Raw genomic sequence first — 142,270 nt, forward strand, 5'->3', positions numbered from 1 at the left:
GGTTCCAATAAAGTTCTGGATCAATAAAGGACATTAAGTTCTGCCAGATGTTTTTTTTTTCCATTAATATCCAGCTTTCGGTTCTCATGACATTCTTCAGATAGACGTTTGGGTTGTAACGGGCCTAGTCAAAGTCCAGAGAGCTGGAGCCTCATGGTGAATGTTCTGTAACGTCTAGTCCAAGAATTCACATCCAGCTGCTGCCCCAGGTTCTGATAGACGCTGCCAGACATTCAGCGCCACCGGGGGTTTGAACCGGCAACCACTGGTTACAGGACAATCCCTTCCTCCAACGTTGGGGAGAAGTGGACCAGAACCTCTCTGTAAAGATGTGAGTAAATGAAACTGCTGCTGCTGTTCTGCTAAGGTTCTGCTGGATTACTGGACCAGTTTTCTGACATGAAAATGTTCCGTTAACTCATTTAGTTTTAAAATGTGACCTTTTTAAGGCCCAGAGGTCAGCGGTGCTGCCGGGCCTTTGGCTGTGAAAATGGAAATGTTCTGGTTCTGGTCATCCCTTCAGAACCGTCTCCAGCCTCCGTTAATCTGCTCTTTATGTAGATTTCTGAAGCTGGTCCAGGCATTTGTTTTTGTTTGGTCTCCATGAAATGAGACTTAAAGAACCACCAAACGTCCCCCTTCTGGACCCGGAGCGCTCAGAAACCGCTCAGAACCGTTTGGACCGAAGGCTGAGAGTGAAGCGAGGCTCTGCCGTCCAGGCGGGGAGCTCCGGTGCATCAGGCTCACAATATGTTATCAATTTGTTCCCACAGAGCAGAAGCAGGATGCCGGCATGAATGTGATGGTCCGATGGCTCCAGAACCGCTTTCATCTTCCACTGCAGCGGCCCATCCTCCCAGGGAGACACGGAGCTCTGCAGGTCGGATCAGAACCTTCAGGATGTTAGACATTTAAAACAGGTTTTATTTTATTTTTTCCTGTCGATTTAAAACCTTAAAACTCCTCAGCTGAAAAAAGATGAAACCTCTTGGGTGTAAAGCTTCAGAAAAAAGTTCTGCTGGGAACCCATCGGGTCTTCCCATCCTTAGTTAGAGGGAACTCTCAGCAACAGAACCTCTGAGGTGATTTGGAACGGCCCAGTCCGGGTCGACCTGAACGGGTTCCAGCGACGTTCGTTTGCTGCAGTGAACGTTTTACTTACAGATCAGCAAGGCCTCTGGTCTTTAATGTCTCCACGGACACTTTGACCCCATCAGTACCGGGTTCAGTGTGTGGACGGGTCGGTTCTAAACGGCTACTGCTTAAGGCTGAGTCTTTATGTCCATCTGGACCTGGCCTCAGCAGCAGCTGGGTTCACTTTAGACATGAATATCCTCTCTGCGCCATGAGCCGTGATTTACCCAGGAAGGAGTGGCTAGTTTGTTTTATATGCATGCTTTTAATTTGAAATGCACGTCTTTTCCTCACCGTCGCCTTCACCCACCTCACCTGGATGGTCAGGTGGGCGGACACTGAGGTTAGATCCCTGATAGCTAATCAGTCGTGTTCCTTCCTGGCTTAATTCCTTAACATCAGCGTAAACTTCTACAGCACTTTAAGTCCTGAGGACCCCAAATGTGCCACGCATCGGCGCCGCCGGCAGCAGGCGAAGCGTCTTGCCCAAGGACACAACCCCTGGGATGATTGGAGCAGGGATTTAAACCGGCAACCCACCAGTTAGGGGACGAACTCCAGAGCTCCTGCACCACTGTGACCCCTAACATAGTTCAGTTCAATTCAATTTTATTTATATAGCGCCAAATCATGAAACATGTCATCTCAAGGCACTTTACAAAGTCAAGTTCAATCATATTATACAGATTGGGTCAGATTATACAGATTGGTCAAAAATGTCCTATATAAGGAAACCAGTTGATTGCATCAAAGTCCCGACAAGCAGCATTCACTCCTGGAGAAGCGTAGAGCCACAGGGAGAGTCATCTGCATTGTACATGGCTTTGCTGCAATCCCTCATACTGAGCAAGCATGAAGCGACAGTGGGAAGAAAAACTCCCCATTAACGGGAAGGAAAACCTCCGGCAGAACCGGGCTCAGTATGAACGGTCATCTGCCTCGACCGACTGGGGTTACAGAAGACAGAACAGAGACACAACAAGAGAAACAAAAAGCACAGAAGCACACATTGATCTAGTAATCTGTTCTACATTAGATGGTAGTAGCGGGTGAGCCGTCTTCTCTGGATGATGTCACAGTTAACAGAACACCAGACCAGGTGTACCTACTATGAAGAAAAAGAGAGAGAGCAAAAAGTTAAAAGCTGAAATGACGAGAGTCATTTCAATGTAATACAATGCAAAACTGGAGAACAGTAGAAATCAGCAGAGTGAGAAAATTAGACCCTGATGTCCTCCAGCAGCCTAGGCCTATAGCAGCACAACTATAGAGATAGCTCAGGGTAACATGAGCCACTCTAACTATAAGCTTTGTCAAAAAGGAAAGTTTTAACATTAGTCTTAAAAATAGATAGTTGGAGTTAATATCTAAAACTGCTTGGTTAGGTGAGAGTTCAGCCATTAAACCCAGAGAGGCGTTCTTACTCGTCTAGAAGCGTCGATGTTAAAAGATTTAGAAAAAACCAGCATTTTATAATTTTGAGAACATTTTAATCTTTATATTCACTAGTTGTCTATTAAAGCTTCCATTTCTACCTGAACAAAGCGACGCTAACGTATGAGCCGACTGTAATCGTGTCTCCAGACGTATAAACGGATCATGGTTCTGGTCAAGTGGTCCAGCATAAGAACCGGACTGCCCTGCTGGGTTTGGACCTGTAGTTTTCACAGCATGGACTCAGAACCTGCAGGCGAGTCCAGCCTTTCTCAGCCATTTGTTCTGTAGTAGATCCTGCTGAGTGTTGGGCCGGGCCGGGCCGGGCCACTAATCATCTGTTTTGTCTCTTCTGGGGAAAACAGTGGTGAAAGTGACGGTAACCTGATTTAGGCGGCGCGGGACGAGGCGTTATTGCAAACACTTCTCCTCTAAACTCGATTACATTCATCCCAGAAGTGGCAGCAGAAACACTTACGCTGCACAAACCCTGCAAGTTTGGAGCATTTGTCAGAATTAGTGCGTTTTATTTCACGTTTCTGCAGCTTTTTGACACGCTGGAAGAGGAGCCCTGCCATTATGCCATTATGCTATCCTGTTACTAAGTGGTTCTGCAGCCATGTTGCTCCGACTGAGCTTGTTATGAAATTCCACAGCAGCCTGTTTGAATTAAGCAGCGACCAGCAGAGATGCCCTCACGTTCCTGATCTGAGCGGGTCAGAGAGTTTAAAGAGCTTTCAGGGAGACGAAGTTGCACCAACATCAGGAGGATAAATCACATTTAAACAATCCTCCGTAGATTCATCCGGTTATCAGGTCGGAGGTGATCGGTTCAGTCAAAGTGGGTTAAACTGGATGAGAACGCCTGCAAGTCCAATTCAGGAGCGGTTTGCAGCGGATTTTTACATGTAGAGTCGCTGTTATTTTGGTTTCGAGAACTGGATTTATTAAATAATATTTCCAACGGGGATGAAGACCTGAAACCAGAGCGTTGAAACCTTCTACTGTTAAAAGATGCCATCATCTATCTCCTTGTTTGCAGCAAATCAGTCTAAACTGTTTTACCTCAGTTTGGATCGACAAGTTACTAAAATGTGCAGCAAATTAAAATTATTTTAGATAATTTTCTGTTATGTCCTTCAGATTTCGTGCATAAAACCAGATGATGATGTCACGGTTTTGTTTGAGCTCCCTGATAGGTTAATTCACCCAAACACTCATGAAAAATCTACCAAACTGCTGTAGATCTGCTGGATGTTGGCTCCTTCGGTTTTGATCCAGTTGAACTTTCTGACATATCAAATATACACTTCTTTTTCTAATCTAAAATTCTGTGAGAAAGTAGTTGCTAATCAACTTTGTGAACATTTACAAGTAATGACTACTTGAGGAGTTTCAGTCAGGCTTCAGAGATCATTCCTAGCACTGAAGCAGCTCTGGTGAAGGTCACTAATGATATTCTCATGGCTTCAAGATAATGGACTTGTGTCGTACTTGTCCTGTTAGATCTCAGTGCTGGCATTTGATACAGTTGATCACAATATTCTTCTACAAAGACTTGAACATACTGTAGGGATTAAGGGGAAAGCATTAGGCTGGTTTAAAACTGATCTGTCGGACAGATTCCAGTTTGTTCATGTAATAATAAATCTTCCTCAAACTCTAGGGTCACTTGTGGAGTACCACAGGGTTCAGTCCTTGGACCAATTCTCTTTACTATATATATGCTTCCGATTGGCAAAATTATCAGACAGCATGGGATTAATTTCCACTGTTATGCTGAGGACACTCAGCTATATTTATCCATAAATCCTGATGAATCCAATCAGTTACTTCGACTGCAGTCATGTCTTGATGACATCAAAAGCTGGATTGACTTAATTTCCTGCATTTAAATTCTGACAAGACAGAAGTTGTAATATTTGGACCAGAGTTCTCAAAAAAATAAAGTTCTTAATCAGTCACTTAATCTGGGTGCATTAAACTTGGCCTCTGGTAATAAAGTAAAAATATTGGTGTTATTTTTGACCAAGACATGTCATTTATAATCCCATATTAAACAGGTTCCAGAGTTTCCTTTTTTCACCTCCGGAATATCGCCAAATTAGAAACATTCTGTCCAGGAGTGATGCTGAAAAACTAGTCCATGCATTTATTACTTCAAGGCTGGACTATTGTAATTTCTTTACTATCAGGAAGTCCACAAAATGCAGTTTCAAAGCCTTCAGCTGATCCAAAATGCTGCGGCAAGAGTTCTGATGAAATCAACAAGAGGGATCATATTTTCTAGTACTTTCTAGAAATCTGGCCGGATTTATTAGTCCTCCTAAATGCTGACAATCCAGGGTCCAGACCAGGAAGCAGAGCCGTAGTTTAACACACCTCTCTGCAGCTTCTGTACTGTACCCACCCATTATCCTATTGAGACGGTGTCTTTCCCACGGCCAAAACTTAACAGATCAAAAACTGATCTAAAAGGAACAAATCATAAAACCCTAATAAAAATTCAATACGGTTCACTTTGAACCTAAAAATAAAACAATTAAATGTGGTCTATTAAATATAAGGTCTCTCCCTCCAAAGACTTTGTTAGTTTAACAATTGATTTCTGTATAAACAGATTGATTTGTTTTGTCTCACAGAAACTGGCTACAAGAGGACTACGTTAGTATAAATGAGTCAACCCCCTCCAGTTACTCAAATTTCCACATTCCCAGATCTGTGGGAAGAGGAGGAGGAGTGGTAACCATCTTTCAGTCTGATTTATTAATTAGTCCCAGGCCAATTAATAACTACAGTTCTTTTGAACATTTAACCCTCAGTTTCCCTCATCCAAACTGCAAAGCAATAAAACCTCTTCTGTTTGTTGTTTTGTATCGTCCACCAGGCCCTTACACTCAGTTTTTGGATCAGCTGTCAGATTTCTTATCTGATTTGGTGTTAAACACTGATAAGGCTATTATAGTGGGTGATTTTAACATCCATGTTGACACAGAATGTGATAACCTTAGTTGTAGCCTTTAAAACATCCTAGATTCAATTGGTTTTGCCTCAAAATGTGCATAAACCGACGCACTCTTGGCTCCATACTTTAGACCTTGTGCTGACATATGGCATTGATTGTGAAGAATTAACAGTATTTCCTCACAACCCTGTCCTATCTGATCATTTTTAATAACATTTGAGTTTAATCTAACTGAGTTCTCCACCCCCAAAAGAGGGTTCCATTATAGTAGATCTTTATCGGATAATGCTGTATCAAAACTTAAAGAGTCTGTCCCCTTTTTAATATCCTCCGTATTGCAGAAATGCCCTGTAGATGGCAGCAATGTTGTTTCTTCCAATTCACAAATAGATGTCTTTGTAAACGGTATGACTTCGTCATTGCGTTCTGCATTAGACAATGTAGCTCCCTTGAAAAAGAAGGTGATTATTCACAGGAAGCTGGTTCCTTGGTTTAATTCAGAGCTGCGTTCCTTGAGCACAATGTTAGGAAATTGGAGAGCAAAATGGCGCTCTTACACACCAAGAGGAATCCTACCTAATCTGGAAAGAACAGTCTATTATTGTATAACAAGACCCTTCGCAGAGTTAGAGCAGCATATTTTTCATCATTAATTGAGGAGAATAAGAATAATCCTAGATTTCTCTTCAGTACAGTTGCCAAACTTACCCAGAGCCACAGCTCTGTTGATTCATCCATTCCCTTAGCTCTTAGCAGGTAATGATTTTATGGGATTCTTCATAAATAAAATTGATTCCATTAAAAATAAAATAATTGGCATCCTCCCAAACATGATTACCTCGTCCTCAGTAAGTGAGGCAGCATTGGAGGAATCCTTAGAACCTGCGCAGTGTCTGAACTGTTTAAAAGCAGTAGAGCTTTCTGAGCTATCTAAAATTTTAGCTTCATCTAAACCTTCTACCTGTATGTTAGACCCAATCCCAACCAAGTTGTTTAAGGAGGTATTCCCTCTGATCAGTGGCACTATTTTAGACATGATTAATCTATCCTTGGTAAATGGATATGTACCACAGGCTTTTAAAGTAGCTGTTATTAAACCTTTACTTAAGAAACCATCTCTTGATCAAGATGAGTTAGTAAATTACAGACCTATATCTAATCTTCTTTTCTTATCTAAAATTTTTGAGAAAGTAGTTGCTAATCAACTATGTGAACATTTACAAAGTAATGACCTACTTGAGGAGTTTCAGTCAGGCTTCAGAGCTCATCATAGCACTGAAGCAGCTCTGGTGAAGGTCACTAATGATATTCTCATGGCCTCAGATAATGGACTTGTGTCTATACTTGTCCTGTTAGATCTCAGTGCTGCATTTGATACAGTTGATCACAATATTCTCCTACAAAGACTTGAACATACTGTAGGGATTAAGGGGAAAGCATTAGGCTGGTTTAAATCTTATCTGTCGGACAGATTCCAGTTTGTTCATGTTAATAATAAATCTTCCTCAAACTCTAGGGTCACCTGTGGAGTACCACAGGGTTCAGTCCTTGGACCAATTCTCTTTACTATATATATGCTTCCGATAGGCAAAATTATCAGACAGCATGGGATTAATTTCCACTGTTATGCTGATGATACTCAGCTATATTTATCCATAAATCCTGATGAATCCAATCAGTTACTTCGACTGCAGTCATGTCTTGATGACATCAAAAGCTGGATGACTTTAAATTTCCTGCATCTAAATTCTGACAAGACCGAAGTTGTAATCTTTGTTCCAGAGTCCTCAAAAAATAAACTTCTTAATCAATCACTTAATCTGGGTGGCATTAACTTGGCATCTGGTAATAAAGTAAAAAATCTTGGTGTTATTTTTGACCAAGACATGTCATTTAAATCCCATATTAAACAGGTTTCCAGAGTTTCCCTTTTTCACCTCAGGAATATCGCCAAAATTAGAAACATTCTGTCCAGGAGTGATGCTGAAAAACTAGTCCATGCATTTGTTACTTCAAGGCTGGACTATTGTAATTCTTTACTATCAGGAAGTCCACAAAATGCAGTTCAAAGCCTTCAGCTGATCCAAAATGCTGCAGCAAGAGTTCTGATGAAAATCAACCAGAGGGATCATATTTCTCCTGTTTTAGCTTCCCTTCATTGGCTTCCTGTTAAATCAAGAATAGAATTTAAAATTCTCCTTCTAACGTATAAAGCCCTTAATAATCAAGCTCCATCATATATCAGAGCTCTGATTACCCCGTATGTTCCTAACAGAGCACTTCGCTCTCAGACTGCAGGTCTGCTGGTGGTTCCTAGAGTCTCTAAAAGTAGAATGGGAGGCAGATCCTTTAGCTATCAGGCTCCTCTCCTGTGGAACCAACTCCCAGTTTTGGTCCGTGAGGCAGACACCCTGTCTACTTTTAAGACTAATCTTAAAACTTTTCTTTGTGACAAAGCTTCTAGTCAGAGTGGCTCATGTTACCCTGAGCTACCTCTATAGTTATGCTGCTATAGGCTTAGGCTGCTGGAGGACATCAGGGCCTATTTCTCTCTCTCTGCTGAGTTCTCCTACTGCTCTCCAATCTGCATTGTTTGTTGTTATTTCAGCTTTTATCTTTATGTTCTTTGTGTTTTTTCTTTTTATAGAAGCTACATCTGGATCTTCAGAATCTCATCTCTGAGGTCTGCAGATAATTAACCACTGAGATTGTCCTCAACCCAACTGGGACCAGAACCAGAACAGGGTCTGTGTTGAGCTAAAGACATTGAGCAGGGAACCAGATCCCAGGTGTGCAGAAAGTGAAACACAGCAGGGTTTTTCTGTCCTGGACATCAGAAGTCCAACCTCAATGTTTTATGGGTTCTTTTCTGCATTTATTCATATATTTTATCTTCTTATTCTAACTAGACCCAATAAACTACGTGCAGCTTTGTTCAGAGCCGCCCAGAACATGATGGCCTACTGTAGCTTTACTCTTAAAGAGAAACTTGGGTTTTAATTGAAAGTACCTGCAGAAGAGTTCAGACCCGTCTGCTGTGTTTCTCATTCTCCGTGATGCTGGTTGTTCTCTGAAGAACCTCTAAGGCCAGAACCAGAACATCTGCAGGTAGACCCAGATTAAATTACACGCAGCTGGACCCTGGTTCTTGATTAGGGGACATCTGCAGGTTTTTTTTTCTTTTACGGGTTTCACTTTCACTTTTGTTTGTAGGAACCATGAATCCTTTTCCTTTAGTTCCGGCTTTTATTCACTGTTCTGTGTTGGTTTGTCCCAGAAAACCCAATAAATTATACAGAAGATTGTTGTGACGAAATGTGGAAAACTTCAGAGGGTGCAAATACTTTTCTGAAGCTCAGCATCTGGTCATTGTAGGCATAAAGTGAGTGAGCTTTTAAGATAATAAATATTTAAAAAACGTTCCGAACTGAATGTCCAGAGTGTAGAGATTATTATTATTATTATTATTATTATTAATAATAATAATAATAATAATAATAATGTTTTTATTAATCTTTATTATTATTATTAATCTTTATTATTAGTTATATTTTTTATTAATTTATTATCAATAATGTATTATTATTATTATTAGTAGTAGTAGCAGTAGTAGTATTATTGTGATTAACAATTTAGAATTTTAATCTATTATTACTAATAATCTTTATTATTAATTATTAACTATTAATTATAATTAATCATTTATTATTATTGATATTTATTAATTAATGTTTTATTACTTATTATAGATTGTATTATTAATTAAATATAATTAATTAATGATTAGTATTATTATTATTAACTATTATTAAACATTCTTTTTATTATTTATTATTTATATTATTCTTTATTCATTAACTATTAATTAGTAGATTTTTTTACTTTCTGAATTATTATTGGTGTTATTAATTATTCATATTTATTATTAAGACAAAATGTTTTAAAAACCCAGCTGTGGTCCCAGCTGCAGCTCTCCAGAACCCTCTGAATGAAAACTAGACGCGTTGTAACCTCCGGCTCACAGAAGGTGGCGCTCTCTGCGTCTCCCTCTCGTTACCATGGTGACGGGTCAGCACAACAGGAAACAGAACCGGCGGTTCCGCCACAAAGGCGGCCATTGATGGGAGGCCGGAAGTCAGCGCCGGCACGCCGGAGGGGTGAAAGGTCGGCTGAGCTGGACGGCAACAGGAAGTGGGTCGGCCCCAAAGAATAATCAGCGGTCCACAGAACCGGGCCATGAGTCAGGGTTCTGACTCATGTTCTGATGCAACTCTTCCTCGCTGCTGGTCCAGATGACCTCATGGTCACCGGAGCCAGCTCTGCCGGACCGGTTCTGCTGCTCACCATCATCTAACGCCTCGTAAAGTTCTGAGACGTGTGTCAGCCGTCACAATAATCCTCTTTTCCAAAACAAGCTGGGCTCACCCAGAACTTCCATCCAGAACTTTATCCCGTCCAGTGACCCGATGTGGTTCTGTTCAGGAGCCGGGTTCTTAGGGTTCTAAAACCCGCCGAGGTCTTTTCCACCGTGCTGCGTCATTCCAGAGGCGAGTGGAGACCTCCTCTAAGTTCAGGTTCTGACCCATTCCTGAGGCGGGAAGTTCTCATCCTCCGGTCCAGACCTCTCCATCCCTCCCAGCAGAAATGTTCCGGATCAGGTGGAACCTTCTGACCAGAACTTTAATCATGGCTCTCAATAGAACCTCTACAGGCTTCTGGCTGATATTTGCTCCGTCTTCGTGGCAGAACCGGCCGGTTTCCTGGATGGCCGGTCCAGAACTTTAATCTCATCCTGCTCGGCCCGGTCCAGAACCAGTCTGGGATCATTGTTCTGTTCAAACATCTAACCGGGCCCAGCTTCCAAACATCTAGCTGGTGGCCTGAGGTAAAAGTGCAGAACTCTGCAGCCGTCCTCCGCCTTCATTGTTCCGGTACCAGTGGGACCCAAACAGCCCTCAGCATGATTCTGCCACCACCATTTCATCTGAGCGGCACAGTTTGGGTCAGATGGCAGAACCGTGGGCCCAGTCAGCTGGTCACTTAACCCAAACTGGTTCTGGACTGGAGAAAGCGGGCTGACGTTAATCATCAGGAAGTTCTGACCTCAGGTCCGTTTGTGGACTGGTTTCTAGGAAACAGAACCAGTTCAAATGGGCTCAACCAGTTCGGACCAGCAGGTCAGACATCCGTCCAGAACCTTTCAGCTGTTGTTTCTATAAAACCCTGCAGTCTGAGGGAATCAGTAACCCTGTGACCAGAACCGAGTTGGGGTTCTGCGCTGGATGAGGTTCTGTTTTATTCCTCAGGATCTCTCCACTTTAATTTGAAGTCAGTACGTTTGTGTCTTCTCTCCGGTTCTGGATCTGCCCGGTCTGGAGTGGTCCGTCTCTAAGGTTGTCCACTAAGCAGAACCAGAGCCCGGTGGAAAAACTACAGGACCCTGCAGCTCCCTCTCACCACCGGATCAGAACCACCGGCTTTCCGTGACGTCAACCAAACGAGTGGCTCTCTAAATGTCTGCTGAGCCTCGTCTCCGTGACGAAAGGCGCTGATTGGGTTTCACAAGAGCCTCCAGATCCAAGATGTGGCATCGGAGCGGGCCGGAGCGGGCCGGGGGGGGGGGGGGGGGGGGGGGGCTGTTACACAAGCAGGGATCAGGAAATGGACTCATTGCAACACTTTAATAAGTTCTTGCAACGAGGAGGAGGACAGAAAAGAACCCTAACTCACCGTCTGAGTGAACATTTTACCACAGAAAAGATCCGAGAACGTCTAAACCGCAGGGGACAGAAGTTAGCACACCCCTGAATGAAAAGCTCTAATTGTGTTTTATGCGGCCGCCGATATATTCCAGCGCTGCCTGAGGTCTCTTGAGCCTGGAGTTCACTGGAGTCCTCTTCCTGTCCTCCATGATGACGTCCCAGAGCTGGAGGACGGTGGAGACCTTGATCCCTCGTCTCCTTAAAGCTCAGGTTCAGGTCTGGAGACGTGCTCCTCTGCCCCTGGTCTCTTTAGCAAGGCAGCGGCGGTCTTGGAGTGTTTGGGGTCGTTATGGTGCAAAGATGGGTTAATGGTGGGAACCCTACAGCTGGTTTGGGTCGTATTCAGGCCCGGTTCTCTGCCTGGTTCCTATTCAGCCTGACAGAATCCCTTATGGGGCCCACATACAGGTGTTGGCCGCCAGTCTAGAAGTCCGCTCGTCTAGAAGCTCAAGGTTTCTCCCCGATGTCGTTTAAAACATCTCCAGCTCAGTCTCAGATTCTCAGCTGAGGTCGGGTCAGGACTTTGACTAGGCCAGTGGTTCCCAACCCTTTCCCCCTTTGGTTTACAAGAAGGTTTTATACTGCAATTGCAATAAAATGAACTACAATCTCCTTTAAATTACCAAACTGGTTGCCTCGTGAGACCATCTTGATCTCACGAGCTTTCAAGGTTTCACTCGCAGATCAGTCTGGCTACCTCTCCGTTAAAGAAAATTTGGAGCCGTTCACCAAACGAACGTCCAATCAGCGTTGGCTTTGAGGCGGGTTGAGGTGTGACGCAACGGGAAGCGCGACAGTTCAGTCTAAAGAACATGGCGGCTTCAGCCGATGAAACTAGCGTTAGCGTCGCTATCGAGCAAGTTTTATCGGAATTACAGAGTATTTCTTCACTGAAAGAAGAGAAGAAAATGGGAAAGGTGAAAGTGGTAGTATCTCCGTTGCGTCATATGCTTCGTTGATCTGATTGGTTTATCCCTTTAAATCACCTTTAAAGTGTAATTATCTACAGTTTGACGGTTTATTTTAACGTGTAGCAGAATTCAGCTTTGCTATTAGAACATTCCTTTAGAAAATACCGAGGAAAAAGGGTCATTTTTTCAATTAAATTCCTCCTCTTGCAGTTAAAGCTGTGGTTCTCTGAAAGTGAGAACCTCCTTTAAGGGTTAAATTGTCTAAATTCACCTCCGTGTGGCGGGTCTAAGCTGAGGGAGGGATCTCTGAGCAGGAAGAGCCGTCTGGAGTGGAAAAGTAAACCTTACATGAGCAGCAGTGCAAATCAGACTTAAAATCCTTTAACTGAACATGATGCAGCTGTTTCATGGAAACGGGAATCTGGGATTTTTATCAAGCTTTGATGAAAGAGGACAGAATATGTGCTCGGTACCGCTGGAAATGTTATTATTTGCAATATTATATTGTTTAGTTGCACTGTTGACTGTTTACATACACATTACAATATGGAACTTTAACTGTAATATGCAATTACCTTCCACTGCTCTTTAATTAGGATAGCTTCTGTCCAAACTTTATTTATTAATTTTATAATAAAGGTTATAGTCAAGTTCATTCAATTTATAGTATAAACTCTTATAGTAACAACTATTGTATATCCTGCACTTGCTGTTATTGCACTTCTTTTTAGACCTAAACTGCATTTTGTTGCCTTGTACATGTGTAATGACAATAAAGTTGAATCTAATCTAATCTAAAAAAAAATAGTAAATATGACAAGTGGGAAAAAAAACTTTATTAAATGACTCAAAGTCTGCAGGAGCAGCTGCTTAAAACCTGCCAGCTCCTGAGAAAATAGCTGACAATGTTCAGCTTCCATCTTATGCCGTTAGGGTGAAGAAACACAGGTGATTGGTTAAAGAAACGAGTGGTTCTGATTGGACGGCGCTGTCCTGCAGACTGTGAGGCAGCCTCTGGCCTCCATGTGACCGTTGTCATCACAGAAACCGTGGCCTGCCGCCAGCTGCTGCAGACGCTCCAAAGATAGAAAGGCTCCGGTGTGAGGGAGCCGTGGAGAGACCGGCCCGACCAGAACACGCCGGCGGCGCCGAGCAGATCTCAGGAAACTGGAGATCCTCTCATGCAAGACGTGACGGCAGAGGAGGCCGGATTTCTAAATCAGGACGGAGAGGATAATTCCAGCCTGGAGAGCAGTCAGATGCTCTCTAAGCTGCTAAACGCTTTCCTGCCAGACTCACCTGTGAGCCAAACACCTGGCCTGCAGAGGAAAGCAGCAGTTACCTGGATGAAGCTCCACAGCAGCAGCGATTGGACAAATAAACCTCATTCATACCTGCAGACCCCATTTCCATCTGGTTTGCAGCCTTCAGCAGGACCTTCCTGTAGTTAGTAGTTAGTGCACCGTGTGGTGGGATGTGTGGACGTGTTTTTTTCAGGTTCCACGCAGCGGAGAAGGAACCGCGTTGCATCAGAGGAACGGATCCTTGCTGCTTTCTTCTGTTCCAGCTGAACCTGAATGTTTCAAAGTTTTACGTCAGACAAACGGACCCAGAGGGAAGCAAACAGCAGTTTTCTAACGCTGTGGAGGAGTTACAGACACATCGAGGTGTTCCTCAGCTTCAGCAGCTGGTTTCCAGTCAGACTGCAGCCTCTGAAACCGCTTTGAGATCCGACTTTGACTAGGCCACTCCAGAGCCTTCACTTTGTTTTACTGAGCCACTCAGAGTTGAACCTGCTACTGTCGTTTGGACCCAAGCTGGATCTTCTGCTTCAGGACCTTCAGCTCATGGTTCCATCGCCTACAGCGGGGCGTCCAGGTCATGGAGCGGTAGAGCAGCACCAGACCTTCACACCACCACCAGTGGTCTGTGAGATCCTGGAGTCATTTTGGTAGACTGGCCTCTCCTGGGAAGGTTCTCTGCTGTTCCACGCTGTTCTCTGGAGTCCCATCAGATGTTGCCTTCAACACACACTGGACCCGTCCTGCTGAGGTGTACAGAAACCTACAGAACAATTCTCCATGAGCTTTAAATGCAACAACATCTGGACTCTACAGCTGAACAGGTGGAGCCAGTTCTAAGGTGTTAGAAAGTCTGATGGAACTCTGAGAACTTCTGGAGTGGAGCTCATGGTGTCCACACAAAGCGGGCTGAAGCTCCATGCCGCACAGATCAGATAATTTCCTGCTGCTTTCGGCCGGTTCTCCACCAGAGAACCTTTGGGATGTGGTGGAACACCAGGTTCAGAGGACAGACCTGCAGCAGCTGTGCAGATATGGACCAGAGTCTGTGAGGAACATTTCTGCCGTCTCCATGCAGAGGTAACCTAATAAAGTGGCCATATGCTGGACATGAGGAAACCCTTCTGCTCAGAAATTAGCTTCACGGTTTAAAAATGATAAACAGAAGATTAGTGATGTCATGACGCATGCGCACGCTTCCTCTGATGCAAACCGCTCCCTGCTTCCGCCCTGGTGTTACTTTGGACTCAGCTGCTCTCAAACATCTCAGCTTTAGATGCTGAAGGTCCATTTTCCCTCCTTCAGGTTTCCTGCATCTGCCTCCTCTTCCACGCGCGTGTGTGCGTGTGTGTGTGAGAGAGAGAGAGAGCGCGCGCGCCTCCGCTGGGCACATCTGGCGCTCGTGCGCGCTGATGCGTCATTGCGCGGGGGGCGGCGCGTCACGGCTCGGGGTGATTCCCCGCGTTTATAAGCGCAGGAGTTTCTCAGTGCGTCACAGCGAGCCAGAGCGCCAGGATCCCCCGGCCCGGTTCCAGAGAGCCAGGAGCTTCCCGGAGCAACGCGGGCCGCCGCACTTTGGTTCCTTCGCTCCTGGACGGGACGTGGAAGCTGGACCTGAGCGAAGTGTTTGCGCGCCGGGAGGAGCAGCGAGCCAGCAGCAGCTGGAGGAGATTTATGGAGGAGGGATCGCACCGGTCCGCTGCCGCGCTCACACTTTAAACTGCTTTCTCCACAGAGGACGAGATGAAATCCGCAGAAGAAGGTGGGTTGGTTTGTTCATCCTCTTAAAGTCGAACCTCCTGTCAGTGTTTTTTTTTTTTTTGGACTCTGTTCGGGCTGATGTTCTGGGTTTTCCAGTTTTCCACTTGTTTGCAGCTTGGGTTGAAGTCGCTGCTGAAGCTGAGGGCTCTTTCTGCTCCTCCCTGCCGCTCCGGACCCAGTGGGCGTGGTTCGGTTGATGCGAAAGTTTGCTGAAAATAGTCCAGAACCCGACCTGGTGACACGGTGCTTCTGTTTGGGTCACATGTAGTTTTATTTATCTGGTGCCCTGCTCTGTCCTGCAGACAGGAGCGCAGGCCCGGGCCGGGCTGGAGCTTCAGATGACCCAGCAGGAGGCTTGGCACCGTCCCCTGTCTGGGTACAGCATGCACCTTTACAGCATGCAAATAAAGGCATCATGTCCCTGCTGTGTTTATTCTCCATGACTGCTGCTGGAACACGAAGCCTGCCAACAAAAGCATCAGTTTTCAGCAGTTTATGGGCACACTGAGCATTCGCTGGAAGAAATCTGGCCTTGTGCAGTGGAAAAACACTACCTGGTGTTGCCTGTGGTTATATTTAGTCTGTAGTTATTCTTGGCTCTGTTGTTTGGTCTCCCAACACATTTGGTTTGTATAATTTGAGCCTTGCAGGGCTGGTTAGTGCCGGAGCGTCTCAGGATGCCGCTCTGTGAACGCCCTTTGGAGGCCAAACCCAGAAAGCCCTTCTGGACCCGGCGGCATCCCTGAGGGTGTGTTCTGGTGGAGGGGGGAGATTTGGCTCCCGCCTCCACGTCTGTGGTGGCGTTCCTGTAATGTGGATCCACACAGATCGGTTCTCTGTTTTCTTTTTTCCCAACATAAATATGAGAACCATGATCTGCTGAGGTTTGTGTGCACGACCAAAGGAAGCCCTCAGGCATGATGGACCGCCGCCATGTTTCACTGCTGAGATGTTCAGACGATCAGTTCTGGTCTCGTCTGGGCCAAACATCTCCCTCCACATGTTGGTTCTATCTCCTTGTGGCACAACTGGAAACAGGACTTCTTGAGTTTTTATGTGTTTTTCTGGTGGCCAACCTTCAATGAAGGTCAGATTTATGAAGTCCAGGACTAACAGATCCTCCACCTGAGCTGCTGGTCTCTGCAGCTCCTCCAGAGCCACCATGGTCCTCCTGCTTCTCTGATCAATGCTCTCCTGGTCCAGCCTGTCAGTCCAGGTGGACGTCCATGTCCTGGTAGGTCTGCAGGAGGTCCATCCTCTCTCCAGGTCCAGATGATGATCAGAACTCTGGGAGGTTCTGTAGAACCTGACCTGCTGGAAACTGGACCAGAACTTCCTGTTGGTCTCCATGATGCTGGTTGTCCTCTAGAGAACCTCTGAGGCCAGAACCAGAACAGCAGTGAGGCAGCTGGTTGCCCTCAGGTTTATTCTGGGATATTAAAGTAAAGGGGATGAATTTAAAGGCAATCTTCAGGTTTCAGATGTTAATTTGTGAAACATATTGAGAACTTCTCCTTTAAAGACGTTCTGCTGGTTCTCTGCAGCCGCTCCTCTCAGAGCTGCATGTATCTCTGGTTTATCGTCTTGCTAACAAACTGTTTTCCTTCCAGATGCGTTCGGCTTCACGCCGAACATCAGCCTCTCGCTGCCACTGGGCAACGCCTGCCTGCCCTCGCAGTACCACGGCCTCCAGTCCAGCCCCAACATCTCCGTCTCCGTCACCGAGCCTCAAGCCTTCGACTCCCAGGACGAGCTGAGAGCGGCCGGCTTCTACTCAACCGTGCGTCCGAACGGCGCCCCCACGCTGGAGAGCCCCCGCATCGAGATCACGGCCTACGGTCAGTTTCCGGAGGACGAGGTGCAGGAGAGCAGCCTCCCCATGGCCAAGCGGGTCAACTCCATAGTGACGCTGTCCCTCCCCAGCGCCGACGGTTACCGTGACCCCAGCTGCTTGAGCCCGGCCAGCAGCGTCTCGTCCCGCAGCGGCCTCTCCGACGCCTCCTACGAGTCCAGCTTCTCCTACAACTACGACAACTCGCCCCAGAACTCGCCCTGGCAGTCCCCCTCCGTGTCCCCAAAGGGCTCCACCCTGGCCCTGCCGGGGGAGGGCGTGGCCTCCTGCGGCTCCCCCCGTCACTCCCCCTCCACCTCCCCCCGCACCAGCATCACGGACGACACCTGGATGGGGCCGCGGGGCTCCAGACCCAACTCCCCCTGCGGCGCCAAGAGGAAGTACAGCCTGAACGGCAGCGACGCGTCGCACAGGAGCTTCCCGTATTCCCCCAGCCACTCGCCGGGCCTGTCCCCCCACACCTCGCCCCGCCTCAGCGTGACGGAGGAGAGCTGGCTGCCAAACACCAACCAGTACACCAACTCCGCCATCCTGGCGGCCATCAACGCCCTCACCACAGACGGCGTGGCCGACCTCGGCGAGGGAATCCCCATAAAGGCCCGGAAGACCAGCCTGGAGCACAGCCCCACGCTCAGCCTGAAGGTGGAGCCTGGAGGCGGGGAGCTGCGTCACGGAGACCTCTGCCAAGACGAACTCTCTGCAAACCGCATGACCCTGAAGAAGGAAGGCTACTGTGGGAGCTTCCTGGACGTGCCGCAGCACCCGTACACCTGGACCAAGCCCAAGCAGTACATCAGGTAAGGAAGGAAGGCTGTTCAGGTGCAGAAGTTCAGAGGATTGAAGGGCGGATGAACCGAAGTCTGCAGCAACAACGTCCCGCAGGCCGTAGCTTCACCTCTGCCATGTTTTAGCACATTAGATTTATCAGCTGTATCAGCAGCTCCTTCCAGTCACATTCCTCACATTCAGGCACGATAAGAGCCTCTAAAATAAGCTCCCCGTTTTCAGCCCGTCTCTGCCGGCGCTGGACTGGCAGCTGCCGTCCAGCTCGGGGCCGTACAGCTTGCAGATCGACGTGCAGCCCAAGTCCCACCACCGGGCCCACTACGAGACGGAGGGCAGCAGGGGAGCGGTGAAGGCGCTGGCCGGAGGACACCCAGTCGTCCAGGTCTGCAAACTCAACCTTTATTCCTTTTATTCGTCGGGTTCGCAGCTCTGTTGGTTCCTGCTTCTGTGTTTTTTTTTTTGCTGAAATAGTCCAGGGTTGCACAATAAAGCCGTCCTCATAGGTCGGAACCACCAAACCAGAGCCTTTTGGTTTCCTGCACTGATGAGAGCAACACATGGCGCAGCCATCAGGCTCGGTTTCACCTCCGCTCTCCACTTCGTCACGTCTCACCTCACCATGTTATTCCAAGATGTCGCGTTTCTGAATGGAATACCAAGGGGCTGCGATTAGGCCGAGCCGTCCACTCAGCCGGTTCCTGTCCAGACGAGCGTGACTCAGACTGTTCCATTACGTCCCTGAGTGCAGCGCAGACAGTCACGGAGTAATGTAGCATGGCCTGTAAGAGCTTAGTCATGAGCTCTAACCACAGCAGGCTCCGGTGGTCCAGCCTGCACAGAGACAAACGTGGACGTCTACAGATGGTTTTGCTATAAACCCGTCTGCTCCCTCCCCAGCATTACTTCAGGTTCTGAATAAATAAAGGCTGTGAGAGGGAGGAGGAGGCCTGCATCACTAAAGCCCAGCAGAAAGGGTTCTGTGGATCTTATCTGCCTCGCCGTCCCGACAAGCTGTGCCGCTAATTAAACACAGAGATGAAAGTGTCAGCGGTTAAAGTCCGACGTAAACGGCTGAAGAGTTAAAAACCTGGCAGTGAAAGGCTGGTTTGGCCTCTTTAGTCTCTGATCCCTTCAGATCTTCTGGGTTCAGAGCCGAGTCGTTCCGGCTCCTCGTCTCCAATAAGACTCAACTTGGAGTCAAGTTACTTTAAAAGTTTTTCAACGCTGGTGAAACTAAAAGTGGCTCCTGATGTTCAGGAGTCAGATTTGGGGGAAAAAGGAACAACTTGACGGTGTTTCAGCTCCAGGTGTGAAACCCAGCTGGACAGTAACCAAGCTAACTGCTAACGATGACACCATGACTGCTCAGTGCATTCCAACACTTTTACTCTGCGTGATTCAGCAGGATACAAACAATCAGACATGAAAAAGAAGATGGGATTTCTTGTTGTTTCGTGCTATACCCTAAAATTAAATTGCATTTCTATTATTATCCAGATTAGATTGAAAACGCCTCTTAAAGCGGTCCATGCCACCGGCGGCTGTGGCCTGATAGGCGTTGGTAGTCGGCCTCAGTCAGCCTGGACGTCTGGCCGGACTCACAGACGGTGCTATGGAGACGGGCAAAAAGAAAACACAGCTTTGTGTTACTTATGACTCAGATTTACTAAATCCACCTGATTTAGCAACTGTTTTAAAGGAGAATTTGCCCTTTTCTGCTAAAGTAGGCATCTGTGTAGTTCTACTGAGTCTTGATGTGCAGCAGAAGCTGTTTTTATGCTTTATGACAGTAATGGTAAACTGACGGCGCCTGAAGAGAACGATCTGTTTCTTTTAAAGAGCTTAAATATGTTGTAACTGTTGCAGCAGACGGCACCATGTTGATTATGGCCACTTTCCTCCCTGATTTACAACACAAACATCCTGCTGCTCAGAGCGTCTGGTGAACCGTGGGCTTTCTGCACCGTGGAGCCGTGGTTAGCACCGTTGCCCTGCAGCAAGAAGATCCCGGGTTTGAATCCCAGCCGAGGCGTTTCGGGGTTCTCCTCCTCCAATAGTCCAGAAACAGATTGTTGGACCTCTTTTAACGACCCTTAGCTGTGAATGTGTGGCTGGTTGTGTGTCCTGTGTCCCTTTGGGGCCTCGGCATGGACTGGTGACCCGTCCAGGGCGTGCCCTGCGTCATGGATGGATGGACGCTATGGGAGGTGATGTAAGAGAACGCCAGGGAGCTCACACGGGCACATCTGGACCTGGATTGGGACGTAGCAGAACCGAAGACCTCTGAACAGTGCAGTGAAGGAGACTTTTAGAAACCAAAGCAAGTTTAGGGCAGATCCAGACAACCAGATCTCTCCTTTCAGACTTCTTCCCCGGGTTTCTCCTCTGGTTTTCTAACATTCATGTGCAGAAGTGGAGCGAAACATCTGGAAATGAAGACATTTCACACCAAGCAGACGTGTGTGCACGGCTCGTGTTCCTGAGAAGGTGCTAATGATTTAATGACAGGGGTCCTGGTTCAGCTCAGCCGAAGCAGAGAGCGAGCGTTCTCTTCAAACCCAAACCCCCCCAGCTACCGCCCAACCACACAGACTTCCCTTTGTTTAGGAAAGTTCCCGTGTGTACGGCTGACATCACCGCGTCCCGCGGAGGCGGCAGCAGTTAACCACACACGTTTCTGGCAGCCCCAGATGTTGGAGGGAGCCTCAGACGAGGCGGCCACATCTCTCTGGCTTCCTGATGAAGCCTCGCGACTCATCCGCCGATGTTCTGACTCAATCCCTGCCCCGAGTTTATTCTGGAAGCACTGCTTCTGTGGGACGCAGTGAAGTCGGCTGTTTTTTCTGCTTTTTTAATGCCATCACTGCTGCCCGCTTCGACCACACCCGCCTCCCGCCGGCGGCAGACTCAAGTGTCCCTCTGAAGTGCTTTGCTGGGCTAACCACAGCTATTGCAAAGGACTTCTTACTGTGCTTTGGTCTTCATGTCCATGGAGTCCTTTTTCTTTGCTCTGAAGCAATAGCTCTGTTTTTCAAGTGGGTTTATGCAAAGTACTTATGAGCAGTTACTGTCCTGCTGTAGATCAGGGAGGCTAATATCCAGAGAAACATGAGATTTATACTGTATTTAGAAATAGTCAATGCAGTCCTTCAGAATTTGTTGCTAAAAGAATGAAGAACTTTGCTAATGCTACCAGTTAGCATTAGCAGCTTGTGCTTGTAGGTAGCTTAACTTTTACTCAGGAAAAAGAAGCCTAATACATAATTTAGCTTTCTGTTCAGCCAAGAGAGGGAACAAAAGCTGTAGAGATAATTTAAATGTTCATTTTCTTTATTGTATTTTAGCAGCACATCTTGTTTTCAGTTTCTGGTTGTAGACGTTTGAGGAACAAATGAGAATCTGAGCCGATCTCCAAACCGAGGACAGAGCAGCTGATTGCTGCTGTGCATCAAACATAAACCCAAAAACTATCTGCCAAATTAAAATAGTTAATTGATGGAATAGCATCCTGACATGTTGTCGTTCACGTCGAGTTTTCCCTCCCTGGACGCCATCATGAGGGACTCCATGTTTCATCCTCAGGCCGAAAGGGTTAGTGAAGACTCCTGATGGTCCCGTTATCTAGTTTCACAACTTTTACCTTATCGTTTATTTGTTTATGCATACTTTGTCTCAATTCTGGCTGCTAAATTGCACATATTCTATATACATATTTATTAACTATAATTTGATCAATACAATTTTATTTATATAGCACCAATTCACCACACACGCCATCTCAAGTCTCTTTCCAAAGTCAGACTCCATCAGATCCTCCAGGTTGGTGAGAAAGTTTCCTCTCTAAGGAAACCCAGCAGGTTGCATCAAGTCTCTCCAAGCAGCATTCACTCCTCCTGAAAGAGCGTAGAGCCACAGTGGACAGTCGTCTGCATTGTTGATGGCTTTGCAGCAATCCCTCATACTGAGCATGCATGAAGCGACAGTGGAGAGGAAAACTCCCCTTTAACAGGGAGGAGAACCTCCAGCAGAACCAGAACCAGGCTCAGTGTGAACGCTCATCTGCCTCCACCCACTGGGGCTTAGAGAAGACAGAGCAGAGACACAGAAAGCTCAGAAGCTCACATTGACCCAGGAGTACTTTCTATGGTAGAGAAGACAGAGCAGAGACACAGAAAGCACAGAAGCTCACATTGACCCAGGAGTACTTTCTATGTTAGATGGTAATAGAGGATGATCTGCCTCCCCTGATGATGTCACAGCTAACAGAACACCAGACCAGGTGTACCTTCTATGAAGAGAACAATGACAGAGAACAAAATGTTAAAAGCTGAAATAACAGAAAACAATGCAGATTGGAGAGCAGTAGGAGAACTCAGCAGAGTGAGAGAAATAGACCCTGATGTCCTCCAGCAGCCTAAGCCTATAGCAGCACAACTATAGAGGTAGCTCAGGGTAACATGAGCCACTCTGACTAGAAGCTTTGTCACAAAGGAAAGTTTTAAGATTAGTCTTAAAAGTAGACGGGGTGTCTGCCTCCCGGACCAAAACTGGGAGTTGGTTCCACAGGAGAGGAGCCTGATAGCTAAAGGATCTGCCTCCCATTCTACTTTTAGAGACTCTAGGAACCACCAGCAGACCTGCAGTCTGAGAGAGAAGTGCTCTGTTAGGAACATACGGGGTAATCAGAGCTCTGATATATGATGGAGCTTGATTATTAAGGGCTTTATACGTTAGAAGGAGAATTTTAAATTCTATTCTTGATTTAACAGGAACTCTGATAAGGGTCTTTTATACAACAGAAGATTAGGTAGTTTTTCCAGATTAGGTAGGATTCCTCTTGGTGTGTAGAGCGCCATTTTCTCTCCAATTTCCTAACTTTGTGCTTCAAGGAACGCAGCTCTGAATTAAAGCAGGGAGCCAGCTTCCTGTGAATAATCACCTTCTTTTTCAAAGGAGCTACATTGTCTAATGCAGAACGTAACGAGGAAGTGACACCGTCAACAAAAGCATCAATTTGTGAATGGGAAGAAACAACATGGCTGCCATCTGCGGAGTATTTCTGTGATACTTAGGATATTAAAAGGGGGACAGACTCTTTAAAGTTTGATGCAGCATTATCTGATAAAGATCTACTATAATGGAACCCTCATTTGGGGGTGGAGAACTCAGTTTAAACTCAAAGGTTATTAAATATGGTCAGATAGGACAGGGTTGTGAGGAGATACTGTTAATTATTCACAATCAATGCCATATGTCAGCACAAGGTCTAAAGTATGAAGCCAAGAATGAGGAGGTTTGTTGCATTCACTTATTTTATGATTTTATTTTACTCTCACTGCATTGCAACTGTTGTGCAGCAGTTTCCCTCGGGATAAATAGAGCTTCGTGAATGTTGAAAGTTCGTGGAGCTGCCGGGGTCCGCCGCTGGGAAGGGGCCCCGTTGTCCTCGGCTAGAGAGAAGCTCTGCATTCCTCTTGTGGGTGATAATGTGAACGAGGGAGGAGCGGCTGCAGGGTGGAGGAGCGAGAAGACATTTAATTGCACCAACACATCAGAACAGTTTGCAGCAGCTTCTTTATTAAACATGATTCAGAGATCAGACCCTCTGGCCGCTCCATCCCTCTGCTTCCTTCCTGCTGCCGGGGCCCCGACCCGCTTCCTCACCAACATCCCGGCCCTCCAGATCACATGTTGGGCCTCTTCAGGGCGAGGCGCTCGCTCTCCCTGCTCGCCTCTGGGCCTTCCATGCTGTGAGTGAAAGCTGTGGTCTTCATTTCAACATGTCCACACTGATTGCCTCAGTGGATTCTCTTTTCCATCGCGGATCAGACTTAGTCAGCGTAGAGTGTTTCCCTCAAACGCCTCGCCAGTCGTGGTGATTTCTGTGGAGGTACTTGGTCTTCCGTCTTAAACGACTCCCCTAAACCGTCAGTCATGGTACCAGGCAGTTTTATTTTACTTTATTCTTACTAAAACTGCTTAAAGTGAAACGGTTTGACATGCGCTGGATTAAAAAGAAGCATTAATTCACCCTGAATGATTGTCGGCGTTTCAATGAACAACCAGCACCATGGAGACCAAGGAACCCTGCAGACTGGTCAGGGGGAAAGTTCTGGTCCAGCTGGTAGAAATGTTTTAAAACTAATATTAAAACTCGTGCTTTTTATTTATTATATTTTGGATATTTAATCAGTTTTGGCTCGTAGAAAACACCCTGAGTGTTCAGACTGTCTTTTCTCTGCAGTCTGGGTGTTTGAGGCTATCCTGGCTGGAGGTTCATGTCACCCAACACGTCTCAGAACCTTTGTTTGGGTCGGGCCCCTCGGCTCTGTGACGCTGGCAGCGTCTGGAGGGATAATCCTCAGAGTGGGACTGGATTTGTGGAAATAGTCCCTCTTCACCTGGGCAGGTCAGGCATGAACCCACAGAGGAAGTACAGACCGCAGCAAACGGGACCGACACGAGGCTGCTGGTCCTAAATGAGAACTTTTGTTTAAGAACCGTAGCTCTGAGAGGCTGACCTCAGGGAGACCCGGGTTCTTCAGCTCAACCGCCGCTGTGTGCTTCTTTGTTTCCTCTTAGCTCCACGGCTACATGGAGAACGAGCCGCTGACCCTGCAGCTGTTCATCGGCACCGCCGACGACCGGCTGCTCAGGCCTCACGCCTTCTACCAGGTCCACCGGATCACAGGCAAGACGGTGTCCACGCCGAGCCACGAGATCCTGCACAACAACACCAAGGTGCTGGAGATCCCCCTGCTGCCGGAGAACAACATGCGGGCCATGTGAGTCGGACCCGGAGCTGCACAATGATGCTGGAGTTCTCTGAATTACTGATCCGGAACGTTTAGACCAGCTTAGAAGCTAAAACAACCGACAGCTAACGAGTTTAACATGCAGTCTGAGAGGGGAACGGGACGGGGAGGATGGATGATGAGGGGCAATAATCGGCTGAATAGAGGTATGAAGAGAAGAATACGGCTCATAAAGAGAGTGGGTTAAAAATAATGGATGGCCAAAAAGGATGAGGGGGCTAAAAAGCAACTAGAAAGAGAAATGCAGATGGGGAATGAGAGTCTAAAAGGACAGATTAGGATGGATGAGAGGGTTTTAAAGGGGAATGAGGAGGATGAGTGGGATTAAAATGGGTCGTAAAAGAAATGAGGATTAGTAGAAGACAAATATCCTTTATCGTCCCACACTGGAGAAGTTAAGATGGAAGCGTTCAGATAAACACAAGGCTAAAACGAAAATCTGAGAAGAAATGTAATTAAATGATCTGAGAGACTGTAGGGTGAAAAGTTGTAGTGAAAGGGATTTAGGTTGGGAAAGAGGGATTAAGACGATTAGGACGAATGAAGTCATTAAAGTCAAACTAAAGGCTCACAAGTTTAAGCTTTTTAAAAAAAAGAATAAAAATATAAAACAGTAAACAGCTGTTCTGGCCAAACTTGTTCCCGGGTTTTCATATTGAAGTGAGACCAGAATCTGTTTGGACCTGTGAGTCCAGCCCGGTCAGCTCTGTGAGCGGAGACAGAAGCTCAGACCGATCTCAGGTTTTTACGTCTGATAAAGGACTGAGACGTATGACTGAGTCGGCTGATCGCAGCTGTCGCAGCGTTTGCTGTAAATATGAAACATCTGCAGACGGAACCAGCTTCAGCTCATCCTCGCTGGCCATTCTGCGCCATCCACACCTGATTGCTTCAGCAGTGCTGCACAGAAGAATGTAGGGAGGGTCCAAATGTGTGCAAAAGTTGACATTGACTAGGCTTTGAGGAATGCAGAGCAGATCTGCAGCGGAAAAGCCAGAAAGCATTTGGAGCGGCTCAGAATAAAAACAGTTTGATGGGCGCAGCAGAGACAGAGAGGGGTCTGGTGGGAACTCCAGGAGAAACCCATCTAAAGGGGCCAAAACATCCCCAGGCTTTAGTTTCAGCCTGAATCCGTCCCAGCGCAGATGTTGGCAGGAGGAAAAGATGTTGGTGCTGATGTGAGCCCAGTCGGGCCGCCGATGAGGTCCAGATGTGTCATAAATGTGCACGGCACGCTTTGGGACGTCTGACCTTCTGCTTTCACCCACAGAATCGACTGTGCAGGAATCCTGAAGCTCCGTAACTCCGACATCGAGCTGAGGAAGGGCGAGACGGACATCGGGCGGAAGAACACGCGCGTGCGGATGGTTTTCAGAGTCCACATGAACCAGCCGAGTGGCAGAACGGTGTCTCTGCAGGTGGCATCAAACCCCATCGAGTGCTGTGAGTCAACATGCAGAGGAATAAAAAAAGAGTCAGACTGGTGTCAAACTGTCCGCTCTTCATGGATCCTTTTATTAGGGAGGGTTCATGGTGACGGTAAACAGCTTCATTCTGCTTCCTTTCTCATCTCTCATCCACCCGGATCCCAGCACTGTGGTGGAGTTAGACTCCAGTCCAAAGGAAATAAGGCTCCAGCCTCACCTTACCGCACACAGCGCAGACTACTGGTCAGGCCGGGGATTGTTGTGTTTCAGCGTGTTCCCAGCAGACATTGTAGCTTAGTTTTATTAGGTTACCATTCTGATGCAGCAGAGGGAGGTCCGTTCATGCAGCAGCGTCACGAATGCAGCAGAAAACTCTGCAGAACGCAGTTTTTTAAAGCGCTGCAGCTCTTAGGCACCTCGTCTACTGCACATGTGCCCAGGCTGCTGCTCCAACATGGCAGCACCGACCAAAATCTTCACCTTGTGCCGCACTCTGCCGTCCGGACCCAAGAAGGTTCACTCACGTCAGCATGCTGGATGCTCGAAGCTGAGAGTCAAACTGACTTTCTGATTAATTTTGCTAATGTTTAGCCGACCGCCTGGTGGAGCAGCCACCTTCAGACGGTCAGGTGATGCTTAAACATGAGACGGTGTAAAATAAAACCCCAACAGTGACGCCAGAACAAACGCACCCGGTCCTGATGCAGCTGCACTGGAGTTCACAGCCCTGATCCCAATACGTCTGCACTGTTCAGAACAGGAAGTTCATAAAAAGTGGTAAAAATGTTCTAAAGATGTGGCAGAACGTCATGTTCCAGAACATCTCCATCATCTGTCATGTTTAGACCCGTATCACAGGAAACAGGGTTACAACAAGCTTTTATTCTTTTAAGGCTTTGGAAGCTATTTCTGCTGAGCAGTTACCTAAAACAGTGAAGATTTCAGTTTAAACGTTATGCAGAATTTTAAATAAAGAACATGGAAGTTAAAGTGCTGCTGGATGAATTGATAGAAGCGATGAACTCGGAGGTTCATGTGACTCTGGGTGGTGCACTCGCGCCGACCTTCAGCTTTCTGGGCTGAACTGCGTGTGGTTCTCCTGCTGCCAAGGAGGTTCGGTCTTATGAGGAGATTTAAAGGCCGCGGTTAAAGCCTGATCCCAGCAGCCTGAAGCAAACCATTGTTCGCTGTGTGGGTGAGGAAGAAGAGCCAGAGAAAAACCCCGAGACGTGAGGAAGAACTTTATCAGAGTCAGAGGATTGAAGCTTTTACAGATGTTCCAGGTTTACAGGAGAACCTGTGAGCTCATGCCAGACGTTTCTGTCGTCTGGAGGTTTTCTGCAGAGGATCGCTGATAATCTTCAGGAGAACCTCTGAGTCACAGCCTGAACGTGACGGGGCTCTGAGTGAAGCTGCTGACCTGAAATCAAAGTCTGGATCAGATCCGGACCGACTGGTCTGGGACCGGCGCCGCCTGACGGTGAACGCCGGTCAGCAGACACCAGAAACGTCCCCGGCTTTATTTACAGCAGATAAAACCTCCGCCTGCAGGCTCACGGCCGCCCGGGGAGAAGCTCTCTGGCTCGCCGTGGCTCTGGATGCCCGGGCCTGCGTGGGGGACGGGTGCGGATGAGCAGCGCAGTGACTCTGGGTTCTCCTCTTCCTCCCACAGCTCAGAGGTCGGCCCAGGAGCTGCCGCTGGTGGACAAGCAGAGCCTGGAGACGAGTGCCGCCTCGGGAGGGGAGAGGATGGTCCTGGACGGACACAACTTCCAGCACGACTCCAAGGTGGTGTTTGTGGAAAAGGCTCAAGGTAAGAGGAAGGCTGCAGCTGTGTGTCTCCCTCCCTGTGCTGCTGGAGGAACCCCAGGCCTCCCCCTCCCTCCCCCTCCCTCCTCCTCCTCCTCCTCCTCCGTCAAAATATCCTCCACGCTGCCAGAGTGCCACATGTGGTGCACATTACAGCTTTGTATTTTTAACCCGGCAGATTTACATTTGCAGAAGTTTCCATTGCCTGTAGAGCGGAGGAATGATCACAGCCGAGCGTGTCGTGTGTGGGCGGCTGAGCGCGTGACGTGGCTGCAGACCCGCCGCTGCGCCTGCGCCGCTGCGCCTGCGCCCCGCACCGCCGTCTGTCCGTCCCTCGCTGGGAGCTGCTTGGGTTGGGAGGCAGCAGCCGCCGCTCCCAGATGTTCAGCTTCACAGACGCTCGTTTCCCTGATTAGCTCCGGCGAGGCGGAGTCTGGCCCGCGTGACGGGATCAGAGGGTCCGGGGGTCCGGGGGTCCGGGGGAAGCCGGTGGGTTGGGTGGGGGCAGCGAGGCGCTGACCTTCTGACCCGCCCCACATCTGTCGCTGTGGAACGCCGATAACTTCAGCGCGTCTGAAACGAGCCGGAAGCAGAAAAGGTTTCAGAGCAGAAGGCGTGAAAACGAAGGAGTCCAGCTCTGGTTTAGGCTGAAGGGAAAAGTTATGAGGAGAGGTCCAGTAAAGTGGGCTGACAGCAGCCTTAGAACGTCTGATCCAGAACGTCAGGATTTATGAGGCACTAAGAGAAGGAAAAGTCTGATCGCTACCTAAGATGGAGCGCATGGTTCAAGGCTTTAATGGAGGAAAAGTGATTTATTTTATTTTATATAGCAGGATTCACAGAGATGCGGCTAAATGTGGGTCTAATTCTGCATAAATAACCAGAACCTCCAGAAAGGAACGTTTGGTTCCGCTTCGTTCTCAGTGTGCCGGCAGTTTCAATGCGTTGATTCAGTGGGAAATAAGAAATAATGTTTATGGAAATATGTTTTCATAGAAGAGGCAGAACTGGTGGGATCTGTGCCAGTAATCCTGGTCTGGACCCGGTTCTCCTTCAGAGAGACAGCCTGGGTTCTGGTTACTGAGCAGCGCTCTGTAGCGCCACCTGAAGGTGGAGGTCAGAACTGCAGGAAGTCCAGTCTGTGCTGGACCTGCTTCAGAACCGTGTGGAACGGGCCGGTTCCACTTTGCTATACATAAATGTGTTAGAAGGGGAAAATAAAGGGTTTTGGGAAGGTTTTGCACTCACAACCTTTCCACTGTGGCTTAACGGCTGAGTGGTGTGGAAATATCTGAACCTGCTAAAGACCAAATCCTGATTTATCTTCTGCTGATATGATAAATCCCTGACGGAGCAGCTGATCCTGGATCAGATCTGGAACCTGACCGTGTTTAGGACCTGCTGAGGCCGCTGCTGAGGGGCGGGGCCTCGTCTCTGATGAGGGTTTCCCCACGTCTGGCACCAGCTCTGGATTCCTGGGCAATCCTACCATGGAAACACCCTGAAACCACAACACAGCCCCCCCCTCCTTCCTTCCTCCTCCATCCGCCGCTCCGTCCGACCGGGGCCTCCAGCTCCCTGTTCGTTAACCCTGCAGCTCCCTGCGGCTCAGTGCAGCTGCTCCATCCATAAACAGCCAGCAAAACAGAAACAGTCGACAAGCAGAAGCGCCGCCGCTCTCTAGGGGGGAAAGGGGGGGGGTGCTTTGTCTGCAGGGATCCGAGGGGATCGAGGCGCGTTTCACATAAACGGTTCTTCATTTCTTTGTGTTTTCCTGCAGATCCAGACAGAAAGTCGTATTTATTTTTCTGTTTCTGTGTCTGCAGCCTTGAATCTCGCTTCTACCTGAGCTCTCAGAGGAGATTCTGTGGGGGGGGGGGGGGGGTGCACCTTGGGGGCACCCTGGTGTGGAGGGGAGAAACAGGAAGAGAGTTGTTCTAACACCAGTCTCATCTTCCTGTTTTTAAGCGCGTGTTTCCGTTGCCACGCGTGACTCAAGCAGACGGAAATCCCTGTTTCCACTGGAGACGTAAAAACACGGTTCCAGCTGCAGGTACCTGAGGTTCTGCTCACCTGCGGTTCCCCGCCTCAGAACCAGACGCAGCGATGGCATCGGGTCGGACTCTAAGGCCGGCTCTGCTGCTCGGTGCAGCGAGTCCGTGTGCAGGAACCGAGGAACCTGCACACGGTCCGGTTAGGGAAAAGTTAGGGAGGTTTAGCCGTTTCATCATCAAACAGTAAGAGCTTAGAGGATGCTTTAGGCTTTCTCAGGTTCTGTGAAGTTCCTCATGTTCAGGTTCTATGTTAAGCCTGCATCCCCCAGGTTCTCACAGAACAGCTGCTGCTGTTCTCCATCTGAAGAAGTCCATCGGTTGTATGGGCGTCGGCCTCCTGGGGGACGTTTCCCAGAGAAGACCCAGAACCTGCTGGACGGGTCTCTGGGTCTCCGCCGGGACGCAGAACCTTCCTGAATGCACCATCCTGGTCCGTCTTATCGTTGGCTTTCAGCTTCAGACTGCGGGTTCCCTCAGAGGTTCCTGCTGCCACACCTGACCCGATGTTCTGGAGCGACGTTCTGATGGGTCCAGCTCCTGAGCTGCACACAGCTGAGCGTTGGTTGAAAGTGTCGCTGCCTTCCCTTCGGCTCTGCGGAGCGGTTCCTGACGGTGCGGTTCCTGATGGAGCGGTTCCTGACGGCTCAGACCGGTTCCTGACGGAGCGGTTCCTGGCGGAGCGGTTCCTGACGGCTCAGGGCGGTTCTGGACACTGGACCCGGTCACGCCCGCGGCTCCTGTCCCCTGCAGGAGCCCAGCGGCGCTCTGCAGGGAGCCGTGATGCTCCGCTGGTCGTGCCTCCGCAGAACAACGAGTTCCACACGACCCGGTTCGGTGGTTTGGCCGCTTCTGACACGTCTCAGAACAACGGCCCGTTTTCATAAACAAATCAATTAGAGGCACATAAACAGGCGGGATTATGTCTTCATACATCAGGCTGTCCCCTTGGAGGAGCTGAGGTGGGCGCTGCTGCCGCTGGATGCTGGACTCCTTTTCACCGCAGCGCCTCTCAGATGTTTTCAGGGCGGCAGGAAGGAGGAAGTTTGAGTCGCCAGGCGGAGGACAAGGCAGCCTTTGAGCGGCGGCGCAGCATGTGTTTATATTTACTGGATGTTATGAGGGCTTGGGCACATGCCACCCCGCTCTTTCACTCCGGGCACCACAGCTTCACTCCACCCAGGTCCAATTAAGGAGCACAAGGAGCCATTTGATTCCATTTATACACAAAACATGACAAATAACTGAGGCGTATATTGTTTGATGGGCCGGGGGGGCTGGGGGGGGGGGCCTCTGCTCTGCTCTGTGTTATGTCTGTCCTCAGAGAGTAATGATTTGTATAGACCGCTGCTAACGAAATGTGAAGGCTGAGGCCCACAGGCTGCCTGGGTGTAGCGGGAGCTGCGGAGGGGCACCGGCTTTATAAGCTGGCTCGGTTTTGGGGAGCGGTTTTTTGGCTCCGCTGTTAAACTGGGAGAATCTTGGAGCGAGTCCAGCACAGTGGGTTAGGGAGCTAGAAAACTGTTAGGAGCCGAAGTGTTTTCCTCCCTGGATGAGAGCAGGCGCTGAGCAGATGTTGCTCTGGAACCGGGGAACATTCTGCGGTTATCAGATATCTGGGACTCTCCTTACCGACAGCGGCAGCCCACACAGAGCCCTGGAACCCAGGAGCTGGACGGCTGAACGTCGGCTCTCTGCTCTGACGTCAAAGTCAAACCAGGCAGAGACACTTAAAAGACGAAAACCTCCCGTGGATTTAAACCAGAGCCGGACGCCGATCCACAGACGGCCGATCTCTGGGTTTCACCGACCGGTTCTGCTCCGCGTCGCGTTTAAAGCTGAACCTTTTTGTTTTCTTAATGCAACCAATCACAGAGCGAAGAAACTCATTCGTCTGTTTCAGCTTTTAAACTGAAAATCTGGGAAAAAAAATTAAAAAATAGAAACTAAACACACAGTCTGAATATTTTCCTTTTAAACTGCTTTTGAATCTCACAAATTCGCTTCAGCAAAAGTTATGTTTACAAAAGAAAATGGGTGTTAACTTCAAAAATACTGTTTATTTATAATCTTGAAACAGAGCATTAAAGGTATTTTCTAATTTTGTTAATGCATTTTATTCATTTCATTGTGATTTTACTGATTTCTTCGTATCAGAGTCTTATTTGTGATTCCTGAGAAACTTTATTTCTTTTATGGCTAATTTGCCTGAAGTAAAACCTGAAAGTGTTATAATCTGATTAAATATTGACAAATAAATAAAATCAAAATTATAAATGTTCTTATTAATTGCTTTGAAACTCCTTTTAAAATTCAGAATTTATTCCGTTTCTGTGAGACACTTTGTACCACAGAACATAATATGATAGAACATGTTTATTTTCTAAGGTGCTTTTATTTATTCATTAATCTATTTATAATTTATAATATCAGTATTTTCTAAACCCTTTTTAAATAAAAAACCAAGTATATTTATTTATGTCATGGAAGTTTTCCTTTGAAGACCAACCAACACACTGGGCTGATTCTAGTTGAGGTTTTCTCTCCCCCCTGGTTTCAAATCTCAGGTGAAATTCATAAAACCACAAACTCCCGTTTCTGCGTGCACGGCACGTTTTTCTGCAGCATGCACCAGATTTCTGCAGAATGCATCGGTTTACCAAGGTGTTCCTCAGAGCTTCTTGCTTTTTTTAAACTCCTCTTAGAGGGAAGTCAGCAGTGACGACGAGGAATCTGCTGCTGCCGTTTGCTGAGCTCGATGCACCTACGGATAAAAACGGGAGCCACCGTGACGCCATTCACTGCTTCGCAGAGTTTTGAACCGCTTTTCTGAAAGACTCCAGCCCTCTGCAGGCTTTGCACTGGTTTATAATCATGTGGGAGAAGGCAGTAAAAAAATAATTAAAGCATTTCCTGCCTTTACTGTGCCACATATCCTGTAAAATCTGAAATGAAAAACAATAAAATCTGACAAACAAAAAGCTGGAAGGACACGGTTGCGTAAACGTGCACACCCTAAGCCCTTTTGAAGCCGCGCCTCTGGGTTTGTGCCGATGGTTTGTCCTGATTGTGTTCAACATGTGGCAACAATCCCCCGTACGCTCCTGACGTCGGCCCCCATAATCTCCCAGATCTTTCCTGTCTGATGGAGCCAGCATTCCTTAGGAAAGACAAAAGAACACCATCCTAATGGTGAAACATGGCGGTGGCAGCATCATGCTGTGGGCCGGTGTTCTTTTCTGTAGATTAAATGAGGATTTTTTATTTAAAGTTGATAATAAACGGTTCATAATTGAATGTGTCTGGGGAAAAACAACCTTCTCTGTAATGAAGTGGGCTTAAAATGGAACATGGTGGTGGCAGCATCATGCTGCGGGGCTTTTTTCCTTCAGATGGAATGAAAGTTTTTGTCTAAATGAATTAATTTAAGGAGATATTCCAGGTAGTGTTTGTACAATCTGCTAGATTTTAAAACATTTGCAGATTCAAGATGAGTCTGCTGAACGATTCTCAGACTGAATCATCAAATTAGATCAAAATGTTCTCCAGCAAAGCAAATTATTAGAGGGTGTGCTTACTAATGCAACCAGTTATTTTAAAAATATTTTCACCCAAACACAATTATAATCCGATAGATTGTACAGGACGCCTACATGCCTTATGAATCTATGGTCTCATTTCATGGGGGATCTGAAACTTTTATTTTCTCGCTGTTAAAAGTAATAAAATATGTGAAATTGTATTAAATATGAAGTTTGAGTTATTGTGCATTTGTGATAATCGTCTTTGAGGCTCATTTGCTGCTTTGTTAATAACGAGTTGATAAGAATGAAGTGACTGAGTGTCTTCTGGGGGGAATCGTCATCCAAACGCCAGGATTTGTTGTTTCAGGGAGCAAACGCTACACTTCATCAATCTCTGCCATAACTCCCGTCTTTCCAAAGCCAGGGTCCCATCCATCCATGTGCTCCGAGCTGTCCACACCATTTTAACGCTTCACTTATCAGAACCGCCTGTCAGGGAGCAGAACTTTGGCCACAGCTGCTCATGTTTTCTGTATAATGCAGTTTCCTTCCCACATAAAATCATTTTCGCTGACCTTTAACGTCCTTTCAAAGCCCAGTAAATTGACTGAGAGGTTTTCCTCCCTGTCTAATAAACCGGCTTCAGATATAGTCTTACTCACACCTCATTGGGCAGAGGGACAAGGCAAACCTTCTGCAGGCCAATGTTTCCAACAGCGCACAAATGCCTCGTTTAATAAGCTGATGGGAAAAGCTCTTTAATGTGGCACAGAAATGAAGACAGAAAAGCAGAAAAGACCCGTTTAGAAAAACCGTCTCATGGAAATAACAAAGATTCCTCAGAGAACAAAAGACGGTTTCAAAGTTGGGTTCGGTTCCCAGTCGTTGTCCGTTAACGAGCCAAGCAGCTGTTTGAGCATGATGGGAGTCGGACTGCGACGCAGCCGAAGACGGCGCTCATCTCTTTGGAATGATTTGGATTTACTCTGAGCTGCAAAGAGTGATTTTTCTCTGGCGCAAATGAATTTCAAAGTGATGTAACAGAGTTTAAAGTTTTTATTCTGGTGTTTTTCTGATCTGCCATGTTTTCTTTTCTCTCTGGTGTTTTTATTTAGATGGCCACCACATCTGGGAGACCGAGGCCAAGGTTGAGAGAGACACGTTGAAGCCGGTAAGCGACCCATACGACTACATTTTTATCCCAAGCTTGGACTCAACATCTGAGTCATAAAACGGTGCTGCTAATGATCTAACTATCTGTTTTATGTAAATCTGAGTCTACGTCTCACTTTTACAATTTAGTTTATTTAAATAATGCCAAATCACAACAAAGTCATTTTGGGGAACTTTAGAGAACAAAAAAATAATAATAATAATCATCTGATTGAAATTAAGTCCCATTCGAATAATATGTTAGTATAATTCAATGCAATTAAAATGTAACTGCAGCTACTCAGATGACCATATAAAACAGCCTGCAGGATGGATTGCATTACTTTAATTCAATCCTATATCCAGAGCAAGCATGGGGTGACAGTGGGGAGGAACAACTACCTTTTAACACACATCATTCAGCAAAACCAGAACCTTTCTAGTCCAAATGTTAGTTTGTCAGTAATGGTAACAGGTCAATACAATCACCACCTGATTGCACACTGTTAATGTAACATTGGCAGCCTTACTATCACCATTGGATGAAACACTTTCTTGATGTTAAGCTACATTTGCAAAGTGATGTTAACTATAAGCATTTTATAACTATAACACCTTAGCATCCATACAGCTCGTTGGAAAGTAATGACCACTGCAATTTCATTTAGAGCGTAGCTTGTCTAATTACCTTCCTGGATTAAACACTTCTCAATGACATTAGCATTTTGATACTAAATATTAGAAATATTTGGCTAATTGGGTCTCTAGATTAATTAATTTCTTGGATTGACATTAGCATTGTGATTCTAGCTATTAGCAAGGCATATTAGCGTTGTGATGCTAACTATTAACATGTATTCTTACTGTCACTATGAAGGAAAAACATTTTCAATGTAAATAGCGTTTGGCACTAACTATTAGCTCCTGACTAATAATCTCCCTGGATTAAGCACTAACATTAGCATTGTGATGCTAACTGTTAGCATATCTCGGTTTATTACCAATCCGAATAAACCGTTCCTTGTATGGACGTTAGCAATGCTGACAGTAATAATAGCTAACTGACAATTTAGTAATTTGGGGCAAACGATCTAAAACTATTATGCATTTCTTTGGGAACAAGCACACAATAGCTAACAATATTAGCTGCTAATCTGGGCGAAATTCTGTGGTTTGGTGAAAGAATGTGCAGTGGCGGCCACCTTAATGCAAGGAAGAAACGGTAGGTTTAATAAGATCCTTCATGGTGAAAAAAATATAGATTATATAAGTAAAGTGTGTTGATGAACATGGACAGGCCCCTCTGAGGTCGGCTGTCACGGCTTTCTGCTGCCGGGACAGAAGCTCTTCTGTGGCGAGCAGCTTTCAGCCGTTCACTTTTCCAACCTGTGGGAGTTTGTGCTCCGTCTGGGACGGCGGAGACTGAGGGATGAGGAGGGATTCTGGGAGATAGATGAGGGGATTAGAGGGTGTCGGTGTGAGAGGCGCTGCACCTGCTCCCAGTATGTTCCCATTAAAAACACACTCGAACGATCACTGCTGGGACACATCTGTCTGCCTGAAGAGACGAGGAGTTTCCCCAGTCTGCTGGACCGGGCCCATTTCAAACACTCTGTGCCGTGGCCGGATTTAACCTCCGCCGTAGCTCCAGAACAAAGGCCAGACCATAATAACTAACGGCTGCTGACACCTGCAGACTCCGGTATCCCCCCGAGGAGCAGAGGTTTGGGCTGCAGGAGGAATTATTTGCAGTACGCTGATATCCACAGACCTGTAGAGTCTGAGATGGAGCTATTCTAGATTTCTCATCTCCTCTCTGAGCATTTTATGGTCTTACCTCAGGGTGAACCTGGTGGGACTTCCACGGCTTTCTTTAAGCTCCATCTGGCTTTTCTAACAATATAACATGTGTCAGCGCTCACCTTTCGCCATCAGCTCGCTCTGCTTCTGTTCTGAAGCTCAGTTTTCTCAACAGATGTCTCCCTCCCTGGCTCCTGCACCCATCACACGCTCAGTCAGAAATATTATATTATTATTATTAACACACAGGAACACCTAGGGCGGATGTTCCTCCAGGTGAACCCGGGAACTCGGTTGCTTCCAGCTTTCCCTCTCAGCAGGAAGCTCTGCCGGGGAAATAAACCATCCATCAGTTTTTCAGTGAGCAAACAAGCACAGCTATCCCTGAGTGGCCTGCATGGTCTGTGTGAGGCTCTTTATTCACAGCAACTACATGGTTTTTTTTATAGTTTTTTTCTCGGTTAAAAATGTTTAAATGTTTAAAATGACCCCAAAATCAATGCTTAATGTTAAGTTGTTTTTAACAAGGAGGGGGCTGACAAACCTGATCTCAAGTCTATTTTTGTTTCTAAAGAAAATTAAAACATCACAAAAAAATTAAAGACTTGTTTTTCTACAGGTCAAAGTAGAAAAATCCCATTAGGTTTCGATTTATTAAATATAATGTTAGAAAATCAGGTGATTCATCTAATCAGTTCAAGTTTTAAAGTAGAAACAAAAGTAGGCATTAAAACTAGATTCGTTAATATTAAAGTTCGGTTTTAATATCGATATCCGATATTAATATTGCTGATAAGTGACATTATTTGGTATTATATGTATTATTCATATTTCTCTACCAATTTTATTACTTTTTGCAATTTTATTTGTGGAACTGACACCTGAAATGTTAAAAAATGACTAAGACCTGTTGATACTGGTGTTAATCCTGATTCATAACTAAAACTGTTTAAAAATTCTCCCATAAAATCACTTTATTGCTTCAAATAACATTGATGTGACCATATGTGATTTATTAGCTGATAAATCTGCGTGTTTGCTCTTTGCCTTTTGCACCAATTGAAGAAAAAACCCAGGCTTTCCTCTTCTGAACCAAAATCTGTAGATTTTTGGAAGATCCAAACCAACAAAACCAATTTTCGTCTGTGCTTAGCGACACAGTGTGTCCTTCTGAATGGAAATGAAAGTGTATATTTTCTGTGTCTATGGCAGAATTCGCTGCTGGTTGAGATCCCTCCGTACCGGACCCAGCGACTCTCCACTCCCGTCCACGTCAACTTCTACGTCTGCAACGGCAAGAGGAAAAGGAGTCAGTACCAGCGATTCGCCTACGTCCCCTCCAACGGTAAACTCCATCTCTAACAACTCAGAAGCTGCAGAGGTTTGATTTCCTGAAAAGGAAAGAGAAGATTTGGACGTTTTAAAGAGTTGTTGAAGAGTCAAAGCTATTGTTATCCGGCTCAACCCATTCCACCGTCTGTTTGGTTGTCTTAGCTCCCTCATATTTGTCCGTACGATGTCCACCTCGATTCTGCGCTGACATGTCGCTCAATTTTTACATCCCTGAATATAATGTTATCCTATAAACTGCTGGGCAGGAAGAAGTCTTTACGTGACACAGATCTGATCCGCCGAGCGGTCATGAAGACGTTCAGCCTCACGGTTCCTCTCTGCGCCGCACTGACGGTGCCTAGGGAGAAGAAACAACGCTAGCTACTCAGCTAGCCCATCAAACATGCTACTACCCATTCCCCCGCTTCGTCCTACTGGCAGAATGTGTTGGAAATGTAGGAATTCATCACAAGAAATGTTGGCAACTGATAATCTCCCCTATGAAGGCTAAAACGTTGACGCGGCTCTGTATATGCGCCCTACGCCCAGACACGCGGGAGCCTTTAGGGTCTAAGTTTCTGTCATCTAGCAGTGAATTTGGAGGTATTTATTAGTCCTCCCACTACTGGAGGTGAACAAAAGCCCACAGCATGCCGGTACCACCACCCTGCAGGACCGCTGGGACAGTGTTCCCAGAGATATTTGGTCCACCGTAAACGGACCAAAGGTTCAGTTCAACCAGCATTTCTCTTCGTTGGGGTGTGTGCAGACGCTAATTGGACTTTGGTGCGGACCAAATAAGCAAACTTGGATCCACCTGAGTCTTTCTCAGGTGGAGAGGAAATCGTGTTCTTGTTGTGAATTGTAACTAGGATTAAGCATGTACTGTAGCTGGGACTGATGAGTGAAACAGGTTTACTCTGGGGATCGAATGTTCCACCTGAAGCAGGTGTTTGGTCCCACCTGCACCGATCGTGGGTCAAAGCCACCCAACCGCAGCTCCACCTCCAGTATGAGGCTCCTCTGCCAGGAACCTTCAGTATTTTTCCAAACTTAAAGCCCCAGATACCTGTCCTGCAGGTATGACACTAACTACATATAAGCATCTCACATAACCCCTAAAAAAAGGACATTAAGACGAACCTCTGTTTGTGTTTGATAGAGCCGAGAAGAAAAAGCAGCAGTAAGTTCATTTCTCTCACATGGTGGCAGAGAAACATGATAAAAGATAAATTGTCATGTTTGACACTAAATAAGAAAACAGTTGCAGTCTCATTTTTTAACACATCATCAGTTGATCAAAGATTTCTAAAAATAATACTGAAAGAAATGTTAATATTCTGTCCTTTTTTAGATGAATGTGGGTTTATCTCAGGGAATCCACATTCATCTAAAAAAGGACAGAATATTATTTACTTTACATGATTGTGTTGTTTCCAGGCGAAATGACAGAAAACTACATTTACTTTGGCTTCTCTGCCCTAAAACTCTGATTGACTTAATAACAAACATATCAGATGTTATTGCGCCTGTTTAACGCTGAGGTCATTTAAGTCTTTTTTTCCAGTTAATGTTCAACAAATGCTCTTTATTTTTAGGAAGTTTGTTGTTAAAACCAAAAAAAAAAACTGAATGCTGGTCTGATGATGAAAAGCGTCCCTCCTTTGACCCCTCAGCTCCTTTTTTTTTTTGTTTTTCCTCCTCTTGGTTTCATCGTCGTCCTTCTCAGACTAATTAGAAACGTTTTCACCAGGATCTTTCAGCCGAGGAACAGGAAAAACCGTTTGCGTTTCCCCCGTCTGGTGGTTAGCCTGGGAAGAACAAAGCAACGCTTTTATTCGTCCATTGTAAAAAAGAAATCCATAAAATCTGTTCTTTTCCATACCTGCAGCCTCACGAAGGCCAGAGGGTGGGGTAGGGGGGGGGGCATGGGAAAGGCCCGTTATTCCAATGCAGAACCTTTTGCCAAGTTAAATATAAACACTGACCCACCAGCTGAAATGTAAAAACCACGGCTAATTGCACTGCAGCCTTGGAGTGAAAATGCAGTGGGTGGTTCAAAGCTGCGATGGAGCTGGAGCGGCCCAGCCCTGAGCGTGGGCGACGCAGCGCCCCACTGTGATAGTGGAGCATTGTCCTCAGGACGGAGAGCCGGGGGGGGGGGACAGCAAGCCGGGGTCTGAAGGGTGAGAGCTAATAAGACCACGAGTCTGACCCAACAATGAGAAAATAATAAAAGGTTTAAAATGACCCCAAAAAGGATCTAAACCTCCACAACGACGACGTTCATGACGGCGGCTGCAGGTGTTAAAACTTAAAACCAGATTTATTTTTGAGACGTACAGAACCAGTTTTCACACCCCGGAAACTCATTTGCAAACTCTCTTTTGTGGCAACGCGAACATTTTCACTTCTGCTTCGACTGTATCCTCCAGAGGCCGCGCGCACTTCCTGCAAACGGGCCCAAAATAGGCCCGTCTTTGCTATTTCTGTCCTGTGGTTGGCGTTGACTATCTCTGCACGCTTCCTCTTTTACTGCAGAGGCTCCAGGAGGGCAGGAGACATCATCGCTTCAGGCTGTTCAGGCTCTCCTTTGGTGGGGTTAGAAATATGGGGTTTCCCTTTTTACAGGAGAAAAATTAAAGGATTTATTTCAACTGTAAAGTTTAAACTCACTCTACGGTACCGTATGGATGCACAGATGGTGAAGAAAAGACGAAGCAGGCAGAATGAAAGGGGCCAAATGCTGGTTCCTGAGGGACGCCACAACTCCAGCTAGGCGTTTTACACACGAGGACAGAATAAAGAGGATTTGGTTCTCACCAGGGTCAGAAATCTTCTCAGCTCTGAGCTTTGAACCTCAGCACACTTCCTTCAGTGTGATGGAGGCGAACCACACGGGTTTGTATTCTGCAGGAGTCCAGACACGTGACGGATCCGTTTGGGTCCAGAACAATCTGCAGCTCACTCTCACAGTAAATGGACTCTGGTGTTGCAGAAGCGGTCACATTTTCCCCGTTTCTGAATATTTTCAGGAGGCGGGGAGCCGAGCCTCGAACAAAGCCTCTCATTGATGAGTGTTTATGTGTCTGTGAGCCTCGGAACCACAGACTGACTCACTCACACGTTCTCATCCAGCTTTTCTCCTTCTCCTTTCAGTCCCGACAATAAAGACGGAGCCGCACGACGACTACGATGCCGCCCTGGTGTGTCGCCAACACGCACCCGCCCGGCCTCTGCACCCAAAGCCGTATTACCCCCCGCAGCTCGTCACCCCCGTGGTGTCTGATCTCAGGCCGTGCGTTGTGGGCGGGGCTTACGCCGTCGGTCAACAGCGGTTGGTGGCCAAGCCTTCCTCTGGGACCGCCTCCTGCTCTCCGAGCACCAGCCCCAAACTCCACGACCTGTCGCAGTCGCCCTTCTCCAAGTGCCTCCAGCAGCCGGGCCATCAGTCCCCCGTCCCTCACGTCTCCATCATCCAGGAAACTCCAGGACGGTTCCCGCCTCCGGATCTCTACTCGCCCAGCGGCTCCTCCTCCCCCGCCACCTCGCAGCCGTCCACCCCGACCGACGGCCCCTTCGCCCAGACCCCCGGCGTGGCTCCGGCCCAGACGCTCAGCGGCAGCTCCAGCCCCGGTGCCCAGGAGCTCCCCAAACCGGCGGAGAGGAGCCGGTCCTCGCTGCAAGAGGATGGCAGCCCGGCGACGGCGGCCGTCAGCATCAAAGAAGAACCGCAGGAGCTGGACCAGATGTACCTGGATGATGGTGAGAAGAACCTTCACCTGTTCTAGTAGAAAACAGTAAAAAAAGAAAAAGTTCTGATCCGGTTCAGGACAAAAGATTCAATAAATCCCAACGGTCCTGGAGACCCGCTACTCCATTTCTTTCATTAAACGTTGAAAATCGATCTTTTCAGATCATAAAACACTTTTTTTAGAAGTATCATTTAAGAGATCATCTTCCTTTCCTTCACCACAGACTGGTAGGCATGAAAAAAGCAGAAAATACGCATTAACGTCCTCAGAGAAGCTGGTAAGGAACCAAGATGTTTCCTCAGCCTCGTTTGCTTTGTTCTCGTTCGGTTCTTCTACATCTGCTGCCTTCCAGGCTTCAAGGTCCAACAGGAGAAGAACGGGAGTGTTTCAGGCTAATGTGACGTAATATAATGATTAAAATGTTGAAGCTGTCATACAGTCTGTGAAGATCTTTAGACGTTCTCCAGGTTCTGAGAAAATCCCTGAAAGGTTCCTCAGAGAAAGACCAGAGAGGACATCATGAAACCATCAAGGAGTCTGGAGGAACATCTGGAAGGAGCTTCATCTGGACAGCAGCGATCTCTGGTCCTTCAGACAGTTCTGCACCAAAACCATCAACCAGAACCAGCTGGTAGAACCTCAGGGAGCAGAGAACCTTCTGGAGAGCCTTCCTTCAGATCTACATCCAGAGTTCACAGCTTTCACTGAGCAGAGAAGAACCTGATGTTCTCCTCAGAGGATGTCCAGCTTCTCTGAGCTCAGAGGCTTCTGGGATGGACCATCATGGACCAGATGGACCATTCACGGACCATCATGGACCATCGTGGCCCACCGTGGACCAAATGGACCATCGTGGACCAGATGGACCATCATGGACCAGATGGACCATCATAGACCATTGTGGACCATCATGGACCATCGTGGACCAGATGAACGAGATGGACCACCGTGGACCAAATGGACCATCGTGGACCAGATGGACCATCATGGACCATCGTGGACCATCATGGATCATCGTGGACCAGATGGACCATCATGAACCATCATGAACCATCATGGACCATCATGGACCATCATGAACCATCGTGGACCAGATGGACCATCATGGACCATCATGGACCAGTTCTCCAGGTGTTTGGTGGAGAAGGAGGAACCGGTCCCTGCAGCCAGGCTCTGTGATGGTAGGAGGTTGGATCATGGTCTGGCTTTGGATCATCTCCTCTCCTCTGATGGCAGCATTGAAGCAGGAAAGTCCAGCAGAGGTTCTAGAGCAACATCTGCTGCCTTCAGGACCACATCTTCTCCAGGAACGTCCAGCATTTTCCACCAAGACCATGGAGACCAGATCCTAGAGGCCTGGCTGAGGAAGAGGAGGTCCAGCTGCTGGACTGGGCTGTTCTCCTTGTTGGAGAAGACCCGGTTCTGATGGACTCCTGAGGACGTCTCTGAAGGGAGAACGGAGCAGAACCACCTGGACCTCATGGTCAGTCGGTTTTATCAGATCTGTGGGGGAAGCTGCTCTGGAAGAAACTGGATCAGACGAAGCTGACCAGACGTACCAGGAAAGTTCTTGGACCTTTCTAAGATCTTTATCTTCACTTCCTGCTGTTCTTGTGAAGTTCTGCGGGTCCTGCAGCAGCCAGGCTGAGCTTTCTGCAGCTGGGAGGGATTTGTTCTGATTGACCCTGGAGGTGTGGAAGCCTCCTGAAGGCGGTGGGTTCATAGTCTGACGCCCTCAGGCAGACGGGATGATCTCACCGCCGTGGCCTTCAGCGCTCGCCGCTGAGGTCTGGAGGCTGCGCGCTCTGCATGCCGCTGATTGGAAATAAATTGGATAAATGATCCCCGGCCTCAGCTAGGAAAACACTCTGTGGTTGTCTGTGAAGTCAGCGACGAAGAGGAGCTGAGGAGATGAAGAAACCCTAACCGGCAGCTATCAGAAGGCCGAGCGGCGGCGCTTTGATCCGCCACCAGAACTCCCTGATGGCGGGGAGTTAGACGGAGCCGCTGGCCTCCAGACTGCAGGAATTAGACGGCTCCCAGTCCACTTCCTCTGAGAGCGGACAGCAACACCTCTCAGCTCCGTCTGCGGGAACCTTTGGCGGCTCCAGCTAGAAATTAGATTAGAGATCCCGTCGCTTTAAGAATCTACCGCTTTAGCCAACAACATATTTTAGACCCTGATGCTTCTTTTCTTTGGCAAACTTTAAAAACGGCACAATTTTTGGTCTCTTTTTAGGAAAAACATGATTGAAAACTACAGATTAAGTTGTTTCCCTCCACCTTGTTTGTTGTTTTAGTTTTAATGATCAGGAAAAAACATTTTTAAATCCGTTTACTGCAGGTTTGTCTCGACTACAAAAGCTCCAATTTGTTTTCTGAAGTAATTAATTTGATCTGATTTTAGAAATGCGTCGTTTCAAGTCTAAAACTACACATATCAAAGGAAATGCATGAAATGTCTGCATTACATGTGTTATATGAAACTTTAAGACAATTAAATAGCTAAAAATAGATCAACTAGACCATAAAATACTCTTTTACTTTTATTAGAAACCTGACCTAAACAATGTTTCCAGTCCAGAAATGCAGGTCATTCAAAATGAAAGGAGAATGCAGTTTACATCGTTCCCAAGATAATTAGGAAATTAATTTTGTCGTAAAATAATGTTGAAGTTTACATCCATAAGAGGATTTTAGAGATGAAAACTTCAATAAATGAAAAATCAAAGCCTTTTACAGCCTCTAAGAGGACTTGTCTCTGCCCAGCTTCCCACATCATGATTCTGCCACCACCATGTTCCACAGTGAGGGGGGGTGGGGGTATAAATGCCTGGTACACATATTATGTTAGTTTATCTTTTTATGCAATAACAAATAAATGAGCGTTAGCATGTAAACCGAGACATTACAGCCAGGTGCTGTAAAACATAATTTTCTTAGTTATGCTGCGTTTGTGTTGATCCACCATATAATCCCTGATATAATCCAAAGTCTGGTTGTTTTGTGATAAACTTCTTTAAGGACGTGTGAACGGGACTGAGATGTGAATAAAATGCAGCGGCTCCAGGATCATTCCCTGTGGAACGCCGTTGGCCTGCTGCTGTGGGAGTTGTGAGGTTTTCCTGCAGGTGATCTGCGGCCTCACTCAGGTGTAAGCGGACAGGTGTGGCGTCACACGGCGCTCCTCAGGGCTGCACACCTTCGTAGCTCAGTCTGTGAGCGGCCAGGATTCCCCGTTCATTTGTAATGTTTCCCGCTGGGAAGTTGAGAAAAGACTTGTCGGCTCATGGAAAGAGTGAGCCGTGCTTTCTGGCCCTGGATCTGCAGGCTGAGGGCGGGGGGTGGGGGAGGCCACCCCCGCCGTAAAACCTGCTGACTGCACACATTAGCAGGCTTCCCTCTGACTGTGGAAGAGGCAGAGAAAGCACGTTTCTGTGATCTCTGAGGAAACGTTTGTCGGTGGGGTCTGAGCCAGAACATTATGACCACTTGTTTTACCGCGTCTAGTGACTGCGCTGCAGGTCAGGACTCGGTAATTAATGGTGGACAGGCTGCAGTTAATAAAGGAAAACTATTCCAACTGCTGCATCCAGAAACTACAAATCTGAAGGACTGGTTTTGATTAGCTCGGAAAAGTCCAAACCAGCTGTGGACGCATGCTGAAGCTAACAGGAACCATCTACGTGGCTGAGGAGCTGCAGCGCTGCTCCTGGGACGTGGAGCCGGACTGAAGAACCAGAACCAGAACATCTGCCTGGAAAGCTTCTGGTGTCAGTTAAACGGGTAGAGCTCAGCCTGCAGGACGGTCCTGGCTTCTCTTAGCGCCGCCTAAATGAATCGATGTGACCCAAATGACTCGGATGCTGCGCAGCTGTGGAGTTTATTTTTAGGACTTGGTTGTGAGCACACTTAGAGATCAATGAATGGACTTTTTCTCCTTTCAATTAGATCGCCCCCATCAAATGTGACGGCACAATGAGAAGTGGACCATGGCAACCCGTCCACAAACAGAGGGCGGTGCCGGCCGAGGCTGAAGACGGGGCGGATCCTCTGGCTCAGAGGACAATAACCGCCATTATGCTCCTGTTTCCAGGTTTTAAAGCAGAGAAAACCAGAAAGTTCAGCAGAGGATGGGCTTCTGGGGGATGTTATCCCACCTGAGGACAAGAACACTAGAGCTAAAGAAATATTAGCGGCACTTTTAATGTTCTCATGTGGAGATTTTGTGCAATTATTCAATGAAAAACTGCATTTTTTTATATTATTAAATCTATATTGAAAACATTAGTTTTTTTCTTTATCATTTTAGCCAAAGGTATTAAAAGAGCCTCAGGTTGCAGAACCCTGTTCTGGTTACTGCTCCGGTGAACATCTCAGGAACATCTCAGCATCTTCAGACTTCCTGTGGTGGATCAGCTGCTGTGTTTGGGATCATGGTTCTAATTACGACCCGGTTTGGACCAAGCTTCAGCTGTGGGGCTGATGGACTTTACCTGGAGGGTACTTTGGTTCACAGAGGAGGTCATGGTCCACTCAGTGACTGCATGGTCCAGCAGCCTGTAGAGTCTGAGGTGGAGCTCCTGGTTCTGAGCTTCCTGCTCTGATGTTGGGCTGAACCTGCTGGACCTCCATCCTGCTGAGATGTTCTCCTCTCTGCAGGATGATGGAGCTCAGAAGGTCTGGAGATGACCTTCTGCCCCTTGCAGGTTGATGAACAGCAGCATTTGCTGCTCTGAGGTCATTGCTGACGTCTTTCTTTTCTTTTTTGATTTAGTTGGCAGGGACAACAAAAACAAGCATAGTGACAAAACAAAGTGCTGCATAGAAAGTTTCGAGCTAATGCTAATTTTTAACTCCTGTCCCCGGTTGTGCTTTGATATAAAAACAGATGATAGGGTCTACACTGCTTCAGTTTAGAAAATAACAACATGATCAAATTGTAAAACATGCATATCATACACACCTCTTAGCTACTTCCAATAATTAAAAGCAGTTTTGTTTGTCTCTAGCCGGTTCTAAGCCTGGTGGAGTCAGACGGTGGAGCTTAGAGCTTCCAGCAGAGACGGCCGTCTGTCCACAGCTGGTCCTGCAGGACCGTCTCCTGCTGTCCTGGTTTAAGGAGCTTCCAGTGACTCTGATGCTGCTTTGTCTCTCAGCAAATCCGTGGCTCAGGTGCTAAATGATGAATCACTGGTGAATCAGTTCCAGGAAGCAAAGAGCGCTCCGGCTTTCTGCCCTGGTGGGTTAACACCAGCTGCTTTCTGCAGAGCTGCTTTCTGCAGAGCTGCTTTCTGCAGAGCTGCTTTCTGCAGAGCTTCTAGCTGCAGAGCTGCTTTCTGCAGAGCTGCTTTCTGCAGAGCTTCTAGCTGACGCCGACCAGATAACCCCTTTGGCTCTTCCACCTTTAAGAGACGGCAGAACACTTTTATGCTTTTATTTTCAACCATTTCAGCCTCTGTGACCTTTTCCTGGTACGATCCGTCATTAGTTTCTGGAAGGAAGTGAGTGTTATTTCTGGTGGGGGGGTCTGGGTCACCAGGGGAAGGGTTCCCCTGCTGCCTTGGATGTTTTTCCTGTCGGTGAATGAAGGGAAATCCCAGGAATCCAGGCTGCTTTTCCTGCAGTCGGAGGTGATTCCTCATCCTGGCTGTCATCTGCAATCACGCTTCCCTCTGGAGGAGCCGTGAGGTTCCTGGACCGCGGGCCGATTAGAGGAGTGAGCGACAGGCAGAATGAACGAGGATCTCCTCTTCATCCTGAGGATAAACGCTCTGCTTCGTCCTCCTCCTCCTCGGCACCAGTCGGCCTCGCCCCGTCAGCTCAGCGCCGATAAAAGCAGATAAACAAGCGAGCGCACCTGGACCCCGCGGCGGGTTGCATCACCTCTCCTGGGAAACCATATCTGGGGATCTGTTCCCACTCAGATGGAAAACAGGAGGCAGAAAAATCAACCAAAACGGTTTTTAATTAACACTCCTGCAGGTTCTTCCCTCATCGGGGATTTCTCAGTCCGACCCGATTCGCCTCAGCCGCTCAGCAGCAAATATCAGAGCCAAATGGGATCAGTGAAACATTTTAAATGAAATAATCTGAACACATAAATTATATTAAAAAAAATGGAGGCAGATTCAAAAAGTGAAAAACAAAAGACTAAATAAACCAGCAGGTCACCTGGAAAAGCATTAAATATAGAATAATCTAAACAGCTGCTTAAATAAAAGACAAATAAAAATAAAGCAAATAAATAAACACGACTCTTGGGATTTTTTTTCCTGTTGATAAAACTTCAATTCAGGTAAAAAGACAAAATTGATCAACTTTGATTAAAAAAAAAAAAGTAAGCCAAAGATTTTGCCCCTAAATATCTTTTTTAATGAAGGCCCTGCAGGTTGTTTTTACTGTTTTATTATAGTCAATTATTATTTGGTTACATTTTAGCCAAAATAACCTTATTTCCTCTTTTTTCTTTTTGCAGCTCTTTACAAACTTGAAATCAGAAAGTTGTGACTGAACCAAGCTGGAGATCCGTTTAACATCCTCCATCTCCTCCTCTGTTCTCCTTCCAGTCAACGAGATCATCCGGAACGACCTGTCCAGCATCTCCGTCCACAGCCACGCGTAGCCGCCGCCGCCGCCGGCGCTGCCGGCACACGTCTGCAGGACGGGAGGAAAGGGAAACCGTCTCTGACGCCACGCCTCACCTGCTGGGCCTGCAGGAGGAAACGCAAGCAGAACATTTGTACAAAGACTTTCCAGATTTCCAGGGTCCAACATGTGCCTTCAGCTTCTGATGCTGCTCCTCTTCTGGTGGGAGCTGCAGCATCGCAGGTCCCCGCAGCGAGGGATGCTCTGACGACCAAAGCTGTTTCTAACTGCAGTGCCTACAGATGATGCTGTGTGTGTGCAGCCCCAGCTTTAAGGAGAAAAGTGCCTTTTTAACTGGAAACAAAGAGAAACGTGTTTGATGCTTTACATCCTTTTAGCTTCGGTTTGTTCAAAACAAACTGAAATGTTTCTGTAATTTTTGGATCATTTCTGCCTCAGTTCGGTCTTCTAAACGTCCGCCAGCCTGTGCATTAAGTTCACTAAGAGCTTCCTTCTCATGCAGCTTTCTTCCTGTAGCAGCTTGTTTCTGCAGCTCAGGCTGTTTCCTGCTTATCGGGTCTCTGTTGCTCCCAAAAAAACCACACAACGTATCCAAGAGACAGTTTAATCCCAGCACAGACCAGCTTTGGGTCTTCATTCAGCACCAGAACACGAGCCGTCCAATCAGGGGGCAGCCTGGGCTGTGCCTGTTTCATCCATTCGGGCCGGCATGGAGCTGTTTTTCTACATGCTGGCGTCGCCCTCTGCTGCCTGATAGACAGAAAGCAGCTTTAAGGCCCTGACTTCCTGCTTTAATCAGTCATTTCTGCCTTTTAAAGCCCATTCAGGTCAGCCGCAGGCAGAAAGACATCAGATCGAAGCGACTACAACGCAAGGCAGAGAAACATCCTGGAGGCTGTGTCATAAAAGGAAACAAAAATTTCCATTTATTTCAATCAGCAGCTTTAAAACCCTCTTCAATAAACTCTTCAATAAATTCCTACATAAATAAGTTTAGTAAAACACAATCATTTTGATACGAGTCAAATTAAACTTCAGATGCAATAAACTTTACATCTGAGCAGGAGGTTTAATTAAGGATAAATAATTACATTTAAGGGCTAGAATGTAAAAGCTGCATCAGTAAAGTGGTTAAACACGTCCAGGCTGCAGAAACCTCCAGGAAGTTCAATCAGGGTTAAAAAGTTGCAAACAGCTGTTTTACAGATCATGCTTCAAAAGTTTACTGAATGTTCAGTAAATGAGAACATTCAGTGACTGAACCGGTTCATTTACTGAACCGGTTCAGTTACTAAACCAGTTCAGTCACTGAATGTTCAGTGAATGTGAACCGGTTCATTTACTGAACCGGTTCAGTTACTAAACCAGTTCAGTCACTGAATGTTCAGTAAATGTGAACCGGTTCATTTAGTGAACCGGTTCATTTAGTGAACCGGTTCAGTCACTGAATGTTCAGTTATATTCAGTAACTGCACCAGTTAAGTCACTGAACCATTTCTGTTACTGAACCAGTTCAGTTTCTGAACGTTCAGTAAATGAACCATTTCAGTTACTTAATGTTTACTTTTACTGAAAACAAAGTAAACTCTTACTGACTGGGTTCAGTTACTGAACCGGTTCAGTAAATGAACCAGTGTAGTTACTAAACGTTCAGTTACTGCACCAGCTCAGTTAATGAACCGGTTCAGTAATTGAACCAGTTCATTTATCTATGTGAATAAATGAAAATGTTCTGATCCTTTAAATGAACAGATGTTAACACTGAGATCTTTTAGAGGTCAGAGTCGTTTCAGATCAGATTAAGCCCTGAACTGATCGATCCCAGACGCTGGTCCACTGGTCCAACAGAACATCTGCAGAGTTTCTCCTTTCTGTTTGAGATTCAGTCTGTTTAAATCAAGCTGCACCTTTTAACGTTGAGCTCATTTTTTCACATCATTTCTAAACTTTGTGACGTTTAAAGCTGCAGAGTTTTAAAAGAACAAACGTTTTAAGCTTCATTTTGCTTCTTGAATCCATTTGTCGTCTGAATTTGCATGTTTGCATGGAGAGAATATGCAGCGAAGTGATGAAGGACTTTTTCTGACCCTGCCATGAGTTCATCTGTTTGCACTGATGCATTGGGTGGCGTGTCCCCTCTCAGCCACCGTACTCCGCTTTGCTTTTCCTCTTGTAAATATCCTAATAAGATAAAGACGGATCTCTTATGCCATAAGTGGATTTAAAAAATGGCTCAGATCTGTTTTATTATCCCTCAGGCTTCTTAAAGCACAATTTAGAAACTTGTTGCAGGAAAACTCCTTTCTCTGCTTTTTATTCCCTAAAACCTGAAGGTTGATCTGGAAGTGTCATGATCCCCGTTTGTTGTCAAAGATCCACAGAAACGTTGCTGGTTCTGCAGATCCAGAACCGCTCTGTTCCTGTTCATCAGATCCTTTTACCAACATGCTGTCGTTATGTTTTCTGTATTTATGAGTCTTAATCTGTGTAGCTAAGGAGGAAGAGAAGCCATGTTTACCGTCCCTGAACATCTCGTAGCTCCATGTTATATTTTCTGTATTTGTCAAATAAAAATGAATTCATGTGTTTAATGGGACCCGTTTCTGTCTGAGAGCGGATGTGAGGGGAACCTCTGGGCGTCGCTGCGCTCATCTTTGAGTCAACGTTGAAAACGTCTCGATTTCCAGCAGCTTCCATCCATCATCTCTGCACTGAGATTCAGGTTGTAGAACCAGACCAGAATATTTGTTTGCTGCCAGTCGGATGCAAAGCAAAGCTGATATATTCTGAATTATTTCCATACATTCAAGAAACAAACAAATGTTTGGAAGGAAAATGACAAATTTTCAGGAACCGATCAGTATATGAAGAAATATAAAACCTACTCTCATTTATTAACAGAAATAAATGAACATCCATCACTATGTAATGCTGTTTATCTGAATTAACACAATATTTCAATCAGTAAATCCTCTCTACAGGCTAGTGAAACTTAACTAAACTACTAAGCAAAATGAAGATAAAAAGAAGCTAAGGAACTATTTACACACACAAGAAACACAAAGACAAAATAAAATAGTTGATCATCATCAGAATGATTCAGTGAATCCTGGTTCTCTGCAGATCTGAGTTAAAGAACCAAAGTTCATCTTAAAGAAAGTGAATTGAGGTTAAATTAGCTTAACTAATTTAGAACATTTGGTATGTGTTTCAACTCATTAACAATGCAAATCCTGAGTTAAACATTATTTGATAAAATAACATTTTAAAGAATGATTTTCTCAGTAAAATCATTAACTTTAGGGACGCTTGATTTTATTAATGTGATTATACCTCCGGGAGGCTAGAGGTCGCTGTAGCAATCAGTCTGTAAAATTGGTTACTTCTAAAGTTATACAAAACACCTTTAAATCGACATTATTATTCTATATTAATGCAGTAATAACGGTCATAAGGTCCGCATTGCCGGCAGTAAGTCGGACTCGTTTCCGGTGAGAGTTGGACTCCGCCAAGGTTGCCCTTTGTCACCGATTCTGTTCATAACTTTTATGGACAGAATTTCTAGGCGCAGCCAAGGTGTTGAGGGGATCCGTTTTGGTGGCCTTAGGATTGCGTCTCTGCTATTCGCGGATGACGTGGTCCTATTGGCTTCATCAGGGCGTGATCTACAGCTCTCACTGGAGCGGTTCGCAGCCGAGTGCGAAGCGGCCGGGATGAAAATCAGTGCCTCCAAATCCGAGACCATGGTCTTGAACCGGAAAAGGGTAGAGTGCCTTCTCCGGGTTGGGGAGGATGTCCTGCCCCTAGTGGAGGAGTTCAAGTATCTTGGGGTCTTGTTCACGAATGAGGGGAAGATGGAGCGGGAGATGGACAGGCGGATTGGTGCAGCGTCTGCTGTGAAGCGGGCGCTGTACCGATCCGTTGTGGTGAAGAGAGAGCTGAGCCAAAAGGCCAAGCTCTCGATTTACCGGTCGATCTACGTTCCTACCCTCATCTATGGTCACCAGCTTTGGGTCGTGACCGAAAGAACGAGATCCCGGATACAAGCGGCTGAAATGAGTTTTCTCCGTAGTGTGTCTGGGCTCTCCCTTAGAGATAGGGTGAGGAGCTCAGTCATCCGGGGAGGACTCAGAGTAGAGCCGCTGCTCCTCCACGTCCAGAGGAGCCAGTTGAGGTGGCTCGGGCATCTGGTCAGGATGCCTCCTGGGCGCCTCCCTGGAGAGGTGTTCCGGGCACGTCCCACCAGGAGGAGGCCCAGGGGAAGACCCAGGACACGCTGGAGGGACTATGTCTCCCGGCTGGCCTGGGAACGCCTTGGGATTCCTCCTGAGGAGCTGGCCCAAGTGGCTGGAGAGAGGGACGTCTGGGCCTCCCTACTGAAGCTGCTACCCCCACAACCCAACCCCGGATAAGAGGAGGAAGACGGACGGATAACGGTCATAACACTATCGAATGATAGTGGAGGGAAACGAAGCAAACCTTATGTTTGAAACAAATCGTAGTCCCTGCTTGTTTCTCTGCCAAACGTGTCGGTGCCTCGGTGTGAGTTTGGTTCACTTTGTGCATTCAGTTGGAGAGCAGTGGTCCAGGAAAACGTTATCTCAGCAGCAGGCTAGCGGCTATGAGCTAGCCGAAATGTGGTCCTGCATGCAGTCTGACCCGGTTGCAGCCGAGTCCCCGGCATGCAGCAGGTGATTTCAGTCCAGACTTCGCCCTCAGCTTGGGAAAGTGGGTCCTGTGCCGACCTTTCAGCTCCGTCTGGAGTTTCCTGCAACAACTGAGGAGGGGAAACAAAGCTGCCGCGGCATAGACGGATTCATTCATCTGTTTTAAGCAGAAGTAAGACTGCAGACTTATCTTTGATTCGCCCGGTCAGGTCCTCTGAATGAAGAGAGATTTCCCCTTTGTCGCTCCATTGATGCGAGGGGAAATGAGTTTTACAGAAAGCCCGTTCTGCCCCATGAGGCTCTCATGGCTGCCGGTCCAAGGCGGACGCTCTCCTTGAGAGTCCCAGGAAGAAGTGTGTGAAAGAAAGAGGTGAAGTCTGGCTCTATAGCAGCGCATCCCTGTTGTGAGAGGCTGTCTCCGCGTGGATGTGTGAAATTCCTTTGCTCACAATCCATCCCGACTTCTCCCCCATGGTACATGATGTCAATTCAATCTGAATTCTAGTCCATGGTAAGATGGCACAACACAATCCAGCAGCAAATGTCAACAAAAAACTTTATTAACATCTAAACAACACGATAAAAGCATGTAAGGTTCCTTTTTCTTTCCCATTGTGAGTGAAATAAGTAAAACATTTCTGTTTAAACCTGAATAACTGGAAAACTTTTAGCTAATTAAACAAATCCCTATAAAAAGGCCCCAAGGATTAGAGGAAATGATTGTCTGTTGCAAAGATGCGGAAAACCAAAATTTCCTGAAACATCTCCTGAGATTCTCCAAACTGTTTAATATTATTAAAAATATTCGCCCTGTCATAAAATCAAAGATTAAAGCTTAAATTAACCTTCATGGTTGAAACCTGGGACTCTGGAGCCACATGTGCTTCTTCAGGCTTTTTTCTGTGATAAAATTAATCAGTTTAGCAGCTTTTCTTTTCATTCAACATCTGCACATAAACAAGGAAAAATTACATTAATAGCACAAAACTCTGCTTTTCAGTCACTATTTTATTCATAAATATTTTCTCTCTCTTTGTGAAGGTTTCATCTTTTCATCTTTAATTTGTTTTAAACCTAAAAATAGGGGAAAATGCAGCTTTTAAACCCATACAGCAGATTTAATATAGCAGCTAAAAATCTTGATCTTTTTTGAAATCCTTTCAGTTTTGTTGCACAAATTGATCTGAAAAAAAGAACAAAGCAAAAACAAATTATGTTTTATGTAAAAAAGAAACACATATGAAAATGTTTCAGCTGTTTTCTTAAGTCTGAGGCCTTTTTTTAATTTTATGAGCTGGTCTAAAGAGATGGTTTGAACATTTACCCTCAAGTACAAAAAAAAAAAAGATCAGCTGAGCTGGTTCTGTTCGGCTGGGCTGGTTCTGGTCAGCAGAATCAAACATCTTTCAGCCAGTATCTCCTTTCTCCTATCGGTGATAACTTTTGACCCACAGCGTGATCAGCTGTGCAGACCTGCAGAAAGATTCTTCGTCTTGTTTCAGTCCAGCAACAAAAGTGGAAAAAATACAAATAGAAAATCTCCAGATGCTCAGAATCTAATTTTTTGTTTTGTTTTGTTTTGCGATAACTAACCTGAAGCAAGAACATCTAGACTGGAGGAGTTCTCTGCAGGCTCACCTAAACAAATATTCACAGAGCTGCTGCAGAAAGTGCTTCAATCTTTAAAAAAAGTGTAAAAGAGTTTAAAAAAATTAATTTTGAATCTTAAAATAAGAATATGTCTAGCATCAACATTTTTTTGTAAGTTGTAAAGAAAGTTCAGACTGATTGGAACAAATTTATGTCTAAAAATGATGCAGAAAACTTCCCTCTGCCTGAATCTCAGGTCTGATCTTTGCTTTTTAAGAAATGTTTGTTTTCTAAGATTAATTGTTCTGCTGTTAGGAAAATCAGAACGTTGTTGACTTTGCTCCCAGCTGCCGTTTCAGCTCTTAGGGAAATCAGGAGCTGATTTAACTCCGTCTGAGCGTCCCGATGCTCATCAGTCTCCACCTTCAAACAGCTCAGTACCGCAGGTAAGCTGCAGGTAAGCTGCAGGTAAGCTGCAGGTAAGCTGGAACTCTTTCTATCTCAGCATGGTTTCAACTTTAGACTCGATTTGATCGAGACCTCATTCTGCAGGATTTATTCTGCTGAGCTGACCTCCTGATCCTCCCCATGATTCTACGGATAAACGGAAACTTTAAAGCTTAAGAGACCAAAGTCCAAGAAAATTCCCCTGATAGACCCTCAGAAAAGTTTTAAAATGACAATAAATTCTGCTTGCATGAAAGATTAAATCAACAAGAATAATTTAAAAACTGCTTCAGACGATTTCTCCAATTTAGCCCATTTTTGACTTTTTGTTCGTTCTGGACTAAAATCCAGATTATTTCTTTCAGCAGATGTATTATAGTCCAAACCGCTGCAATGTGAGTTTAATTCTAGTTAAAGGGGAGAAGATGATGGTTCAGATGGATGAGAGGAAGTCGACCCAGACCTTCAGTCGGTTAGATGCTGAGAAGAAGCCCTGATGATGTTCTCAATCTGTTTGTTGGCAAAAAAGCTAATTAGACTGGAACTGAGATCGGGATCAATGTTAAAAAAAAAACAGCTTGACACTTGCTCTGGAAAACATTTGGCATGAATTAATATCATAAAAATACAATAAAATTAAAGTTGAGCACATTTAATGAGGGTGAAACATGTTTAAGAGGGGAGAGGACAAAACAGATTTAAAAAGGGGGGCGGGGGGCGTAAACAGAGACGACGAGGATGAAGGGGATAAAAACGTGTTTGAAAAGCAGGAGGATGAGTAGTCGAGGTTGTAAAAAGGGATGAAGATGGGTCAACATCAGTGGAAACGGAGATGAGTGAGATTAAAAAGGGCAAATGAGGAGGATTAAAGGGATAAAATAGAAAGCAATGAGGAGGATGAGTGGGAGAATAAAGAAAGGGATGATGAAGAGGAGGTTGAAAGGAGGATGAATGGGATGAACATGAGTTTAAAAGAGGGAGGAGGAGGATGTGTGGGTTGTTAAATGTTAAATTTAAGGTTAACAGAGGATGAGGAGGGTGGATGTGGAGGATGAAGGGGACTGATGGAGGTCAGATTCTGCCACAGATTGAAGATTTAACTGCGCTCACGTTAATTTTCCAGTGTGAGAAGATGGAGGAGTCCTCCTACGGTAACGGCTCGTTCTCTGGTGGAGATGGAAGCTGCTTACTGGAGGGAAGATACCTGGTGAGTCTGGCTCTCATCAACGTCTTCACCTTCGTCGTCGGGCAGCCGGTCACAGCCAAGCTGCTCTTCATCGCCTTCTCAGCCAAGAAGTCTACAGACATCCTCAACTGTAACTTGGCTCTTTTCCACAACTTCCTGTACCTGTGCTACGTGCTGCACTTCATCTTCCTGGTGACCAATCAGCAGAACCAGCTGGACCTCCTCAATATTCTCCTCATCTACAGCCAGGTGGGAGGCCCGATGAGTCTATGCTTCATCTGCATAGAGAGGTACGTGGCTGTGATTTACCCCACGTCCTACCCGCTGCTGAAGAAGTACAGGTGGAGGGAGCTTTGTGCCGTCATGGTTTGGCTCTGCTCGCTGTCCGCTGCCATGACCACCACCTTTGCAAAAGACAACATCTCCTCCCTCACTCAGACGGTGATGAAGAGCATCCCGCTCACGCTGATGCTGCTCATGACCCAGCTGATGGTGTGGTGCACCGTCAGAATCACCAGGGCGCTGAAGAGGTCCAGCCCAGGGCGGGACGAGCTGCACCCCGTCAAGAGGAAGGCCTTCAGGATCGTCTGTGCAACCACCGCCATCAACCTGCTGTGCTACATCCCCGTCACCGTGATGCAGAAGCTCAAGGATCAGGATGAATACCTGTTCAGGTGCACACTGACGCCCATCTCCATACTGGTGTTGTCTGCTGCAAGCGTAGTGCACCCGTTGTTCTACCTGTCCACCAAGGGCAAGCTGCTCTTCTGCTTAGGAGACACCAGGAGAGACAGATGAAGGCTGGAGAGACTGAAGAGGAGCAACGACTGAGGAGACGTCTGATGATGGTGATGATGATGATGATGATGATGGCAATTATCTATGGAGCCAGAGACGTCTCCGTTGTTGTTGGTTCAGGTGTTAAACAGGTAGACCAATGGCAGCACAGCTAGAGAGATGGAGAGACACCTGGATAGATGGTCAATTAAAGAGAGGGAGGGATGAAGAATGGGTGGATGGATGACGGATGGATGGATGGATGGATGGATGGATGACGGATGGATGGATGATGGATGGATGGACGGATGGATGACGGATGGATGGACGGACGGATGGATGACGGATGGATGGATGAGAGATGGATGGATGACGGATGGATGGATGATGGATGGATGGACGGATGGATGACGGATGGATGGACGGATGGATGGATGACGGATGGATGGATGAGAGATGGATGGATGACGGATGGATGGATGGATGGATGGATGGATGGATGGATGGATGGATAAATGTATGACAGATGGATGACGGATGGATAGATGTCAGATGGATGGATGAGGGATGGATGGATGGATGACAGATGGATGGATGATGGATGGATGGATGACGGATGGATGGATGGATGAGGGATGGATGGATGGATGACAGATGGATGACGGATGGATGGATGGATGGATGACAGATGGATGGATGATGGATGGATGGATGACAGATGGATGACGGATGGACGGATGGGTAGATGGATGGATGGATGGATGACAGATGCATGACGGATGGATGGATGGATGAACAGATGGATGGATGAATGGATGGATGACGGATGGATGGATGGATGACAGATGGATGGATGATGGATGGTTTTGTCCTCCTGGAGCAATGAAGTTGCCCCTTTATTAGGTACAACTGGGTAATTCCTTCTAACACAATCAGCCAATCAGAGGGCAAAAAATGGTTCCAGCTGCAGATTTCTGCCTCAAACTGTTATACATCCAGAGCTGCTCTTAAAATCTGGTTCTTTATTGCACTTATTTTATATTTTATCAGTTTTATTTCCTAAAATCTATTCAAGGATTTCTCCAACTGCTAAAAAGTCATGAGAAACACGCACACAAAAAATAAAACATGAACTTTAGTTTGAGGGAAGTTTCAAAAGCAAAGGAGAGGAGAGACTTTTAGAGTTTTATTCATTTTATTCTGTATATGTCATAAAGCTCAAAATGTGATAAAATAAATGAAAAAAAAAGATAAATGTGCAGATTTTTTATAAAACAAAGTCCAGTGAATGACATCTTGGCAGCTTGTGACATTTAAACCTTCCTTGTGATTTATTTTAGTAACTTTCATCCTTCAGTCTGACTGGCAGAAGCTGTTTGCATCACAAACTGATCTAAAACAGTCAAATTCAAAGGTTTGTTACAGCGAGTAAACTATCAGCTGATTTACAAAACACAATTACACTTCAGTCTTCTGCAGAATAAAATAAAAAAGAACCGGGTTGAAAAAAGTTGATGCACGTTCTCAGTAACACGCCGTCGCTCCTGAAAGCTGCGTCTGGATCCTGAAGACTCACAGCGGTGAGGTGGGCTTATTTCTCAGCAGCAGGACCAGAGTGGACCATGATCTCCTGCCTGAAGCGAAGCATTAATTAGTCCAGATGTGACTCCAGCAGCTGAAGCTCGGGCCAAACCGGGTCTCTAACAGAACACAGCAGCAGAACGGCTGAAAAAGAGAAGAATCATGGAGCTGCTGCCACAGTGGCCTAGTCAAAGCGCAGGTAAATGAATAGAACCAGTTCAAAGCAGATTTAGACTCTGTCCTCGTTATCTCTGTCTTTAATTAGCGAGTTAATTGGGTTCCCAGGTGATTGGCATCTTGTAGGTCAGCAGCAGATCAGGAGGAGCTTCTGGTTGTTGGGAGGTTTTCAGACGGATGTGAAGCTTTCCTGATGGTGACAGCAAACCGCAGGCAGAGCTCTGGTCCAATAAAGCCCCTTCCCTGTCCTAAAGGGAATAAACCTGTCAGAAATCAGGTTCCAGTGATTTCACCGGAGAGGAAAGTGGATTTATTGGAGCCCAAGCCCTGCCTCAGCACTGTGGTGGAACTCAGAGGAACCTGGGTCTTTATTTATGAGAGGTCTCACCGCCCTCATCCTGCTGCTGGACCGGGTTAATATGGCAGACGTCTTCACTAAACACCTGCTGGATCAGGACTGAAATGGTTCTGGTCACGTGTCAGAGTGCTGGAACCACGGTGATGAGCAGCGGCAGAGAAACCTGGAAACTAAGAGAACCTCCTGGGCCGTGCGCTCAGAGGCAGCTGGTGCCGCACGGGTCTCCTGAGGAGAACAGGCCGTAGACGCTGACCAGAGGGAACATGGTGAGGGCCCCCAGCAGGGAGCCCAGCTGCACCACCGCGCCACACCACACGAGGGCGCTGTGGCCTTCATCCCGCAGGATCACGCCGATGATGACCTTCACGTAGGACAGAGAGAGGATGAAGAGGATCCAGGCCAGAACCTGCAGAGCAGAGGGAGGAAGTGGTTGACCCGGAGCCGGTTCTGAGGTTCCAGGAACCTTCAATCAGGAGAACCCAGTGGACTCACCATGACGGCAGCGCCGGACGTGTCGTTGACCAGCAGGGGGCAGGGGCTCAGCGCCGCCATGAACATTATATATGACCCGATTCCAGTTCCCAGAACCGTCAGGAACCCCATGAACACCAACGACCTGCAGAGCCACACTTTGTCTCAGCTGACTACTGACGGTCCAGGGGCCACAGATGGGCCCCCTGGTTTAGACTGGTTTTAATTTGACCCAATAAGGTTCCGGTTTAGTTTCAGGAAGTCTTGGATTTGCTTAAAACATGAGACAAAAATTCACATTTTCCAAGTTTATTAAGCCAAATCCTTATGGGGTGAATTTTGTCCGATTATTGCAGCAAAGAACACGTTTTGTAAATGGAATAAAAATAAAATGCAATCCAGAAATTAAACTTTAATAGACTTCTTAACTAAAAAAAAAAGGTTTTGAGAGTAACTTTGCTGTTTTCTCAGATTTTATTTAAAAACTTTTTTGTTTTTTTGCTTTTTTTTTGTTTTTTGTTTTGTTTTTCAAAATTCAATTGTTCAAATAAATTTTTTTAAAATGAATTTTTTTTTACTGACACGTTCTCCTCTGGGGGCGGGATTTCCTCTGGAGCGAAGACACATTTCTATTGGTCAGCAGGGATGTTAGCAACGTTTTGATTGGTCAATGTGCACCAAATGAGAACGATCTGTAAAACGCAATGAAAAAGCAATTCATAAAACTCAGTTTGAAAGAGATGTATTTTGAAACCAAAAATTTGAAAATATAAAATCTGTAAAAAAAAAAATTATTAGAAAAAATACATTTAAAAAGTATTTTATATGATTTTTTTGTTGCTGTTGAAAAATCTGAGAAAACAACAAAGTTACTCTCAAAACCTTTTTTTTTTAAGTTTAATTTCTGGATTGCATTTTATTTTTCTTCCATTAACAAAACGTGTTCTTTGCAGCAATAATGGGACAAAATCCCCTCCATAAATGGTTTAAAGTAATGCGTCTGTTCCGGCTGACCTGATGGAGACGAACATGGCGACGAAGCAGGCCAGCGGGTTGGACACGGCGGCCAGCGTGGCCGACAGGTGGTAGGCGTTGTTTCCGTACGGCAGGCAGGAGTAGGACTGGACCGACGGCAGCATCGTGTTGCTCAGCGCGTTCACCCAGGCCAGAATCACAAAGATGTACACCACCTGCGTCCAGCTGTAAGAGCCGGTGCCAAAGCTGCTCCTGGGCTTCTGGCGCCGGAACGGATCCATCATGGGCCGCTGCTCGGCCCGCGTCCTCCTGGCCCGGGAGCGCTCCTTGGTGCCGTTGCTGTAGCGGGGGACGGGCTGCTCCCGGGCCACGGCCGGGTGGAGGTTCAGCAGCAGGAACGCCAGCAGGCACACCAGCATCATGGCGCTGAGGAAGAAGAAGAAGGCCTCGGCGGAGAAGTTGGACGGCTGGTACCGGGCCTGCAGGCCGTGGTCTCCTGCGCCGGCGGAGGCGTTGCCGGAGCGGTTCAGCGGCTGCGTGCCGTTGACGCAGTGCACCACGCCAACGCCCTGGACCAGAGCCACCAGAGCCGGCAGCAGGCCGCTCACGCCCTCGCCGATGAAGTAGGTGGTCAGGTACTGAGGCTGCAGGCGCATCATGAAGGGCAGGAAGGTGACGGAGGAGGTGCAGTCCACAGCGGCCAGGAAGAAGGTCAGAACCAGGAGGGCCAGGCTGCGGGGGACGCCTGCCACCACCACCGTCTCCTTCCAGAAGAAGCCCAGCAGGAAGCTGGCCGCCGTGCCCAGAGCGATGATGGCGTAGATGACCGCCGTCTCGTTGAGGGCGCCGGGCCGGAAGCGGTGCATCAGGGTGACGAACAGCGGCCCCACGTTGGCCATCTGGATGAGGACGGAGAGGTAGGAGGGCAGGTACCATCCCTCCGGGATCTGAGGCACGATGAGAGGCAGCTCCACCCAGAGCCCGTTGATGGAGACCCAGGAGCCCATCCCGAAGAGGACGGCCAGCGTGTGGGTGAGCGCCGACATGGTGGACCCGTCCTGCAAGACAGCATCCAGACGAGTTCAGCCCATCAGAGGTTCAACCGCTTAGTCACATCAGCACCAGCTGAGGAGGAGGATCACCGTGTATCTGCCTCACTGGTTGGGCTCGGCCAGATAGTGTCACAGGAACCCCAGGAGATTCTGGACAGTTTCCCGTTCCTTCACGTCCAACATCAGTGTCTGACCTCGCAGATGTTCTGGTGGACTTTCTGTTTACGGCCTTAGCTCCTCTTCGCTTTACATCGAGAAGTTTTTACAGCTTCTCTGTTACCTCAGTTAGTTAAATTAATATTACTACTACTATTATTATTATTATTATTACTATTATAATTATTATTATTATTATTATTATTATTATTATTATTATTATTATTATTATTATATTACTCCGTTTTATTATATCTGGTGTTTCGCTGTTTGGACAAAACTTTATCGTTTTAAACATGCTGCTAACCAGAGGGCAGAGGTTTTAAGTGAAATCCGTCACATGCATGGAAAAAGTCAAACTTTGGGTTTTTCTTTTTTATATTTTTTGTTATTTACAGAAACACGTTTCGGACCTAACGGTTTTAACTGCAGCAGAAATTAAACTGTAATCCAGATTAATGTGTCACGGTGAGGCGCATCAGTCTGCCAACTATCATAAAAGCAGCAGTTTGTGAATTATTGCCTTATTCTGTCAATGTTTGCTGTTTTTTTCCCCTTGTTTCTTTTTTCTTTGCTGCAGCTGAATCAGGATGGAAATATTGCGTCCACTGCAAAAATGGAACTCAAAGTAAGTAAAATCTTCTTGAAATTTGTGTATTTTCTGTGATTTGAGCAGCTAAATAAGATTATATGCCAATGGAATAAGATTTTTTCCACTTAAAATAAGAACAATTCATCTCCATCATCTTATTTCAAGTGCAGGATATCTAATTATTTTATTTTAGGGGAAAAATACTCATTCCATTGGCAAATGATCTTACTTTTAGTTCCCTTTTTGCAGTGTCCAGATTTTGACCTCCAGCTGCTTCAGCGGTACCATCAGAACCGTGCAGAACCGTGACCATTACATAAGCTGAGAAAACATTGACCCATGGGCTGTTTGTTTAAACAGCAACGACACGCTGAGGAGCTTTAAAGGATCTTCATGATCAAAAAGTCACAAACAGAGCTTTTAATACATGTGTGTAGTTATAGGAGGAGGAATTAACCTTTTAAACTGTAAAACAGCTTCTCTTTTAAAATAAATGCAATAAACACAAAGTTAGAGCTTAGTTGAGGAAAGCAGCTTCTGATGTGATGAAAAAGGAGCAAACTTAAATTAAAAGCTTTGCTAAAAGAAAGACGAGAGCACGGATCGCTGCACAGACTCACCTGCTGCTTGGTGGAGAGTTTTTCTGCAGACCCAAAGAAGCCAAAGTCCTGTGCAATAAACCAGCAGCGTGCCAGGGGATTAAACCCTGGTGGAGACGAGTGGGTGTGAGATCCTGCAGCCAACCAGGATGCACCATGGGTTATCTGATGGCCGTCTTCACCACAGACCCTCACTGCGGACCACTCCAGGATGCTCAACCAGCCGTCTGTGTTTGCAGCCTCGTTTCTGTGCCTTTGTGCATTTTTCTGGAAGGCTGAAAAATCTGCAGAATTCTGTTAATTCTTCTTAAGGGGATCAAGGGAGCAGAGGTGAAAACGAGTCTGCAGCTCAGCGGCACATTGCACAACAGAAAGTCTCGTTTTAAAGGTGTCGGTATGTAATTGGTCACATGTTTAAACCATTCAAGCCAAACTCTCATTTAAAATGCTGCACTTTCAAGGAAATTAGTTATTTTAGTTTCCAGCATCAATTAAACCTTAGCAGGAATCTGTAACTCAGAAAACATTGGGATGATTGGAAAAACTCACTTTTTTTCATTGCATGTCATAAAATCCGAAGGTTTTTAGATTTCTCCTGAGCTTCAACTCAATAAATAAGCAGCAGTCCGGATGTTTAAAAGATTTTTTTTGTTTCTTGGGCTTTTAAAAACAATTGAACATTTACAAAGTAATGACCTACTTGAGGAGTTTCAGTCAGGCTTTAGAGCTCATCATAGCACTGAAACAGCTCTGGTGAAGGTCACTAATGATATTCTCATGGCCTCAGATAATGGACTTGTGTCTATACTTGTCCTGTTAGATCTCAGTGCTGCATTTGTTACAGTTGATCACAATATTCTCCTACAAAGACTTGAGCATACTGTAGGGATTAAGGGGAAAGCATTAGGCTGGTTTAAATCTTATCTGTCGGACAGATTCCAGTTTGTTCATGTTAATAATAAATCTTCCTCAAACTCTAGGGTCACTTGTGGAGTACCACAGGGTTCAGTCCTTGGACCAATTCTATTTACTATATATATGCTTCACAAAATTATCAGACAGCATGGGATTAATTTCCACTGTTATGCTGATGACACTCAGCTATATTTATCCAATTATCATATTATATGGTTAAAAATTCTCATTCCATTGTCAGATAATCTTATTTACCTGCTCAGATCAAGGACAATTACACTAATTTCATGAAAAGTTTACTTATTTTAGTTACATTTTACAGTGCATGTTGGAAATAAGTGGGATCTGATTAGGAGAAACATGTTTCCAAATACAAACTTTCAAGATACAAGCTGTTGGAAATTATCTGAATAAATTCTACCAGTTATCTGTATATAACTGTGATTAAGAGGTTCAACTGTGACTGAATATCTTGACCTGCTAACGTTACCTGATACTTTCAGGCTTTTGGAGTTTATTAGTGGCAGTAAAAGTCAGGAAATCTAAAATAAAAAGAGATAATTTCTGAGGATTAAAAGACAAATCAGTGAGATTACAGACAAAAAGAGAGAAGGAGCTTTGATCGTGAGCATAAATCACGGGACGGCTGACAGGAAGCTGGTCCTTGTTTAGATTTCCCTCATCGGATCCTGAACACTCCTATAGAACCACGGAAGCTGTTGAACCTGGACTCTGTCTGACCCAGAATGATATATAGCTACTTAAGAATTGATACAAATCACTATTCCACCGTAACTATGTTAGAAAACACAAGATAAAAACCCCAAAAGAACATGAAGGAATTGTTTTCCACTAAAGCTGCTAAAGCTCTAATCCAGGTCTGGTGCTAGGCCCGGTTCTTCACGGGTTCCCCACAGGAACCAGGCTTGGTGTTCCACAGTAAGAAAGCTGGAGAGCTGCGAGGGACAATTTTAAAGAACAGCAAGAAGATGAGCGACAAATCGAACTAATCTGAAAAACTGCCTTTAATTTGCTTATTTATTCGGGTTTGGTTCTCAGAAACCAGACAGATCCTAAAGAAAACCACAGTGACCCTTTTAGCTGTTAGTAAAAATGAAGAAAATTGTCCTTAAACCAGCTTTTCTGACATGCTGGAGTTTCTGGAGGCAGAAACCAGAATCTTACGCCCATATAAGGAGTGATGACGTGTCGTTTGGGAGCCAATGGGAGACCAGCGTCCATCGCTGGGAGTCCACAGATGGACGTGTAGAAAACTCAGGAGCAGGCAGGTTAACAGCCAGACCAGTAAACATGGAGCACTAACCTTCTGGTCGGAGGTCTGAGAACCTCTGCAGCTCCTGAGGACACCAGAACTTTCTGGACCCGGCGCTGATGGAGAGGTTTCACTGTGGCGGTACCAGAACTGCAACCAGTCTGGCTCACAGTTACCGACCACTTTCAAACCTTTAAAGCTGCTTTTTCTGTCAAATTAATTTCATTTTACATAAAGTTTCCCACACATTGATCAACATGACATTTCATTGTTTTGTCATTTTGCTGTTTAAGCAGATTAAATCCAGTAAAACCCGTCTTCCAGGTGTTGTGAACCTGAGTTTTCTGTAATGTTTACCCAGTCTGTCTCAGGGGAGCAGACGTTACTGACATGTTGCCCAAAAGGTCAAAGAATGAGAGGAAAGAAGAAAACCTGCTGCGTCTTATCGCCAAGCCAGCAGATAAGAACCGTGAACAGATTATCACCAGCTAGTATCGGTCAAATCTGTGATGTCATCAAGTGAGACGCACACAAAGCAGAATTAGATGTTTCTTTTTTTTTTTTATTCAACACCTTTTAAAAACGTTATATTTCAGGAAATCCTGCAGGAAAAATCCGTTTTTCACCACCAGGCTTTCTTTTAATTGTTAGCAGAAATAAAGACGCCACAGGACGGTTTGGCGTTTTTTCTCTATAGACCAGGGGTGTCAAACTAATTTTGGTTTAGGGGCCGCATTCAGCTTAATCTGATCTCAAGAGGGCCACACGAGTAAACTCATTGCAAGATTAATTTATTTAATAAACATTGTTTGGCTGATTCAATTTAGTAACTTATAAACTTCAAATTCAGTCAAAATGACGGCGTGGACAGCGCCTGTTAATTGTTAAAACGGATTAAAAGCAGTAAAACATCCTCTCGTTTTAACGAGGTACTGCTCCTGAGTTCATTTATCACGTCTGGCAGTGAAACGCGTCCGCAGGTCTCCGTTCCCAAAGGGGAAACAAAAGTGAACCTGGAGAAAAACAAATCCCCAAAACTTAAAAATGAGTTTAGCAAAATGTTCGAACCGAAGGAAAACTGCAAAGGTCCAACAGCCAAACATCTTCCAGGGAATGTTGAGGCACTTTGTGCTATGGCTGTCTGCTGGGGGGGGGGGGGCAACATGAGGAATGAAGAACCTAATGGAGATGATGAGGAGCTTCCATCAGCAGCTTATCTTCATGTCCTTTTAACCCATAAGAACCAGAGGAGCTCCTGGCTGACCGGTCCCAGCTACCCAGGAATGTCCCTGTCTGCACCTCCGCACCGGCACCACCTCGTGTCCCAGCAGGAGGAGCAGGAGGAGGAGGAGCAGGAGGAGCAGGAGGAGGAGGAGGAGGAGGATAGGTCCCGCTAACTGCAGACGTCCACGCAGTCCTGGGCCCTGACGAACACCTGGTAGACGTTCACCAGAGGGAACATGGTGAGCGCTCCGACCAGGGAGCCCGCCTGGATGGAGATGCCGCACCAGAGCAGCGCGGCGTGACCCGCCTCGTGGAGCAGAGTGCTGACCACCACCTTCAGGTAGGAGAAGAGGCCGGTGAAGGCGATCCAGGAGACGACCTGCAGGGGGCGCACACAGGCAGCTGCATGAGTGAAGCAGCAGGAAGTCCGTCTGGAGCTGCAGGTTTGCACCTCGACTGTGTTTATGTTTTAAATATTTAGATAGAAAGATATAGATGGAGCTTATATATACACTTGTAAATAAATATATAGAGATTAATTGATAGAGACTGGCTGAACAGAGAGCTATGATTGATGTTTTTAGATATAGATGTGCATATATAGATTTTGAAGTATTATAAATAAATAGGTGCTTGTTTATATATAACTATATGTCCAGATTATTTATATATATATATATATATATATATATATATATATATATATATATATATATATATGTGTGTGTGATGAATGTAAGAATCAATTGATTAAATCTAAACATTGTGGTTTTTATTATTTCATAAAACAGTGTGAACCTTTTAAGATCTGGTATAGACACAGATTAGCAACAGACTTTTTGGGGGAGTATTAAAGAGATAAAATTACTAATATGAGAAAACAGTCATATAATAAAGTAAACAAAGAAAAGATAAAAGTGATAATATTATGAGAAAAACGTCCTATTATGACAATTAAGGGGGAACATTTCCAGAATAGTCACAGTTTGCAGAACTATCTTAGTCCTGTGTAATACGCAGGTTAGATTATTTTAATCATTTTTATTCTTTATGAAAATAAAGTCAGGAGAATGAAGCCAAAGGGATACAAAAATAAACTCGTAATATTACAAAAATATACAATATTACGAATATAAAGTATATTCTGAGATTAAAGTCCCTCTGATGCTGTTTAAGTGTCTGAGTCTAACTGCAGATTTTCCACATCCAACATGGCGGACGCTCTGACGCATCCGCAGCAGGCAGAACCCGCCCAATGACGCGCCTACGTATTTAATGTCTATGCAGCTAACAGTACTGCTCTCAATTAACCTGTCGACTAATTTCTGACTCTTATCCATCACTTTTCCTCAGATTTTCTCCCAGGAACGTTCAGTTTAGAGTGATGACGGTTCTGACCCGATGAAATATTCAGAACCTTCTGGATTTAACCTGCTTTCATTGCCCCCAAACCCACCAAGCAGGGAGGAGTTCAGTTCACCTGTGATTAGATTTAGTCAATTAGAGCTTAGAGGCTCTATAGGAAGCAGGAATAGCTACAGGTTCTACCTCAGACTTTCAATTTGTCTTTAAATCTAGCAAAGAACTCATAATGGGGCTAACGGACCATAAGCTGCATCAGCATCCTTCAAAATGTCTGAAACTATCTCAGTGGACATTAAATGTCCCATCCAGAATGTCACATTTTCCATTTAAATGACTGTAGGGGAGTAAGAATCAGAAGCGTTGCCTCTCACCACTAAGGCCTTTCCTGCGATGCTTCCCTGGAGCGGCGGGCAGGGGCTGAGGGCCGCCAGCGCCAACAGGTACGCAGCGAACACGCCCGCCGCCAGAGACAGGAAGCCCAGACCTGCAGAGGACCTGAAACAGAGAAGGTCACAGCCTGAGTCCTGATCCGTTCCTTAGCTCTAGTTCCTGATCAAGTTCTCCAGACTTTTTCTAAGTTTAATGGAAGTTTTGATGCTGTTTACTCATTTTCAGTCCAATTCTAATCTTTTCTCCATTTTCTGTACCTTAGTCCAAACTCAGGGCGTTTGGACCGGTGGAGGAGAGAAGAACAAGTTTTATGAGTAGGGATGCAAACAAATGACCGACTTACGATTAAATGTCAATTAACGGTTGATTTAAAGTTTGTTCCAGACGATTAACTGATAACGTCCCCTTAGACCAGGCGTGGCAAACTCATTTCTATATGGGGCCACTTTGGCATCATGTAGTCATTTAAAGGGCCGGATGCTGCTTTATAGATGATACTTTTGATTTCATAATTTCATTTCAGTTCACATAGAAATATAAAAAATGAGTAGTAACATAAGGTAGCACTTTAGGCCCAGTTAATACAGTTTATCTGAAAAAAGAAAGTTTATATTGGGGAGAGTTCCACTTTAAACTCATCATTCTGCATCACTTCTTCTCTTTCTGGACATTTCTGGGTTGTTTTAATGTGTTGTGGGAAAACTGACATCTAGTGGCAGGATGCTGTTACTACACAGTTAAAAAAATGAATCAACATTTGCTACAGGAGGCTCAGTTTTAGCCACTTTATACACTTTAAAAGGAGATATGCCTTATGACATGATCATAAGGCATATGACATGATCTGCCTTTTTGGTTCTTGGCAGCCAGATAAATCGCTGTGATGGTGACCGGGTTAGGATTTTTGCATAGTTTAATGACAACAAGGATGCAAAGTGCTCTTTGTGGGGTTCTGTTTTTAATTACAAATATTTAACAAACTCCTTAATTTGTCAGCTGCATGGCTCCATTTAGCCACGCTGCATGGCGGAGCAGAGTCAACTTCTGAACCGAAACTCAGAAGCAGAGGACGTGATGACAGAAAAGTGGAGGGTATTATGCAAAAAATGGTAAAATGATAATTAAAGCACGTTTTTGTGAAGGACTTCGTAGGGATAATTATATAATTTAATATATTTTATTCTCTTTTTAACTTTTTTGTTTCTATTGAGTAATTTAACAGGTTCCTGTTTTATTATATTTCATAAATATGTCCAAGTTTTAGTAATGTGTGAGAAAATTTACCACATTTATTCAGTCAGTAATTAATACAGGTGGAACAATAAACTGTTAAATTATAATGATGAGCCTCTTTAAAAAAAAAACAGTACGTTGTAAAGAATTAACCCTTAATGGACAGATCCTCTGGAATCAAGAGAAAACTAGGGTTTGTAAGAAAATGGCTGCTCATCAGTTAATCATCAGTCGACTGATGAGATCAACTCATTGATGGATAACTCGGATTGAGGACTAAAGGAAACTGGACTTGATCAGATTAGGAGAGGTTCTGTCTCCTGGTTCTCACCTGAGCACCACAAACATGGCCAGGAAACAAGCCAGAGGGTTGGCGATGTTCCCCAGGACCACGGAGAGGTGGAAGGTCATGTTGTTGTACGGCAAGCAGGAGAAGCTCTGCACGGACGGAAGGACGCCGTTGGTGAGGGCGTTGGACACGGCGAGCAGCGCCAGCAGGTAGATGTTCCGTGAGGTCCAGAACGTCGGCGCCGCTGGCTCCACCTCCACCTGGACCTGTTCCTCGGACACTGGCGTTCCTCCGTTGTACAGCCGGTGCGTCTCTTCTCCGTTCTTTACGGCCTCGGCGCTGTTGGACCGTTTGGGCGGCGACGTCTCCTGCTGGGAGTCGGTCTTTCTTCTCGTTAACGCCACGAAGCTCAGAGCTGAGAGCGTCAGCATCACGAACAGGAACCAGAAGAAGTTCTGGGCGGGGAAGCTCTCCTCCAAAGTCTCCGGCGTCACTGTGCCGTTGACGGTTTTACACTCCAGCTTGCTGACGCCCTGGCCCAACGCCACAACGCAGGGGAACAGGGCGCTGAAGCCCTGGCCGATGAAGAACGTGCGGATGTACTCGGGCGGATAGCGGAACATGAACGGCAGGAAGGTGACGGTGGAAGTGCAGCAGACGAGGGCCAGGACGAAGCTGAGGAGCAGGAAGGGGAGGGACCGCTCCAAACCTGCGATCGGTACCTTGTAGGACCAGAAAATGGCCAAGAAGACCGACGCCACCACCGCCAGCGCCTGGATGCAGTGGATGGCGACGCGCTCGTTCAGACGACCCGGAGCGCAGTGGTGCATCACGGTCACTGCGATCGGCCCCAGGTTCCCAAAGGCAATGAGAACCGAGAGGTACGCAGGAAGGTTCCAGCCTGAAACAGGAGAAGAACCGGGTCAGCTGCTGGTGCTGGACATGGAACCAGAGAGAACCCGAAGTTCAGCCAGAAGACTTTCATCCATCGCTAACTTTGCTCGTCTCAACCACAGCTGAAGGATTTATTTAACTGCTGCTTACGAGCTGCACGCTCTGTAAAAAGATGTAGTTCTACTAACGTAAAGAGCTTTGGGGTCGTCAGACTAGTTAAAGTACAAGACATTTACCGTTTACCATAACATGTCATCTCAGGGCTCTTTACAAAGTCAAGTTCAATCAAATCCTCTGGACAGATTGGTCAAAAAGTTAAAAGTTGTAAATAACAACAAGCACTGCAAATTAGGGAGCAGTAGGAGAAGTCAGCAGGAGAGAAATAGAACCTGATGTCCTCAGAGCTTTGAAGCTTTAAAGTTTCAATAAAACCTTTTTAAAAGAAGAAAATGGGAAATGCTACTGCAAAAATGTTTGAACTCATTTCTTTATACATTCTTCAAATAAAAGTGGTTCAAATAAACAATGATGCAACAACCTTAGTTTCACTAATACTATTCATCCCTAGCTTTAACCTATTAATAAAGTCTGAATCAGCAAATCAGACACAGACACTGAGCCGAGGAAACCAGATATTAATATCAGCCAGTAGAAACCTGGTCAGGGGAAGTTATTTCCATACAAAACAAGAGACTTTAGGAGTTTTCTCTCCTGAAAACTTAGTATAACTTCGATTTAGTTTTGGAACTGCAGGCTAACTTTTCTTCCCAAACAGGTGAAATCTTACTAATGCTATTAATGCTACTAGTTACTACTACTATTACTTAATTAACCAAAAAGTCTCATTTACAAGACAGGACACTGATTTTCCATCAAGCATTTATTTATGACACCACTTTATAATAAGGCTCCCATTATAGATGGTTAATAGTTTATAGATATGTTGCTAATTATTTAGTAAACACTTTATTACTCATTCATTAGTGCTTATTATGCATCATATATTTAATCTAGAATAGGGCTGGACGACAATTCTATAATGATTAATATAAATCAATAGATGAATATCGATGATAGAAATAAAGATCAATAAAAAGTTCAACAGAATAACAGTTTTCCTTCCTTATGCATTCTATCATGTAAGTTATTATTACATCGTTAGATCCTCCCAACCAATCACAGTGCAGACCCAGGAACCAGGCTCCGCCTCCTTCAGAGAGTTCAGAGGGCACACGTTCTTTTTTACTTTTAAAAACTTGCAGTTTTGTTAAAAAGTTCGTTAAATAAAGGGTTGAGTTTGAATTCAGTGTTTGTGTCTGTATCTAAAACATAGGTTGCTAAGCAACAGCGTAAAATGTCCAGGGCTGCACTTAAAATAAATGTTTTGAATTTGTTGATAATTATCGATATAGATGAATATGATTTCTATTTTATCGATGTATTTTTTATCTATGTCGTCCACGCCTAATCTAGAATTGCTTATATTAAACATTTCAGACTAACTTACTACCTTGACAGCACAAAACGGTCATTTTGTCTCTTGCTCGCCCATAATTAATGTATAACAAACACTAATGAATGAGTTATAACGTGTTTACAGATACATTAACATATATAAACTGTTTATAAGCCGTCTATAAGGGGAGCCTTATTATAAAGTGGTATATTTCCTATTTTCCATCACACAAATATTCATGTTGAGCCCAAGAAGACCAGATATGGATCCTGCTTTGTCTTGGCTTCCAGAATCTGTTACCTGCTGAAATAAATTCACCTTTATGGCGAATTAAGTTTCACCTGGAAAGGCTGAAGATGAGAGGAAAATAGGCCAAAGTTCAAAGACAGGAAAACTACAGGTGACTTTAGATGACTGGAAAGAAGCCTAATGTTTATGTCGGTCCGTCCACCGAGCCGCAGACATGAGGACTGACCTTCGGGAAGCTTCCGCACCACCACCGGCAGCTCCACCCACAGGCTGTTCACGGACACCCACGAGCCCATGGCGAACATGGCCGTGAGCCCGTGGCTCACCGCGGCGCCGCTCCACCAGCTGCCCGCCATGCTTCCGCTCGCTTCGGCGGAAAGTGACACGGATCCCTGCGGAAGCGCCTCTCCACGCCGCCGCTGTTGTTGTAGGACTGTTACGCAAAGGCCCCGCCCCCTCTGCTGCCTTCACGGACGCTCGGAACTTTTAGCTCTAGGCTGAAAATGTTGGAAAGTTTGCGTTTTACCGCTGAAGGATGTTAGCGACGCTTTTCTTTATTAGATACTCATTTCTGTCAATACCGCTCATTTAATCTGTCCTGTTAAACAAAGTCACCCCCTGTGCTAAGAGATATTTACATTGCATTAGTTAAAACACAGGGGCGCCACCAGGGGGTGGCCATGCCCCCCCCCCCCCCATGCCATGTCCTGGCCACCCCACTGGCCAGTGTAAATTGTAGGCAACCACGCTTCTATCGCGCTTTTATTTGTATCTGCCAGTATCTACTTTTCCCTAGTAACTGTTTTGTTCTCCAATAAGTTAATAAATGTGCACCTTATTCTAAATATAATTGCACAATAAAAAGGAATTGTTATTCAACTCATAATGTTAACTGTACTGTTATTGATCTATGCACATTAGATCATTAGGAACATTAAAACCCCCCCCAAAAAACATTTAAAACCAAAAAATATCAGTAGACGTTTACTTAAGTCTTTCTGATAGGTTTCTACAGGCAGCTTTACTACAACAGTAGAATAAAATATGGCTTTAGTTTCAGTGCCACCCCAAGAGTTTGAGGGGCCCCATCTGGCCCCCCCTATGAAACATTTCTGGAGGCGCCACTGAAACAACGCGAGTTTAAGATTTAACAAACTTCAGTATATTTAACATTATTTCCGCAGCTGTTTAGGAGACGTTTGCAACACTTTTTGCTTTTCTCTCAATTACTCCTAGATGATGAGGGCCAAGGCAACCATTTATTTATATATTAAACATACATCCTTCTGTTAATTGCCAATACCATCTAAATATGATTACATGGGACAGATGTTTTACAATATTCATTATAAACTAATCAAAAAAAGTCAACTGTTGCAACCGACCCCATCGCTGGGACGGCTGCAAGTCATAAATCCACTAAATTTCATAAATCAACTTTTGTTTTTTTGTGTCAGTGAGAATATCGTTCTGAGAATTTGTATCGTTTATAAAACGCAGTGTTAGAGCAGAAATGATGGACAGCTGTGAAGCGTGGTTGTCAAATATAAGAACAACTTTGGAATTCAAGGAGTTCTTTGTATGAAGCTGGAAATGCTTCAAGAAACCCAGAAATGGAGCTGATTTAAAGTCCATTCGTGGTGAAACAAACAATTATGGGATGGATGTTCCCAAGTGTATTAATGTCCACTATGACAGAACACGTTGTGCCGCTTAGACGCAGATTTTAGCACAAACTAACAGTGTAACTCAGAAATAAACTCAATGATTCAATCTACTTATGAATTAATTATTCAGCCAGGACAGGATGACAAAAATACTCCACATGAAAGAAAAGATGTACTTTCATACCCAAAAAACATTCCCCCCCCCCCCCCCCCCCCCCCCAATAAATTTAGAAAATGATCTCGAATGTTCTGTCCCGTTAGTGAGAGTCTAACTCAGCACAGAGTCATGATGTTTCTGACTGGAGGAAAATTGTTTAACTTGTTTAAACTGTCCCCAGTCTCCCCTATTGTAGTTTGAAGCATCGGTTGTCTCTATTTTAAATGGGTTCTGTAATTTCCTGCATTCTGACAGCATTGTAAAGGCACCAACATTATAAGTCATTTAAGAAAGCAGCGCTGGTTTGTTTTCCCAACTGGTTCTTTATCTGTCAGAGAGATTAGGACTAGAAAATCCAGGCCAAAGTTCAGGAAACATAAAGAGGCCTTAAAGCACACAGGGGAAAGAAAAACAACTTCACTGCTAAAGAAAATCCTGTTTACTTTTCTCCCCTTTAAGCAAACCTGAAGGACATCTGTGTCAAAAGGGAAGATAATTAGATCTTTTTTTTTATCTATAATGAAACTGTTGGAAAAAAATGGGAGGAGTTTGGAAAGAGTTACGCTTGCATCGTTCAGTTTTTAAGTTTACAGATCTGAGAACGACAAACTGTTATATTTCAGCAGCTACGTTAAAGTCTGAGGTTGTAATGATGCTTTCTACTCATTAAATGATTAAATTATAGTATTCAATTATAAATTTTTGGTTGACTTCACTAATACTTTAAATAAATGTAACCATAGTAGGATAATTAAGTCCAGGTCAGTCTTTACCTCAATCTAAGCTAAAAAAAAAAAAAACTCACTGAAAGTTCAGCTGCAAACATATAAAAGCTTGAAGCACGTTTTATTTCCAGCCATGATGAAAGCTTACACTCACCCCCACTTCTTACAAATATTTCACTACATTTTTACAGATTAGCCCTTTCCTGTTGTAAAAGAAAAAAAAGTAAAAAAAAAAAAAAAAAGACAAACAATGTTTATTTTGACAGAGGTCAAAGTGAAGAACAATCGCACATTTAAAGGTTCCTTTTCCTGAAACACCAGCAGCGAGGCATTGATTCCTGATTCCACATCAGGCATGCCTCCTGTGGACCGTCTGAAGTCTGTGGGACGGCTCCTGCTCACTTCTCCATCCCCACATCCACTGAGCAGCAGTCTGGACTCTCCTCTCTGGACGCCAGCGGCGGCTCGGCGGCGTCCTCAGCATCAGGATCTGCTGCGGCGTTCTGGACCAGAGGCTTCGGTTTGGTCTTCCTGGGCGCCAGCACCAGCGAGTATCCAGGTTTGACCCGAGGGAGAGCGAGCTTGAGCTTCATCACCATCTGGGTGGTGTTGAGCGTGTGGTAGTCCAGGTTTTGGTCGGCGTTGTTCAGAACCAGTTTCTGGTAGAGCATCTCGCAGCGGACAGCCTCCCGCCTCTCGGATCGGGACTTCCCGTCGAAGCGCAGCATCATCTTATCCAGGTCCTGCTGGGTCTTGCAGGGACCTCCGTTTTTGGTCACCACGGCGGTAATGTAGTCCTTGTCCATGTTCTCCTCCTGCTCCTCCTCCTGAGCTCTTTTAGGAGCTCGTCTGGTCTGAGGACTGAGCTCGTTCTGGCCGACCCGGGAGAAGCTTCTACCCCGCGAGGCTTCGTCGGAGCTGTTGCCAGACATTCCCTCGTCCTCCTGCGAGCTCTCCAACGCGCCCTTTGAGGAACCCTTGGCCTGCTGGTCCGGCCTCTTCTTCTTGTACGGATAGGCGTGGCCGAAGGGATACTCCGCCATCAACACGGAGAACGTGCAGCTGACCATCTGCAGGCACAGGTCGCTGGAGGGGGTCTGGGAGAACCTCCCGCCGGGCAGGAACTCCTTCAGGTGTTCCTCGGTGACGGCAGCGATCACCTTCACGGTCCTCTTCAGGCAGGCTCGGATCAGGTCTCGGTTTGTGTGCCAGTCGCCGCAGAAGCGGAACACGCCGCTGAAAACCCTCTCCTGCAGCGGGAACTGCAGGAAGACGTTGTTGCCGTCCTCCGGTTCCAGCAGGGTGGACGGGTCTTTGGACCAGTCGATGAAGCGCTGGTAGAGGCAGAGCAGGAAGCGGCTGAAGAGCGCGTACTCGCCTCCGCTCTTCAGCAGCTGCCAGTAGGGGCCCAGGACCTTGCAGTAAACGATGGCCACCACGCACACGAAGCACTGGATCATGGAGTCGTTGGCGTCGGCCGCCACGCTCTCCAGGATGACGTTGGGAACCGGGTCGTTGGCGATGGACAGCAGGTCCGCGAAGAAGAGGGCGGTCTCCTTGTGATGGTGGATGAGGCCCGCCGCCGCTTCGAAGTAGTTGTTCAACCTGTTTGACTGGTTCACAGCGAGCCTGGAGGGGTTTCCCTTCTCCTCGCAGAACGCCACCCAGTGCTTCCTGTAGTTGGGCTTTTCGGCGCTGATGGGGCTCAGGATGTCGCAGGCCATGTGGATGTAGCGGGACGTGGCGCTCTCCGGCAGGTTGACAAAGTTCTTGAACTTTGAGAGATTGTCTCGGCCCAGTTTGACTCCCGTGGACAGGATGATCTCCTTCTCAAAGCTCATGATCTGCGCCTCCACGGCGTCGTGCAGACCAACCAGGAAGTTGGCGTTGTAGTTCAAAAACACCACGGGAGGCACGAGGGAAGACTCTCTCCACGCAGCGCTCACCTTGTTCTCAAAGTCCTCCATGGCCGGGTGCTCCTTGTAGGTCAGGGCGTAGTGATTCTTGAGCAGATCCAGGGAAACGCCTTTGCACGTCTCCGTTTTGCCGCCATAAACGCTGGACAGCTTCTGGACGGACAGCATGGCGATGTCCAGCAGGGTGAGGGATTCTCCTCGGTCGCCGAAGCTTTCCTGATGGCTGGAGACATTCTGGTCCTCCTCGCCTCCTCTGCTAGCGCTCGCTGTCTGCACTGGGTTTCCCAGAACCTCCTGTGGCACCTCAGGAGGTCTACTTTGTGAGATTTCTGACCACTCCTCCTCTTCTTTGATTATGACCCTTTCATAGTCATCCCTCCTCATGCGTTTCTTTGCAAACAGCTTTGGGGATTTCCTGCGAACCAGTTCAAACGGGCTCTGCAGCACCTTTTCTATGGCTGCATTTCTCCTGTGACTCCTCGTCTCATAGTTGCGACAGCAAATCTTCAGCTTCTTTATCCGGGCCCTCAGGAGTTTGTACGCCTTCTGGATGTCCCCGTGCTTGCAGTAATCTGGGTTGAAGTTTTTAAGCCAAGTCACAATGACGACCGGGGAGATTTTCTCCCTGGCGACGAAGTTGGTAAACTCGAGAATGAGTCCGTTTGTGACTTCGATGGACCGCGCCCGCTCTGAGAAATCCCTCAGCTCCAGGAGATGCTGGCGCTCCACCCCGATACTGTCGCATATCGGCCCAACAAAGTTGAAGTTGACGTCCGAGTCCAGGAAGGTAAACCTGGCTTCGGTGCCCAAGCTCAGAGTGGTCGCAATGCCTCTTTCGATCAAACAGCGGAAGTCAGCCGACTGATGAGCCGGGAAGATCTTCTTCAGCCATTCTGTGATGGCGAGCCAGGGGAAATTATTGTCCTCCCTCAGAAGTCCAACCTGGATCATCAGTCTGTTCTTACATGGCCCTTGATTCAGCTCCAGGCCTTCCCCTGATTGAGGGCCGATGAAGTCTGCAACAAGCTTCCAGTAGTACTCGTCTCCTGGAGGCACAGAGTTGGACAGAGGTGAGAAAAATTACTTCTGGTGAAAATGTTTAATAAATGTGAGCAGAGCTGCACCAGAAAATAATCATTTGAAAGATTTTCAGAAAGCCCAAAGAAACTACTGACTTTAGAATATTACAGGAAGCAGCTTGGAAGGAAAGACCAAGAAACGGAGCTTGGTTCTGATGCTGCAAGCAGGACTTGCTGCACAGCCGTTACTGTAATAGAGTTCAGACTTACTCAGATTAGCATCATTTACAACTGGCTTCGCGTGGAGAGAAAAATCCTGACCTTCCTCCATAGTGTCCTGTTAAAAAACACACACAAACAGGTCCAAAAGTTATTCTGCTGTCACACCACCAGTGTAAACACAGTTTCTATGATGCTGTGAAAAGGTATTTGGTCCCTAAGCATAAGGAGTGAGTCTTTAACCTCTTTGTGGAGGAGTTTTGGCCCGCTTTGCTTTGCAGACCGGTTAAATTCAGGCACACAGGAGGGGAATCCCACATGCTTACAATAGCAACTCAATCATGTTTAAGGTACAGCAATACTTTGACTAGGCTCCTCCAAAATCTTCTTTATTTTTTTAGCCAATCAGAGGTGGTGCTTCACATCATTGTCCTGTTGTAGAATCCAAGTAAGGTCAAGCTTCACAAAGTAGTCAATGCTCTGCTAGGGAGGTCCTGATCCTGAAGAACCAAAGCAGCCCCACGCCATGACACCACCTCCACCATGTTTAACTAGGTGTGATGTTCTTCATCTCGAATGCTGTTAGTTTTACACCAGATGTAACAAACTCCCTCAAAAAAGGTCAAAAGATCCACTTTTTTTTCTCATCAGCCCACTGAATATTTTCCCAGAAGAACATAATCAAGATGTTCTTTGGTAGATGTAAGATGGGTCTTTGAGTTTTTATGTACGTACACACACATATACATACACATATACAAATATATATATATATATATATATATATATATATATATATATATATATATATATATATATGGAGCAAAATCAGGAAATACTAACACTATCCCATGCTCCACTCTTTTTTTTTTAATTCATCTAAACATGGAAAAATACCAAAATCCAATCCTTGGTTTGGGAGCTTTTCCTCTCTAACGTTAGATTACTTTCATGTTTTCATTCAGATACATGAAAGATGAAAATGCCATTAAAATTATTGGAAATTAAACAATCATAATACAGACTGAACTGGTCTCCTAACAGGATCACAGATGCTGCACGAGTTAGCATTCAGAGCAACTAGTCTCTGCTACACGCACTTTACCTGCTACTCACTCAGTTAACTTCAGTTCTGCGGAGCCAATATAACAGACAAGCTCTACTACTCAGTTTCATGATGAATAATTGCAGTTTTACAGCCCTTAAAATCATTTTAATTGAGAAACTCACTCTGAAATCGACACAACTCGCCCTCCTTGTGGAAAAATCGCTCCTGCACTGTGATTGGCCAGTTTCACCTAAAGGCGGATACAGTTTAAGGTCTTGACCAATCAGGATAGAAAAGCGGAATACATCCTGGGTCTGCTGCAGGTTCTAGCGCTAGCATCAGAAAAGGTGAAACAAATAGCTGCTTTTTATTACATAGATGCTTTCTGCTGTATATAATAGCTGCCTGAATATAAACGGATTCCAATGCGTGTCGTTACGTGTTATATTCATGTTGGTCCGTCTAATTATCGCAGCTAGCCGATCAGACTTAGCAGATGCTAGCTAGCCAGTGCTAAGCTTCGGGTTGTAAACAATCGAGATGCGCGCGCAGCTTCATCCAGACCGAACGGAAGGAAACGAACAATCTCCAAACAGGAAAAATAAAGCAGAAAACTGTAAAAAGTTATGGTCTGAGGATAACTTTAAACTCAGAGACGTTATTCCGACAGGATAGATTAATTTATGGTCTGAAAAGAACATAAATAATCTGTAAAAATCGGCATTTACCGAGCTGGAAGCCCCAAATAAAAGATAAACCGTCGAGACACGTGAGCTTTGTGTTCTCTGGCAAAAATAATGCCACATTACATGTGAACTTTACGTTACCTGAATTATCCGAAAGTTTAAAAGACGTGAACCACGTTGACCAATCTGGCCAAAGGTAGAAAAAAGGGGAAATATTTTCAAATCTCCACTAAACCTTTGTTTACACAGCAAGAAAATTGAATAAAACATTATTGATAATTATGAAAATATTTGTGTGTGAAAGCATAACGTTTACTTTTTGTGACATTTTTCTGTTCTCCATTTTGTTTCGACTATTTGTTATTCATTTGTTACTACATTTCAGGTCCAGCAGATCCTTTAAGACGAGCAATTGCAGGTTAGATAATCCAGCACGTCCCACAGATGCTCAGATTAATCAAATCTGGGCAATCTGAAGGCGAGGTCAATACCTCAAACAAAATCTGAGGCTAATTCATAGACTTGCTCTTTTCTTTTTAATTTGTTTCATAAACATTCTAAAGTTCAGGAACTGATGCATCTTTGAGTGTAAAATGGTTCCAGATCAAATCAAAGGAAAAATAGATTTTACTGGAAAAATATCAAAAGGGTAATGAAAGGTTTTTGGTCAACTATCCTATTATAGGATGAAGATGTGAGATTGCTGTATATTAAAATGTGATTTAAAAATCATAGAAATTTGCATCCAAAACTAGAAATGTGCTTAAATCTGAGCAGGTGAAACAGCGCCTAACCATTTAACTTCCCTGCTGTATTTTATTATGTGTCCCTGACTCGCAACAGAGATGGAGGACTTTGGCTCGGGGGGTTCAGTCCAGAACGGAAGAGTGGACGAGGATGCAGCATCTGGGTCAGGAGAAAATGAGCAGAGGCGAGCGCAGCTGAAAAGAAAGATGGATGTGAAAGCAAAGAAAGCCAAAAAAAAGGCCAGATTGCCCCGACCTCAACAGCCCAACTACACCATTGAGCAGGGGGAAGACATGCTTCTTTATATAACCAATGTTTCGTCTCAGTTTGAAGTGTTTCGGACTCCTAGGAGTAAAAAAGGTCCCAAAAGAAAGTCGCTTAAGAATCAGAAAAAGAAACGAAAGACGGTTCGTCCCAAACCTAAGCTGGAGAAGAAAGCAGCGAAGAAGAAAAAGGAGCAAAGGTTTTCTGAGCCCCAGCTGGAGGCTGAGGACAGATGGGGGCAGCATTTACCAGAGGAGGTGCTGGTCAACATATTCCAAATGGTGGTGGTCCAGGATGGTGCTGTGCCTTTTCTATGCAGGTATTAAACGTCGATTCATACGAGGATCTGATTCAAGCATAACCAGCATAGCCTAATGGGATTCAGTGATTTCACATCTGAGTTTGGGTCAGAAGTTTAATCTGTTTCCTCCTCCTGTGTCTGTGGTTCAGGGTCGGCAGAGTTTGTCGTCTGTGGAACGCCGCCGCCTCCACGTTGATTCTGTGGAGGAAGGTGACAGTCGGCCACTGCTGGATCGAACCAGCAAGAAAACAGCTTGAAAAGACTGAGAACAAGATCAAGAAAACTGTTACCTGGCTGGCTCAAAACAGGTGAGTCCTGTTCATGCTTGGCTTAGATTACCTTCTGCAGAATCTTCACTCAATTTTAACTCCAAATTAAACACCGCGTTAGAGCTAAAGTGCTACTTTCCATCTGTAAAAGCTCCTTATGTTGTTAAAAATATGAGCCGTTGTTCTTTAGATTCTCCCAGCTGCGGGACTTCACTCTCTGTCACTGGACAAAGAACGTTGACTTCACTTTAGAGGTAATTCTGAAACAACAACAGTTTAGATCTGCAGCTTTCCAGGTTATCTGAAAGCTTCTAAAGCTGAAAGGAGAAACTCATCAATTGAAAATACATCTTTACTTGGTAGATTGACCAGAAACAACCAGTATATAGCCTCATATCATCTAAATGCAAATCTCTTTTGGTTAAAATATGCTTTTTTTCCCTCTTTATTATCTCGTTCAGGTTGTTTCAAAGTTTTGTCCTCATCTTCATTCAATCCACCTGTCTTACTGCAAAGGTCTGACAGCGAGCGGCATCCAGAGCCTCGGCCAGCACAGCCGCTCCCTGCAGAGGATCAATCTGCAGCATTCAGAGGTAAAGGGCCGCGTCAGCAGGAACATCTCAATGTCCAGCAATGATCCACGCATTTGTCTCACCTTTTTATCAAATGTGTATTCATCGTTTGATGCTGGACGGCTGTTAAAAAGAGGGAAAGCATGGGTCATTGTTTTTTCAGCACACTTGCATTCACAGAGCTTCTGGGACTTTCAGAGTAAATGTAGATTAGTCAGATTTATTGTAGAATTGGTACCAGTGGATTTGCAAATGTCTCTGTATATTAATTTCTTATTTTTTTCAGAACATTTTCTTTAAAAACAACCAAAATAAAAAGGAACATTTTGCTGAGTGTAGATTAACAGGGGAATCTGCATGCAGCACTGTCCACCCTAACACTTCGCTGGCCGTGTTGCATGTTAATTATAGCCGTTGTAATGGATATTAATAATTATCAATTAAGTGAGCACACCACTCATGAAAACAAATGATCCATCGTTTGTCTTTAAGTTATTTATTCAAAGGCATGAGCGTTTGAATGTCTCTGTCCCCCAACGCAGTCAGGAAACAGAGCAACGAGAAGAAGAACACACTAAACTTTTATACATTCTGGGTTAACAAAGAAAGTGGGAGTAATCTTCAGAGGAGCGCAGCCACTGGTACGATCCAGTTCCTATCTAACTCAACTCCTCTCTGTGTCCTTGGATGTGGAAACACAGTAAATCTGTAAGCATGAGAGCTTCTTTCACATGGGAAAGTTATGCAGGAGCATCCAGAGACGATATGATCAGAGTTACAGACATCAATAAACATTTTCACAACACCGTCCTTTAGGACGATCTTCTGACTTCACCCACAGTGACCTCAGCATGCAGCTGCAATGGACAATCCATCTTCTCCATACACCAACAAATAACATGACACACACACCTCCAAATTGTCCAAAAGCTCTATTCTACTGGCTCAGAATATGCCTCGGGGCGGCGTTGTGCTTTTACATGAAAGCACTTAAAGTTACACTTTAATGTGTGAGTAAATAACCAGCTGGGTTACGCTTAATTAATATAAACTGTAATCTGGTTTTATGAAGCGCTTTTTCTTCGTTGTAGTTTCAGGTTGAAGGACTGGTGGAGTACCTGGAGGAGCACGGGAAGCAGATCAGGGAGATGCTGTTCACCCGCAGCAACAGGAGTGACAAAGTTCTGGCAGCAATCACTGTGAGTTCCTGTTTTATAATCTGCCTGCTGGGAAACAGCCAGATGGACTCTTCTTACAGACCGATGCTCATGTTTCTGCAGAGGGGATGCTGTCCTGATCTGGAGCTGTTGGATGTGAACAAGAAGCTCGACAGTAAAGACACAGAGCTGTCTGTTTGCTTTCAGTCGCTGCAGAAGGCCTGCCCCAAACTTAAGGTAAAACATTTTCTCTATTGCAACATTTGGAAGATTTTTTTTAACTAAATGATCCACCTAAAGATTCACCTGTGCTGACAGGTTAACAAACCCTCCTGTGTCTGTGGCTCTGAACTCCACCAGGGCCTGCAATGAATCTGCTAACTTCTTTACTGAGAAAACATCAGAGGATCAGTTTGTACTTCCATATCTACTCCAGAACCAAAGCTGTATTCAACCAGAACTGACCAAAATGTCCCAATTCAGCCAAATAAACCACAAAAGCTTAGAGCAGATCATTCAGCAGTTAAGTTCCTCCTCCTGCTGCCTTAATGTTCTCCCCACAGCGTTCTTTAAGAACCTTCTGCCTGTCATAGCGTCTGATCTGACTCAGATAATAAACACTTCTGTCAGGTGTTTTCCCCTAAAAACAGCAATTATCAAACCACTGCTGAAAAAGAACAATTTAGACAAACTTCTACTCCAGAACTTCAGGTCCATCTCAAACCTCCTTTATCAGTAAGATTATAGAAAAAGCTGAGTTTCAATAATTAAACACCTTCTTAACAACGACCAGCCGCTTTGACGTTTTCCAGTCGGGTTTCCACAGGGGCACTAGCCCCATTGTTAGAGTAAAACTGTAAAGGTAAAAAATGAAATTAGTCCAAGGGACCAGTCAGTTACAGTTTATTGTTGGTGCATATCATCGTAAGAAATGTATTTAATATAATGTCTTTAGTACTGACCCCTGTTGGGCCCTTCTAGAATCGCCCCTGCTCTCAGACCTTCAGTTCATATAGTCACATAATCTTGTTTCTTTGTTTCCTTTCAGGTCTTCAGGATGCTAAACATCCAAATTAATCACAAACCGATGCAAAGAAGAGACGAGTCAGAAGCCGGATTCCCACTTCTGGATGAGTTTTGTATCGCCAACACCGAGTATTCCTACATGACCGACCAGGTTTTACAGGATATTCTGTTCGGCTCCACCCAGCTGCGAGTGCTGGACCTGCGAGGCTCCACGCGGATCACGACCTGTGGCCTGGCACAGTTACCGTGTCCCAGTGTGTAAAAGACGCCACATTTCTACCCTTTAACCTGTTATATTTACAATGAACAGGTTATTCAAGCAACATCTAGGAGCTGGTTTTTAAATATCTGATCACCTCAAACATCACTGTTCTTACATTTGAGCGTTCATGTAATTTATCCAATCCAACTTTATTCATGAAGCACAAATGCAAAAGCCAAAGGGCTGTATGGGTAAAAGCAAAATATGGAGAACACCAGTAAAATGCAGAGTTAATAAAATAAGAAAATAAAGACATAAAACAACATAAGCTCAACATAAGACCAACAATGCAGAAATTATTAATCGCCAGACAGAAAACAAGTTTTTAACAGAGATTTAAAAATGGCCGGTGGGTGGGTGACTACCTCATGTACAGCAGCAGAACCCTCCAGAGTTTAGACCCGGTTCCCTCTGGGCCTGGTTCTCGGTACTGATCAGAGCAAAAGTTCAGCTGACCTGAGAGAACCAGGCGGCAGAAAGGCCTGAAAAAGCTCAGAGATGTACTGGAGCGGGGCGAAGCCATTTAAAGATAATTAATAATAAAAGAATCCTAAAATTCTAAAATTTTTATTTTTTCATTTTATTTTTTATTTTTATTCATTATTAAGGATTATTACAATATATATTACTTTTTATTATTGCAGTTACTATGTATTTTAATTTTGCACAATATAAATATATAATTTTAGATCATAATGTTACATTATATCTGTTTGTTTATTATAATTGTTTATTGGGTATTTTAATCTTGCACAATATTAAGCACAAAATATTATTTCATTTACTTCTAAATGACAGAAGTTTATATTAAATTATATAATTTTAGATCATAATGTTACATTATATCTCTTGAATTTATATCCAGAAGCTTTCTTATATTTGATGAGCTCATAAGGAAGAGAATAATACTGATAACATAAATTATGATATAACTTTACTTTGTGAGGGCAAAAACAGGACCTGAAAAGGTATTAAAAATACAACAAAAGATAGTTTAGGCAATGAAAACCTCTTAAAAGTGATTAAGACATTTATTTAATGTTTCTTGCTGTCAGTTGTTGATTTTGACTGAATGTTAATTTAATTAGAGCTGTTAGAATTACTGGAAAACATAAAAAAACATCTTAAACAGTTTAGATAAATGTTACTAAATAATGAGTTGGTTGAACATTTCATATTTAGTATAACAGATTAGATATTAATGAGAACTATTGTGAAAACAGATTTATGTGGGATAAAAAGCGTTTAATCTTATGTAGGAGAGTCAGCACACTGATTTATGGTACTGAAAGGAGACCTGTTAATATTTTTTCTTTCTTCCAGAGCTTGAGTGCCTGTTCTGGGGTCAGTATTTCACCAAAAACCTTGGGTTCACGTCTGTAAAGAAGAACCTTCACCTGCTGATGGAGAAGTGGGGTCAGACGCTGCAGCAGCTGGACATCACCAACCAGCCTTTTACCGGGACCGACCTGGAGGTGGCGCTGAGTTTCCTTCTTCAGGTGGCCCACACGGAGACGCTGCTCTCCCTGAACCTCAGCGGCACCAGGGTCACGCTGCAGCCACTCAGGTAATCCGCCGGCTCATCTGCAGTAGTGATGGTTTCTGGCTCAGCTAATTCAGCACATTTTAGTCTAAGAGGAGCCAGGTGAACGTCAGCCAGGTGTTTTACCAGCTCAGAGATTGGCCGAGGTGTAAACCCGAGACTAAATGTCTGGATTTGTTCTGCTAACAGGTTGGTAGACGACAGACATATGAACCTTCCTGTAGAAATACCGCTGTGGTAGAGAAACTAAACCCAAGATGCAATATTCAGTACTGACTCAAACAATCTTCACGCGTGTGTATTGAAAGTGTCCGTCAGTGCATCTATTGTCTAGCCGCTTCCATCACAGGAAAAACAACCACACATGCAGAGGAAGAACATGCACACTCCATGCAGAAAGACCCATAACAGCCGGAACCTCTCCTAACCCACCTGGCCCTGTGTGAAAAAGCAATTACCGTATTTTTTGGACTAAAGGTCACACTTTTTTTCATAGTTTGACCGATCCTGCAGCTTCTATTCAGGTGCGACTTATATATCAAATTTAAATGGCAATTCATCTTGACTAGCATGAATCAAGGAGTAAACATTACTGGCTATAGTGTATATAAAGTGTATATATATATATATATATATATATATATATATATAAATTGTATCATGATGGTTGAACGCGTCTCCCCACCCTGTCGGCGTTGCAGATCATGCAAAACAAACTAACCCCAGACAGAGATTCTCAGCAAAATCAGAGACATCCCTGGTTTTAGCTAGAGAAACCTGGTCACCTTAACTTAAAAATGCATTGAAACATTAACTTATAGACAACAAAGACTGTCATGTTTGTACGTTGTTTCATTGTTTCAGTCTGCATTCACGCAGCAGAGCGTTACGTGGTGCTGCCCAGACCGTGATAGAACCCGTTATTGGGCCGTCTGTGAAGCTAATAACAGCTAGCGTTAGCTTGCAGCTCTGTTGTCTGGGCGTATTACAATTTCACTGATGTGCATAGTCAGGTGTAACTTATATATGTTTATTTCCTCTTTATGACGCATTTTTTGACTGATGCGATTTATATTCCGGAGTGATTTATAGTCCGACAAATACAGTACCCCCTAAACTCAATAACTGGTGGTTCCCTTGGTAAGGGCAGGGCAAATGTATTTGTATAGCACAATTCAGTATAGAGACAATGCAAAGTGCTTTACATGATTAAAATACAGGAAAGGCAGCTACAGCTTCCATCAGGTGTTTCTGGTAACTGGTTCTGAGTCTTTAACAATGTTGGAGAAAAATAAATGTAAGACTGTGAGCGCAGTCTTCCATCCAGATGCCACAAAGTCAACACAACGGGACCCAGAGGCAGAGGTTTGGCAGAGATGAGCAGATAAAGTTAGTATGGGATGAAGCCATGTGTGTTTTTAAGGTTTTACTGAGGTTAAGTTCTGGAGCTAACAGGCTAAGCTACCTGCTAGCGATCTGTGAAACAAAGTTAGGCTGATTTGTTTTGGGTGGCTTTTAAGGGTTTGACAAACTTTATTTCCATAAGGGTTTCTCAACACTGATGGGAAGAGCCGCCTTCATGCACTGGCTCACCTGGGCTGATACCCTCCCAACATTATTTCCGGTCATCGTCCACTTACTGTGCTCTCTACATTCTTAAGTTACCAATTTAAATCTTAATAATTTCTAGAGAAATAACTACATTAATAAAAATCAAGTGTCCTAAAGGTTATTGATTTTTATTTAGCAAATCTTTCTTAAAAATGTCACAGTCTCAAGATTTAGAAGCCAATCACTGATCAGGATGCTGCTCTTATCTTTTAACCAGGCGACCTCTCCATCAGAGGGCAAACATCCATCCATGTACACACAGAGATTATCTTTTGCTAAAAGTCTAAATGTGTTTAATGATCTGAAACATGTCAGTGTACGAAAAGCAAAACAGAAGATATCTCAAAGGGGGGTAAGCACTTTTTCACATGACAGTATGTTTATAAAGTAACTTCTGAATTGGTGTAGGATGGAGTGCACACTGAAACTCAGCAGAAACAAAGATGGAAGCTCATGTTTCTTTTTTTGTATTTTAACCCAGCAATTTATTGTTTTTGTTTTTTTTTAAACGAGGAGTTAAAATCAAATGAGTTTTCACAAAGCCAGAAACATTTAGGAGGATCCTTAAGTTATTTTACATCCTGTAAATATCCCTGTAAATTTAAAATTTCTTATTATTGTATTCAGTTTTTTGGAGTTCTTCTTGAACCTGAACACAGTTAATATTTAACACTTTGCAATTTTTTCAATATCTGCACATTTGTAATTTCTCCTTTTCTGGTAGGTACTTTGTTCTCCAACGGGTTAATCCTCCTTAAATTATTCTGCTGGTTTGTTTTATGTGGTTAAATGTTGCCATGATTTAACAGAAAGTACAAACAATGCAGTAAATAATACATCACTGGACAAAAAAACTTTACTTAATGCTTTTTCTCTAAAATGAATTCCTATATTCCATCATGGGTTGCTATTTAGAGACGCTAAACATCCACTTCTGGTCTCTGTCTGCACTTCTTATTTCAGGGCAGTTGTTGAACGAATGACGAGTCTGAACTACCTAAATATTTCATCATGTCGCAACCTTCCAAGAGGAGTGAGAAAGATTTACCGCAGCCGAGAGGACATTCGTAAGCTGTTGGACAATCTGCACTGATGGCAGAACCTTTGGTGCCTCATGCCTTGGAGCACGAGAACAGTTTTCATGCAGATTCTTTTCTATTTGTTGTAATTTGTAAACTGACTTGGAAAACAGCTAGAAAACCTGTTGATATTGTACTAACTTGACTTAAGTGTCTAGCTTTATTTTATAGCACACCGGTTGTTTTTCTACAGAAAAAAGTTACGAGTTAACTCAGGATTCCTGGATTTTGATCGTTTTTATTTGTACATACTGTATTTCGGTATGGTTTAGTATGTCGGACCAATCTTTTAGGGAGTTTAATGACTAAAACATTTTTCAAGCAATTATAGACGACTTGTTTACACAAACAAAGTCTAATTTTCTTTCACCCGACTACAAGTTGCCAAGGTTAAAGAGGAAACAAAACCTTTTTTTTAAAGTTGTTCTGGAAACTCATTGAAGACCAGAAATATATTTTAGTTTAATGTTGAATTAAACGTTTTTCTGGTGGTCAAAGTATAAAAATGCTTTAAGCGCTGAATGCTGAGAATGAAAAGTAACTGTTCCCTGTTGAAAGAAACATTAAAAAGGACACATGAAAATGTCTAAATTGCACCAGTTTATTAAGCCTCATGAAACAAAGAAAAGTGTTCTCCTTGTGCAACTACATCCACAACAAAATCACATTTGAACCCATAGAAACTGCAGAAAAAGATTTTATGCAAACAGCACCATCTGGTGACAACATAAGTTGAAGCATAATTATTGCTTCAACAGCAAAGTAGATCAAAAATGTCAACAGAGATGAGAATCTGGTTATAAAAAACACCTTTTAAGTTTATCTTTGGCATTAAAGTACATATAAAAGGTTGCGTTGTTCTAAAGCATGTGATAAGCACATCTAGATCAAAGCTGTAGTTTATGACAAAGAATGAAAGGAATTTAATCCTAGCAGAGTGTTAGTTTACATTCCAGGTTTGGTGAAGCATCACTAATTATATAGACACGTCTTAAGCCTTGCTGAATTTACTTAGCCAATGATAGCAAACTGAGACCTGTGACAGGATCTGTAATGCACCTTTCAATCAGCTGCAGGTAGGTAAGGTTCTCCTTGGTGTTGGGGTCAAAGAATCCCTTGGTGTCGTCATCTGGGTCAGATAAAATCTGGTTCATCTCCTCATCAAAGTAACCTCTTTGGTATGCCACCTGGACTGGCACTCTGTGACTGTGGACTGGATCAATTATTCCTCCGGTAGCAATTTGCGCTTCAAGTAGACGGATTCCATGGTCCTTCACAATTAGATCTTTCTTCAAGGCCTGGAACAATGAAATTGTGTTTCCGGTGTATGGATCTTTGTATCCTGTAACTGCTCTTTCTGCTGAAAGGAGTTTGTCTTTCCACTCTGTGCCGACCAGTTTCTCAGCTACTGCTTGCTCTACAGAAAGTTTCTTGTTGTTTACGGGGTCAATGACAAAGCCAGTGGCAGCTTGGGCTTCCAGCAGAACCAAAGAGGTACCAGGAGTCAGTAAACCTCGGCTTTTTGCTTGATAGATACTCAGCGTCTCCTTTGTGGACTGGATGTACACTCCTGCAATACTGTTGGTCCCTTCAAGGTATTTACGTACTGAGTCCATTTTACTGACTTCAGCCACTGTGACATTTCCAGCACTAATTTCCTTGAAGAGTTTCTGGTCAATGATTTCTGATGCAACTAGCTCAGATATAGTGACATCCTTTCTAATGCCCTTGACTGTTTTGTCTTCAGTTGTCTTTGTGATGGTGGTGGTGGTGACAGTGGTTGTTGTGGTTTGCTGCTGAATGATGGTCAAGACGATTTCCAAAAAGCGTTCAATGGTGAGAGTTCCAGCTTTGAACTGTTGGACAAGGTCTCTCCTCTTTTCCTCAGTGATGTATTTGGAGTATAGCAAATCCCACAGAGAAACTGTGGTCCCTTTGTATTTCCCTCCAGCTTTGGTTGTTGTTGTAGACTTCAGCATGAGCTTTGTGGCCTCATCAACAAAGAAGTAGAACTCTCCTTTCTTCACAATGACCAGTAAACTGAGACCTGTGACAGGATCTGTAATGCACCTTTCAATCAGCTGCAGGTAGGTAAGGTTCTCCTTGGTGTTGGGGTCAAAGAATCCCTTGGTGTCGTCATCTGGGTCAGATAAAATCTGGTTCATCTCCTCATCAAAGTAACCTCTTTGGTATGCCACCTGGACTGGCACTCTGTGACTGTGGACTGGATCAATTATTCCTCCGGTAGCAATTTGCGCTTCAAGTAGACGGATTCCATGGTCCTTCACAATTAGATCTTTCTTCAAGGCCTGGAACAATGAAATTGTGTTTTCGGTGTAGGGATCTTTGTATCCTGTAACTGCTCTTTCTGCTGAAAGGAGTTTGTCTTTCCACTCTGTGCCGACCAGTTTCTCAGCTACTGCTTGCTCTACAGAAAGTTTCTTGTTGTTTACGGGGTCAATGACAAAGCCAGTGGCAGCTTGGGCTTCCAGCAGAACCAGAGAGGTACCAGGAGTCAGTAAACCTCGGCTTTTTGCTTGATAGATACTCAGCGTCTCCTTTGTGGACTGGATGTACACTCCTGCAATGCTGTTGGTCCCTTCAAGGTATTTACGTACTGAGTCCATTTTACTGACTTCATCCACTGTGACATTTCCAGCACTAATATCATTCAAGAGTTTCTGGTCAATGATTTCTGATGCAACTAGCTCAGATATAGTGACATCCTTTCTAATGCCCTTTACTGTTTTGTCTTCAGTTGTCTTTGTGATGGTGGTGGTGGTGACAGTGGTTGTTGTGGTTTGCTGCTGAATGATGGTCAAGACGATTTCCAAAAAGCGTTCAATGGTGAGAGTTCCAGCTTTGAACTGTTGGACAAGGTCTCTCCTCTTTTCCTCAGTGATGTATTTGGAGTATAGCAAATCCCATAGAGAAACTGTGGTCCCTTTGTATTTCCCTTCAGCTTTGGTTGTTGTTGTAGACTTCAGCATGAGTTTTGTGTTCTCATCAACAAAGAAGTAGAACTCTCCTTTCTTCACAATGACCAGTAAACTGAGACCTGTGACAGGATCTGTAATGCACCTTTCAATCAGCTGCAGGTAGGTAAGGTTCTCCTTGGTGTTGGGGTCAAAGAATCCCTTGGTGTCATCATCTGGGTCAGATAAAATCTGGTTCATCTCCTCATCAAAGTAACCTCTTTGGTATGCCACCTGGACTGGCACTCTGTGACTGTGGACTGGATCAATTATTCCTCCGGTAGCAATTTGCGCTTCAAGGAGACGGATTCCATGGTCCTTCACAATTAGATCTTTCTTCAAGGCCTGGAACAATGAAATTGTGTTTTCGGTGTAGGGATCTTTGTATCCTGTAACTGCTCTTTCTGCTGAAAGGAGTTTGTCTTTCCACTCTGTGCCGACCAGTTTCTCAGCTACTGCTTGCTCTACAGAAAGTTTCTTGTTGTTTACGGGGTCAATGACAAAGCCAGTGGCAGCTTGGGCTTCCAGCAGAACCAGAGAGGTACCAGGAGTCAGTAGACCTCGGCTTTTTGCTTGATAGATACTCAGCGTCTCCTTTGTGGACTGGATGTACACTCCTGCAATACTGTTGGTCCCTTCAAGGTATTTACGTACTGAGTCCATTTTACTGACTTCAGCCACTGTGACATTTCCAGCACTAATATCATTCAAGAGTTTTTCATCAATGATTTTTGATTCAACTAGCTCAGATATAGTGACATCCTTTCTAATACCCTTGACTGTTTTGTCTTCAGTTGTCTTTGTGATGGTGGTGGTGGTGACAGTGGTTGTTGTGGTTTGCTGCTGAATGATGGTCAAGACGATTTCCAAAAAGCGTTCAATGGTGAGAGTTCCAGCTTTGAACTGTTGGACAAGGTCTCTCCTCTTTTCCTCAGTGATGTATTTGGAGTATAGCAAATCCCACAGAGAAACTGTGGTCCCTTTGTATTTCCCTCCAGCTTTGGTTGTTGTTGTAGACTTCAGCATGAGCTTTGTGGCCTCATCAACAAAGAAGTAGAACTCTCCTTTCTTCACAATGACCAACAAACTGAGACCTGTGACAGGATCTGTAATGCACCTTTCAATCAGCTGCAGGTAGGTAAGGTTCTCCTTGGTGTTGGGGTCAAAGAATCCCTTGGTGTCATCATCTGGGTCAGATAAAATCTGGTTCATCTCCTCATCAAAGTAACCTCTTTGGTATGCCACCTGGACTGGCACTCTATGACTGTGGACTGGATCAATTATTCCTCCGGTAGCAATTTGCGCTTCAAGTAGACGGATTCCATGGTCCTTCACAATTAGATCTTTCTTCAAGGCCTGGAACAATGAAATTGTGTTTCCGGTGTAGGGATCTTTGTATCCTGTAACTGCTCTTTCTGCTGAAAGGAGTTTGTCTTTCCACTCTGTGCCGACCAGTTTCTCAGCTACTGCTTGCTCTACAGAAAGTTTCTTGTTGTTTACGGGGTCAATGACAAAGCCAGTGGCAGCTTGGGCTTCCAGCAGAACCAGAGAGGTACCAGGAGTCAGTAAACCTCTGCTTTTTGCTTGATAGATACTCAGCGTCTCCTTTGTGGACTGGATGTACACTCCTGCAATACTGTTGGTCCCTTCAAGGTATTTACGTACTGAGTCCATTTTACTGACTTCAGCCACTGTGACATTTCCAGCACTAATATCATTCAAGAGTTTCTGGTCAATGATTTCTGATGCAACTAGCTCAGATATAGTGACATCCTTTCTAATACCCTTGACTGTTTTGTCTTCAGTTGTCTTTGTGATGGTGGTGGTGGTGACAGTGGTTGTTGTGGTTTGCTGCTGAATGATGGTCAAGACGATTTCCAAAAAGCGTTCAATGGTGAGAGTTCCAGCTTTGAACTGTTGGACAAGGTCTCTCCTCTTTTCCTCAGTGATGTATTTGGAGTATAGCAAATCCCACAGAGAAACTGTGGTCCCTTTGTATTTCCCTCCAGCTTTGGTTGTTGTTGTAGACTTCAGCATGAGCTTTGTGGCCTCATCAACAAAGAAGTAGAACTCTCCTTTCTTCACAATGACCAACAAACTGAGACCTGTGACAGGATCTGTAATGCACCTTTCAATCAGCTGCAGGTAGGTAAGGTTCTCCTTGGTGTTGGGGTCAAAGAATCCCTTGGTGTCATCATCTGGGTCAGATAAAATCTGGTTCATCTCCTCATCAAAGTAACCTCTTTGGTATGCCACCTGGACTGGCACTCTATGACTGTGGACTGGATCAATTATTCCTCCGGTAGCAATTTGCGCTTCAAGTAGACGGATTCCATGGTCCTTCACAATTAGATCTTTCTTCAAGGCCTGGAACAATGAAATTGTGTTTCCGGTGTAGGGATCTTTGTATCCTGTAACTGCTCTTTCTGCTGAAAGGAGTTTGTCTTTCCACTCTGTGCCGACCAGTTTCTCAGCTACTGCTTGCTCTACAGAAAGTTTCTTGTTGTTTACGGGGTCAATGACAAAGCCAGTGGCAGCTTGGGCTTCCAGCAGAACCAGAGAGGTACCAGGAGTCAGTAAACCTCTGCTTTTTGCTTGATAGATACTCAGCGTCTCCTTTGTGGACTGGATGTACACTCCTGCAATGCTGTTGGTCCCTTCAAGGTATTTACGTACTGAGTCCATTTCACTGACTTCAGCCACTGTGACATTTCCAGCACTAATATCATTCAAGAGTTTCTGATCAATGATTTCTGATGCAACTAGCTCAGATATAGTGACATCCTTTCTAATACCTTTAACTGTTTTGTCTTCAGTTGTCTTTGTGATGGTGGTGGTGGTGACAGTGGTTGTTGTGGTTTGCTGCTGAATGATGGTCAAGACGATTTCCAAAAAGCGTTCAATGGTGAGAGTTCCAGCTTTGAACTGTTTGACAAGGTCTCTCCTCTTTTCCTCAGTGATGTATTTGGAGTATAGCAAATCCCATAGAGAAACTGTGGTCCCTTTGTATTTCCCTCCAGCTTTGGTTGTTGTTGTAGACTTCAGCATGAGCTTTGTGGCCTCATCAACAAAGAAGTAGAACTCTCCTTTTTTTACTATCGACAGTAGGTTTAGGTCTGTAACTGGATCTTTTACACACCTTTCAATCAGCTGCAGGTATGTAAGGTTGTCTTTAGTGTTGGGGTCAAAGAATCCCTTGGTGTCGTCATCTGGGTCAGATAAAATCTGGTTCATCTCCTCATCAAAGTAACCTCTTTGGTATGCCACCTGGACTGGCACTCTGTGACTGTGGACTGGATCAATTATTCCTCCGGTAGCAATTTGCGCTTCAAGTAGACGGATTCCATGGTCCTTCACAATTAGATCTTTCTTCAAGGCCTGGAACAATGAAATTGTATTTCCTGTGTATGGATCTTTGTATCCTGTAACTGCTCTTTCTGCTGAAAGGAGTTTTTTCTTCCACTCTGTGCCGACCACTCCTTGAGCAACAGCTTCCTCTACAGAAAGTTTCTTGTTGTTTACGGGGTCAATGACAAAGCCAGTGGCAGCTTGGGCTTCCAGTAGGACCAGAGAAGTTCCTGGAGTAAGCAGACCTCGGCTTTTAGCTTCGTAAATGCTCATAACTTTCTTTGTAGATTCAACCCTTACACCTGCTATACAGTTTGTAGCTCCAAGGTACTTCTGAATTGACTCCATTTCCGACACATTGTCCTCACTCACTTTTCCTTGTATAATTTCGGTGAAAAGTTCTTTTGAGATAATCTTTGACTCAAACAACTCACTTGCTGAGACTTGTTTTCTTAATCCTTTAAATTTTCTTTCTTTCGTAGATAACTCTGTGATGTTAACTTTGAGGATTTCAATTATTTCCTCTAATTTCAAAGCTCCTGTTTTGTACTGTTCTATCAGCTGCTCTCTCTTCTCTTTTGAGATGTATTCAGAAAGTAACACCTCCCACACGGTTACTTCCTTGTTCTTAAATTTTCCCACATTCAGGGAAATAGTTTTGTTCTTGAAGGCAAGCTCCACCTGCTCATGTGTGTGAAACACCCTGGACTCCTCGTTGTGCAGTGGCAGAAGAAGTAGCCCGGTTTTTGAATCTCTTTCACATCGAGTCATCAGCTGCAGGTAGGACAAATTTTCATTGGTATTAGGGTCAAAGAAACCTTTTGCATCATCACTTGGGTTTAACAGGATTTTGTGAGTTTCTTCATCAAGGTATCCTTTTTTAATAGCAACATGAGGAGGTAGCCTGTGGCTTTGATTTGGGTCAATAATTCCTCCAGTTGCCATCTGTGTGTCAAGAAGCTGGAGACCTTCAGTTCTTTCAATCAGTGTTTCTTTCATTGCTTCAAACAGGGATATATTGCTACCTGTGTAAGGATCTTTATAGCCAGTGACAGCACGCTCGGCTGAAAGCAGTTGTTCATGGACATCTGGTCCAATTACCTTCTCTTTTGCAGCTTCATCGACTGAATAGAACTTATTGTTCACAGGATCAGTCACCCATCCTGTAGCAGCCTGTGCTTTAAGCAGTACCAGGGCAATGCCGGGAGTCAAAAGAGCTTCCTGTTTCGCTTCATAAATGCTCATAACATTTTGTTTTGGATATATTTTGATTCCAGCTATGCTTTCAGTTCCCCTTAGGTATCTTGTAACAGACCCATTTTTGCTTAATTCATCAAAATTGAGTTTTCCTTCTTTAACCTTTTTGAATGTGGCTAAGTCAATGATATCAGAATCCAGTAGTTGTTGCGCAGATACTTCCTTTCTCAGGCCCATTGTCACTTTGGGGGTTTCATTTTCCAGTTTCTCAATTGTAGAAAGCACCAATGTTATTATTGTTTGGGTGTTGATCTGCCTTAGTTTGACTTTTTCAATGAATTCCAGTTGCTGATCTTCAGTGAAGTAACACGAGTGAATCAGGTCCCAGAGAGAAACGGATTTTCCTGAAAACCGTCCCACACTTACGCTTACAAATGTCTTTTGAAACTCTTGCCTTATTTCCACTTCAGTGTATGTTTTGTCTGTTTTTGTTGTCGTCTTTGGTGTGTCATTCAGCGGCAAGAGGAGGAGTCCAGTATCTCTGTCTTTCACACATCTGTTCAACATTTCCATGTATGTCAGGTTTTCTTGAGTCACTGGGTCGAAAAAGCCCTTTGTGTCATCAGTGGGGTCTATTAAGATTTGATTGAGTTCTGCATCAAAATAGCCTTTTCTGTATGCAACCTCTAGAGGCAGATGAAGGCCCTTCACTGGATCAATGATGCCACCAGTGGCAATCTGGGCTTCTAGTAGACGAATACCATGCTGCTTGACAATAAGGTCCTTTTTCAAGGCTTGGAATAGCGAGATCTTTTGACCTGTGTATGGGTCTTTGTAACCGGTAACAGCCCTCTCTGCTGACAAAAGCTTTTCGTACGTTTGTGGACCAATGACCTTTTCTCTTAGTGCTTCTTCCACTGTAAGTTTTTGGTTTTTTAGAGGATCTACAATGAATCCTGTAGCTGCCTGTGCTTCAAGGAGACAAAGGGCAGTTCCTGGAGTGAGGATGCCCCTTTGCTGGCCCTCATAGATGCTTAGCTTCTTATTGGAGGGTTGCAGGATCAGTCCTGCTACACAGCTTGTCCCTTGTAGGTAGGCTCTGACACCGTCCATTTTCATTACATCAGTATTTGACATGTTACCATCAATTAAACTTTTGTATGTTTTTTTATCCACAATTTCAAGATCCAAAAGATCCACAACAGAGACCTCTCCTCTGAGACCTTTAAAGCTCAGCTCTGCTTGCTGCTTTATCTCCTTGCTCTCAATGATCTCTATAATGAGCACTGTCAGCTGCTCTATGGTGATTTTCCGGGACCTGAAAAGTTTTAAAAACTCCTGTCGTTTGTCCTCAGACAGATATTCTGAATTAATTGCTTCCCATAGAGTGGTGTTGCCCTTTAATCTGCCGTACCTTACAGCAATTGTTGTCCTTTGGAAAATTTCCTTCATGTTGTCGTCAACAATTCTTTTGCTGCTCTTGCTTTTCAGAGGCAAGAGGCACAGCCCTGTACTGGGATCTTTCACACACCTGGCCATGAGCTGCAAGTATGTCAGGTTCTCTTGGGTGTTGGGGTCAAAGAAACCCTTGGTGTCATCACTTGGATCACTCAAAATCTGATTCATCTCCTCATTGAAGTAACCCCTCTTATACGCCACATGGACGGGGATGCGATGGCTGTTCACTGGGTCAATGATACCGCCGGTGGCAATCTGTGCCTCCAGAAGCCGAATTCCATGGTCTTGCAGGATCAGGTCCTTTTGCATTGCTTGGAACAAGGAGATTATTTTGCCGTCATATGGATCTTTATACCCAGTGACCGCTCTCTCTGCTGAACGCAGCTTCTGACAGAGATCAGGTCCCACAATTTTGGCTTTGACAGCATCATCCACTGAAAACCTCCTGTTTCCAATAGGGTCAACAATGAAACCAGTCGCTGCCTGAGCCTCCAGTAGAACCAGAGCAGTTCCTGGCATCAGCTTTCCTTTTTGTCTTGCTTGGTAGATGGTCATAATTTGGGAATCTGGAAGCAGAATACCTGCAATGCTGTCTTTTCCCTGCAAGTAAATGTTTACATTTTCATCCTCTATTACATCCTTTACTGACTTTTTCCCCTTTTCCAGATCCTCCAGCACTTCCTCACTGATGATTTCTGCTTCAACAAGCTGCTTGGCAGTGACAGTTTCTCTAATGCCCTCAAATAAGGTTTTTGTTGTTTTCACAGATGTTTCTATGGTTTTTAAAACCATCGTAATGATGGCACTGATACTTAATTTCCCTTCCCTGTGTTTCTGAACTATATCTTGCCTCTGGTGTTCATCGAAGTACTCTGACATTAGTAGTTCCCACAGAGATACTGTCATTCCCATGTACTTCCCACATGTCACTTTGACTTTCTCAGTTTTGAAGACATTTTTTGTTTTGTAGTCAATAAAGCTGGAATTCAATGTGCCTGATTTGTCTTGTAGAGGAAGAAGGCACAACCCAGTGCCAGGATCGGTGACGCACCTTTCGATCAGCTGAAGGTATGTTAGATTGTCTTTTGTGTTTGGGTCAAAAAATCCTTTTGTATCATCTCCTTCATCTTCAAGTATCTTATTTAATCCTGCATCAAAATAGCCTCTCTTGAAGGCCACTTGTGTGGGAAGCCTGTGGCTGTTGATTGGATCGATTATTCCACCTGTAGCAATTTGTGCTTCCAGTAGCCGGATCCCATGTTCCTTGACGATGAGGTCTTTTGACATTGCTTGAAACAGGGATACAGTCTCCCCTGAATATGGATCTTTGTATCCAGTCACCGCTCGCTCAGCAGAAAGCAGCTTTAAGTGAAATTCTGGGCCAACAAGTTTATGCTTAATAGCTTCATCCACTGTGTACTTTTTGTTTTGCACAGGATCAATCATAAACCCAGTAGCTGCCTGTGCTTCCAGCAGAATAAGAGCTGTACCTGGCATCAGTATTCCTTGAGTCATGGCTTGATAAATACTCATTCTCTGATTGGTCGAGAGATCAGCAATGCCTGCTATACTGCCTTTGCCTTCCAGGTATTCTTTCACAGTTTCCATCAACATCACATCCTGCGCTGTGGTCTTCCCCGTTTGCAAGTCTTCATACGTTTCTTTGTCAATGATCTTTGACTCAAACAGTTCACTGGAGGAAATGCCTTTGCGCAAACCCTTGAAGGCAATGCAGACAGGAAGTAGCAACAAGCCGGTGTCTGGCGCCACAGTGCATGTTTCCAGAAGGCTTTGGTAGTTGAGATTTTCTTGCGTGCTTGGATTGTAAAACACTTTCAGCTCTGACATCTGGTTACTGATCAAACCCTTTTCATAAAGGCCTTTTTGGATCGCAGCCTCAGTTGAGATGCTTGTCTTCTCTACTGGGTCAAATATACCCTTGGTGGCTATCTGTGCTTCCAGTAGTCTCAAACCATAATCTCTGGGAACTAAATCCTTTTGCATAGCCTGGTACACAGATATAATTTGATTGGTGTAGGGGTCCATGTACCCACTAATGGCTTTCTCTGCGGTAAGGAGTTTCTCCCTCATTTCTGAACCAACTACTCCCTCTTTAACAGCGTCTGCAACAGGAAGTATACGATTGCCTATTGGATCTATGATGCCCACTGTGGCAGCTTGTGCTTCAAGCAACGCTAATGCCGTTCCTGGTTTAAGCAAACGCTTTTTCATTGCCTGATAAATTGTAATCTTCTCCCCTGTCTTCTCCAGAAATATGCCTGCAACAGGTTCATGGACATTGTATCCATTTTCCTTTACTTCAGAGTTCTGACTGATGGACTCCATTATGACCTAAAAAAACAGAGATATAACAAAGTTATTCAGATTGGTCAATGCTGTGGCTAACTTATATTTTAGAGAATGCACTCATTGACAAAAAACATTGAACACACAGCTAAGTATTCAGAAATAATGGTCTAAATTGAACATAATTTGGCCCACGTGCAAACCAGCTATGCAGTTTTGAATGATTTCATTCTTATGGAGCTGGCGTGTCTAAAACACTTGGATGAGTTCAAAGTTGAGTGATATTGTTATTATCAGGCAGGTGATAACGCCTCTGGCAGTCAGGATACTAGTGAGCAGAAACCGAGGATCTGTATTCTAACTGACGTAAGGCCGCCTGTCAATCAACCATGGAGGCTTGTCAGTAACTGACCAATCAGCAATCGTAATTGATCCCAAAGTGAAATGCCCTTTATTTGCTGGAGTTGCGGGCCATTTGCCTTCAGGCGGCACACAGAGGCAGCCCACCGCTCCCTAAGGGATGGGTTAAATGCAGAGGACAAGTTTAATTGGAATGTATGTTGAAATGACAATAAAGATGATTATATGTCATGCAAAATCAACTTTTTTAGGCTTTTAACTATGATAGAATGATATTCCTATATCAAAATCGGGGACAAAGTGTTGTTCTGCTTGATTCGTGTCTGAGTAATTCAGCTCTCTGTCCTGAAAAATGAGTGGTTAATTTTTGGTCTACGTAGAACGTAGGAAATGCCAACCTTGACTCTACCAACACGCACGTAAACAACACGCACACGTTCTCTGACCAGCGAGCGGCGATGGAGGCATGGCGCGATCCTTTATTCTCAAAGTTTGGATGAAGAGGCTTATTTAACAACTACTCAGCACTGTAACGGCATCTGCTCATTTTAATAGCTAGTTAGTGAAAATGTGCTTTCAGCTGTGAGAAGTCTCAGACTTTGGTGAGCCTTGCTAAAGAAGAGCCTAATTCCCGGGAGTGGAACCTACACACACCTGTTTTTCTGTGACCATCACTTCAGAGATGATTGGTTGGTGAACCAAAGCAGATTATCTGGGAGTTGTAAGTAACACAAACCACTTGCTAACTTGTAACAGTTATGTTGACTGATACCATGCTTAGGGTTTCCCCCCGCTATATTATAAGTCTGGCCGGCCCCCAGGCTTTGCTTGCCCCCCTGTCAGGCTAAGTGTGTTTTTTTATTTATTTACTTTAAACACACTTTTTATACACCAGTAACAGCAATACCAAAGATGGTATTTAGTAGAGTTGTCAAAATAATCAATGCCTTGATGTTTGAGAGAAACAAACAAAAACAAAAAAACAGTACAGTACTTTTATAGGTACCAACCGAGTTCTGTCGGTACTACTGGGTACCGATTCACGTAAAATCAAACGGTACCATGTTTCGATACCTAAACACATCATTGTGACACTGAGGGAGTGGAAGAGTGAGGGATTTTCCATGCCGGACATGAACGTAGCATAGCGTGATGACATCAGTAGCCGCTGGTCCAGTCAACGAAGTAAGCATGGCTGACAGAAAGCGTTCAAAAGATCGGCTCCACTTTTAAAAATGTGACACAGGTTACACTCGCCAGCCGTGGGAATACTTTAATCTAAAGAATTACCTGGTCACTGCTGCAAACTTCGCAAATTTCCCACTACATTTAGCCACTTTTCAGACCCATTCAGCCAGCAACCTTTTTTTTTTTAAAGTGACTAGTGAAAAAACTAGCAACTTTCTTCTGTGTTATTGGTGACCAGTTGATCACTTACGTGTTATTTGTACAATGTTTTTAATATAGTCTTTTTTTTTTGTCTGAAACTGTTGCACTGAAATAATTCCCTGAATTTGAGTCAGACAGCTTCTTTCCCCCCCCCAGTGTCCTGTCTAGCTATGTGTCAATAAGAATTGTTGTCTTAATGCCAAAAAGAGCTCGACAGATTTTACTTTCACAAGTGGAGCAATCAGCTTTCGCCATAGTGCTCCGCTTGATTTATGCATTTAAATAGTTTTATAGTGATTCATGCAGGGAGTATTTCAAATTATGTGGACACTACAATGAGAAAGTATGAGAGTAAATGAAGAACAAGAAGAGAAAAAGGAAAGAGAAAAGGTGAAAGAAAGGGAGAGAATGATTTATAATTCACACAGCTTCAATCCGGCATTCGCCTCGGTCGCTCTGTGTGCTTCTGAGAAACAGAGCCGCTGGAAGTAATTTTGAACTGGGGGTGCTGTGAATTTTTTTTTGGATTTTTTTTTTTTGGACAAAAGACCTATAGGCCTATTTAAAATTCAATAAATAAAAATAAATACATAGATTGAGATTCACTACTTTATTGTCATATACACTTCAGTGCACTCAACCAGGGTCTGTAACACACAGACAGTCATCAGTTGTCAGGAGAATAGATGCGCTATTAATTAAACTTCACTATAACAACGTAGATTTGGTCAGCTGGCATGAGTCACTGTGTTTATGTCACATGTGACTCTATTAGCTCCAAAATCCTTTTACACAAACCACAAGGAAAAATGTATATTATTATACTATTTAAACATTATTGAACAGTTCTCCACATCCATTACACAATGAACACAAGATCAAAATAAGATTCTCTAAAATACTATGGTTACGTTTCTGGCATGAGCGCTGGATAAGAGCCTCTATGGGAACGTCACCCTAAGCAGCCAGCTTTTGTATTGACTCGCTGTGCAACTCTGATTTCTCATGCTCGTTAAATTTTTCAGTGGCTTTACGCCAATTTGAAAAGCCGGCATTCACGAAAAGGGGTTGTCTTTCTGAAATTTGTCTCTAGGTACGACTTTTTTTCTGACTGCTTTCAGACAAACGAAACACAAAATATGATAAGCCTCTTCCACATAATGCAGCCACTGCCATCTAGCCACAGAACCTGAGAACGTTTCATTACCACAGGAAATGTGAAACTGGATGTTGGCTGGTTAGTCCAATCACGCTAGGTTGGGTTGGGGGTGCAGGGGCTGGGCCTGCCGGTGCATCTGCCATCAAATGGCTTGTACTTGTATAGCGCTTTTAACTAGTATTGACGACCCCAAAAGCGCTTTACACTACAGTTCAGTCATTCACTCATTCACACCCTGAGAGGCTGCCATGCACCGGTGCCACCAGGCCCTCTGACCACCGCCAGCAGGCAATGTGGGTGAAGTGTCTTGCCCAAGGACACAACGACAGAGACAGTCAGTGCGGGGGATCAAACCGGCAACCTGCCAATTGCAAGACGAACTCCCTAACCTCTGTGCCACGACGCCCCAGAGGCAGGCGGACAGTCTCCTCCCTCCGGCTGCTCTCCGTTGTCGTGGTTACTGTACTAGTGTTCTTCTTCACTGGTGGTGGATTTCCAAAAAAATCCGAAATGCGTTTCTGTGCCATATTTCCTCCTCGTTTCTGTCACTAGACTCTATAAATTTACTAGTCTGCTGCCGCGAGCGGGATACCGCTTTACTCGGCGACCACTAGCTTGCTTGAAGTTGCCATGACAACGTAACTTCCCTGAACTTGTGTTAATTAGACCTCAAAATAATTAAATAAAAATCCAAATACACGTAATAGTAAAATAAAAAAAATTCTAACTCATTTCTCAAAATATTCATAAGAAATTTATAAATTGTGAGAAATATTTTTAGGAACTTTTTTACTTAAAAAAAATCTCCCTCTCGCCACTAGGGGTTGCTGCAGCACCCCCACTTCCCACGGCCATGCTGATAACTGTTGGTAAAAACTAGTTTCATGCGGTGTGGATTCAAGCAATTAATCCAAATTAAACTATCATTTATTATCACATAAACACACAAAAGTACAGAAAATAGGTACCGTTGAGTGTCGGTACAAATACCGATATCCAGTACCTCGGAAGATATTCCCCGATCGGTGCAACAACCATCCTCCTAAAACCGTCAATTAATACAACTGCTGCCAGGGTTAGCCAGCTGCTGCAGCGTTCTAGGTCAACATCGTGAAATCGGCGCCACCCACATGGGAAGATGCAGCATCGCACTCAAGGCGAGCATCTGTCTTCCAGGTTGGACAATTAGGACCAGGAAATAACTAATATTTCATAACAAATTAATACTCTGTGGTGTCAAAGGCAATATTTCATCATATATACTTATAGTTGACTTTGGAAGGCTTAAAAAAGCACTATATAGAAACATTCATAGATAGTGTAATGTAAACTTTGCTCTCCTAATATCGACTTTCACTGTAAATTCTTGCCATGGATCGCTTGACAGCATCTACTGTAGTAACTATTTTAAGTTACTATTTAACTTGGGCTTTATTGTCAATTTGTCGGTGGTTACCATGAAATAACTTCAGACTTGTTAGATCTGTTAAGGCTACACTGCCCCATGGGTGGAGCGATCTTACAGTTCATGTCAATTGTTTAATTGTTCTGCATATGGAGCATGTTTAACTTTTCTCCATTTAGATCGTGGTGTTCCTCAGGGATCAGTTCTGGGTCCACTCCTATTTATGCAGATGATACTTTAATGTATTCTGTAAAATTCACACCTTATCAGGCAATACATTATGGACCTCATTACATCCAATTTGGACCATTCTTTCTGGGTGTTTAAATTTGTTCTCCGGGTATCAAACCTTTTAGTTTCGTTATGAGTCTGAGGGTAGAAGTAATTCCTCAGATGCTCCAGTTGTTCCAAAGTCCAGGAAGAAGGATGCTGGATGTAGGGGTTGAAGGTGCTGGACTTTCAAGGTTTGCTCCTGAAAAATGATAAGATAAGATAGATAGGCTTTTATTGATCTCACGTTGGAGAAATTCACTTGTCACATCGGCTCAATAGTCAAAAGAAGGTGCCAAAAGTAGGAAAAGGTGCATCAGTTATATACAGTGGATCAAAAACAAAATGAGAAAAAAATAAGAATAAAAATACAAAAGAAATTGGAGTAAAGACAGATATGAAAAATATATTTTATTTTTCTCACAACAGATCAATGAGATGGGTATAGTTTTTATTACGTTTATTTTAGTAATGTGTTCCCGTTGTATTTTAAATCCCTCTGTTTTTATCTGTATCTTGTCATCTATTGCTAAACTTAGTGATATTTAAACAGGTTAGAGCCCATGGTGGTGACTGAATACATTCCTCCCTAATCCTCTTTTTCTAAGACGTGATGGGTGAAAACTGGAAGAGCCAGATGCTCCATGTGGTTACAGCAAACATGGAAACACTTGACACAAACAATTGAAACCGCCATATGAACACCTTTTACAGCTTTCCCTGTGTTCAGATCTAAAGTAGATAATCACAAGCTTTCAAATACATTAGAATATACAATGAGCGCGCTGCAGAAGGAACTCACACCCATTAGAAACAGAAAAGTCCTGAATGGCTGATTAATGCCATCAGGATATAGACGCTCCTTACTAAGATTGTCCTCTTTATGAACAACTCTACATAAAACCAAACAAAATGAAGAAAAGAGCTCTGAAGACTCACCACATTTCAATCAAAGTGCATTTTTAACACACAGAGCTAAAAACTTGACTACAGCACTTTTTCTGTAAACTGATATTTTCCCTGTCAGTAACAATGCAGATGTTTCATGAAAAGCTCAGATAACTTTCCTGGGAACCAGATGTTTTTAGAGCCATGAAACCTTTAACAATGAAGGCATGAAACATAGATTAATCATAATCTGCTATTCAGAAGTTTCTCATGGCAGGTAATGATTTTAAAAACACATTTTGTCAACAAGGAAGCCTTTGCAGCCGCACCTTTCTTAAAAACAGGAAGTGAGTGAGTCCTTTCGGCTGCTCTCTTATTCAGGGGCCGTCACAGCGAGTCATAACAACTTGCACACAGACTTGGCGAGGTATTTACACCGGATGCCCTTCCTGATGCAACCGGGATTCTAACCCGGGCCTTTAATCAAAGACACAGACTTAGCCCGCTATACTGCAGAAGGAATTACCTTTAACTTATCTTAACAAGGAAAACAGGAGTGGGTACCATACAGATGATAAGGGTGTCATCCTGAACCCACAGTGGGATGGACATGGCATGTTCCTTTGATTTAAAAAATTACCTTATTTAATAGGAATATGCTGCAAGTATGTGACAGAGAAAAAGGAAGAAGTGAGCTGAAGATCGTCTATGCAGGAAAGGGGAAAGAAAGCAGGTCAGGTGGTCTGATTTCTGCACAGCCATCAAACCTTTTCCTGCAGAATTATCAAACTGTTGGTTCAGTTCTGGTTTTTATTGTCTGACAAGAATTGGAGCACAGCAGCAGTCAATTTCCACTCTAAATAATAATCAAACATATCAAAAAGAATGCAAATAAAACCCAATTAAACCACCACAGATTTTTAAATGTTAACTAAGAACTTTAATTGTTCTTGGGACTAAAAACTGTTTGAGCCAATTGCAGCTTATAGTTGCCAACTTGTACCATCAGCCCAAAGGAAGGAGGATAAATTCGACTAAAGGGGCAGGCTAGGATAGTTTTGGCTCATTTTACTGTCTGTCTGTTCCTGATATCAGACAGGGGGCGCTGCTCAATGCCCAATATTGGTATCTTCAATTTATAGGAAAAAAAACCCTGTAGGAGGACTGAAAGTGGGCCGAACGTAAAATTTAGCCAAAAAATGTTTCACTCTTATTTAACACACTTAACATATATATATATATATATATATATATATATATATATATATATATATATATATATATATAAATATATATATTGTTGAAGCCACTTGCTTCCCCGGGTCCGTTGAGTCATGTGCAGGACTTATAAGAGTGCAACAAAAACTTAGCCAAGGAAACAGAATTGAAGTTTCACCTTTGCAAAGGGAGAGAAGTTGCACCAGCCAACACCTGCGAGCAACAACTCTGTCCTCTTCTTTGTGCAGGCTCTTTTTATTAACTTCAAAGGGAAGGGTCTCACAGAGTTACATGAGCGAATGACACACCTTAACAATACTTCTACCCTATATGGGGTTGCTTCTTTGGCTGCCTTGTTCTGGTTCTTCCGGTCATCGCCTGCAAGCCGCTGACCACAACCCCGAACCTTGAGCTAAACAAAAGCTTTTGCAAGACAGAAACCCGTCTTACAAATTCCAAGAATTCCAAATTATTTTACCAACAGGCCCGGTTTTGAAGCTTTCTGCCAGCTATCTTAAAAGCATATTAAAGCATATAAACACATGTTAAACCTTCATAAAAGTGTATGAAACGGATCAAAGTTAATACATTCCACAATCTATATATATATATATCAATGTTAAATGTCAGACTTACCTTTTCAGAAAATATGCTAATCAAGCACGGCCTTTAAACATTAATTTGCAGCCATTCACACAGGATGGTGAGCAGGACAGAAACCGCCATGTTGGCTTTGACTTCTCTGTCCATCTCACTGGGGGAGCTGGGCGTGTGGCCACTGGTTGGCATGTACAGGATGGTTAATTAGCATATTTTCTGAAGATTCAGGGCTGAGATTTAAGCTATACCATATGTGTTCAGATTTAAGATTTGGATTAAATGGAACACATCATGCAAAATCCACTTTTTTAGCCCTTAAATCCATTTAGTTGCGCACTTGGAGTTCCTAAGAGTTCAGAATGCTGCAGAGTTTTACTTTCACTCTCTTGTTGTTAGTAACCAGCTGGTCTCTGAGGACGGCAGTGAAATAATCCAACTGCTTCCCTGACTTGAAACTAAACATTACAGAGGAGACGTCACTCAGATCTGTATTTAGACTTTATAACTGAATCTAAACTTCTAGTTTTTACAGTAAGTTAAAGAGAAAGTGACAATAAAGACTGACCTGACTGCAAAATGCTTCAGACTTTAATTTAAGTCTTAATTTAAGGCTTATCAGCACCCTGAGGATGAGGAGGACCGCCTCCCTGCTTCCTCCTCAGGACACCTCGGTCCTCCTGGTCACTTTCAGACTGAGCTCCACATTTTGAGCTACAGACGTTTTCTCTCACACTGACACTTTATGTGGAGGATGTAGTTTAATCCCCCCCACCAGAGGAACCCTGAAGCCTGCAGCTCTGCCTCTGGATCAGGAAGCTCTGCTTTAGTACCTCTGACTGCAGCCGTCTGATGCTTTGCAGGAAGCAGCCGTGCAGAACGAAGCTCTGGATCGTCTTCTCACTGAGGCGGGCTGAAGGAGGCAGAGCTGTGAAACAACCTGAGCAGGGACACAAACAGACGAGACACATGTCAACTAAGTAGCTTTTACACTTTCATCAGACTCCCATGATGCACTGGGAATCAAGATTCAACACTTCGTAACTGTGATCTCCAGAGCAGAATGCAGATTTATCAGGATGGGCTTCCAGAATGAGTCAAGGTTTTATTTTATGAGCCAAATACAGTTAAAAATAATCACTTAGAATCTGACGGACAACATCTGAAGCTCTGCAGGCGTCACTGCCTCAGTTAACGTCAGACGTCAGGATTCAACAATAAGAGAGAGAGACTGGACGGACATGGCCTCCATGGCAGAGTTCCTAGACCAGAACCAGTGCTGACCCAACAGAACACAAAGCCCCCCCCCCCGCACCATCTGTGTTTTAGTTTTAATTTCTGTTTCTGTCAATGTTTGCTCTTGTTTCTTTATCTGCAGATTGAACTGAAGTGTCGCAATGCTTCACCACACCCAACTTTTAGGACCTTGTTCCCACCTTCAGCTCGTTGATGAGTAAAGACAGGAGTGTTTTTGTTACTGCTGTAAAACAGCAATGAGCCATTCATTTCATGCTTTTTTATTGTCTCATAAAATTATCAAACTTTGATGTGAACAGAGAGGTAATACATTTAATCAAGGTGTTCATTTGTTTCCCACCATAAACTGAAAACCTAAAATTTAAAATTTGCATCAAACATTTAATTTGACATAAATTTGACCAGGATACATTTTCTTTCTTTTTGCAACAGTCTGATAACATAAAAACTTAAAGAATGCATATAAACCACCTTTAGAGACCAGTTTTATGCATAAGGGGATTTCTATGATGCAATATAAAAATACAGCAGCACCAAGCAGTGCTGTCCTCAGTTTTCATAAAAACTGAAATAAAAAGAACAGAAATTACTCAACAGTGTGCAAAGTTCTGCTGTGCTCATTGAAAGGATGAAAGCCACCGGCTGTCATCCAGAGGTTAGTGGTCTGCAGGAGCGTTTACATGCACAGGTTAAAAGGTGAGGTCACTAATTTCCAGTTATGACACTGACAGCCTGAACTCAGACTGAAACTTCAGCCTGCAGCTGCTGCTTGACCTGGTCTGTAAATGTTTGAATGTTCACTTTGCATTTATTGCACCGTGGAAGTTTGCTTATCGTGTGATAAAGAAAATATATTCCCTGCATTAAGTTCACTAAACTGTTTGCATTTAACTGCAGGTGAAACCACATTCCTGAGCTTAAATGTCTCCTTTCTAAAGGTTGAAAGATTTAAGAGGGAAAGTTTCAGCCAAGGGCTGCAGATCAAATGCACCGATTACCAGATTAGCATCACAATGCCATCAGAGAAAGATATCAGCAATATCCATCAATAAGTGTCAAAGGAATCATCATCCTGCAGAGAGGAAGATGATTCCCAGGAGGAGAACATCTCAGCAGGATGGACATCCAGCAGATTCAGCTCAAGGTCAGAATATAAAACAATCAAGGTTCTGCAACGGCCTAGTCAAAGTCTCAACCTCAGTGTGATTAAGATGCTGTGGTTGGACCTTCAGAGATCTGAGTAGAAACCTCAATGAGCTGAAGACACGCTGGAACAAAGGAGGGACCAGAAGTCCTCCATGAAGACGTGAGAAACAAAAGACTTACGGCTGAAATGAATCGACTTAAAGGTCCAGAAAATGACAAAGATGTGTCACATATTCATTCACACATCCATTTAATTCTGCAGCTTCTGGTACTAACAGGATGAGGATAATCAGTATAACAATCTACTGTTTAATTTACCGGCGTAGTTTTGTAATGTTTGACTGATTTATGATTTAAACAGCCTGACACGTGTAACAAGCTGCAGCTACTTTTCAGAAGGAGTTTCTAACTGCAGCTTCACCCCTGGGCGTCGGGAGGAGGAGTGAGAACCAGACGACCTGCTCGTCTTCATCCTCAGGGGGACGAAGCGGCAGATGATCTCACTTTAGCAGCAGAAGAGCTGCCAGCTGCATCACAAACTATCGTCGCTGATCCTGGAACCAGCCGGCCAACACAAACTGGAAGAAATGAGCTCAGCGTCGTTACTCAACAGCTTTTGTTCTTCTGGAATATTTCCAACTGTATCAGGAGTTCAAGCGTGTTTAACGTCGTTTTAAAGCCGTTAAACACCGGATGGCTCAGGTTAGGAGTCTGGTACCGGTGGGTTGCTGGTTCCAAGCCTCAGAGGCCCGGTGGTGCAGCTCACCAGGGTCAGCGTGTGAATGAATGAGTGATTGTAGCGTGAAACACTTTGTGGTTTTTGATTTGATAAAACGCTCTACAAGTACAGCCAGGCACCGTTCTTAGTGACACAAGGCTTAAACTAACTGTGGTCAAAGGTGATCATGGAGGAATGTTTGCTCTCGCTGTTTTCTATCCCAGGGCGTGGGCTGCCAGCCTCTTTTCTCACTTCTGGCTTTGCTACAACTTTCCCCACGTTCCCCCGCTCAGAAGGAAAAAGCCGCAGGATGAATAAAAACAGCATTTCTCTTAGTAATGAAGCTCTATTCCTAACAAGAGAAGTAAAGTATTGCAGCAGCTTTCCATGAGTCGTGCAGAGATCGGTTCTTACCTGAATGTCCTGGACTGAAGTCTCTGCAGGTTGATGTTCTCTCTCAGCAGGAATCAGAGACGTTCATCCGAACATCTGAGAGGACTCTCCCAGCTTGCAGCTCATTTATTGCCCCGGTCCCTCCCTCCTCTGCAGGGTTCGGCCTCCTCTTTGTCAGCTGACAGGGAGTAACGGCTTCAGATTGACTCAGGATGCAGCGAATTCCTGCAGATTTCCTCAGAACGTGTCCATTGTGATCCGAAACAATATCTGCAAACATCTGAGCCGTACAGGAGGTGAAAACCCAACACTGTGAGGCGACAGGTTGTTAATCTGTCAGTTTCTATCGGATAATGGTCCTCAGCTTTCTTTCTGACGATCAGTCAGTGATTTGTCTGATAACAATGACAGAGAGCTTATCTTCCCTATCAGAGCAGCTGGTCGGGACAAGCAGCGCTACAGGGCATCGCTCAGGTTTGGCAGGTTTTCAGAGGTGACAGGGGGCATCCTTAACACACAGATAATTAGCATCTGAAGCAGCAGAGAGAACACCTGAATCGGCAGAGTATAGATCTACATGAGTCCCGACCCAAAGGCTGAGCTCAGCCTGGAAGCAGCTGAAGGAATGTGAGATAAAGAGGAGTGACTGTGACCCTGAAGGCATCCTGAGGAAACAGGGAGGCTACCGCACCAGCCCTCCAATAAACAGCCTCCTGGCGTGGGGGTGGGGGGTGTGGGCCCACATATGACTGAGAAAATGTTTTCTTAGTGATATGTGGGCCTACAGTGAGCTGTTAGGAAATCTGGAACGCTTGCAGAATGTGACCTCATTTTGGTTTTATTTAATTCAACCGGTTTCAGAAAAATTTATTTTTGTAGCGGCAGTTCACAACACAAGTCATGTCACGACACTTTAAAAAGTCAAGTCCCATTTAACATGCGGGACCGATGAGAAATACTGCAGGGATGTGTCACATGATCACGCACCGACCTTCAGCATGCAGGACAGAGTCAATGATCGTTTACATCCATCCTCCGTCTGGCTTCTGGACACAAGATCACAACCAAATTATATGGGTTAGGGCAGCTGCTGACATTGAGTCTTTCACTCTGCAGCCTCATACAAGCATGCATGTAGCGACAGTGGAGAGGAAAACTCCCCTTTAACACGAAGAAACCTCCAGCAGAACCAGGTTCAGTGTGAACGGTCATCTGCCACAGCCCACTGTGGGTAAGAGAAGACAGCAGAGACACGGAAAGGAGTCAGAAGCACTGATCCAGGAGTACTTTCTATGTCAGAGGGTAATGGCAGACTAACTCCATGGGTGGCTATGTCTAGGAGAGAAACACATCCAAGCAGACACACTCTGAGCTTCAGCTCTAGAGGACAACAAGAAAAATGACAGAAAACAAAAAGTTAAAAGCTGAAATAACAAACAGTGCCGATTGGAGAGCAGTAGGAGAACTCAGCAGAGAGAGAGAAATGGACCCTGATGTCCTCCAGCAGCCTAAGCCTATAGCAGCATAACTATAGAGGTAGCTCAGGGTAACATGAGCCACTCTGACTAGAAGCTTTGTCACAAAGGAAAGTTTTAAGATTAGTCTTAAAAGTAGACGGGGTGTCTGCCTCACGGACCAAAACTGGGAGTTGGTTCCACAGGAGAGGAGCCTGATAGCTAAAGGATCTGCCTCCCATTCTACTTTTAGAGACTCTAGGAACAATATACAGTACAAATTACATAAATGCAAATATATAGTTTTCAAAATAAATATTTAATTTGGAGCTAAATATTTACAGCCTGGAAAGCCAGACTGACAGTGTGTAGTTTATTTTGGTCCAGCTTTGGGCTCGGAACCGCTTGCTTTCGTCACAGCAGTATGTCCCGCCTTCAACCATAATACCGCAACATGATTGGCCCGACCAGTTTTTGGGTCGGTCTCAAACGGTTGAGGTGGGAGCGGACAAAACATAAACGTTTGTTTCGTAATAATATGCGTACATGTACAATGTATGCAAACCCTCTGGCCTGAGTCTGTGAAAAGGATTAATAAGACAAAACCACCAAAATAATCCTTTGTGAACAATGTTTTTTTTATTAATTAAATGCTTATTGTGGAATCATAGTAATTTTTCGACTTTTAATTTAAATGCATGTACTGGGTTAGGCAGGGAAATCTATTGGCCAGCCCCACCAAGATTTTTTTTCACCAGCTACCACTGGCTGTTGTCATTATTTGTCTTGGATGAACCCAGAACACAACACACACACAGAGCTGGTTTCCAGAGTTTATTGAAGCAGCAAGAAGTGGACGATGAAAGCCAGAGTCATTTACCAGACAGAGGTTGCAGGGATACAGGAACTGGCAGACGGGACCAGGACCAGGACCAGGACCAGGACACGAGCAGGAACAGCACAGGCATGATGTTTAGAGGACTGGAGACGAACCGGTCACCATGGACAAACTAAGGTGAGTTTATATAGTCGAGTGAGCAGGTGGAATGAGTCCATGGTGATTGCAGCCTGACAGCTCAGAGGCTGTCCAACCCTGGGTCTTTCTGCATGGAGTCTGCATGTTCTCCCTGTGAATGCGTGGGTTCTCTCTGGGTACTCCAGCTTCCTCCCACAGTCCAAAAACATGACTGTTAGGTTAATTGGTCTCTCTAAACTGTCCTTATGTGTGTGTGAATGGTTGTTTGTCCTGTCTGTCTCTGTGTTGCCCTGCGACAGACTGGCAACCTGTCCAGGTGAACCCCGCCTCTCGCCCAGTGAACGCTGGAGATAGGCACCAGCACCCCGCAACCCCATGAGGAATTAAGCGGGTCAGAAAATGGATTGATGGAAGTTTAGTAAATAAATTATTCAACTTCACACAAATCTCCTTATTTGCAGGTCAGATAGAAGTAAGTTAATGGAGTCCAAAGAGTTCTACTATAAAACTATGTAAAGCCCTTAATGGTGAGGATGAAGAGTTGCTAAGCGAAATAAACGTAGTTATTAAGAACTTAAATGTTCTTGGGTTGTGCTGTAAAACAGAAAGGACCCAGGGCACTATATCTAGTTTGAAATACTGATAAAGCACTACATATGTTTTTTAAAACTGGTGTTTCTAAAACAGGACGTGTTGTGTGTTTTATTACATTTAAAGGTCACTGCTACAACCTTCTCATTAAAACAATACATTTTTCAAAAATAATACATCCAAAGAACAACTAGAGTGGTGCAGAATAAAAGTATTAATTTTACTAAAAAAATAAACATATAGTAGACAAGTAATTGTTCTATAAATTTAGACAGGGTCAAAATATATATCTATAAATATATTGGGATTCTTCATAAATAAAATTGATTCCATTAAAAATGAAATAATTGGCATCCTCCCAAGCATGATTACCTCGTCCTTCAGTAAGTGAGGCAGCATTGGAGGAATCTTTAGAACCTGCGCAGTGTCTGAACTGTTTAGAAGCAGTAGAGCTTTCTGAGCTATCTAAAATTTTAGCTTCATCTAAACCTTCTAAATGGTAAATGGACTGAACTTATATAGCGCTTTTCCAGTCATGCTGACCACCCAAAGCGCTGTAACAGTCTACCTGCATGTTAGACCCAATCCCAACCAAGTTGTTTAAGGAGGTATTCCCTTTGATCAGTGGCACTATTTTAGACATGATTAATCTATCCTTGGTAAATGGATATGTACCACAGGCTTTTAAAGTAGTTGTTATTAAACCTTTACTTAAGAAACCATCTCTTGATCAAGATGAGTTAGTAAATTACAGACCTATATCTAATCTTCTTTTCTTATCTAAAATTCTTGAGAAAGTAGTTGCTAATCAACTATGTGAACATTTACAAAGTAATGACCTACTTGAGGAGTTTCAGTCAGGCTTCAGAGCTCATCATAGCACTGAAACAGCTCTGGTGAAGGTCACCAATGATATTCTCATGGCCTCAGATAATGGACTTGTGTCTATACTTGTCCTGTTAGATCTCAGTGCTGCATTTGACACAGTTGATCACAATATTCTCCTACAAAGACTTGAGCATACTGTAGGGATTAAGGGGAAAGCATTAGGCTGGTTTAAATCTGATCTGTCGGACAGATTCCAGTTTGTCCATGTTAATAATAAATCTTCCTCAAACTCTAGGGTCACCTGTGGAGTACCACAGGGTTCAGTCCTTGGACCAATTCTCTTTACTATATATATATTAGGGCTGGGCAACGATTAAAATATTTAATCGCGATTAATCGCATAATTTGCCTGATTAATCACGATTAATCGCATTGTATTTACAAACTCCAAGAATGAATTCAAAAGTAGCGTAAAGAGCACTTTTATTTTAATGTCCTGCTGCCATATGAACAAAAGTGTTGTAACATTTGTAGCACTTATCAGTAACACATATTTAGTGTAAAGCTCAACTTAGACATGTAAAACAAAAAATAGCAATAATAATAAATTAAAGCTTATTGCCAATGACAGGGAATTCTCTTTATGGGTAAAAAATCAACCAAAAACAGGCAATTTCTGAGGTAACAGCAGGGAGCAGCATTACCATTTTATGTTCAATACCAAAGTTTAACTTGGCAGTGGTTACAACTAACTTGTTTCTGTCATATACGTTGCTGGAAGAACTTTAAACTGAAATGCTTGCTAACTCGATATGCGTGCATGTTTATTTGACGTTAACGCGCGTTTTTTTGTTGTTGCTTTCTCGTGTGCATATAGTGAATGGCAGGGGAAAAACAGGCAAAAACACATGGATACTTTGAAGCGAGAAGCGACTTCACCGACGGCGTCGATGCAGACCCCCCCGCTCCGCTCCGCACAAAACTCGTTCCCTTCGCCAACTCACCGCCTCGCCTAAGCAAATTCCTGCAGGAAACACCGCCTTCCCCATGTCAGCTTTGTTTTTTTCCACGTTTTCCTTTAACCAGCCAGCACCTTTCTTCTTCCTCTTTGAATCCGAGGCTGGGCTGACAGCGAGGTTATTGGCGCATTATCGCCACCTACTGTTCTGATTCAAACCCCTACACCGCAGCAACAGACCTTCACAAAATAAAAGCATGTGAGCAACATGCGTTAATGCGCGTTAAAGAAAATATCGCCGTTAATAGTCTAATGGATTAACGCAAAATTAACGCGTTAACTTGCCCAGCCCTAATATATATGCTTCCGATTGGCAAAATTATCAGACAGCATGGGATTAATTTCCACTGTTATGCTGATGACACTCAGCTATATTTATCCATAAATCCTGATGAATCCAATCAGTTATTTCGACTGCAGTCATGTCTTGATGACATCAAAAGCTGGATGACTTTAAATTTCCTGCATCTAAATTCTGACAAGACAGAAGTTGTAATCTTTGGGCCAGTGTCCTCAAAAAATAAAGTTCTTAACCAATCACTTAATCTGGATGGCATTAACTTGGCCTCTGGTAATAAAGTAAAAAATCTTGGTGTTATTTTTTACCAAGACTTGTCATTTAAATCCCATATTAAACAGGTTTCCAGAGTTTCCTTTTTTCACCTCAGGAATATCGCCAAAATTAGAAACATTCTGTCCAGGAGTGATGTTGAAAAACTAGTCCATGCATTTGTTACTTCAAGGCTGGACTATTGTAATTCTTTACTATCAGGAAGTCCACAAAATGCAGTTCAAAGCCTTCAGCTGATCCAAAATGCTGCAGCAAGAGTTCTGATGAAAATCAACCAGAGGGATCATATTTCTCCAATTTTAGCTTCCCTTCATTGGCTTCCTGTTAAATCAAGAATAGAATTTAAAATTCTCCTTCTAACGTATAAAGCCCTTAATAATCAAGCTCCATCATATATCAGAGCTCTGATTACCCCGTATGTTCCTAACAGAGCACTTCGCTCTCAGACTGCAGGTCTGCTGGTGGTTCCTAGAGTCTCTAAAAGTAGAATGGGAGGCAGATCCTTTAGTTATCAGCAGAGGTGGACAGAGTACACAGCTTCATTACTTGAGTAAAAGTACAGATACCCCTTGCTAAATTTTACTCAAGTACAAGTAAAAGTACTGCAGTCAGATGTCTACTTAAGTAAAAGTACTGAAGTACTTGTTTTTAAAAGTACTTGAGTATCAAGAGTACATTTTCTAAATATTGCATTACTACTGCCACAGTGCTTACATTTTTGTACAGAAATGTCCTACACATCGAGTTATGAAAAATGTTAATGTTAATACCTTGGAGAATGTAAAAGGAATTGAAAGTAAAACCAAGTCATTTAATCTTTTTACCATGTTGCTTTATTTAACATTTCTCACAAGGCAGTAGCACAATGGCAACACTCTGACAAACCTCTGCTAGAGTTTGAATGGATTTTTTGCACCCACATTTGAACCTGACTGTGTTAAACACACCGCATACTAAAGAACATCAAACCAAATGCTCGGCTTAATTTTGGTAGGCAGTGATGAAGTTCTGTTTGGATAAACACAGCAAACACTTGAAGCGAAAACTATCATTCAATTGTTCCGAAAATTGAAATAGTCGGGCGAGGTGGGGCCACGGGTTGACACATTCCCGGGATGGAACTGCTGCGTCTTCATCCATTGTTCGTCTCTTGTCTAATAAATCTGACCATGGAGTTGATTTCGGCGGAAAGCTGAATGGGATTGCTGATGGGCTGTCCCAATCAGTGGCGCCTTGCCGCCTGCACAATCCAATCACGTTTGAGAGGGAAACAACAAATTAAAGGTTTCCGAGATTTTTTTATTTTATTTTATTTTTTTAGAAGATTTTTTTTTTTTACTCACAGTTATGGATAGAAATGTAGCGGAGTAAAGAGTACAATATTTACCTCTCAGATGTACTTGAGTAAAGTCATGAGTACTCCCCAAAAATTATACTCGAGTAAAGTACAGATCCCTCAAAATTGTACTTAAGTACTGTACTCAAGTAAATGTACTCCGTTACTGTCCGGCTCTGGCTATCAGGCTCCTCTCCTGTGGAACCAACTCCCAGTTTTGGTCCGTGAGGCAGACACCCCGTCTACTTTTAAGACTAATCTTAAAACTTTCCTTTGTGACAAAGCTTCTAGTCAGAGTGGCTCATGTTACCCTGAGCTACCTCTATAGTTATGCTGCTATAGGCTTAGGCTGCTGGAGGACATCAGGGTCTATTTCTCTCACTCTGCTGATTTCTACTGTTCTCTAGTTTTGCATTGCATTGCATTGAAATGACTGTTGTCATTTCAGCTTTTAACTTTTTGCTCTCTCTCTTTTTTCTTCATCGAAGGTACACCTAGTCTGGCGTTCTGTTAGCTGTGACATTATCAGGGGAAATCACCCGCTATTACCATCTAATGTAGAACACATTACTGGATCAATAGCTGTGTCTCAATTCGGCGGCTGCGTCCTTCGAAGGATGCATTTTAAGGCCAGTGACGTCACAGCGATGCGTGGAGGCTGTCCCATTTGGCAAAAATTCTGAGGATGCTTAAAATGCAGCCTTCGAATGCGTCCTCCTTTTCCCAGAATTCTGAGGATGCAGCGCTACCATCCTTTGTGGCCTCGCCAGCCATAAGATTTCCCGCGGTGCTTTACTCGCTTTTTTAGTGATAGTGAAAGTAGTGATTTAAGTCAGTTATTTACAGGGTTTGTACACATTTAACTATTTAATTCAAATTACTAAAGTCACAAACATAAGCTTATATCAAGTCTTACAAATAAATATAAAATTTTATATTTAAACATATTCATCAATCTGCTGACAAGCGTTTGTTTAATAACTGGTATATTATGATCATTAGCAGGCCCCTGGGTGAAAATAATAGCAGGTAAATGTTACCTCTCCACTGCGCTCTCTCAGCCTGAGAAAAATTCGTCACCGGTTTTGCTGCCGCCGAAGCCGTCTAAGCCGACTGTCCTCCTCCAATAACAAGTAAATAAAAATAATAAAATAAAAATTTCCATATACATTTTTTTGTCGTCTGGCGCTGTTTTTCCCGGGTTTGGGGACGTCGTGTCGCAACCAGGAAGTGCTCCAAAGGCTAGACCGTCCCATTTACCAACGGTTGAGGATCCTCCGGAGCATCCTCCGATGGCTGGGTCCTCCTAAGGCTGTGTAGGCTGGGTCCTTCGAAGGACGCAGCCGCCGAATTGAGACACAGCCATAATGTGCTTCTGTGCTTTCTGTGTCTCTGCTCTGTCTTCTCTAACATAGAAAGTACTCCTGGGTCAATGTGAGCTTCTGAGCTTTCTGTGTCTCTGCTCTGTCTTCTCTAAGCCCCAGTGGGTGGAGGCAGGTGAGCGTTCACACTGAGCCTGGTTCTGGTTCTGCTGGAGGTTCTCCTCCCTGTTAAAGGGGAGTTTTTCTTCCCACTGTCGCTTCATGCATGCTCAGTATGAGGGATTGCTGCAAAGCCATCAACAATGCAGACGACTGTCCACTGTGGCTCTACGCTCTTTCAGGAGGAGTGAATGCTGCTTGTCGGGAGTTTATTGCAATCAACTGGTTCCCTGATATAGGAAATTTTTGACCAATCTGTATAATATGATTGAGTTTGACTTTGTAAAGTACCTCGAGATGACATGTTTCATGAATTGGCGCTATATAAATAAAATTGAATTGAATTGAATTGAAAATAAATATTTCCTTCTGGTCAATATGCCAATGTCGACACAAAAGGATTCTGCACCAATAGGGATAGTAAGTTGGAGTCAGGTGAGACGGAGCTCAGATCGCATTAGCTCCATGATGGAGCTGAGAAATTACTTCTTCTCCACGTTACATTTGTCAGATTCAAACAGACTAAACATAGGACGAGGCAGAACATCCTTCAAGCTTTTGAGCATTGCTGCCGACTTAAGGAAGCAGAGGTTACTTCTTTCCTTCTGGACAGGTAAGTTAAATCTTTGCTAATGCTAACCATTAGTACAGTTGAAGGTTGGAACGAGAACAGGTGAGCACCACCTACTGGCAGGGAGGAGTTAAAATTGTAGCTATCTCCTATAAATTATTTTCTTATAGTCTTATATCACAAGACCAAAATCTAATGTTCGATTAACTTTCATGTTTGCAGTAATTTCTGCTGAACATCGTAGAAATTCTCTTAAATTCTGCTTCATCGTGCGTTTAAACTTAAACACTTTGGTACCAAACTGCTTCTGTCGCTGTAGAAAATGCAGCTTTCAGAACAGCTTCCAAAGTGATTCAAACAACAACAAGCAAAAGAATTCTCTGAGTGGGTGTCATCAAAGCCTCATGATGTCATCGATGATGTCACTGTTGCCTTCGAGTCACCGGGTTCTTTGATGTGTGTCATCAGAATTCTGGCTGCATTCTACACTGAGATCTCTGCTAGTCGCTGCGTTCTCTTCACTCTGAAGCTCGTCGTCTGCAAACTGCAAGAACAACCTCAAGATGTTTGACTTTCTCAAGCCTGGGCGGGAATCTGCTTTCTTCGCTGCACAAAGACTGCGTAAAAAGAACAACGTAGCAATCCGAGAACTCTTTGAGGTGAACCAAAAACTTGAGGAAAGCTCTCAAATCACAAACATTTACTATAATCGGAAACAAAGGAGGACAGCTGAGATGGAGTTAAACAAAGAATATGAAAAGCGGAGAAAGGCGCTACAACGGGAGCTAGATACCTGGTGGGCTTTGAAGGAGAAAGCCATTAAAGAAGACGAGGAAGCAGAAAATATAAACAGGAGGAACGATGAACTTGAAGAACAGTTGAAAAGTTTAAACCAAGAATTAATGGATCCTGTTGTGTTGAAATGTCAGATCAAGGCATCAAAACAGCAAAAGGAAATGCTGAAGAAACTTAACACCAAGTTGAAGAAGCAGGTTAAGAGCTTGACAGAAAAAGTCTCATATCAAACTAAACTACATGATAGTTACAGAGAGGCTGACAGTGCCATCAGAGGGTTGGCGAGGATGAACGAAAATTTTATGCAAGAGATTCAGGATTTAAAAGAAAAGTTGGAACCCGGGACCAGTACAAAGTTCAGCATGCAGCAAGTGAAGAAAAAGGACAGAGACAGGTTGGCAAGTCGCTTATCTTCCCTTGTGCATAAGATCAATGCCATCACGAAGGAATGTGACAAAGTCAAACCTGACATTGAGAAATATCAGCGGGTCATTCAATTCCATATGGCATTGAATCCAGAAAATGACATTCCTCCACCAGGAGATCAGAGATCAGCAGGAGCGATGGACAGTGGGTATATCTCAGAGGGAGAAGGGCAGGAAGTCTCTGGAGATCAGGTCTCAGCTGACGGGAAACATTTAGCTCCCGACCAACAAAGCCAGAGCCGAGAGGACTTTTCAGAGTCAGAATACGAGATGAGCGACCAAGAGTTGGAGGAACCAGGGCCTGAAGAAGAGGACGGCAGATCTGAAGAGACAGACTATGAAGATGATGAAGAAGGGACAATTTACACCAGGCCCAACTCTGGAAGCCTTTCCAGTGTGAGTCCAAATCACACTGAGCCCAAATCAGAGGACTATGACTCTGACTATGAAGACAATGAAGAAGAGTCTCATGACGCCCCTGAGGAACATTCTGGGTCATTAAGTTCCTCAACAATAAGTGAGAAACATCCTGAGCTCCAGGATGCAACATTGCCAATTTCACCATCCCCTCCTTCAGTGCAGCAAGCAGAACCACACCAGGGACAACTGTCCAAAGAGACAACAGCTCAGATTAACTCTGGGGTTGGAGACGTTGGACCGGGACTAGGGTATTCCCTGTACTCTTTTTTAAGCAGTGGCATAAACATTTCTGGAAAAAAAGCCTCCCCTCGTCTCAAAGTCTGAGGCGACACATGAAGTCCTGGGAAATTAGCGTTGCTGCATCACTGCGGTCCCGGGTTCAAAACTCACCTGGTGCCTGTTTCTGTGATGTTAGCATGCTAACACTGTGCATGTGGGTTCTCTCCAGGAGCTCTGGCTTGCCCACACAGCCCAAAACGATCCATGCAGAGTTAGCTGGGTTAGCTTTGTGTCGTGTTGTCCTGTGATTGACTGAGTAAACCCTGAAAATAGGGTTAGATTAACTTTAGATTTACTGGATGTATGGAGGATGCTGCACAGTTTGCAGCTTTGTTCTATCACAAAAAGATGGTCCAGGGTTAAATCCTGGTTGTGTCCTTTGTGTTTTGGCGTTTGCGTGTTCTAACTGTTTAAAAAGTCGGGTTCTCTCCGGGCGCTCCGGCTTGCCTTCAGACAAAAAAGCTCTTCAAACTTCACATTTTGATGAGAGATGTTCCTTCTTTGTCGACCATGATACCTTTCATGCTCACGTTTTCTGTGAAACTAAAACCTTGCATGTTGTAGAGAGAGTAAAGGCGTATATGCACATCTGTATTGTAGTTTGTACCAAATATTTAGTTTTTGCAGTCCAACACAAGATTATGGTGACTTGTTTATGTTTTCTGTGGACGGTTTTGTCCAGGAGTCTGGAGTTAACAATGCAGGTAATAGCAAAGCTAAAAATAAGCTAGACAGAAAGAAGTGATGTCCTGTCGGAGAGAGAGAGATGCAGAAGAGAGGGTAGAAAAGTAGAGGGTAGGTGCTAGGGTAGGAGGTGCTCTGTAAAGGGCTTGGTCTTCAGTGATTTATACAGACATGGACGGCCGTGTCCTGTTAGCAGTTCATTCTACCCTCGTGGAAAGGCTCATTAAGAGTCTGGGGTTTCTCCAGAGTGGTGTAGGCACTGCTAGCCGACAATCCCTTGTTGACCGGAACAACCACGTTGTGGCAAAATGTTTGAAAGAGCCATTTAAGCCGATGGGGGCCTAACAGAGGAGTGTTGTGTGTTTCTGGCTGCACCGCACGGTGTTGACTGCTGTGCATCTCACATGCACAAACAAACGAGTGACATCAGGTCCACCGTACGTCATCATCATATAGGAGAAGCTTCTATCCGCTTGTCTGTTCAACTCAACAGCAGGGTCTACCAGATCCTCCAGAGATGTTCCCGGTTCAGGGAGTCCAGGAGCTATGGCTGGATCACGGTTGCTTCCCGCGGTTCTTTAGTCTGTCCAGCACCTGAATCTGTTATCCCTAATCTGTGCAAAGAGGTAAAGACAGCGGGAGATCAGAGGTGGGGCGACTGGCCGTTTCTGCTATGGAGCTCAGAAAGAAGAAGTGGGAGAGAACAGAGCCAGAAACCAACAGACAGAGAACCCAACCCACCCATCGGGCCGGGCCAGTTCTGGAGCTACAGGAGGAGGACCAATGATCAATGAGTTAATAGTCCTTTAAGGGCCACCCACAAACCTCTAAAGAGCATTCCTTTCTTCATTCCATGTCAACTTTAACTTCTCTTTCTCATATTTTGATTGATAAAAGCTTTATCTCTGCTGTGCTCCTCCACCTGACTGATTGCCGCAACACCATGTTGTGCTAGTATTAGGCATGGTTTTAGTTATTTAATGTTTAATAAATAACTCTGTGTCTGTTAGGTATTGTCCGGTGAATATCAGCCCAAACAGCTGATAACGGCAAACTCTGCACACATATAGAATAAAGGAGTGACAACTTCTTCAAGTTCAAGAATTTATTAACAGACATGAAATGAACATCCAGAGAACATCACTACAGAATGCTGTTTATCTGAATTAACACTATATTTGAATCAACAAATACTCTCTACTAGGCTAGTGAAACCTAAATCAACTACTAAGCAAAATTAAGATAAAAAGAAGCTAAGGAACTATGTACACACACAAGAAAAGACAAAATAAAATGGTCATCAGAATGATTCACTGAATCCTGGTTCACTGCAGAACTGAGTTAAAGATCCAAAGTTCATCATAAAGAACATGGAATGAGGTTAAATTAGTTTAACTAATTCAGAACAACATGTAGTATGTGTTTCAATCCATTCAGAATCCAAATCCTGAGTTAAACAAACATTACTCGATAAAATAACATTTTAAAGAATGATTTGCTCAGTAAGATCAATAACCTTTAGGCCACTTGATTTTAGTAATGTAATTATTTATAGCGAAGCTGAAATGACGTCACATTGATGGGTTAACCCCAAAGTTATACAAAACACCATTAAATCAACATTAATCTTTCCTATCAATGATGTAATAACGTGCATAGCACTATCAAGCGATGGTGGACTGAAACAAAAACAAGCATTATGTTTAGTTGCGTTGACTTGGTGGTAGCACTAATGTTATCTGGGAAGCTAATAGCGCTATGCTAGTGGATATTCGGTGCTAATTTAATAATAATAATAAATCAACCTTATTGATCTCACAATGGAGAAATTCACCTCTGCTTTTAACCCGTCTCCTAGGGGAGCAGTGGGCTGCCATGTGCGGCGCCCGGGGAGCAATCTGGGGTTAAGGGTCTTGCTCAGGGACCCAGAGTGCAGGCAGTGGGGAGAGAGCGTTTTAAAGACTTTACAGTTCTATTTTGATCATAATGAGCGGGCCGAACAACACAAACATCATTATCCCATCAGTGTATAAAACCTTTATGGAAATAAAGTTTGTTATAGCCGTAAAAACACACTCCTACTACATCAGCAAAGCTCAGTTTACAGAATACTAGCGGGGCTAGCATGTTAGCTCAGTCAAGCTTTAAAAACACAGTGAAAACACATTGAATAAACCATTCTAAACGTTCCCTGTTTATTTCTCAGCCAGACCGCTCCCGTTGTCTCTGGTTGTGGCGAGGGGCGTCCGGTTGCACTGAATTACTCCAAGGAACAGCTGGTTATCTCAGCAGCGAGCAGGCGGCTAGCTCAAAGCGTGGCTGTGAGGAGGTGGCTCAGACTCCTTCATGCGGGTCTCTGGCTGCAGGAAGCTCAGCACTGCAGGGCTGCAGCATGTGGATCTCTGCGCGGCGGAGGTGTGGCTCGCACCCAGGTCAGCTTTTCTCCTGTACAGCTAAGAAACATCATAAACAGTCTGTTTCATGGCAGTCGTCTGTTCAATTTCCGATGTTGGAAAAGGGCAGGGATGTAATCAGCTCTTTCACCATTCCCGATCGCGCCTTTTGCAACTGCATAATATGCAAATCCCCCGCTCAGCGCCTCAACCACGTTCAGTATGAACGCACCATAAAGCCTGGTTTACACTTGACTCATCCCCGAGGTCATGTTACGAGATTTTGGCTTCCACACCCTTCTGTGTTGCTAAATGTTTCTGCATCACGCACCTGGGAAAACCTTCACCTACACAGACGGTCCCATGTGGAAGTGTTCACATAGTTGATTAGCAACTACTTTCTCAAGAATTTTAGATGGGAAAAGAAGATTAGATATAGGTCTGTAAGTCATCTTGATCAAGAGAAGGTCTTTCTCCTTCTCTGAGTGCAAGCGTGCTGCTCTAACCACTAGGCTACGACCTCCTTATATATGCATTTGGTTTGTCTGTCTATATGCTATAATTAAATCATGAATCATTTAATGTCCAGTATTGAAGGCAAGATAATTATTTTTGTGTCCATCAGACATGACAGGAACACGCTCGTTAAAAAGGAAAATATTTCATCTTTACTCATGTTTATTTTACTAATGCCTACAGACTGATCTGCTGGGATTATCTATTAAGTATTTTTAATTCAACCTTGAATTATAAGTAGTGCAGTAAGAACTTTTTTGATATTTATAGTCTGGAAGCTTTTATCTGAGTTTAATGTGTAAAATCCATGTTTTCTGACCCTACCTGAGTATCTGTTAAACTTGTTGGCTTTCACAGCAACAGGGAGGCTAAGGTAGGACAGAACAATGAAACGTTGTGCACAGAACACCTCCTGCCATCATCTCCTTCCTTCCTTTAACATTCATGGCCGAATCAAACACGGTGAATGTTCACGGTGAGACACTGTATGGGCACGTCTACTATTCATGGAGCATAACGAGGTAACTAACGGGTTCTGCCATAAAGCAGGCTGGGACACCTTCACAGAAACGTGTAGAGGAACTCTGAGGACTCGCTGAGACCAGAAGGTTTCAGTTTTCTCGCTGGTCTGAAGAATCCAAACATGTTGATGTTCTTCAAGAAAAGTTTCCCTGTTATCTGCTTCTTATTTTGACAAATTTTAAAGCAGAAATATTATACAAGCAGTTTCTTCACAGATCATTTGGAATTAAACCTAAGATAAAAGAAAAAGAAATTGAGTTTTTCAACATAATTATTTCTGCTTTATGCTTTGTGTATCCTGTCTCATAGGTGATCTTCAGAAGGTCATCTATAAGTAAAGTTGACAGGTAGCTTGTTGCCAGTCCACCCACAGTAACATAAAACCCTCCCGAGCGTTTCTACCCACATGTTGAGTAAACATTTGGTTTAAATTCCTGCAGGTTGTTTTGTTTTATGCAGGTTTGCACCGATATTAGCCAAATAATTTGCACCTTTAAAGGACCAATAAGTAATAATGACACCTAGGGCATAAAATCGGAATAACACACACACAATGACTTTGACGGAGACCAGCCAATAAAGATTATCTTATCTCATTTACCCAACGGTCCTGCAGCTGTGAAACTCCACTCAACCTTTACTTCCACAGGACGGGTCTATGATGTTGTATTCTGTTCTATTTCTGCATCTCTTCCTGGCTTCCATGTTAGCAGGCTGCTGCTCTTTTACCAAGATAAAATACCAAATGCTGCGCTCTGTTTTGGGAACCCTGGGAACTCTCATATGATTGGCTCAGGAACCAGGAAGTAAACACGAGCTGCACTCTGAACCGAACTCGTTCTTGACCGTTCCTCTAGCTTTGAGAGGAGAAAAATGTGACCTAGACATTGTTGATGGATAGGCCTGATTGTTCATAGTGAATGTTACTTTCATCCTGGGTGACAAATGAGAATGATTTAGGTTGATTTTACAATAAACATCTTACTTGTTGCTCCTTTAATGTCTGAGGTTATACCTACTGAGTTTAATACTGTGGCCAGAAGGACTTTTACTGGCAATAGAGAATTCATTTCAGAGCCATAATTGTCTTTAAAACCTCATGAAGAAATCATTTTTCAGCCATAAAAACCTTCATGTGATTATTCCCTAAACATTGAGTCACCATCTTCACTGAAACAAGGAGCAGGTTGGTAAACCTAAAACCCTTGTAAATGCTGTTTTAGCAACTGCAGTGATTAATTCACCTGTTATCATCTGTCAATCAAACACCACCTTCAGGGGACTCAGGAAAATAAGGTGTGGCATTTCTGAGAAATGGGGATGGGTGGGTGGCTTGGGATAACATCCAAAAGGGAAAATATCCAAAACATGTTGAAAAGCGTCTCGGCATAACAAGAAAGCAAATTCTCTAACGCTGACATGACAGGCCTGATTTTACTACACAGAGACATATTTTGTTTTCTCTTCTTTGTGCCACTTTGAAGGTTTTGCCAACATTTCAAGATTTGAGATCAGATATGCATAAAATAAGTGCTGCTGGGTTTCAGTTGGGTAACAGTCAGTAGATACTCACATGAACCTTTTCTGGTTCCAGCTTGGTTTCCTCTGTTGTCATGTCATTAAGCTTCTGATCCACATGAAAGATAAACTCTCAGAAGATTGGAGAAAGCTAAACAGTTTATTGAATTCAAAGATAAGTGAACCACAGCAAGGCAAGGCACATTTATTTGTGTAGCACATTTCAGTACAGATAAAATGCAAAGTGCTTTACATGATTAAAATACAGCAGGAATAAAATAAAATGTAGAAACAAAATAGAACATGGAAAAGTAAAAACTAAAAGCAAACATTAAAAACAGTTGTACTACCAAGTTGAACTAATGATGTTTCAGTAAAACAGTTTAACTAGAACAGTGGAAGGAAATCCTGAACAAATGTGGGTTTAATCATGATTTAAATGAACTCAGGCTTTCAGCACTTTTACAGTTTGCTGGGAGTTTGTTCCAGATCAGTGAAGCATAGGAACTAAATGCTGCTTCTCCATGTCTGGTTCTGGTTCTGGTTCTGCAGAGCAGGCTGGAGCCAGAAGACCTGAGTGGTCTGGAGGGTTGATGCCCTGATAACAAGTCTGTGATGTATTTAGGTGCTAATTCAGGGATTTATAGACTAACAGAAGGATTTTAAAGTCTATTCTCTGAGATCCAGGGAGCCATGGAAGGACTTCAGAACCGGCCGGGTCCATGTTCTCTACGTTCTTAGTCTTAGTGAGGACTTCAGAACCGGGTCCATTTTCTCTACGTTCTTAGTCTTAGTGGAAGGACTTCAGAACCGGGTCCATGTTCTCTACGTTCTTAGTCTTAGTGGAAAGACTTCAGAACCGGGTCCATGTTCTTAATTTCTGCTGAATGTAATGTAAACAAGACACTCTGTGACATCTGTGATCTGGAGTCGCTATCAGACTCTGGCTGCAAGAGCTATCTGCCACAGTTCACAGTCTAACACACACACATACTCACTCATGATTATACTACAACACACAGGCACACCCACCACCTCTACTATGCTTTTTTCCCTTACTCTGCTGCTTTCTGTTTTAACTATAGTGTCAGAAAAGTCAGATCAGAGACCTTAAATTGTAGCTTTATGAATAGAAACAATTCTGCTCAGAATTTTTTGTGATCAAATATCAAAACTCAACATTTGACTGAAAGTGGTGCAGTGTCATTTTCTACAGGTTGGTGACGCTATTGAGTCTGAGTGGGTCGTCTCTGGGCCTCCTGCCAGGTCCTGTTGGGGTCCGAGTCCCGATGGCAATACAAATTCAAATTCAACCACAAAGAGTGGCCAAAACAATAGAGACACCTGAAATTCATAGGATCCTTTAAGAATATAAGGAGGCAGAAGTATTTTGAATTTCAGCTCCCTACGTTGATCACAGCCCCTGCAGCGGCTGTGGGATCTTCCCATTGTATGTCAATGGAGGGAAGTGGCCAAAATAATACATACAGCATTCTGTTATTTTTGTTTGTGCGGTGCAATCAGAAGGGTTCGGAAAAAGACTGTAAGAGCTACAACAATTATAAAATATATTTCTGAAAGCAGAAAGGGGAGTCACCAAACAGACCAAAAATGGTGATGCTGGAGCAAAAATTGTGGCCATGGGGGTTAGTTAAAAATGTGTTTTCCCTGAGAGAGCCAGGCTGCTGACCTCCAGTGACCTCCAGGATTTGACAGTTAGAGGGTTGCTATGGAAACTCCCTCCACTGCAATGCCTCACTTTGCCTTCAATGTTAAACATTTGGAAAACTTTACCTGGAACAACAGCCAATATGTTCCCAACCGTATGGTCTATCAGCATCATTCCTAGACAGTGTATTTCGGAACAAATAGGGGAACAATATTATCTATCTGTTTTTGTTAAAAATATTTTAATAAAGGTGCAAAAATTAAAGAAATAAGGGGGAAAATTTAAGGAAAAGCAAAAATCGCCAAAACTAAGCCTCAAACAACTTGCTCTAAATCAAAACGTACAAAAGCTATCAAAATAATCATTTGACCGTGAGTATCAGAAGGCTTTTGAGAATGATCATGGTTATTTTCATGGTTGAAAAAAATCTGTCTTGGCGGCGAGGCAACAATGTAAAAATGTGGATACTTTTGAATGATTTTAATCTGAAGCTATTTGAGCGATTGGTTCTCAGTAAAGTGCTGGAGCTTGATGGAATCACCGTTTCCTTTTATTCAATAAGTAACTGGGGAATCAGTTATCATTTATTTCCTACAACGGTTAATCAGTGCTCCCCTTTTGTGTTTTATTTGATTGGACTGGACAATTTACATGTAAATTGATCTGGCTCAACCTTGTTGAAAAATAAATAGATTCCCCTATTTCTAAATTTTATAATAATCTTTCAGATATCTAGCCATGCGACCCCCAAAAGTGTATGCATGTCAAAGATGCTGTCTCCGACATTCATGAACACTTCATCAATCATTCTAACAACAATAACAGCACAAAATTTACTCACACAGACAAAAAGGTGTAATAGACAATCACCCACATTTTTTACATACCGATCCACAAAACTGTTGTGCAATTATACACTGTGTAAAGTTATTTAATGTTTCATAAATAACCCTCTGTCTTAAGTATTGTCTGGTGATGATCAGCTCTTAAGCTGATATCAAGACAACTGTTGAAAGGGATGAATTCGAGCACTAGCGATCTTTTAACAGCAAAACCTGCACACACATAGAATAAAGGAGTGACAGCTTCTTTTCAAGTTCAAGAATTTAATAACAGAAATAAAATGAACATCCAGAGAACATCACTATGTAATGCTGTTTACCTGAATTAACACAATATTTTGATTAATAAATCCTCTCTACTAGGCTAGTGAAACTCAACTAAACTACTAAGCAAAATGAAGATAAAAAGAAGCTAAGCTAAGGAACTATTTACATGCACAAACAAACAAAGGACAAAACAAAAGTGGTTGGTCATAATCAGAATACTTCAGTGAATCCTGGTTCACTGCAGATCTGATTAACAAAAACATGGAATGGAGTTAAAACATTTGCCATGTATTTCAATCCATTCACAATGCAAAGCCCAAGTTGAACAAAACATTATTTGTTAAAATAATGTTCTGAAGACCGGTTTGTCCTGTAAAATTATTTAAACCCTTACGACCGAGTTTGTTAATGCGATTCTCCCTCCGGGCGCATGGGGTCGCTGTGGCAACTCGGTGGCTAAGAGGTTACAACATAATGTTGCCGAAATTGCCTCGAAAAACGGCATTAATATACCATATTGATGCGGGAATAAGGCTTATAACACCATCGGAGGATGGCAGAGCAGAACAGTTACGCTTTACGCTTTAAAACGGACTCCCTTTTAGGTAAGGTGACCAGATTTCTGAAATCAAATCTGGGGACATTTCTTGCTCGTACATAAAAAACAATACATCTCATCAAGACGAAATTAGGAAACGGGGACAGTAATGGTTTCATTTATTTTTACATATTTATTAATATTTAAACAACAAAAATCAAGTGTAAAAGCCAGGAATGTGCCTCTCCACACTTTTAGTATATCCTAAGATTAATAAAATTAATAAATAGTGTTAATAGAAAACTAGAACTGTGTCTTTGGGTTGGGGCAAAGTGATGGGGGTGGGAGTGGAGGGGTCTAAGGTGGTTAGCAGGGTTTTTCAATTTTGTGTAGCCCAAAGAGCTCTGCCACCTCCTAAGGGGAGAGTGACATGAGGAAAAGAAAAACCAGTAAATACAAACATTTAGCCTGTGGCTCTCTGTGAAGACAGAGTTCCTCAACCTTTTAAAAAAGTGCAACAAATACTTATTCTGCTCATGTCTACATACCTATGAGCAATAGGTTTTCTGCATTAACATCAAAAAGAAGTAGAGGTCAAGCCCGCAGGTAAAGGATGATAAATGTGTCTTACTGTCAACTGGCCACATCAGGGGCCTGTGCATCTCAAAGAAGCAGATTCATTTCTCCCTCTAATGGGCTATAAGCACAGCTCCACTACTTCCTGAACCTCAGCAGCTCTTTTGTTTCCTTTCTTTCTTTACTGGACAAGCTGATTAATCCAGGTGTGTCTGGCTGGTTACTGAAGTCAGACACACCTGGATTAATCAGGAGCTGCTGAGCTTCAGGAAGAAGTGGAGCTGTGCATGGAGCCTGTTTGGGACAAGAAAATGGGTTTTGGTGTTGTGAGGTGAAACAAAGGCACAGACTTGGAGACCCCTTGGATCAGTGTGCAGCATGAGCACGTATAAAGTTACATAAAGTGTGTATAACTACATTATGTGTATGGTAGTAGTTGATGTGCCAGTATATTGTTTGCTCCTATAAGGTGAGTTAACTCCGGTCAGTGAGTCAGCTAACATGAGATCATCTCCGGTTTCTTCAAGGCGTTCTGTGTCTGAAGAGCCATCAGCCCCGGTATCCAGAGGTCTGGAAAGAATAAAAGGAGAAGAGGATTTATTATGTGCAGAACAGACATTTTTAAGACACAAGAAAAAATACAACTAATCTGCCTCATCTTTCTGCCACAGCTAGGAAAGTGCAGTGAAACTCATGTTCAGTGCAGAGACTCAAAGAGGTTATATCTTCAGACAATTAGGCTTCGCAACTCAAACCTGAGTCACTCTGTTTTACATAGCAAACTTTGCACACTACATTACTCAATACGTTACTTTATCACTTAAATCATGTCAACGCTTTATCACTTGAACTTTAATAATACTCTAAAATTTTATCTCTTCTCATCAAGTGTTTTTTCCATCAGTGTTCCTATTTTCCTCCACCCATTTAATCTCCTTTCTGACTTCCTATCCTCTTCCTCTCTCCTCTTGTATCAATCTTACATTATTCTAAAACAGACATTACATAATTAAAATCAGTTCCAAAAACATTAGAATCTACAACATGAAAACTTCCAATTATTGTTATTTTTATTATTATATCATCTAATTAAATACTAAAAATCTAATTACCACAATATTTGGAGCTACAAGCAAAAACAACATAATAAATGGACATTAAACAGGCGGTTATCTCTTCCTCCATCATTCTCAGATCATGTAGATATTTTCTCATTCAGTTCTCCTGTTACTGACTCCTATTTTTTCATGAGGAGCTTTCAAATATCCAAAGTGAGCAGTAGAAAAGCTAAACCTAAGCCTGGAAGTCTATGCTCATAAATCAGCAAAACAACTAGTAATAACTCTACTTCTAACTATATGAAATATAAACTAAAGGTCACCAATCAGTTCTAAAACATCTTTAGAAGAACCCTTGTTGATCCCTGGAGAACCACCGTACCAGATTAGCGCCTTACAAGGCGTTTTCAATCATTCTGTTACATTTTATCCAAGTGTCTTTTACTGATGTGAGCAGCAACTCGTGGTCTTGTCTTACTTTTTATTGATAATTTTGAAACCTGGTTAAAAACCAAACATTTATCACAGGATCAGCCCGATCCAAATACTTACCATGACACAGGGCAGCTCCCCTTGTAACAACGAATTTCCACTTCTTCTTCTTCTGTTTTAAAAATGGTCTTCTTCTTCTTCCTCTTCGTGTTTTAATGGCATCTGACATCCAAAAGGATCATTACCGCCATCTAGTGGTGCGCGCAGCGCAACCAGCTACCGTAACACATTTCCCCCTCGGTAAAATCGGGGACATTTCCGGGGACAGCTTTAGCCGGGGACAGGTGGTCCAAAACAGGGACAGTCCCCGGAAATCGGGGACGTCTGGTCATCCTAGTCCGAAACCGGATGTTAGCAAGGCTAATAGCATGTTTGGCTAGCGTGAGCTACCGGTTAGCCCTTTGTTTTAAACACCATGGTTTACAAGACATTTCCCAATAAACCTTTTTAACTTCACCCTCAGACCGCTGCCCAAACCTGTCCTTTTCAGTTCTGTTCAGTTTGGCCATTCACGGGAGGAGCGTTGAAGGAGGGAAGTTGTTGACTAGCGCTAGTGGGCTAGCGCTTGGCTCCTGGCAGGCTAGCGTTAGCCTTGCAGCAGCATGTGGCTAACGGCGTGGTCTGGGTTGGAGGCCTGGTCCTCCAGGCAGACTCTGACCCCGGTTGCAATCACAATTTAAGAAAAATATTTATATAGGACATTTTTGACCAATCTGTATAATCTGACCCAATCTGTATAATATGATTGAACTTGACTTTGTAAAGTGCCTTGAGATGACATGTTTCATGATTTGCCGCTATATAAATAAAATTGAATTGAATTGAATTAAGCAGATCTCTCCTCGGCATGGGGACGTTGCTTCTGTGCCGGCTTTTCAGCTCTGCGTTGCCTGGAACCAGCTCCGTCTGTGGTGCGCTGAGAAAGCAGAACAAAGCTGGCATAGACGGATTCCTTCACTTCGGCATCTGTTTTAAGCAGAAGTGAGAGACTTATCTTTGAATCGGCTGGCAGTTTCTCCCTATGCCAGGGAGGAACTGAGTTTCAGAAGGGTTCATTCTCACTCAGCTCGGGGCCTGCTCCAGGCCCCATGCATGGCTCCTGAGGGAGGAGGGGCCCCCCCAGTGGAGTTCTGGTCGTCCAAGGGTGGAGGAGTGTGTCCCAGCAGCTTGGAGTCAGGAGAAGAGAGGAAGTGATCTGGGGACTCTTTGTCTGTGCTGTGTCCTATCTGTTAGGAGGGCTCACAGCTGACCTCCTGCTGGGAAAAAGGGCCGTCCAAGCCTCGAGAGTCTCGTGTTACGGGCAGAGTGGAATTCCTTTGTGACCCTTCCAGTGTTCAGAATTAAATCTAAGATCAATTATTTTGATGATCCTGGCGGTACTATCACAACAAAACTGAATGGTGGAAACAGGGTCACGCTGCAGGCACTCAGGTAATTTGCCATCTGATCTGTAGTAGTAATGTTTTCTGGCTGAGAAAGTTCAACATATCTGTTTTAGTCTAAAAGGAGTCATTTAAATGTCTGCAAGGTGTTTTACCAGCTCAAAGTTTGGTTTGGACTTAAACTTGAGGCTCAGTGTCTGTATTTGTTCTGCTAAAAGGTTAGTAGATGACAGACATCTGAAGCTTTGTATGGAAATTCTGCGGTGACAGAGAAACTAAACCCAAAATGCAATATTCAATACTGACTTGAACAATCTTTACATATGTGTATTGAAGGTGTCCCAACCCACCTGGCCCTGTGTGAGTTCACGCGTGACGTCAGCGCTACATCCGGGCACTGTGGTTGGCAAAAAACAGAGCTGCTCTCGTCTACAACACGACAAAACGGGTGATTTAGAGCGTACTTTTACTTCGTTTATTTTTGGAATCTAAGCAATGCCTACGACTTGTTGTGCTCCCGGTTGCACAGAGAGGCATTCCAAATCGTTGGATGTACGTTTCTGTCGTTTACCGAAGGAGGAAGGACGAAGAAAAAAATGGATATTTTCAATGAAAAGAGCGCAGGCAGACACTCCCAATGGACTGGGGGAGCCATCATTCTACAACAGAATTTGCAGTCTACACTTCATCTCCGGTAAATACAACTTAATTCTGCTCTAGTCATTGTTCTACTTAAATAGCGGCGGAGGGGAGGTGGCGATCGCTACAGCAGCCGCTGCAGCAGCTTCAGACAGCAGCTGCTGCTGCTCCATTACGCCCCGGTTCACGGGCGCTAGTACTTCTGTGTTTACGCTGCAATGTCGCCGACACCCCCACCCATTTTAACAAGACAAAAACACCTAAATAATCCATAGTAAACAATGTTTTTTTATCCTACCGGGCGGGTCTTCCTCTGCTGAGACGCGGCCTGTGTCCGACGTCGCTTTGTGCTGTTACACAAATGTGTGAACAACATCCATACATTTTCTGACCGCTTAATCCCTCATGGCGTCGCGGGCGTTGCTGGAGCCTTTTTCCTGATATAAAATAATTGTAGCCGTCCAGTGGTTTCAGGGGCTTTCATGCTCTCTCGTCTGTACTGGCCTGCCGTGTTTATAAGGCAGCTGTATATGTCGTAGTACGGAACACTTGGCCAGCATTTCACAGACTCGCTCCGTCCCTTCAGGCTTTTGCTGTGTGGATCTGGCAATCTGATACAATCAACCATCAACTTACTCTTAAAACGATCTTGTGATACGTTATCTAAAGAAGAAAAATACATGGAGAACTCGTCAGTTTCGCTGTTTGCGTTCGCCATTGTGTTCGTCTTTTGCCAACCAGTCCGGCGCGCATGCGCGAAAAACCCGCATCAAAACAATAACAATGAACTGGTCTATTGCAGTTACTCCCTGAACCCAATAACTGATTGTTCCCTTGGTAGCAATGGCCGCCATCAGGGGTTTTTGATAACTGGTTCTGAGTCTTTAACATCACTGTGGAGGAAGGTATACTTATTCTGTTTTGTAAAAGTGATTTAATTCAGACACATTGGAGGATTTTCCAGCATCAACACCATGTTTAAGGACATGTTACAACGTCGCAATTGTATGTAGCTAACTTTGACAAGACCACTCCTAAGCCTTGATGTCTCTGTTTAGAAGCCAACTACTCTGATCAGGATGCTGCTCTCATCTTTTAACCAGGCAACCTCTCCATCAGAGGACAAACAACCATCCATGTACACACAGACATTATCTTTTGCTAAAAGTTTAAATATGTTTAATGATGTGAAACATGTCAGTGCACAAAAGCAAAGCACAAGGAATCTTAAAGGGGGTTAATACTTTTTCAAATAGCAGCATGTTGATAAAGTAACTTTTGGGTTGGTGTAGGATGGAGTGGACATTGAAACAAATATGGAAACTCTTGTTGATTGGTTTCTTACTTCTTTCTTTTTTGTATATTAACTCGGCCATTTATTGTCAAAGAGTTAAAATCAAATGAGTTTTCACAAAGACAAACATTTAGGAGGATCCTTAAGTTATTTTATATCCTGTAATTATCCCTGTAAATTGAATTCTTCTTTATTATTGTTTTCAGTGTTTTGGGGTTCTTCTTGAACCTGAACACAGTTAATATTTAACACTGCAATTTTTTCAAAATCTGCACATTTGTAATTTCTCCATTTCTGGTAGTTACTTTGTTCTCCAACAGGTTAATCCTCCTTAAATTATTCTGCTGGTTTGTTTTATGTGGTTAAATGTTGCCAATATTTAACAGAATGTACAAACAATGCAGTAAATAATACATCACTGGACAAAAACACTTTAAAAACTCAGACGACTACTTCACTTGATGCTTTTCTCTAAAATTAATTCCTATGTTCCATCATGGGTGGCTATTTACAGAGGCTAAACATCCACTTCTGGTCTCTGTCTACACTTCTTATTTCAGGGCAGTTGTTGAACGAATGACGAGTCTGAACTACCTAAATATTTCATCATGTCGCAACCTTCCAAGAGGAGTGAGAAAGATTTACCGCAGCCGAGAGGACATTCATAAGCTGTTGGACAATCTGCACTGATGGCAGAACCTTTGGTGCCTCATGCCTTGGAGCACGAGAACAGTTTTCATGCAGTTTCTTTTCTATTTGTTGTAATCTGTAAACTGACTTGGAATACAGCTAGAAAACCTGTTGATATTGTACTAACTCATGATTGCTGGATTTGGATAATTTTTATTTGTCGGACCAATCTTTTAGGCAGTCTAATGACTAAAACATTTTTGAAGCAAAAATAGACAACTTGTTTACACAAGTAGTCTAATTTTCTGTTACTCCACTACAAGTTGCCAACTTTAAAGAGAAAAAAAAAATCATTTATTTGACAGTTGTTCTGGAAACCCATTGAAGACTAAAAATATATTTTAGTTTAATGTTGAATTTGATGTTTTTCTGGTGGCTAAAGTATAAAAATGCTTTAAGCGCTGAATGCTAAGAATGAAAAGTAACTGTTCCCTGTTGAAAGAAACATTAAAAAGGACACATGAAAATGTCTAAATTACACAAGTTTAATAAGCCTCATGAAACAAAGAAAAGTGTTCTCCTTGTGCAACTACATCCACAACAAAATCACATTCGAACCCATAGAAACTGCAGAAAAAGATTTTATGCAAACAGCACCATCTGGTGACAACATAAGTTGAACCATAATTATTGCTTCAACAGCAAGGTAAATCAAAAATGTCAACAGAGATGAGAATCTGGTTACAAAAAAAGAAAATGACACAGAACACCTTTTAAGTTTAACTTTGGCATTAAAGTACATATAAAAGGTTGCTTTCTTCTAAACTGTGATAAGCACATCTAGATCAAAGCTGTAGTATATGACAGCAAGGAATGAATTTAACCCTAGCAGAGTGTGATGTTAGTTTACATTACAGGTTCGGCGAAGCATCACTAATTGTATGGATGCATTCTTGTTTAGATTCAGCCTTGCTGAATTTACTTAGCCAATGATAGCAAACTGAGACCTGTGACAGGATCTGTAATGCACCTTTCAATCAGCTGCAGGTAGGTAAGGTTCTCCTTGGTGTTGGGGTCAAAGAATCCCTTGGTGTCGTCACCTGTATCAGATAAAATCTGGTTCATCTCCTCATCAAAGTAACCTCTTTGGTATGCCACCTGGACTGGCACTCTGTGACTGTGGACTGGATCAATTATTCCTCCAGTTGCAATTTGCGCTTCAAGTAGACGGATTCCATGGTCCTTCACAATTAGATCTTTCTTCAAGGCCTGGAACAATGAAATTGTGTTTCCGGTGTAGGGATCTTTGTATCCTGTAACTGCTCTTTCTGCTGAAAGGAGTTTGTCTTTCAACTCTGTGCCGACTAGTTTCTCAGCTACTGCTTGCTCTACAGAAAGTTTCTTGTTGTTTACGGGGTCAATGACAAAGCCAGTGGCAGCTTGGGCTTCCAGCAGAACCAGAGAGGTACCAGGAGTCAGTAGACCTCGGCTTTTTGCTTCATAGATACTCAGCGTCTCCTTTGTGGACTGGATGTACACTCCTGCAATGCTGTTGGTCCCTTCAAGGTATTTACGTACTGAGTCCATTTTACTGACTTCATCCACTGTTATATTTCCATCAATAATATCCTTTTGGAGTTTTTCATCAATGATTTCTGAGTCAAAAAGCTCAGATATAGTGACATCCTTTCTAATGCCTTTAACTGTTTTGTCTTCAGTTGTCTTTGTGATGGTGGTGGTGGTGGTGACAGTGGTTGTTGTTGTGGTTTGCTGCTGAATGATGGTCAAGACGATTTCCAAAAAGCGTTCAACGGTGAGAGTACCAGCTTTGAACTGTTGGACAAGGTCTCTCCTCTTTTCCTCAGTGATGTATTTGGAGTATAGCAAATCCCACAGAGAAACTGTGGTCCCTTTGTATTTCCCTCCAGCTTTGGTTGTTGTTGTAGACTTTAGGATGAGCTTTGTGGCCTCATCAACAAAGAAGTAGAACTCTCCTTTCTTCACAATGACCAGTAAACTGAGACCTGTGACAGGATCTGTAATGCACCTTTCAATCAGCTGCAGGTAGGTAAGGTTCTCCTTGGTGTTGGGGTCAAAGAATCCCTTGGTGTCGTCATCTGGGTCAGATAAAATCTGGTTCATCTCCTCATCAAAGTAACCTCTTTGGTATGCCACCTGGACTGGCACTCTGTGACTGTGGACTGGATCAATTATTCCTCCGGTAGCAATTTGCGCTTCAAGGAGACGGATTCCATGGTCCTTCACAATTAGATCTTTCTTCAAGGCCTGGAACAATGAAATTGTGTTTCCGGTGTAGGGATCTTTGTATCCTGTAACTGCTCTTTCTGCTGAAAGGAGTTTGTCTTTCCACTCTGTGCCGACCAGTTTCTCAGCTACTGCTTGCTCTACAGAAAGTTTCTTGTTGTTTACGGGGTCAATGACAAAGCCAGTGGCAGCTTGGGCTTCCAGCAGAACCAGAGAGGTACCAGGAGTCAGTAGACCTCGGCTTTTGGCTTGATAGATACTCAGCGTCTCCTTTGTGGACTGGATGTACACTCCTGCAATGCTGTTGGTCCCTTCAAGGTATTTACGTACTGAGTCCATTTTACTGACTTCATCCACTGTTAAATTTCCATCAATAATATCCTTTTGGAGTTTTTCATCAATGATTTCTGAGTCAAAAAGCTCAGATATAGTGACATCCTTTCTAATGCCCTTGACTGTTTTGTCTTCAGTTGTCTTTGTGATGGTGGTGGTGGTGGTGACAGTGGTTGTTGTTGTGGTTTGCTGCTGAATGATGGTCAAGACAATTTCCAAAAAGCGTTCAACGGTGAGAGTTCCAGCTTTGAACTGTTGGACAAGGTCTCTCCTCTTTTCCTCAGTGATGTATTTGCAGTATAGCAAATCCCACAGAGAAACTGTGCTCCCTTTGTAATTCCCTTCAGCTTTGGTTGTTGTTGTAGACTTTAGGATGAGCTTTGTGGCCTCATCAACAAAGAAGTAGAACTCTCCTTTCTTCACAATGACCAGTAAACTGAGACCTGTGACAGGATCTGTAATGCACCTTTCAATCAGCTGCAGGTAGGTAAGGTTCTCCTTGGTGTTGGGGTCAAAGAATCCCTTGGTGTCATCATCTGGGTCAGATAAAATCTGGTTCATCTCCTCATCAAAGTAACCTCTTTGGTATGCCACCTGGACTGGCACTCTGTGACTGTGGACTGGATCAATTATTCCTCCGGTAGCAATTTGCGCTTCAAGTAGACGGATTCCATGGTCCTTCACAATTAGATCTTTCTTCAAGGCCTGGAACAATGAAATTGTGTTTCCGGTGTAGGGATCTTTGTATCCTGTAACTGCTCTTTCTGCTGAAAGGAGTTTGTCTTTCCACTCTGTGCCGACCAGTTTCTCAGCTACTGCTTGCTCTACAGAAAGTTTCTTGTTGTTTACGGGGTCAATGACAAAGCCAGTGGCAGCTTGGGCTTCCAGCAGAACCAGAGAGGTACCAGGAGTCAGTAGACCTCGGCTTTTGGCTTGATAGATACTCAGCGTCTCCTTTGTGGACTGGATGTACACTCCTGCAATGCTGTTGGTTCCTTCAAGGTATTTACGTACTGAGTATATTTCACTAACCTCATCCACTGTTACCTTTCCATCATTAATATCCTTTTGGAGTTTTTCATCAATGATTTTTGATTCCTTTAGCTCAGATATAGTGACATCCTTTCTAATGCCCTTGACTGTTTTGTCTTCAGTTGTCTTTGTGATGGTGGTGGTGGTGGTGACAGTGGTTGTTGTTGTGGTTTGCTGCTGAATGATGGTCAAGACGATTTCCAAAAAGCGTTCAACGGTGAGAGTTCCCGCTTTGAACTGTTGGACAAGGTCTCTCCTCTTTTCCTCAGTGATGTATTTGGAGTATAGCAAATCCCACAGAGAAACTGTGCTCCCTTTGTAATTCCCTTCAGCTTTGGTTGTCGTTGTAGACTTTAGGATGAGCTTTGTGGCCTCATCAACAAAGAAGTAGAACTCTCCTTTCTTCACAATGACCAGTAAACTGAGACCTGTGACAGGATCTGTAATGCACCTTTCAATCAGCTGCAGGTAGGTAAGGTTCTCCTTGGTGTTGGGGTCAAAGAATCCCTTGGTGTCGTCATCTGGGTCAGATAAAATCTGGTTCATCTCCTCATCAAAGTAACCTCTTTGGTATGCCACCTGGACTGGCACTCTGTGACTGTGGACTGGATCAATTATTCCTCCGGTAGCAATTTGCGCTTCAAGGAGACGGATTCCATGGTCCTTCACAATTAGATCTTTCTTCAAGGCCTGGAACAATGAAATTGTGTTTTCGGTGTAGGGATCTTTGTATCCTGTAACTGCTCTTTCTGCTGAAAGGAGTTTGTCTTTCCACTCTGTGCCGACCAGTTTCTCAGCTACTGCTTGCTCTACAGAAAGTTTCTTGTTGTTTACGGGGTCAATGACAAAGCCAGTGGCAGCTTGGGCTTCCAGCAGAACCAGAGAGGTACCAGGAGTCAGTAGACCTCGGCTTTTGGCTTGATAGATACTCAGCGTCTCCTTTGTGGACTGGATGTACACTCCTGCAATGCTGTTGGTTCCTTCAAGGTATTTACGTACTGAGTATATTTCACTAACCTCATCCACTGTTACCTTTCCATCATTAATATCCTTTTGGAGTTTTTCATCAATGATTTTTGATTCCTTTAGCTCAGATATAGTGACATCCTTTCTAATGCCCTTGACTGTTTTGTCTTCAGTTGTCTTTGTGATGGTGGTGGTGGTGGTGACAGTGGTTGTTGTTGTGGTTTGCTGCTGAATGATGGTCAAGACGATTTCCAAAAAGCGTTCAACGGTGAGAGTTCCAGCTTTGAACTGTTGGACAAGGTCTCTCCTCTTTTCCTCAGTGATGTATTTGGAGTATAGCAAATCCCACAGAGAAACTGTGCTCCCTTTGTAATTCCCTTCAGCTTTGGTTGTTGTTGTAGACTTTAGGATGAGCTTTGTGGCCTCATCAACAAAGAAGTAGAACTCTCCTTTCTTCACAATGACCAGTAAACTGAGACCTGTGACAGGATCTGTAATGCACCTTTCAATCAGCTGCAGGTAGGTAAGGTTCTCCTTGGTGTTGGGGTCAAAGAATCCCTTGGTGTCGTCATCTGGGTCAGATAAAATCTGGTTCATCTCCTCATCAAAGTAACCTCTTTGGTATGCCACCTGGACTGGCACTCTGTGACTGTGGACTGGATCAATTATTCCTCCGGTAGCAATTTGCGCTTCAAGTAGACGGATTCCATGGTCCTTCACAATTAGATCTTTCTTCAAGGCCTGGAACAATGAAATTGTGTTTTCCGGTGTATGGATCTTTGTATCCTGTAACTGCTCTTTCTGCTGAAAGGAGTTTGTCTTTCCACTCTGTGCCGACCAGTTTCTCAGCTACTGCTTGCTCTACAGAAAGTTTCTTGTTGTTTACGGGGTCAATGACAAAGCCAGTGGCAGCTTGGGCTTCCAGCAGAACCAGAGAGGTACCAGGAGTCAGTAGACCTCGGCTTTTGGCTTGATAGATACTCAGCGTCTCCTTTGTGGACTGGATGTACACTCCTGCAATGCTGTTGGTCCCTTCAAGGTATTTACGTACTGAGTATATTTCACTAACCTCATCCACTGTTACCTTTCCATCATTAATATCCTTTTGGAGTTTTTCATCAATGATTTTTGATTCCTTTAGCTCAGATATAGTGACATCCTTTCTAATGCCCTTGACTGTTTTGTCTTCAGTTGTCTTTGTGATGGTGGTGGTGGTGACAGTGGTTGTTGTTGTGGTTTGCTGCTGAATGATGGTCAAGACGATTTCCAAAAAGCGTTCAACGGTGAGAGTTCCAGCTTTGAACTGTTGGACAAGGTCTCTCCTCTTTTCCTCAGTGATGTATTTGGAGTATAGCAAATCCCATAGAGAAACTGTGCTCCCTTTGTAATTCCCTTCAGCTTTGGTTGTTGTTGTAGACTTTAGGATGAGCTTTGTGGCCTCATCAACAAAGAAGTAGAAC

General features: G+C 43.9%; 7 protein-coding genes across 11 annotated transcripts in view; 2 read left to right on the plus strand and 5 right to left on the minus strand.

The window, feature by feature from the left end:
• The first annotated feature begins 14,873 nt into the window (after nt 1–14,873).
• Nucleotides 14,874–49,467, plus strand: nfatc1 (nuclear factor of activated T cells 1). 2 transcript variants are annotated; one of them, XM_036145671.1, is made up of 10 exons: nt 14,874–15,269; nt 16,879–17,917; nt 18,129–18,288; nt 24,489–24,691; nt 25,992–26,164; nt 27,821–27,961; nt 34,648–34,703; nt 37,697–37,829; nt 40,976–41,581; nt 45,523–45,861. In XM_036145671.1, exons 1-10 carry the CDS (start codon nt 15,251–15,253, stop codon nt 45,540–45,542), a joined length of 2,550 nt encoding a protein of 849 aa, XP_036001564.1. In that variant the 5' UTR covers nt 14,874–15,250; the 3' UTR covers nt 45,543–45,861. The 2 variants fall into 2 exon arrangements, with proteins under 2 accessions (XP_036001564.1, XP_012707006.2); XM_012851552.3 differs by lacking the exon at nt 45,523–45,861 and adding an exon at nt 48,141–49,467 and having other exon boundaries at nt 14,875–15,269.
• Nucleotides 49,468–59,159: 9,692 nt separating this feature from the next.
• si:ch73-196l6.5 (riboflavin transporter 2) lies at nt 59,160–63,051 on the minus strand. The gene is made up of 4 exons (XM_036145673.1): nt 62,830–63,051; nt 60,449–61,467; nt 59,456–59,579; nt 59,160–59,369 (listed from the first exon to the last, which is right to left on the minus strand). Exons 2-4 carry the CDS (start codon nt 61,453–61,455, stop codon nt 59,160–59,162), a joined length of 1,341 nt encoding a protein of 446 aa, XP_036001566.1. The 5' UTR covers nt 61,456–61,467; nt 62,830–63,051.
• A 2,486-nt stretch (nt 63,052–65,537) lies between these two features.
• Nucleotides 65,538–72,552, minus strand: slc52a2 (solute carrier family 52 member 2). 2 transcript variants are annotated; one of them, XM_036145672.1, is made up of 5 exons: nt 72,323–72,552; nt 69,540–70,398; nt 67,957–68,080; nt 66,367–66,599; nt 65,538–66,336 (listed from the first exon to the last, which is right to left on the minus strand). In XM_036145672.1, the coding sequence occupies exons 1-4, from the start codon at nt 72,450–72,452 to the stop codon at nt 66,390–66,392; spliced, it is 1,323 nt and encodes a 440-aa protein (XP_036001565.1). In that variant the 5' UTR covers nt 72,453–72,552; the 3' UTR covers nt 65,538–66,336; nt 66,367–66,389. The 2 variants fall into 2 exon arrangements, with proteins under 2 accessions (XP_036001565.1, XP_012707008.2); XM_012851554.3 differs by having other exon boundaries at nt 65,538–66,599; nt 72,323–72,551.
• Nucleotides 72,553–74,725: 2,173 nt separating this feature from the next.
• Nucleotides 74,726–79,127, minus strand: LOC105916902. Its single transcript, XM_012851546.3, has 3 exons — nt 79,030–79,127; nt 77,851–77,917; nt 74,726–77,607 (listed from the first exon to the last, which is right to left on the minus strand). Exons 2-3 carry the CDS (start codon nt 77,909–77,911, stop codon nt 75,044–75,046), a joined length of 2,625 nt encoding a protein of 874 aa, XP_012707000.2. The 5' UTR covers nt 77,912–77,917; nt 79,030–79,127; the 3' UTR covers nt 74,726–75,043.
• fbxl6 (F-box and leucine-rich repeat protein 6) lies at nt 79,128–88,951 on the plus strand. Of its 2 annotated transcripts, none has more exons than XM_021310039.2 (10): nt 79,128–79,194; nt 80,377–80,863; nt 80,995–81,153; nt 81,305–81,368; nt 81,576–81,707; nt 82,778–82,885; nt 82,967–83,080; nt 83,892–84,123; nt 85,455–85,698; nt 88,254–88,380. In XM_021310039.2, exons 2-10 carry the CDS (start codon nt 80,379–80,381, stop codon nt 88,258–88,260), a joined length of 1,545 nt encoding a protein of 514 aa, XP_021165714.2. In that variant the 5' UTR covers nt 79,128–79,194; nt 80,377–80,378; the 3' UTR covers nt 88,261–88,380. The 2 variants fall into 2 exon arrangements, with proteins under 2 accessions (XP_021165714.2, XP_012707003.2); XM_012851549.3 differs by having other exon boundaries at nt 79,129–79,194; nt 88,249–88,951.
• Nucleotides 88,946–110,572, minus strand: eppk1 (epiplakin 1). Of its 2 annotated transcripts, XM_036145668.1 has the most exons (5): nt 110,471–110,572; nt 107,769–107,875; nt 104,312–104,434; nt 90,412–99,694; nt 88,946–89,400 (listed from the first exon to the last, which is right to left on the minus strand). In XM_036145668.1, exons 4-5 carry the CDS (start codon nt 99,686–99,688, stop codon nt 89,372–89,374), a joined length of 9,306 nt encoding a protein of 3,101 aa, XP_036001561.1. In that variant the 5' UTR covers nt 99,689–99,694; nt 104,312–104,434; nt 107,769–107,875; nt 110,471–110,572; the 3' UTR covers nt 88,946–89,371. The 2 variants fall into 2 exon arrangements, with proteins under 2 accessions (XP_036001561.1, XP_021165710.2); XM_021310035.2 differs by having other exon boundaries at nt 88,952–99,694.
• Nucleotides 110,573–136,739: 26,167 nt separating this feature from the next.
• Nucleotides 136,740–142,270, minus strand: part of LOC118556517 (epiplakin-like) — a 16,457-nt gene continuing 10,926 nt past the window's right edge. The window contains 2 exon segments of the mRNA XM_036145669.1: nt 136,740–141,572; nt 141,574–142,270. The exon segment at nt 141,574–142,270 is cut by the window's right edge and continues 1,790 nt beyond it. Of these exon segments, the coding sequence (XP_036001562.1) occupies nt 137,193–141,572; nt 141,574–142,270 (5,077 nt within the window). The 3' untranslated portion in view covers nt 136,740–137,192.

The sequence above is a fragment of the Fundulus heteroclitus genome, chromosome 13 (assembly GCF_011125445.2).
Source record: "Fundulus heteroclitus isolate FHET01 chromosome 13, MU-UCD_Fhet_4.1, whole genome shotgun sequence".
Lineage (NCBI taxonomy): Eukaryota > Metazoa > Chordata > Actinopteri > Cyprinodontiformes > Fundulidae > Fundulus > Fundulus heteroclitus.

Coding starts and splice junctions, on each gene's coding strand:
- nfatc1 (XM_012851552.3), top strand. Junction 26,165..27,820: donor ATCAAACCCCATCGAGTGCT/GTGAGTCAACAT, acceptor TTCCTCCCACAG/CTCAGAGGTCGGCCCAGGAG. Junction 37,830..40,975: donor CGCCTACGTCCCCTCCAACG/GTAAACTCCATC, acceptor TTCTCCTTTCAG/TCCCGACAATAAAGACGGAG.
- si:ch73-196l6.5 (XM_036145673.1), bottom strand. CDS start 61,455: ATGTCGGCGCTCACCCACACGCTGGCCGTCCTCTTCGGGATGGGCTCC. Junction 59,580..60,448: donor GCCATGTTCGTCTCCATCAG/GTCAGCCGGAAC, acceptor GTGGCTCTGCAG/GTCGTTGGTGTTCATGGGGT. Junction 59,370..59,455: donor CGTCCGGCGCTGCCGTCATG/GTGAGTCCACTG, acceptor TCTGCTCTGCAG/GTTCTGGCCTGGATCCTCTT.
- slc52a2 (XM_036145672.1), bottom strand. CDS start 72,452: ATGGCGGGCAGCTGGTGGAGCGGCGCCGCGGTGAGCCACGGGCTCACG. Junction 68,081..69,539: donor GCCATGTTTGTGGTGCTCAG/GTGAGAACCAGG, acceptor TCTCTGTTTCAG/GTCCTCTGCAGGTCTGGGCT. Junction 66,600..67,956: donor TCGCAGGAAAGGCCTTAGTG/GTGAGAGGCAAC, acceptor CGCCCCCTGCAG/GTCGTCTCCTGGATCGCCTT.
- LOC105916902 (XM_012851546.3), bottom strand. CDS start 77,911: ATGGAGGAAGGTCAGGATTTTTCTCTCCACGCGAAGCCAGTTGTAAAT. Junction 77,608..77,850: donor TGTAAATGATGCTAATCTGA/GTAAGTCTGAAC, acceptor CTGTGCCTCCAG/GAGACGAGTACTACTGGAAG.
- fbxl6 (XM_012851549.3), top strand. CDS start 80,379: ATGGAGGACTTTGGCTCGGGGGGTTCAGTCCAGAACGGAAGAGTGGAC. Junction 81,154..81,304: donor ACCTGGCTGGCTCAAAACAG/GTGAGTCCTGTT, acceptor GTTGTTCTTTAG/ATTCTCCCAGCTGCGGGACT. Junction 81,708..82,777: donor TCAATCTGCAGCATTCAGAG/GTAAAGGGCCGC, acceptor TCTTCGTTGTAG/TTTCAGGTTGAAGGACTGGT.
- eppk1 (XM_021310035.2), bottom strand. CDS start 99,688: ATGGAGTCCATCAGTCAGAACTCTGAAGTAAAGGAAAATGGATACAAT.